This window comes from Eptatretus burgeri, chromosome 14 (assembly GCF_056783735.1).
Source record: "Eptatretus burgeri isolate ZD-2024b chromosome 14, Ebu_testis_v1, whole genome shotgun sequence".
In the NCBI taxonomy this organism is placed as follows: domain Eukaryota; kingdom Metazoa; phylum Chordata; class Myxini; order Myxiniformes; family Myxinidae; genus Eptatretus; species Eptatretus burgeri.
The window spans coordinates 43,222,995-43,367,173 of record NC_140974.1 but is presented as its reverse complement, the minus strand read 5'-3'; the positions used below and the strand labels follow the sequence as shown (position 1 = coordinate 43,367,173).

Genomic DNA, 144,179 nt, shown 5'->3' with positions numbered 1-144,179 from the left:
CTCAAATGAGATTTGTTTCCTGCATAGTCCGTGAGCATCAGCTGTGGCTGTATGGACATGTGGCTCGTTTTCCTGACGCTGATCCTGCTCACCAGATTATCTCAGTGAGGGAGCCTCGTGAGTGGTGGAGGCCAATGCTACGCTCCTCAAATCTCTTTGCATAACATCCCTCAGCCTTTATCTATGTCTTCCTCTGCATCTTTTCCCTCTACTTGGCTCATTCCATGCTTTCTTGATTAGTTCTTCATCCTTTTTCCTCATCACGTGTCCAAACCACCACAACCAATTTCTCTAATCTTTTCCATGATACAACTCCAGATCTCTTGTGTATCTCCTCAATCCACAACCACTCTCTCAGTGATGCTCAAAGAATCCACCGAAGCATTCTCATCTCTGTCCTCTCCAGTAACTCCTCTTCCCTTTTTCTCAAAGCCCATGCTTCTGCACCATACATTATAACCATTCTAATCACTGTCTTGTAGATTTAAGCCTTCAATTGCAGACGACTCCACTGGCCTTCCATTTTATCCATGCTGCCTTCACTGTATCCTGGATTTCTGATTCACAACCTCCACCTTCCTTTTGCACTGAGCCAAGGTATTTGAATTTGTCCACTTGTCAGCTGTCCACCCCTTATCTACAATCTTGACCCTCTCTATATTAGTCTTACCACACACTCGTACTTCTGTCTTTCTTGCATTAACTTTCAACCCCTGCCTCTCCAAGCTCCCTTGCCATTCCAGCACTCTTCTCTGCAGCTGTTCCTTTGACTCTGCTGTTTTGACAAAGTCATCTGCAAACAGGAACTCCCATAGTTGTCTATCGCTGATGTTGTCATTTAGCACATCAATCAGTTACAAAAAGGAAGAGATTTAGTGCAGAACCATGGTGTCGACCAACCTCCACTCTAAAATATTGTGAGTCCCCATTCATTGTGCTGATCATAGGGTTGGCTCCCACAGACATTTCCATCACGATCTTAACAATCTGCTCTGGCACACCCTTTTTCCTTAAGGACTAATACTCTTGGAGTTATTGTTGTGGGCCCGGGGTCAGTGGCGCGGAACGGCCGCCAGGTGGAGCAGTAGAGCCGTCTCCCACCGAACACCCGGAATTGCAGGTCGTCACTCCGGAGTCCGAAGTCATTGGGTCATTTAAGGACCGTGCTCGCCAATTCTCTGACGGCGTGGGGTTGGGTTAATAGCCAAATTTCAATATACCTAAGTATCCACGTCGTCAAATTACTGGGGAAGTCACACCCTCAACAGACTCTGTCGAACCGGGTCGCTCTGGCGACCTTGATCCCGTGTAACCGAGCGGAATTACCAAAGTCCGTCGGTCCAAATGAACAACTTACAGCCCAATCAGCTTACTGGTTCTCAAGCACGAACCGTGCTGGGTCAATGGCAGAAACGACAAGCAACAAACTGGAAAATTTAACAAGAGGGTTTATTTATAAGGGAGGGGGACACAGAGAGCAGAGTTATCCGAATAAAAGAAATGCAGGCAATGTACAGTGATCGAAGGCACTTAAGTTTCTACATACAGGACGGCACCACACACACACACACACACACACACACACACACACACACACACACACACACACACACACACGAAATGTGGACCCCGTCGGGTCTTTTTTTTTTTTTTTTTTTTTTTTTTTTTTTTTTGTATACCTTGGTCGAGGCTCGTATGAGAGCTAACACACAACTCACAGCAAGGAGGCATGAGACAAGAGGGGCGGGAGTGGAAGGGACAAAACATTGGGGAACAGACACAGGTGAACTGTGGAAGGGAGAGGGATGGGGATGGGACGGGGAACATGGCGAGGGGAAGATGGACATTAAAGGGACTTTCAGGAAGGAAAGCAGGAGAATTGAAGGAAGTGGGCTTGGGTGGATTATCGGGGGTAGAAAAGATCGAGGATTTGGATGGGGGAAGATAAGAGGTGGTGGTGAACAGCTGTTTTGAAAGCCTGAAGGGAAGAATTGGAAAGAATAGAGTGAGGAAGTTTATTCCAAAGGCGGGAAAAAAGAGGAATGAAAGAGTGAAGATGAGCAGTGATTCGTGATTTTGGTAGTTTTACCAGAAGGGGGTTGTTGGCGGACCTTGAGCGCCCTGTGGAAATGTGGTTGGGACAAATCGCAGAGAGAGCAGGGGGGCAAGGCTGGAGAGGAGTCGGTAGAAGACAGAAAGACCACCGACCAACCTGCGGTGATTGAGTGAGAGGCCCAAAGACTCAGCTTCATTGCGGGAGATGCCAATGATCTTAAAAGCCCTGGTTTCGACAGCGTGAAGTCGAGAAAGGTGGGAGGCAGGAGCACCAGCCCAGAGGGGAGAGCAGTACTCCATCAGGCTACGGACAAAAGCTTTGTAAGTGGTCAGGAGCTCAAGAGGGCCGAGGAAGGACTTAGCACGACGGAGGATTCCCAGTCGGCGACTGGCTTTTGAGGCAAGGTTGGAAATGTGACTTTCCCAGGAAAGGTCATGGCAGATAGTGAGACCCAGAAGCTTGAAAGAAAAGACTTCTTCCAGAGGATTGTTGAGAAAGTGGATGGGGGGTTTTGTAAACGGTCCTTTCGAAGAGACATAGTGAGAGTGTGAGATTTGTCTGGATTGAAAGACATGTTCCACGTGTTGGACCAGTTTGTGATTTTATCCAGATCTGCAGTGAGTGAAGAAGCTGCTGCTTGCCGGGCTGAGGGATGACAGATGGTACGGCAGAGGGTTGAGTCATCGGCAAAGAGAAATAGAGGATTTTCCAGAGAGTCCGAGAGATCATTGATGAAAACCAGAAAAAGAACAGGGCCCAGAACGCTACCTTGAGGAACTCCAGCCTGCACAGGAAGAGGAGATGAAAGAACTCCATTTAGGGCCACACGTTGACTGCGACAGGAGAGGAAGTCTGCGAGCCATGAGTGGAGATGGCCTTGAATACCATGGGCAGAGAGTTTGGTGAGTAGGGCAGGGTGCCAGACTGTGTCAAAAGCACGTGATATGTCCAGGGATACGGCTCGGATTTCCTGTCTGGCATTGAGGACCTCCATCCATTGATGGGAGAGCAGTAGCAGCATATCTAGGGTAGAGTGACCTGGTCTGAAACCAAATTGATGATTGGAAATCAAGCCATTGGAGAAGAGGAAGGATTTCATGTCTGAAGCGATGATGGATTCCATAACCTTGCTGATGATTGGGAGAAGGCTGATTGGTCTATAGTTACAGGGATCTGTTTTTGCACCTTTTTATGCAGGGCAGTGATGTTAGCAGATTTCCAAGCAGATGGCAGATGACCTTGGGAAAATGAGAGGGTGAATAGAACAGAGAGAGGGTGAGCAAGAGCAGAAGAGCAGGCTTTGAGGACACGTGGGCTGATGCCGTCTGGACCGGTTGCAGAATCTGACTTGAGGTTTGAAAGCAAGCTCTCCACCTTGTCAGGAGAAAAGGATACAGAGTCCAGGGACAGTTGGGTGCGACTGGGTAAAGTGGGTAGAGATAGTGATGGGTTTGGGACACAAGATTTAGCTGCAAACACCGAGTTTAGACATTCAGCTTTATCACGTGTGGAATCAGCAGTGCGGCCATTTGAGGTAAGGGAGGGGATGGAGGGGGAACATACACCAGAAACAGATTTGATTAAACGCCACCAGGATTTTGAGGAGGGAGAGAGGTTTGAGAGTTCAGACTTGAGATGAGAAAGATGTTGTTTTCTGGCTCTCCTGAGGGTAGCTACACACTTGTTCCGAGCTTTGTGGAAAGAACTGAGATTGCCCTCAGTTGGGTTTGCTTTCCATGAGGCAAAGGCAAGTTGTTTCAGGACAACTGCCTCGCCACAAGCTTCAGTAAACCAAGGGCGGGAGGAAGGGTAAGACAACTGAACACGAGAGGGGATAAATCTGTGCATGAGGGAGAGCAAGTTTCTTTGAAAGAATTCCCAGGATGAGTTGATGTTTGAGAAAGTAGTGATAGGAGACCAGTCTGTAAGTTTGATGGCTGCTCGGAGACCCTGCCAGTCGGCTTGAGTGAAATGCCAGACTCGACGGCGGTGAGGTGGTTCTCTGATAACAGCCAGAGAGATGTCCACTTTAATAAGGACGTGGTCAGAAGAACCAATTGGAGCGAAGGAAGAGCAGCAGATATTGTCAGGGAAATTTGTCAAAATCAGATCCAGAAGAGATGGAGTACCATTGGTTGAGATCCGGGTCGGGAAGTTGACCGATTGAGTCAGTCCCAATGAGTCACAGAAAGCTTTTGCTGATGTCCCATGGCAGGTGAGAGAGGTACCCACACCTAGCCAACTGGCGTGATGACAATTGAAGTCGCCACATAAGAGGAAGAGAGAGTTTGGATGAGAAGATAGAAGATGGTCCATGTTTTCGGAGAGTGAGGTGTAGATGGAGTCATCACTGTTCGGTGGACGGTACAGTACACATATAAACATGAGGTGGGAGTGGAGGGGAAGCCGAAGCCAGAGGTATTCCTGGGGGTGTGGGGGAGTGAGAGCAGTGCAGGGAGAGTGAGGAATAGAGTCTTTGATGAAGAGAGCAACACCTCCACCAGGACGAGGCTCAGCCCTTCAGCCCTTCAGCTTTGAAGGGCTTTATTCGGCCCTTCAGCTCGGAGGACGAGCTGAGGGTCAAGGTCTGGTTGGTACCTGTCTGCCTCGTGAGGTCTTCACTGACCCGCGCTTGTGGAGCTGTTAGAGTTAGGAAACGCTGTTAGGGTTCCTTCCGTGGAAGGAAACGGGATCCTCAGCTCGCTCACTCGCTCCCACACAACTCACCTCAGTGGGACTCTAACCCACGCCTCCAGAATCCAAGGAGCAACTTGGCCAGCCGCGAACGACGATCGGCGACCCGAGCACCACGAGTATGAACACCAACCAGGATGAGCGCCAACTCCGACCAGCACGACCATTGACCAGGAGCGATGAACTCAACCAGCAGGAACCAACCAACTTCTCCACCGCACGAGCAGCTCGTGACCTTTTTTATCCCTCCCCCCTCGCGGGGGTGGAGTGTCTGCTCTGAGGTAACTCGCCTCTGGATTGGTCGGGGATGAACATCCCATCTGGCTGGGCTCATCACCCATCTCATCATCCTGAGATAACTCGTCTCTGGATTGGTCGGGGGCTTCTGAGGTACTCCTATCCCTCATTGGTTGCGAGGCACACCCATCTCGCTAGGCGGAGTCGACCTCATCCCGCCTGCGCCTGTGGCCCTGAACTCGTGCGGAATGGCGATGATGGAGCGAAGGGAAGATTTAATGTAAAAAACCTGGCTATAAAGAAACCCGCAGCACACACACGTAATTCCCGTTAGACATAGGGGATGGAGCCCAAACTATAAACACGTACTTATCGAAATAACTGAACTGAATTTTTGTGTGCCATGCAGGTGTAGGTTTTTTTCCCAGTACGTTTTACCTACGGATCCCTGAGTGCGACATTTTATACGTGTCCCAAAAATAAATAACATAGTGCGCTGCGTAACTAAACTATCAGACTCACACGGACAACTTAACTAAAGTGCCGGCGCTAAGGCCCAAGTCACATTTGCTCTACGGCTAGGAAACGGCGGCCGTACCCCCCCCCCTGAATTGACAGAAACGTGCGGCGGCCGCAGATTTTCTGAGGTGGCCTCAGGGTGGCCCTACGCTGTCTGGCTATCTTTTACAGGCCGTAGGGGTCGCCGTGGAATTATAGCGCGGAGTTATAACTTTTTTCATTTCTATGTTGGCCGTAGCAATTCGACAAGTCAAGCTGTGACGTAGATGTGTTCCACGTCGACTGTACGTAGGGCGTACCGTGGGCTTGCGTTATTCGTGCGGCTGCCATAGGCTTTTATCAATGGAAAATGAATTTTGCCAACCCGCAAAAAATTATGGCGGCCGCACTGTTTCCACGGTCGCCGTAGGGTAGTCTTAAGGCGTCCCTGTGTTCAACGCACGGTGGCCTTGTGGTCTGTGTGACTACCTGCGGGCAACGCAGGGTCGCTGCACGGTTCCCCTACGCCCGCCGTGCTTCCTACGTACGGCGTCCGTGGCAGTCTGCGTCGACCGTGCGTCCACCGTGCGCTACCGCTAGAGATCGGAGTATAGGTGTTTGCCTATATGGTACTCCGAACTGGTATATTCAGTTATATATATTGTTGCGAATTCGCGCCCGCCGGCGTGCGAGCGGCCACGTAACTCGAATCACGGCACGTCGCCCACCGGACGGACAATTGCGTCATGACCCTCTCGGACTAACGCCGGGAACTAGTCACGGGTGGGCCTTTCGGCCTCACCACGATCATGCCAATCAGCCCCCCGCGTGGGATAGGGTTGTTCGCCAAATTCGACCTTCCTAAGTACCCACAAGGAGGGTAGACCGGGCGATCGCACCTCGCCGCAGGTCGACTTCCGACACGGGCCACTTAAAGCTACCCGTTCCGTACTATCGGGATAACCGAGCGGTGTTATATAGTCGACCTCGATGGTTCCGATTAATTATCGGGCGTATTCAGCCCACTACCAACCCTTTACGTGAAGTAAGATGGAGATTCAATTAAAGAAAAGACGAAGCGAAACGGGAAAAAACAGTTCAACATAAGGCACATTTATTCCGCGGCAAACGGAAAGCACACATATACAATTACAACAATTATGCACCAAAAGCAAATGTAAAAGAAACACAACAATTATGCACCAAAAACAATTGCAACAAAAGAAACACAATGCAAATCTACTACCGACTACACGAGCACACGGCAACACTTACACAGTTTTACTTTACAGACGGCGCCGATAACACATATACTCAAAAGCAAAAGAAAAGGGGCCACCCTCTACGACAAGGGGGCAGACGGGCCTGGGGCTGAGACCGCGTGGAGCCTACCCGTCTTGTGATGAGCCGCAAAATGGCGGCGGTGCCCCGACTCCGCGCTCCTCCGCGGGTTTCGTTGGCACTGCTTGGAATGGGGTGGGAACGGGGCCCCCTTTTCGCACTATCTCAGCGCGGGGTGGGGGGGGAAACAGGATGGGGGGGTTGTTGATGCTCTGGGGAAAGAGGATAGCTGGCTTGCTTGGGTCCCGCGACGAGCGACTCCACTGCGCCCTCGACCGCGTTCCCGGCTTCCCCTCTCTGCAGCTCCCCAACAGACTCCGAACCCCGACAGACCGACTCTCCTCCAGACCCGTCTTGACTGCTGCTGCTGCATTTCGCCGCCGCCACACCTCTCCAACTCGCCCGAGCCCGAAACATAAACTGACTGAATTCGCCCCACGCTCGGCGCTTTATAGTACGGCAGGAGAAACCATATGCAAATTTCCGGATCAGGATGGGCTCGGGGGCGGATCCACGCTCGCCCATTGGATGGAGGAAAAGTGGGCAGGAACCTCCCCTGATCCTTGAATTTGCATATATCGATTCTACTCCGACGCGCCTGGAGGCGGGGCCAAATCGCCCCGCGCTTAATGATTGGAGGGATCGGAAGTGGGCGTGCATCATTCCTGATCCAACCTTTCCTCGGAAAGGCCGCTTTTTGCACCCGCGGCTCAGCGCGCGTCCCGCACGAGGCCAGGACAGCCTGACGCTCGGCGTTCACAAGTGGTGCGGGAATGGCCGCAGAAGGAGAGGCGAAGGTGGTGGAGAGTTTAAAGTGGTGGTCCCTGGCCATGGTGACGTTTGGAATGGCGGTGATGCGATGTTTGCGAGAGTGAGTTGTGAAGGTAAAGGTCGTGGCTGTTGGCGTTGTTATTGTTGTGAAGCGGCGTTGCGGTTGGTGGTTGTTGAGTGATGGCGGTTGAGACGTGGTTGGTTCAAAATAAAGACAGAACAGAAAAACGGCTATCTTAAAGTGTCGCAGCCCGAATGAATCACATTTATTCCCTCTAAACAACGGGTTTGGGGCTAACTACACATGTACTTACAGAGATATCTCACCTACAGGACCTGAATGGTGGTTTGCGAATTTCCTCAACCACAACAATATTATAGTTATAGTATATTCAGTTATATATTCTGGTATATTCCGAACTGTTATATTTTTATTTCAGTAGAAAAAGAACTGGTATATATACCCACTCGTTACTGTCCATCTGGCCGTACATTCGCCTTATGGCCCCCCTGCGGTCGCCTTGCGGGCACCTTGAGGCTACCTTGTGTCAGCCTTGAAAATTATATGGCCGCCGCAGGGACGCCCTAAGGTCACCGTGCGACATCAAATCAAAGACCGTACGGCACCCCACGTTTTCGGTCTCCACAATTTCTAAATACGCCATGCGGCTCCCCGAAAAATAAAAACATATGTGATTGCTACATTGTGTGACCATGGAAATACTGTGGCCGCCCTATAATTGCTAGTGGCCATAGATTTTGTTGACCTTACGGCCGCCGTGCCAAATGTGACTTCGGCCTAAGACAAACACTTGGTGGGTTTTTTAATTATTTACAATTCTTACTTATCTATTGACACTAAACATGGCCCAGGACTTGTTATCTGTGGAAGGAAGGCACAACAAAGTCAATAGTTTTGTGTGGGTGAGTGCACAGCAGCTTGTTGGTCAGACGTCTTCAGAGCCTGTTCAAAGGGTCCCTCTTTTGTCACTGAACCTTCTTTTTCATTTTCAGTCTTCAGCTGCTGGAGGCAACTCACCCTAACACGACAGGCCATGCGCCTTCCCACAGGCCATTTGAACTGGCCTTTATGCAAGAAGGAGGTAGCCAGGCTGCGCAATTCAGTCCCTGGCTCATTTGAATGGAGACACAACGATGCACGGGCTGCGCAATGCAGTCCTGTGGTGAGACTGCCTGCAGGGCAGTCCTTGCAAACACACTGACGAGATGGATGGTCCTGGCGCACATGGTTGAGATGGTGACACAGGGGCAATACAACAAGGGCAGCAGGCATGGGGTCAAGACAAAGGCAGGCAAACAAGGCATGGCAAATGCGGACCAGAAGATTCAGCACAACAGACCGGCATATGAAGCTGGCCGGCCTCTGGTCTGGTCCGTGAGGTCCAGGAGGGAGTGCGGTGGTGCCGGCCACTCCGAAAACGGGCTCGGACCTACCCTACTGTCTCCCCCAAACCTATCGCCTTTGCCTGTCTTTGTCCATACCCACTCCCTTAGTTTGCAACAACAAAATTTAGACTTCCCCCTTTTATTTTTAAATGTTTAAAAAAAAATTTTTTCTTTACAATTGCTTGTCCCTAACCTCCTTACTGTCTTTGTCCGGCTCACCTATCCTGTCCATCTACTCCCAACCCCTAAGCTCCTTCCTGAGGGGAATAAGGGAGAGACGAGTGTCCTGCCTCGAGGCCCAACGAAGCCTCAGAACAACCTCCTCATAATTCAGCAATCTTTCCCAAGGTGGGTCCAGCGGCCTACGGAGAACGAAGGGATGGATGGTGCGAAGGGGTACATTTCCTATCTATCCTAGCATTTATTAAACTTTAAACTATCCCCAGGGCTTTTCAAAATGCCTGTCACTTTAAACTATTGGATCTAACAACCATGATTCCCATTGCCTGTGTTGGTGTTCCTTATAAATTTGGGCCTGGCCCTCTAATTTTCTTCTGTGCCTTTGCACAATTTTGTGGCTGGGCAGCGTGGCTCACTTGGCAGGGATTACCATCTGCCGGACTCTAACTACGGCACCCCCGGGCCCCGAGGCTGCCTCCGAGTCTACCTGCTCCCTATGAACGCCTGGGGGGGGGTATGGGGGGAGGGGGTGCCCTTCCTGGCATTGCCCCCCTTCCATGCCTACGTGGCATTTTGGTGCTTCGGGACCCTTTCCGAGGGTCGCCCGTGCCCATTACACTATCCCGGTTCCTTGGACTCTTGGCCTACTCTGGCCGACAAGTCCGGTGCCCGGGGTGCCCTCTACTCAAAACTCACCTTTCCACAGCCACGCTCCCAGCCGGTCAATTGATTCCTGCACCCTTAAAAAAGGTTTCGAGCCTTCTTCCCACACCAACAACAAAACGACCTCCTTTTGGTAAATTTAACTAACCCACTAACTAACATTACACTGACCCTGGGGTCCCTTGGATGGGATTCACTCCTCCCCGCAATCATTCATTCGCACCATGCATTCCACATTCACTCCACTCACACTCGGGCCCGCTGTCCCGCATTCACTCATCATACATTTTTCTCTTCTTTTTTTTTTTCAATTCACTCCACACTCTAACAACTATGTTCCCCTAACTAGCTCGTGCCCCTCATCATCCCTTACTCTATGCACGTTCCTTTTAACTCTACGTAGCTAATCTACATCCCCACTACACATTCCATGTCCGTCCGTGTCTGCCAAAATCCATTCCTAATTCTAAACTAAATTCCCTCTAACTGTTCCACGGGCCCCATGAGGAACTGTTCCTGCCCCATGAGGCCGGTCTAACTAACACTAAACCCTTCCCACTAACTAATGCTCCTTTGCCCGGGCACCGGGATGCTTACTACATCCGGTGGGGCCGTGTACTTGGAGCGAGGCCTTTTTTTTATTTGTTTGATTTTTTTGCACCGCCAGGGCGGTGATCTGCGACTCGCTCGTTCATTCCTTCCGTCGGACGATACCTGGGGCCTTGCGCATCGCAACAAGCGCTCGCCTTCGAGGGATTCCCCACGCGGGACAACGTGCGCTCTTTACCCAGCTTTCGTGCCGCAAGATCCCCGGTGACGTCACCTGCGCACCAAACCTGCGCGGTTTCCCGTGCAGGCCCGCCCGAGCGTATCGTCCTGGGAACCCTCTCTGCGTGTTCCGCGGACAGAACACGCGGCATGTAGCCATGGGCGTCGATCCCGGGGGAGGGCGGGTTGGACATGTCCCTCCCACTTTTTTACCAGGGGTGACAGAGTATATTCTGTCCCCCCCACCCCCGACATTTTGAGTCCCATGCCTATTTGAAAAATGCAAAAAATCAAGCAATAGCTGTTGGTATGCAGCGATAAGCCTTCGTTGCTATTCTTGTCATTATACCAAGCAGCCCCACGCTGTAGATATACCTCATGTACTGTGCATGTACTGTACGGTGCATATAGGGGACGACGGTAGTGTACATGATGTACACTACCGTCGCCTCCTATATGCACCATCTCTTCCACACACATCCACTGACGGCAGCTCTGTCGCTCACACTCATACAGTGTACACTGCTGAAAACGAAACTACGAATTTCCAGTGGGTACCTACATTGAGCATATGCATTCGGCTCAGCGATGTGTCACAACCTGCGTCACTACAGAACAGGGCAGAGGTCATTAGACGCCTAACATGGAGAAGCAAAATACCAAGATCCTGGACTTTTTCCTTCCTTCAAAAGAGGTGAAGGCGAAATAACCTACTGATGAGGGTTGGACGGATCCCCCCTTGCCTCCCGCCATTGAGGCGTCTGATTCAGCAATTAGTGCAGCTGTTTCCGTGAGTGATGATGATGAGTGTCCTGAACTCCTCAAGCCACATCAACCAGATCCGGATTCGATCCCAACTCAGACTCTGGCTAACCGAACGCTGATATTTCAAGCGAAATGGTTCAAAGACTTCCCATGGCTTCATTTCGATGAGCAACTCGGTAAGGTTTTGTGCTATGCATGCATGAGTCCATTTTGGTCCATCCAGAACTTCGGGTCCATTTTGGATGCACTCGAGAAGGCCTCCGCAGAGTTCTGCTTGAACACTGGCTGTCGCACAAGTGGCATTCGAGGAAACCTTGCGACTGGGAAGGTTTTGCTCGGTCTGCATGCATCGCTACCACTCTTACAGTGCATGGAAGGGTTTAACAGAGCCCTGCAAGCACCAGTGCAGACTGTAGTGGGTCTGCTACAGTTGGGCCAGAGTGTGAAACAGCAGATACAGCACCTTCGCAGCAATGAGGCCTTCCATGACACATTTGTCCACATGGAGAAACAGATGGAAGAACACGGCATTGACCCTTTCGCTCCTCCGAGGAAGAGGAGAGCTCCTCGTAGACTGGATACTGAGGTTCCACCACACGAGTTTTTGACAGCTGAAGATGCATATAGAGTTGAATACTTTGCGGCGCTCGATTCAGCTACGTCAAACATGACTACGTACTTCACCTCTACAGACTTGCAATGGTACGGCGGCCTCGCAAAGATGTTACTCTCTGGAGAGTATGACCCTGACACCGTTACCATTTATCCAGAATTGTCAGAGAGGCTGAAAGAAGAATTGCTGTTCTTCAAGAAGCAATACACTAGTTCCTGTATTCAGGATTACCAAGCCATCTTCCAAAAGATGGTACCAGAGGTGCGCCAATTGTTCCTGCAGGTTGAACGGTTGCTTCAATTGCTCATGATCTCCCCAGCAAACTCCTGCTCGGTTGAGCGCTCCTTCAGCGCACTCAGGCGTCTGAAAACCTGGCTGAGAAGTACGATGAGTTCACAAAGACTGAACCATCTCATCGTTTGCCACGTCCTCAGTAATCGGTTGGCAGCACTGAATCCCCACGAGTTGGCAAATACGTTCGTTTCCAATGTTCCGAACCGTTACACTCTATTTGGCTAAATACAATACAGTATATGTGCCTGCATGTGTACATGTATTAATATACCGTTTCTGGAACTGAAAAAAACGTTGCAGTCCATTGATCATGTCGCCTTATCGATTCGTGGAGAGCAGTTGTCGTGGTAATCTATTGCCTGGGCACATCTTGGGAGAAGGGTCCAGTTACCTGTCCCCCCCCACATTTTGGCTTGTATCGACGCCCTTGCGTTTAGGCAGCGGAAAGTCATCATTCAGAAACATTTTCCTGACTTGTCTGCCTTTCTGCAAACGGCAAGATTTATAATTAAAAATCACGAAGATTTTGAAATGACATAACCACAAATTCATAGACGAAGGAAACTTATTACCAAAGTGAGAACGGAATGTTCACAACAGCAGCCAAATTTCCTCGATATAGGATGAAAAGAAAAGAAGTGTTGTGTGGCACCTTAAACATTAATGGAGGTAGTGCCAACCATTTACGTAGGGTCCAAGTTAAGAACCTAGTGTTTCAGAAACTTATTGATATCTATTTATTGCAAGAAACACATATAACGGAGACTGCACAGCCTGAATGGCTTCGTCTTAATAAAGGACAGTGTTTCTTTGGCAGCTCGGATTTGAAAACATGATCTACTTGATCCAGGTCGTGTCTGCGTGGTCAGTGACATTCGACCGAATCCGACCCTACATGCTACAGAGTTCGGCACTCGGGACAACGAATCACCTAAAATTGTCATAATCGTAATAGTTCTAATAACAGCATCCTTTCACAAAATCTGGATCATGGACTTTAAATTTGCGAAATTCCCGAGCAGATTTAGTGGAATTTTAGTTCATTTCACTCACATGCCATGTTCAAACAAGTGGCTGTGGCGAAGGTATGCGCTCTACGAGTGCCCGTTCTAGTTCCTTTTGTATTAATTTAACATCTTAAGTTATTCCTGTTCCTGATTCACGTTTTGATTGAATCTGCACAATGTTGCATCACTTGTTTCTTTTTTTACATTTTGTAATAAAAGGACATAAAAGTCAAAAAAAAGTCTCCTCTCTCCTCTCTCCTCTCTCCTCTCTCCTCTCTCCTCTCTCCTCTCTCCTCTCTCCTCTCTCCTCTCTCCTCTCTCCTCTCTCCTCTCTCCTCTCTCCTCTCTCCTCTCTCCTCTCTCCTCTCTCTCTCTCTCTCTCTCTCTCCTCTCTTCTCTCTCGTTCTCTCTCTCGTTCTCTCTCTCTCTCGTTCTCTCAACCTCTCTCTCTCTCGTTCTCTCTCATTCTCTCTCTCGTCCCTCTGTCGTCTCTGTCGTCTCTCTCTCTCTCTCTCTCTCTCTCTCTCTCTCTCTCTCTCTCTCTCTCTCTCTCTCTCTCTCTCTCTCTCTCTCTCTCTCTCTCTCTCTCTCTCTCTCTCTCTCTCTCTCTCTCTCTCTCTCTCTCTCTCTCTCTCTCTCTCTCTCTCTCTCTCTCTCGTTCTCTCTCTCTCTCTCTCTCTCTCTCTCTCTCTCTCTCTCTCTCTCTCTCTCTCTCTCTCTCTCTCTCTCTCTCTCGTTCTCTCTCTCTCTCTCTCTCTCTCTCTCTCTCTCTCTCTCTCTCTCTCTCTCTCTCTCTCGTTCTCTCTTTCTCGTTCTCTCTCTCTCGTTCTCTCTCTCTCTCTCCCCTGCTGGTCGTTGGTGAGTCGTGCATGGGTGTGGCGTCATGGCGGCTTCGTGTGTGCAGCTGTGAGTACTGTATTGTGTTGTTGTCGTTCCTATCCCCATTTCGCTTCCCTCTGTATCACAGTACGTGTTTGTGGAGGTTTACCCCCCTCTGTTTCCCTTCCTGCTGAGACGAGAGAGAGGGAGAGCGCGCACGGTAGGTGGTTTGTGGGTTTTCCTTGAAACCTTCGGTTTCCGGGCCTACTTTCTCATCTGCCTTGTTTTCATAGGCCTGCCGTTTATCGGTGATTTAGCTTCTTCCTTCTACTCTTTTTTTCTCTCCTTATACCTTCATTCTTTATTTTATTTTACCTTCGCCTGCGAATTCTGCTCATGACAGGTCTTTGCTTCCTTTGTTTTCAGCTATGGTGAACAGTCGTTTGCAGAATAGCATTTACGAGTCACTCACTCGCAGGAATGCGGTGATAGTTAGTCCACCCGACGGGGTTCGGGTCGAGGACGTCGTGACGGGCTTGGGAGAACTCGTTGGTTTCGAAAATGTGCTAGCAGCTACAAAGATGAACCAACGAGTTGTTGGTTTTCTTTCCGAGGAGCGTTATGTCGCTCAGGCGATAGAAACCGGTTTGTCTTTACCGCCAGATATTTTCGTTAGCGTTAGTATGTTGGACTCACCGGCGGTGAAAATCACTTTATCAAATTTGCCACCTTTCGTTAAAAGCGAGCAGATCTTGTCCGTTTTAAAACAGTTTGGCACGGTCAGGTCAGGTATGGGAGCATGTGCCAGAACAGCGCGTCGCTGCGTCCACTTTCCGCCGGTACTCCAGGGGCCTCCGTCTGGCCATCCCCCAGGCAGATGCCAGGCCCATCCCCATCTCCTTGAGATGATGGTCAACCTGCTGCAACCACGAGGCACGTGGTCGGCCCACTGGCCTCCTCCACTCACGAGACTCCCCCGCTGAGAGAATCTGGTGAGCAGGATCAGCATCAAGAAAACGAGCCACATGTCCATACAGCCGCAACTGACGCTCATGGACTATGCAGGTAACACATCTCATCTGAGTCTCTCTCAGCAACTGCTCGTTGGACACAAAATCCGACCAGCGATAGCCAAAGGAATTAAGTCTCCGTCTCAGATCCTTGGTCAGAGTCCAAGTCTCACATCCATAGAGCAAGACTGGAAGTACCAAGGACCTGAAGACTCGGACTTTCGTCCTCCCGCACAGGTACCGGCAGCGCCACACCCCATGATCCAGTGAATCCATGACTCCACAGGCCCGACCCAGACGTCTATTGACCTCTGACTCACAGCCAGCAGAGACATGAATATCACTGCCAAGGTAAGTGAATCTCTCCACGACCTCAACATCCTCACCACAAACAGACACAGACAGGACAGCAGCATCCAAGATGTCACTGAAAGCCTGGATCTTAGTTTTGACCCAAGAAACCCGTAATCCCAGCGGCTCCGACTCCTCATTCAGCACCCCGAGCGCCCCCAAAAGGATATCTAAAGTCTCCGCAAAGATGACTGCATCATCTGCAAAATCAAGGTCCGAGATCTTGACATTCCCAAACGATGCACCGCAGCTTGATCTCTCCGACATCCTCCCTAAAATCCAGTCCATACAAGTGCTGAAAAGTGTGGAGGCCAGTACACATCCCTGACTAACTCCAGTAACAACTGGAAATAAGTCAGAGATGGTACCACCACACTTCACAGCATTGTCAGTACCAGAGTAGAGTTCAGACATCAGATCGATCAGTTTTGGTGGCACCCCACGAAGACCAAGAATCCTCCAGAGGACATCCCGATTCACTGAATCGAACGCTTTATAGAGATCAACATAGGCTGCAAGCAGCCCCTGCTGAAAGTCTCGTCTGTGTTCGGTGAGGACGTGAAGAACAAGGATACGGTCAATCGTTGACCTCTTTGGTGTAAAGCCTGACTGCTCTGGACGCTGGTATTCAAGCAGATGGTGGCGAACCCTATCAAGAATTATCTGAGCAAAGACCTTGCCCGGCACCGAGAGCAGCGTCACCCCTCGGCAGTTGTTGCAGTCTTGGCGATTACCCTTCCCTTTCCAGAAAGGAACAACAAGGCCCCTCTTCCAATCAGTTGGGATGATGCCTGTGTTCCAGGCAGAGCACAAAACTGCATGCAACGACACGAGTGCAGCATTTCCACCAGCCTTGAGAAGTTCAGCATGGATGCCACAGATCCCTGGAGCTTTGCCCCATTTCAACCGGTTCACCGCAGCCCGTGTTTCCACTAGCGAAGGTGGACCACAGTTGATTCGAGGGTTAGCAACAGGGATTGTAACACCCTTGACGTCCAACTCGACAGCTGGGGGATCAGCCCGGTACAACCGCTCAAAGTAACCGGCCCAGCGGGCCTTCACTTCAGACTCCTCTGTCAAGAGCCTACCACTCTCTGCTCGAACTGCAGTGCTCCGAGGGATGGGCTTGGATGAACGCAATGCGCGAATTCCCCTGAAAGCGGCACGAGAATCACCTGTCCACAGGTGATGCTCTACCCCCTCACAGATTCCTCGCACATAGGCCTCCTTGTCCACCCTCAGTGCATGTACAGTTTTACGCCTCAGCTCCCTGAACAGCTCAGCTCTGCCATTCAGCCTGGCCCTGCGACTCTGGTCAATGGTATCCAGTGTCCCTTGAGAGACAAAATTCTTCTTTGCCCTGCGGTGAGTTCCAAGACATCCACCGGCAACATCAAGGACGGTGGTCTTGAAGGCGCTCCACAACTCCACAGGACACCCCAAAGCACCCAGACCCCCCAAGTGTCCACTCAGCCTGTTCGCAAACTCCTCAGCTCCTCTCTCATCCCTGAGCTTGCCAACACCCAGCCTCGGCTGGGATGGTACCATTCTCCAGGATTTAAGGTGCAGCTTTAGAGTTGCTCCAACAAGCCTGTGGTCAGTATTGAGGAACTGAGCACTCCGGTAGACCCTGCAGTTCTGGATCATCCTCCAGCGACCGTCAATGAGAACATGGTCAATCGCCTTTGCCGCACCACCAGCATTGGAATACCAAGTCCAGCGATGAGCTTGTGGGCGCTGAAACCATGAACCAGCCACCCTAAGTCCATGACTTCTTGCAAAGTCAAGGAACTTAGTGCTATTCTGGTTCATAGTTCCTGACCCATGGGGACAAACACACATCTCATAACCATCCCTATCAGTTCCAGTCGATGCATTGAAATCCCCCAAGACTAGAAGTGTATCTCGTCTGGGGCACTGATCAACCACAGACTCGAGTGTGGTGTAGAATGCATCCTTCACGGTGAGATCACTCGCCTCAGTCGGAGCATAAACAGAGACCAGGGAAATGACACCCAAGGAGTGACGAATCCTTCATCTCATAATACGCTCGTTGACCGGTGTTACCTCAATTATCATTGGGGTCAGCTTATCGGACACAGCTACAGCAACTCCTTGGGCATGGTAACCATCAGAGCGACCAGACCAATAGTAGGTGTAACCACCCACCATTATCTCGCCGCAATCCGGTCTCCAAACCTCAGAGAGAGCTGCAATCCCAATGTCCAAATGCTTGAGCTCAGATGATAACAGAGACAGGTGATCATCCTCTCTTAGGGATAGGACATTCCAGGCACCCACCCGAAGGGACCGCCTCAGTTTAACCCATGGAGACCGCCGTCTGGTGGACGACACCTCAGCACCACTCCAACACACTCTCCCGCAATCTGACCCAGGGATGTCACCCCGTGGTTTCCCTCCTATCACGGTGTTTGTTTATTATCGCAGGGTTTGGCACGGTGGTGTCAAAAATCTCCATGATTCCTTTTCGTTTGCGTTCGGATTCCACAGTCCGCCATATCATGTCCTTCCGGCGGCACTGTTACATGGTGTTCAAAAACAATGCTCAATCGCTCAATGCCTCAGCCACATTGGTAGTTGAAAATCGAAATTACAGAATATACATTTGCAACAGAGACAATGACGTGTTTCACGTGTGGTGCCTTCGGACATTTAAAAGGTGCTTGCCCGAAGTATATATCCGGTGGCACATCTAGACAGTTAGGAACAAACGCCGATCCTCGTGGCACATCTGGAGTCGATATTAGTAAATAATGACGCGTCTGCAACGGGGGATCGACCTTCACATTCGAGCGCGGAAACCGATAATTCTCCTGCTGATGACGCGGGTTTTATCACTGTGTCCTCCAAGAGGAGTTTTAAAAGAGGAAGCGGAAGTGAGGACACAGGCGAGCTGTTCAAAAAAGAAGCGCCGTCGAATGAACGCAATGTTTCTATCCAAGAAACAGAAGCTCCTGCAGCTGGTCCTCTGCTGCAGAATAGGTTCAGTGTGTTCGCTGAAAAGGGAGGAGACGTTTCCATTCATTCCTCTCACGAACAAGGACCGAGCACAACGCCCCAAGATGTTGAGGTCACCACCCCGGGCACTGACGTTAAAATCAAGAACCACAAACCTGCTCTCGTTGCGCGCCCTGCTGAGGACGAAGTGTCTGAGGTAATGGAGGAGGAAGAAGTAACAGCCCCAGAAGGAGTGTGCGAAGCCTCCGATACAAAAACGGTAATCCCTGTTACGGTCTTTAAAACTCCCGCTGTGGAAACAGCTACACCTTTAGCAGAAGACGATATTCCCGTTGTGAGAGCATAGACTTCAGTGTGTGAGGAGAAAAATAAAAACCATTCGGATTACGACTCAGATGGGGCCTCGTTTGCCTCTAGTGCTGGTAGCGAGGTCTGGAATGACCCAGCAATAGCCAAGGAACTGGAGGGTGATGATGATTTATCACCCATGGAAATTCTCCAGTTTCTTCAGGACACTTTTCGAAAGAAAAACGTTAAGATTATCACCTTCTTCCCGAACCTGTCTGGCTCTATAACCTCTTCAAGACGTCTCCTCCTCAAGGCTGAACAACTTGGTGTGACTGAGTCACAAGTATTTCGCCTTAGGAAGTGTGTATTGAAAGCTCGGAAGGAGCTACAAGCACGACCCAACTTCCCTTTACCTGATAACCCCTCCCTACCTACACCATGACCTTTTCTATTGCAACTTTAAATATAAATGGGGGGACGTTCACCCCTGCGCAAAGCTCACGTAAAGTTGCTTGTCGAGCAAAAACATTTTGATGTTGTTCTTTTGCAAGAGACAAGATGTAGCTCTTCGTGCTCGAGCGAATGGACTCGCATCATGAAAGGACAATGGTTCTTTAGTAGCTTGACCTGTCCTCGTGCTGGAGTGGCTATTTATTTAAATCCCTCTTTCTGTCCTGAAAAAGTCACTTTTAAGGAGATTATTAAAGGGCATTTAGTTTCAGTTAATTTCCTTTATAATGGTTATAAACACACTTTAATAAATGTATATTCACCAAGTACAAGCACAGAAAGACTAGTTTTCTTCACACAGTTGGAATTGTTTCTCACACACCTTGATTTTGATGGTCTTGTTTGTCTGTGTGGGGACTTTAATTTCCCATTGTATCCCACCCTTGATCGTAATGGAGAAGAGCCCCACCCACCAAGTACGGCACCCTTAAAGAGGGCATTGTCCAAATTCTCCCTTACGGATGTATGGAGACTCCAGAACCCATTTGCACGACAATACACATGGTGCCGATGTGCAAATGGCTGGCTATCTCTTGCAAGGATCGACAGATTTTACATTAATAATGACTCTTTAAATGTCATAGACCATGTTAGCATCACCCCAAGTGGCTTTTCGGACCATCACATCGTTGTTCTTCATATACTTTCCCCGGTTCGAAATCGTGGCACTGCCCATTGGACCTTCAATGCGAGTCTTCTGCAAGATGACGCTTTTCCTGTCGCCTTCCGGGCCTTTTGGGAAGCTTTACTACTACGGAAGCCCTCCTACTCCTGCCTCGCACAATGGTGGGACAATGCGAAAACCCATATCAGGACCCTTTGCCAACAATATAGCTCCTTTTGTACAAGGAATGAATCTGTGCTGCAATCTCTAATTGCTAAAGAAATATTGTCTCTCCAGTCAAGCCTTCAAACTCCCAGTGCTGAAAGGACTAGTTCTCTACTAACAACGAAGAAAGCCCTCCTCACTCAACTCTGTATAAAACAAGCCAGAGGGGCTCTAATAAGGCTGCGAATGGAGAACTACAGCTTTATTGATACTCCTTCCAAGTTTTTTTTTTTGCGTTAGAAGCGCAAAAAAAGAGAAACCAGCAAATAACTTCGCTGCAGGCACCAGGAGGCCGAGCAATACACGATCCAAAAGACATTAGAAGCTTGACCAAACAATACTTTTCTGACTTATATTGTACCAGAAATACTAAAGAAGACATGATTCATTCCTTAATTACTACTTTGCCCACCTTGTCTGAATCTGCATGTCAAAAACTTGACAAGGAAGTGACTCTCGACGAACTTTTTATTGCTCTGCAAACTTTGCCTACAGGTAAAGCTTCTGGACTTGATGGAATCCCTGCAGAGTTTTACAAAGCCTTCTGGCATTTGTTGGGACCTGAATTGCTTGACCTCCTAGTTGATAGCCTACGATCAGGCTTGTTACCACTTAGCTGTCGCAGGGCCATACTCGCTCTCGTACCTAAGAAAGGAGACCTCCAGCAACTTAAAAATTGGCGTCCCATTTTGCTCCTCTGCACGGACTACAAGATTTTCTCGAAAGTTCTTGCCAACTGCCTCAAACCTTTGATTGAGGAGATTGTACACCCCGAACAGTCTTACTGCATTCCTAAAAGGGCAATACACGATAGCATCTTTATTGTCCGTGACATGATCGATATTTGTATTGCTGAACACAGAAATGTAGGTCTGGTGTTTTTAGACCAAGAAAAAGCTTTCGACACAATTGATCATTCTTATCTCTTTGCTGTTTTACGGGGGTTTGGTTTTCAGGAAAATTTTACTTGCTATATCAAACTATTGTATAATAATATTGTTACGGTTGTGGAAATTCGCATTACACCATAAAGAGTCCTCAGGTGAGATATATCGGTAAGTTCATGTGTAGTTAGCCCAAACCCGTTGTATCGAGGGAATATGTGTGATTCATCCGGGCTGCGACGCTTTGAGTTAGCCATTTTTCTTTCTCTATTGTTATTTTCGACCATTAAGCCACCAACAACGCAAACAGCCACTACCTTTACCTTCACAACTCCATCCCGCAAACCGCTTCACCGCCATTCCCAAACGATGCCCGCCAACCACCAAACCACCACAGAAAACCCCCCACCACCTTCGCCTATCTCCTTCTCCAACCATCGACCACACTACCAGTCAACACCAAATGCCGTGCTGTCCAGGGCCCGTTCGGCGATTGATGCCGAACGCATCGAGCCGCGAGCGCGAATGGCGGCCTTTCCGAGGGAGAAATTCGGATCAGGAAGGCTTCACGCCCCCTTTTTCTCTGTCCAATGGCCGAGCGTCGAGCGGTATGGCCCCGCCTCCAAGCGCGATGAACGTTGATTCTTTACGAGAGGAATTCGGATCAAAAGAGGTTCACGCCCCCTTTTTGCCGCACCAATGGCTGAACAGAGGGTGGCGTGGCTCCACCTCCAATCGCGTTTTGATCCTGAAATTTGCATATAAGCTCCTCCTGCGGCCTATAAAGACGCGAACATAAGGCGACTCGAGGAGTTCGCGCGGTTGAGTTGCAGGCGGCTGGTCGGGGCAAGTGAAGAGTTCAAGTTCGAGTCAAGTGAAGATGGCGGTCGGCAACGAGGTTGCGGTGTGGGGGTCGCTCGTCTCGTCACGGGGTCCAAGCCAGCCAGCCAGTCCCCTCTCCCTGAGCATCAGCAATTCCCCCCCCATCCGTGCTGACATAGTGCCGGGGGGCCCCGTTCTTCCCCCACCCTAAACGTGGTGCCAACAAAACTGCTTGTGCGGAGCACGCCGGAGAGGGCTCGCCGACCACGCCAGGGGCACGGAGTCGGGGCGCAGCTGCGCGAACATTGTGGCCTGCCCGCCATCATGTCACAAGGACGTGGGTAAGACCTTCTCAGTCTCGTGGACCTGGCCACTCCTCCAGGATCCACGCACATTTGGTCCACGGACCTGTCTGCCTCCTTGCCTGTGAGGGTGGCTTTCTTTCCTTTGCTTTTTGTATGAGTGATGTGGCGCCGAGTCCCGACAAGTAGAACTGTATAAGTGTTGTGAATAATTGCCCTTTTATTCAGTCGTATTGCATTTGCTTTTGTTGCATCTTGTCTTGACTGTAACAAACGTGCCTTCCGTGTTTCCGTACTAAATGTGCATTGCTTGTTGAACTGTTTCCCGCTTTGCTTCGTCTCCTTCCTTTTATTGAATCTCCATCTTGCATCACGTAAGGGGTTCGTAGTGGGTTTCAACATCCCGGTAACTAATCGGAACCGTCAAGGCCGACGATAACCCCGCTCGGTTATCTCTGTAATACGGAACGAACCGCTTAAGCGGTTCGTGTCCGGAGTCGGCCTGTGGCGTGGTACAACTCTTCGGTACGCTACTCGCGCGAGTACTTAGGTAAATCGACCATTCGACGATCGGACCCTATGTCGCGTGGGTAGAATGCGGACTGAGTTGTGGTGAGGTTAAACCCCCACCCGTGACTGGCTCCGGGCGGTAGTTCCCGGAGGGTCACGACTGAATTGTCCGTTCCGGTGGGCGAGGCGGTCGCTTTTGGCTACACGCGGTCATTCACACGCCGGCGGGCGCGAATTCGCAACAATATTTTTAGTGTGCTCAAAGTGAATAACATCTTAAGTCAGCCTTTCCCTGTTACCAGGGGTATCCGTCAAGGGTGCCCCCTGTCTGGCCTTCTATACTCCCTATCAATTGAACCTTTACTACATCATTTACGCACGCGGCTACAAGGGTTTTACCCTCTGCCGTTGGAAGATCCCGTAAAAACTATTGCTTATGCGGATGATCTCTGCGTAATTGTGCACTCAGATGACGATGTTCGTGCTTTGGTTGAGTCTGTCAAGGAATTTAGCCTGGCAAGCTCGACTAAAGTTAATATGGAAAAGAGCAAAGCTTTTTATTGAGGTCCACAGAATGAGACTCCCCCTCCAACCCTGCCAGGGCAGCTTGAATGGACCTATGAAGGAATACACTACCTCGATGTCTTTCTTGGAATTCAAGGTTTTATTTCAAAAAACTGGGAATCGCTGATTACCAAAACTGAGCAGCGGTTAACAAAATGGAGGGGACTATTGAAGCAGCTTTCCTACCGGGGTCGTACTCTGGTCATTAATAATCTTGCGGCATCAATCCTATGGCATGTTTTTAAAGCACTGCAGGCCCCAGCTTTTATCCTAAGAAAACTTCAGTCTTTTTGTGGATTTTTTCTGGGGGGGGAAGCACTGGCTCCGGCCAGGAATACTAAGCCTACCGACTGCAGAAGGTGGACAGGGGCTAATAGATGTGACGAGCAAAGTGATGGCTTTTCGCCTCCTCTCAGCACGAAGGCTCCTATACACTGACGTCCCATGGAAAGCCTTTGCCCATTGCTTGCTTAAGCAAGCTGGGAAACTTGGCTGTGGTGACGAGCTTTTTCTTCTCAACACGAAGCACGTGGATATGACATTGGTCCCTCTGTTTTACCGAAGCATGCTGGAAGCATGGCAGGCTTTTTCTTTTCGCCGTGATATCAGTGCTAACTCCCTTCAGATGTTTTTAAAGGAACCAATATATATTTTAAATCCTTTTTTTTAATGGGGTCTGTAGTGACAGATGTTTGATGCAAAAGTTTATTGATGTCGGCGTTACCAGAGTTAAACACCTCAGGAACCCCCTTGTACATACAGTAGATGGATGCCAGCTGCTGACATTGCCGTGGCCACCAGTGTGAGGTCCATCAGAGTTATTGTCAGAATTTTCTCGGTGATTTTACGGACCTTTAAGCAAACCGGGTTAAAATGGGACCCAGACATTGAAGATGCCCTCCATCTTTCCCAATGTCCTTTCCCAAATATGCTAATTTTATCTCAAAGTTTTATGCACTTTAACCGGATGGAGAAATCCTCAGTGTACAATATATGTGTTCTCACCCTCTTTCCTGACAAACCTGCAGAGCCACAAGCTCATTGGCGAGCGCTGCTTCAAGCTAACCGTTCCACAACAATAAAATGGCAAGTGATGTACAAAGAACCTATTGTCAAGCGCTCAGGCGATCTACAATGGCGGCTAGCGCACAACATCCTGCCTTGCAACATCCTGTCTCACCATATATGTCCTGAAAGCTCGGAATTGTGCCCCTTTTGCGACACCCCGGAGACCATTTTTCACATTTTCATTGAATGTTCAAGGTTGGCCTCGCTTTTTGGAATCGTGTCACTTGTGATCCGGGGGCTCGGTTTGCTTTTTGTGTTTTTATATTTGGTTTTAATGTCTTGTATCAATGTAAAAATGAATGTCTTTTAGCAAATTTTTTTGTGTTCTGAAGCAAAACTTGCCATTTATTTATCGAGGAAGCGAAAATTGCAGAACACTGATGCTTTAGCTGATGACGTCTTAACTATTTTTAAAGCATTGGTTACGTCGCGTGTTCTTTTTGAGTTTGAAACTCAAGATCCTGCTTTATTTAAAAACCAGTGGTCTGTGAAGCAATCCTTATGTAGCATGGTTGGTGGTACTCCAAAAATCAATTTATAAATTTAACATTACCTCTTTGTTACCCCTTCCTTTCCTGGTTATCTATTTTGATGCCTGTATTCACATACTTCACTATGTGAAACTTGAATTTTCCTGTAACAAAGGGGAAAAGTCTCTCTCTCTCTCTCTCTGCTATCTCCCCTACCCCCACCCCCTCTCTCTCTCTCTCTCTCTCTCTCTCTCTCTCTCTCTCTCTCTCTCTCTCTCTCTCTCTGTCTCTCTGTCTCTCTGTCTCTCTCTCTGTCTCTCTCTCTGTCTCTCTCTCTCTCTCTCTCTCTCTCTCTCTGTCTCTCTCTCTCTCTCTCTCTCTCTCTCTCTCTCTCTCTCCCTCTCTCTATCTCTCCCCCCCCCCCATAGCTGTTGTTTGCTTGGCACGCACGTACAAACGCAAGGGGCTGTTGCTCAGTCTCTGGCGGTACGTGTGGAGCCTGTGTTGCTTCTCCTTTTCTCTCTTCCTATCATCTTCTTATATTATCCTTTCTCTAATATATTTTTCTTTGAAGTATCCATTTGTATAAACTCTTGTTGTCAATGCTTTATCGATCACTCTAAAATGTATTGTTTACTTCCCTTTTTCCACTCTTGTACATTATCATTTGCTTTGTTGTGGTGGTTTATTGAAAAACTTGTATTAATTTTTTATCCTTTGTATTTTTTGTAATAAAAGGACCTAAAAGTCAAAGTCTCTCTCTTTTATTGTTGTTATATTGTTTATAAATCTTTTATTGTTCAACATGAAGCCTATTTACTTTCGTTTGCCTGGGACATATAGTTACTTAGATATTCACATTTCAAATGATGTCATTTTTTTCGGGACACCCTGTATATGTATATATATTTTTTACAGCGCGTGCGCTGTTTACAATTGCACCGAGTTTGAAATGTCCCCGGTGTCTACCACGTCTCCGGTGTCCCCTATCCCCCCCCCCCACGTGCCTCAAGACAGCCAATGACAGCCGTCCGGTAGATGCAGTGCGTAACGTAGACGGAAATAGCGAGAATTGATGGAAATACCTGAGTATTTCAATGGAAATTTGTGAAACAAATGTGTTATATATGTGAAAACCATTTAATTCAATGCTTGACGGGAAAAAAACCAAGAAACGCGCCCCTCTCATGTACGAACGAACGAAAGACGTCATTTCCGCCCACCATCGCATTTCGTGCCGAAAGACGTCATTTCCGCCCACCATCGCATTTCGCGCTGAAAGACGTCATTTCCGCCCACCATCGCATTTTGCGCCGATCGCCGAATGCTGAAAGCTAAATTCTTCTTATGCTTTCATTCTTTTGCGGCCCGGCCCCCTGCCACGCTGTATCGAACAATTTCATTCCTTCTGTTATATATAAAGGTGCTTATCACAATAATAACAAGATTTTTACATTTCAAATATGAAGTACGCTTTTTAATTGTTTTTCAACTGAAAAAACACAAATTGCATATTTTAACAATAGTGTACTCATTTGCTTCACCACACGTGCTGTATTGAAGGATTTCACTTGTTTATATTGTTTTGTAATAAAAAGGTTCAAAAGTCAAAAGTCTCTCTCCTCTTTTCTCTCCACTTTTCTGTTTTTCTCTCTTTTCTCTTAGTTTTTTTTTTTTTTTTTTTTTTTTTTTTTTTTGTCTCTTTTTCTCTCTCTCTCTCTCTCTCTCTCTCTCTCTCTCTCTCTCTCTCTCTCTCTCTCTCTCTCTCTCTCTCTCTCTCTCTCTCTGACTTTTCTCTCTTTTCTCTTTTCTCTCTCCTCTTTTTTTCTCTCTTTTTTTCTCTCTCTCTTTTTTTTCTCTTTTCTCTTTTCTCTTTTTCTCTCTTTTCTTCTGTCTTTTCTCTCTTTGTCTGACTTTTCTCTTCTCTTTTTTTCTCTCTTTTCTCTTTTTTTTCTCTCTTTTCTCTTTTTTTTCTCTCTTTTCTCTTTCTCTCTTTTTTTTCTCTCTTCTCTCTCTCTCTGACTTTTCTCTTTTCTCTAACTTCTTTCTCTCTTTTTTCTCTTTTCTCTCTTCGACTCATCTCAGCTCAAAATCTGTGATTGGTCCAAACGAAATCCTGCGATAACGAAATCGGAACACAATAGATTGTCCGCAATTTGTCGAAATCTGCGATATTTGAGGGTTCACTTTTGCTCTCCCCCCTCCCCCACAATTCGTTTGCTTCCCTGCCCCACCCCCTCCCCCTTAATTTTTTTCCCTCCCATGATCCTCTCCCCTCAAAATGGGGTCCAGACCCCCAAGATTCCCCCCCCCCTAAATCCGCCGATGTGGCTGTGTTGGTATAATGTGGTAGTGCGGTTATTAACTCTAACCAAGGCTTCTCAACAAGTCTATCCTGTATGTAAAAGACTTGCTCAATACGAACAGGTGTATCAATTTGAGATCCACCATCGGGGGGCGCTCGAAACCTGAAATCTCTGGCACAATGAGACCAAATGAGCGCCACACAGAGAGCGCGGTGAGATCGCACGGAAGTGAAAATCCCACGGAAGGCCATGTCGTACATGTCACCATCATTCACGAAGAGACCCGTCGGAAAATCGGTTTATGGGCGGTGTATAGTCGAACTTCCGTCGAGATTGGCTTTTCCGTGTTAAAACGAAGATCAAAAAAGAATTTTTAGCGTCATATCTTTCATATTATAAGGATGATGATACTCGATGGATTGTGTGTTGAAAGCAATGTTGCCCAAGGCCTAGCTGTGTTTTGTGTCCTCTCTCAACTAGCTTCGGATGGGCATGGAGACGGACGGCTTCGGACCGCAGGTCAAGCTGCTCAAGATGAACGACCAGGTGCGCGAATTACAGACCATCCTCCGTGACAGGTGATCCTTTCTCCCTTTCCTTCCTCTTGGCCGTTAATCTCAACGTCTCGCCCATCAATCTTGATGGTAAATATGAATTATTTACTTCGCTTCAGGTGTTTTAAATCGGCCGCGAGTGTCCACAATCAAGTGATTTCTCAACTCACCACTGGTTCTCTTTCCTTTCACATATTTTGACAAGTATACGTGTTTCTTATTTGCTTTGAACAATAAACGTTATAAATTAAAACGTGACGTGTTCGATCTAAATGTGGCAGGAAACCGAAGGTGTGTTCATTTACTAAGCAGCGAGCTAGCGCTTGCCAAGCCAGCCGTTGCTTCGCAGCGCTTTCACATGGAGTGCTTGCTTGAGTGCTTAAGCCACTTGGCGAGCGCTCCACAAGAAACTTGGTAACTGCGCGCGCACACACACACACACACACACACACACACACACACACACACACACACACACACACACACACACACACACACACACACACACACACACACACATACACACACACACACACACACACCTGTTGCAACTTTCGCAGATATAACTAGAATCTTATACAGACACGTGTGTACCTTTCAAAACGTTCGTTCCCGGTTATCGATGGCTATCAACAGATGGACTTAAAGTACAATTGGTGGAACGTCCTTTCGAAAATATAAAAAGGATAACCAGATTTTGCTTTCCTGACCGAAAAATGAAAATTGTTCTGTCAATTTCATTGGTCCCCTCCCCCTCCCCTCCCCCTCCCCTCCCCCTCCCCTCCCCTTCCCCTCCCCTGCCCTCCCCTGCCCTCCCCTCCCCTCCCCCTCCCCTCCCCCTCCCTCCTTCCCTCCTCCCCAAAGTCGAGACCGTTTTGTTTGTTCTCATTCCCAGGCTACATTTCCTTTCAAAGTGAAATGGAGCACACCGATATATATTATCTGCACAGAGACCATTTTCGATGACTGCAAGCTTTACAAGCTGCAGAAACACGTCGCACTTTCTGTGACATGACTAAATGGTAAAAATCATGTCATGGATCGAGGCCATCAGCTGCCTCATTCTATCATCGCTATAAAATGAGTTTTGTGGTACCCAGCTGAGAACTGGATGATTTTCTCAACTTTTGTCAATTAAGGGGTATAGATTTGGAAAATTGATGTCTGTTTAAGAATTTGGTTCAAAGCGGTGAAAATTGATGTTAAATCTAGAGTGGCTGTGTAGAATTGAGGAACATGATAAGCCAGCTGCATCATGATTAAAGACAAAAAAATAGAGAAGAAAAAAAAAATCCAGAGATGAAGGATATATATATATATATATATATATATATATATATATATATATATATATATATATATATATATATATATATATATATATATATATATATATATATATATATATATATATATATATATAGTTTTTATATACATATTTTTATGCCTGGTGGTGGCTTAATGGTTAGGGTGGTGGGCTTGGGATCTGAGGATCCTGAGTTCAAATCCCCCTCAGCTGTTGAATTTATACCAGGTGGGGTTAACTCAGCCTGTCATCCTTCTGAAGTCGGCAAAATGAGTGCCAGCTTGCTGGTATCCCGTGTTGGAGTGGTGACCCGTCCAGGATTGTGCCCAATAGCCAAGGAGACTGCTTAGGCAGAACCAACATTCTGCACAGAGTTCCACACTGTTTTATGTTTCCCTTTCCTGCCCCTCTTGTCTCCTTGCTTCCCTTGTTATATGTTCTGTCTTGGCTCTTATACGAGCCTTGACATTATATATATATATATATATATATACACACACACACACACACACACACACACACACACACACACACACACACACACACACACACACACACACACACACACACACACACACACACACACACACACACACACACACACACACACACACACAGTCACCTGACTTTATCCTTGCTGGCATCTGGCAGTGTTTCAATGAATGCTATGATTTGGAGGCGTTCTTGTGTTTCTTATATTATGTTGTGGGCATGAAGACTTTGGTAAAAGCACAGGTCCTCAAGGACAGCATTCACTGACCCATGAGCAACGAGACCTGATTCAACAAGAATGTCTAAATGGCCTGCATCTCTGAATCTTTTCCTTATGATCCCAAGGAAGCTCCTACAGGTGTAGAATTCACGAAGACGTATCAGTCGCCCTAATATTGTGATGTAGGCCCAACAGATCCCCTGAGCCTTAGCATAGTTGGCTAAATCAGACGACAACGATGTTGTCCAATTTCAGTTTGTCTAGTCAATACTCATCTTCAAAACTATGTACATTATGTCCATCTCAGTCAGTGATGCTTCTATCACAGGTCGATCTGCGATAGAAGCCTTTACCAGTTCATCGTCCTTTGAGAGAAGGGTATTAAAACCTGTCCAATTAGGTCGCTGATGTGATGCTTCTTCAAAAGCTTTCATGAAGGTATAAACACAATCCAATTGTTTACTTTTATGAAGGGAGGCTTCAAACACATCAATGGCTATGTCTCTGATGTTGGCTGATGTGATGGTAGGTCCTTGCCGCTTGTGACTATGATATTGGGGAGAACTGACGGAAAAGAAATCTGCAGTGACCACTTTTTTTTTCTCCATTGCTTGATGTACTTCTGGATTCTCTCTTGTGCCTTCAGTTGTGTGAGGCCGTTGGATCACAATACCATTGGCATAATGAGTAGTACCATAGTCGGATAGGGTTTCCTCGCTGAAGTCGATGTTGGCCCACATAAGGATGGTATTGAGATTCTCAATGAATCCTGGAGGAACTTTGGTAGTTCAATGACTAATTTTGCAGATGAGCATGGGTTGTCTTAAGTGGAAGAAGAGTTGAATATGAAACACAGTGTCCAAGCTTATTCAACAGCGCAAGAACCTTCGAAGATCCTGTAAGATGTTTCATCGTGAGACCCAAACACATTGACTTAGGGGTGCAATTTATTCCTTTATAATATAACAAAATTGACATCCTGTAGGATTGACAGTAGCTTAAGATGAGTGGCCCTTGGGACATTGACAAAAGCTTTCAGAGTAGACACATCTGATGCATCAAAAGCCAATGCTAGAGTGTTGTCCCATTCTAGAATGGTTCCTCCTGATGACTCCATCTTTGCTCTTATTTATTCAGGTTCCTTCTGATGACTCCAATTTAGTATTTGGTCTTCCGTTTGAGTATTAATCATGAAATTGATACAATGGCTTCAGGAGCCTCCACATTGAGGCCCCTGAGAAAATGAAGGTTCCTTTTGAAGCATTAATGCAGACTTATAAAGGACATGCAAGCTGGACTGCACTCTCGACTTCACTGGACTTGGTGCAGTGTCAGTTTCTGTGAGGTTCAATTCACTTTCAGTTTCAGAGCTAGAAACATACATCCATTCTATAAGAGGTCCAGGTGAAATGTTCTCCATGAAAACGAGCTCATTCCTGGTTCTTTGGGATGGGCAATGGAAACAGTTGTGGATATTTTGCCTTCAATCGATCCTTCAGTTTATGGGAACTGAGAACCGATCAAAGAGACAATTTATCAGTATAGTAAGTGCATCAAATCATATGAGGGTACATGCAAATATCAAGTACAACACAAAGACAAGGGATGAATGTACTCACGTGTTCCTGGAAGCATCTTTTCCTACACATGCTGGCTTGCTTGATAAACACCTGGAGGAGATAAACAAATATAATTTGAATTATTATACCCAATGCCAATTGTACATTTTTTTTTTTTTGTATACATTGTCGAGGCTCGTGGGAGAGCTAACGCACAACACACAGCAAGGGCACATGAGACAAGAGGGGCGGGAGTGGGAAGGGCAAAACAGTGGGGAACAGAGACATTTAATTGGGAGATCTGTGGAAGGGAGAGGGATGGGGCAGGGAACATGGGGAATACAAGATGGCCATTACAGGGACTTTCAGGAAGGAAACTCAGGGAATTTGAAGGAGGTGGGTTTGGGTGGATTATCGGGGGTAGAAAACCTCGAGGATTTGGATGAGGGATGATAAGAAGTGGTGTTGAACAGCTGTTTTGAAGGCCTGGAGGGAAGAGTGGGATTGAATAGAGTGAGGGAGTTTATTCCAAAGGTGGGGAAAGAGTGAAGGTGAGCAGTGATTTGTGATTTTGTTGGTTTTACCAGAAGGGGGTTGTTGGCGGACCTTGAGCGCCCTGCGGAAATGTGGTGGGGACAAATCACAGAGAGGGAGCAGGGGGGGCTAGGCTGCAGAGGAGATGGGAGAAGACAGAAAGACCACCGACCAGCCTGCGGTGAGAGAGTGAGAGGCCCAAAGACTCAGCCTCATTGCGGGAGATGCCAATGATCCGAAATGCCTTGGTTTCCACAGCGTGAAGCCGAGAAAGGTGGGAGGCAGGAGCACCAGCCCAGAGGGGAGAGCAGTACTTCATTAGGCTGCGAATGAAAGCTTTGTAAGTGGTCAGGAGCTCAGGTGGGCCGAGGAAGGACTTTGCATGACGTAGGATTCCCAGTCGGCTACTGACTTTGGAGGCGAGGTTTGAAATGTGGCTTTCCCAGGAAAGGTCATGGCAGATAGTGAGACCCAGAAGCTTGAAAGAAAGGACTTCTTCCAGAGGATTGTTGAGAAAGTGGATGGGGTGGTTTTGTAAACGGTCCTTTCGGAGAGACATCGTGAGAGTGTGAGATTTGTCCGGATTGAAAGACATGTTCCACGTGTTGGACCAGTTTTTGATTTTACCCAGATCTTCAGTGTGCGAAGAAACTGCTGCTTGCCGGTCTGAGGGATGACCGATGGTACGGCAGAGGGTGGAGTCATCAGTAAAGAGATATAGAGGATTTTCCAGAGAGTCGGAGAGATCATTGATGAAAACCAGAAAAAAGAACAGGGCCCAGAACGCTACCTTGAGGAACTCCTGCCTGGACAGGAAGAGGGGATGATAGAACTCCATTTAGGGCCACACGTTGACTTCGACAGGAGAGGATGTCTGTGAGCCATGAGTGGAGATGGCCTTGGATACCATAGGAAGAGTAATACCTTGGATCAGTATGTTAGACTGATCGCCTTGGATACTATAGGAATTTGCATTTACTATATTCAATAGGATTAGGAATCTGGGATTGAAGATATTCTCAAACCTGTCTTCAAGTTTTTTTACACACACACACACACACACACACACACACACACACACACACACACACACACACACACACACACACACACACACACACACACACACACACACACACACACACACACACACACACACACACACACACAACATTTCTCACCTTGGAACTCTTTTTAAAAGGTTATACAGCAATTTGGTGGAGTTGGTGTTGCAATTCCGATGGTAATGTACTGTCCTTCATTTGCGATATCTTGTTGACTCCAATGTGGAGAAGAAGGTTTTCATATGCCTTTTTCTCTGCCCCTTGTCGAAGTAGATCTGAAAATTCAAGGAATCGGATATTTTGACAGAAACATATTAAATATCACTCAATCACCGCAGGTTGGTCGGTGGTCTTTCTGTCTTCTACCGTCTCCTCTCCAGCCTCGCCCCCCTGCTCTCTCTGCGATTTGTCCCCACCACATTTCTGCAGGGCACTCAAGGTCCGCCAACAACCCCCTTCTGGTAAAACTCCCAAAATCACGAATCACTGCTCACCTTCACTCTTTCATTCCTCTTTTTTTCCCGCCTTTGGAATGAACTCCCTCACTCTATTCATTCCCATTCTTCCCTCCAGGCCTTCAAAACAGCTGTTCACCACCACCTCTTATCATCCCCCATCCAAATCCTCGATCTTTTCTACCCCCGATAATCCACCCAAGCCCACCTCCTTCAAATTCCCTGCTTTCCTTCCTGAAAGTCCCTGTAATGTCCATCTTCTATTCCCCATGTTCCCCGTCCCATCCCTCTCCCTTCCACAGATCTCCAAATGTCTATGTTCCCCACTATTTTGTCCTTCCCACTCCCTCCCCTCCTGTCTCATGCCCCCCTTGATGTGCGTTGTGTGTTAGCTCTCATACGAGCCTCGACAAGGTATACTAAAAAAAAAAAATAATAATAATTTGCTGCAGAAAGGTAAACTTCAAACAGCTATTTCATCACATTCCAAGATTTTTGATTTAAGCTGTCGAACATCTGATCTGATGTTTCAGCCAGAGTCAGTTTATCTCATTTTTTCTGCCTACAAATGATCCATATTGTTGGTAGGATATGGCTCGAACGAGGTGCTGTGCTGTTGTCATTGGAACCAGTTCATCAGAAGAACACAAAGCTCTCCTTTTATTTCCTGACACTTCAAAAGAACAGTCATCGTCAATTGACACCACTCGTAGATGCAACGGGCAAACTTTCTGCACGGTGGCAACATACTGATGCCCTCTCCAAATTGTTTTGTCATTGAATCTTGCATTGTGTCGATACCACTGTCTCTGGTACCTCTATTCTGAATCTCATTTAACAAATGGCACTGATCAGAAAGAATCATTGTCCTTCAACCAGGTTTCTGTTCTCTCCACATAATAACTGCCACTTCTGCATGCATTCCTTGACTCTAGCCCAGCTGGTTTCAGTAAATTGTGTGATATTCTTCGAAGAGTTAACCTCACCAATATGTTGCAGACATTCCATTTTTAGCAATGAGATGTTTCATTGATCAGAAGGGAAAAGCATGAGGATAGCCGGTGCAGCACTTTTGAAAGGCTGAACAGAAGTGGAGCACAACACAGCAACAGTACACAGTTGGTTCCACAAATCCGTCCTGATCAACCAGTCAGGTTTGTGCAATGGTCGAGATGCCTACTGGTGTGACTCTGGAAGGTCACTCAAATATGATCGCAACTCGGCCCACGCGTGAAAATGTTTGCTGCTTTTAGATGCTTTCATGCAACATAAGAAGAAATGAGTAAAAATAATAAGATTTACTTTGTTGCAACATCAAAATCCATTGAGTTGTTGCTGCAGCTTCTCTGGTATTAGAAGATTACAAAATTCCATCCTCTGATTTTCCGCTCGAAGAAGGTCCAAGCTGATTATGGTTGCTGCTATAAATTATTTCTTTTTCACTTAGATCTAACTTGGTGCTTTTTATGGTCAGAATTTCAGCAAAAGTTAAGTCCAGTGAATAAATATTTGTTGTTGTGCCCATGAAAACAATGACGGTCATCACAGAATATGATAGCGACAAGATTGACCATACTGTGGTCACAACCTGTGACTATATATATATATATATATATATATATATATATATATATATATATATCACCTCCGAAGTCCATTCAACTGTGTCATCCTTGCTTATGTCCCAGGTGTCTTTGTGGTGAAAGCTGGGTCTGAGAATAATTTAAAAATCATCACCCATGTGTCAGCTTACATTCTCCAATCTGTCTCAATGACTTTGTATGTGTCGGTCCCATGTTTCCATGTGAATGAATAAGATGAGATTATAGATAACATTCATCGTGATTCCGTCCAGGGGATTTACCTTTATATCTGGTGTGTGTGTGTGTCGGTCGTTGGTTGTTATCTTCATTTGTGGGTTTCAGGAGGTGGAACGGAATCCTCCCAGATCTCAAAGTATCCACCTCCGTTTAAGTAAGGGATCATGATTCATGGACCAATTTGTGAAGTTTTCTTGTTCTCAAAGTTTTGTTCCAAGGGCTCTGTTGAGGATCATCACCAAGCCCTGGACAGCTTCCAACTGCAATTTGTTTCTAGTAATATTCCCAGGGATGTTTTTTAAGATCTCCATGAGGTTCTTTTTTATCATCCCCATTGCTCCAATAATCTCTGCTACAATTTTGACACTCATCAGCTTCCAGGATCTTTTCACTTCATTTTTGAGATCTTGGTATTTGTTCATTTTCTTGATTTCTGTGTTGTTTAGACCAAAATCGCGAGGTACTGATACCTCAATTAGCAATGCCTTATTTTTATTTTTGTACCTCCGTACGATATCTGGGAGCCATGCTTTGTTTTTCTATGTTTTCGCTCGATGGGATCGTAAGGTCATACGTGAGCATTACTTCCTTGTTCTCAGTGATTGCTTTTGGATCATGTTTCTATGAGTTTTCTGGAACTGGGATATTGAGACTTTTTCAGATGTGCCAGTAGATTTCTCTACAAACTTTGTTGTGCCTTTGGGTGTACAGCTGCTCTGGCATGAGTTTATTTATTTATTTATTTATCCCAATAGGAAGTGGCTCGAATACTTTGTTTCTACCATGCAGAACCTACACCTCCTCTTATTTATTTTATTTTTATATATCTTCCTGCTCTTTTATCGTTTTCCCAGTTGTCATTGTATATCTGTTGATATTTCCTTTTATTTTTCTTTTGTCTTTTTGGCAATTGTTGGCGCTGTATTCATTGTTCTTTCAGTTTCTTGTGTGATATCTTCCATTTTCACCTGTCCTTGGAAATATTTTGTTAGGTGGGTTAGGGATACCTTCTCTGCTGTGTCGTTTTCATGTTTGCTTACAAATTCTGGACCTTGCTGTATTCGGCAATTAATATGGGCTGTGTTGCTTTTATCCTTTATTGTTATAGTGTTGCTTCCTAGACAAAGTGTCCAACGTATTGATATATCCAAGCTTCGGAGAATGCTTGACCCCGATCATGTGGCCATGAAAGCCCATGAAGCACAATATCTTAACCGATCGTGAACGTGGGTGTTTTTATTTTTAAACTATTGCAGTGCAAAGCTCCGTCTCGGATGGTTTGAGGTGCTGGAGCGGCATTCTGATGCGCATTGTGTCGTCAAAAGCACTACACCCCTCTTTATGAGTGACGATGCATGACATCGTGTGACGATGCATGACATCGTGGAATGATGTGTTTGAGGTGGGCTGTAGTGGTGTGGTCCATTTTTCTGGAGGTGTATGCATGTCCCAGCCTGGTGTTGGCTTAGTGGTTAGGGTGGCGGCTTGGGATCCCAGGGTCCTGAGTTCAAGCCCCGTTGGCTGCTGAATTAACACCAGGGGGTTGACTCAGCGTGTCATCCATCTGAGGTCGGCGAAGTGAGTACCAGTGTACTGGTCCCGGTGTATGCCCCGGTTAGAATAGGTATACCATATCCCTGTGTGTCGTAAGAGGCGACCAGGGTTGGCGTCATGAAGGGCATCCAGCCATAAAACATTGCCTCAAGAAAAAGCCTAACCCCTGCACAGCAGGGAAAAATGACTGTAAAAACGGTCATTTTTTATGCATGTCCCGTTGCTGTTGCCCACTTGCCTTTCTTCCTTTCCATCTTGCACCATCCCATCCTTGATGATTTTATTAATGGGTTGTATTATGTTGGGATGTCAATTGTTGTATTTGTTAGATCAGGCTTCTAATCGCTGATGTTTATTGGGTGTGATATCCAGTAGATGAATGAAGTTCTGAAACACAATTTAGGTTTCAAAATATTTTGGTACATTTGAAGCACGAAAGTTACATTTCACCCAAACAACTTTAAAAGAAAAACTGTGAAAGATAATTACCCCGAACAGTAAGTACTTTACTGAAGTATTTTCTGTGATACTGTAATTGTCAATTTGTGACGTGGATGTTTCTATCTGTTTGTTTAACTGAATTAATATTGTACATTCTACGTTGACACAACAATACAGAAAATACAAGTAATCCATGACTCAAATGCTCCGACAAAACCACGTCCGTCGGAGAGTGGTTTCCATTGTACGTACTTATTTTTTTAAGACCTTAAGGCCCAGTCACACCTTGACGTTTTAGCCAGCAATGGCAACGTATTAAATTGTATGTAAAACGCTGGATTACATTGAACTTTTATTGTTTTTTTTAAAGATTCGGACGTATTCATAACGACTTGGTCTTATGCACAACATATTAGTAACGGACACAGAACGTTTCGTTGTGTTATAGATAACTTATACCAACGGATGCTGAACCTGTTGTCGGCCTTCACAACCTATGTCCAACGATAGTCTAACTTAGGCATAGCGCGCTGCACGCATCGCCGACGATGACGTGGCGTAGGTTATGGAAAGGCTGCCGCACAACGATTCAAATCATAACCGCCGCAGAAATGGAAGTGTCAACATCGCAGTCACACCTTGGCGATCTTGCCAGCATATGCTGACCTCTGAAAAATGCTTCTAAAACGTTGGCGCACGTCGAATACGGTATGGGTAAGTTTGGTATGCGTGAATAGAACGCTAAAGTACGCTATCATATGTCGTATTAAATGGAGTACGTCTTGTAATTTTAAACATGTTGAAAATTTTATGACGTACTTGCGTATGACACACGCTCTGCATGCGATGGGAATAAGTTGTACGCACGATATGCGATTGTTGACACACATCGACACACGTTACTTGAAAGGTACTCATAAGTCGAAACACGTCAAGGTAATTGTTAGCGTCGGTGTTCCAGACTCCTGGTTTTTTGTTTTTCTTCGGTATGACGGTGTTCAGTGTACAGTGCGGTTATGATTTAAATCGTTGAGCGGCAGCCTATTAATTATATTATATTATAACCGCACTCGAAATCGAAGTGTCAAAATTACCATCATACCGAAGGAAGGAAGAAAAAAAAAATAAAACCAGGGAGTCTGGAACACTGACGCTAACCATTACCTTGATGTGTTTCGACTTATGAGCACCTTACAAGTAACGTGTCGATGTGTGTCACCGATCGCGTAACGTGAGTACAACACGTAACTCATAGGTTAGAAATAAGTTTCGGATACGCTAAACATTACCATGACGTGTTTCGACTTATGAGTAACTTACAAGTAACGTGTGTCGACGTGTGTCAATGATCGCGTGACGTGCTTACAACTTATGGCCACAGCTATGCGGAACGTGTGAGTCATACGCTGTCATAAGTCTTAAAATTTCAAGCATGGAGAATTTGAGGACAACCGAAAAGTACAACGTTTAAAGCCAGCGTACAACGACGTATGGCAGTGTTTTTCAGCGTGCTCTCAATGTTATCAAAACTTACCCATAACGTATTCGACGTGTACCAGCGTTTTAGACAAATTTTCAAAAAATCGGCATAAGCTGGCTAAAACGTCAAGGTGTGACTGGGCCTTTAGCAATGAGCATCAACAAATAACAGCTGATTGTCAAGGATTCTTTTTGTCTCCATCGACCCAAGACCTATTTTAAAAAAAATTAAAAATCTCAACAACCTCATTTTCCATTTCGGAAAAAGGAAACCTCGCAATGTGGACAGTTGTCAGGGAAGGGAATCGGCACACAGTCAAAGGAAATGAAGAATGATCACTCACACGATTACAAAAAGTATTGGGACAGGAAGGAAATATTTGGGGGTTATTGATTCGCAACTCTGTGTTGGATTACTAATGGGGTTGTCCCAAACATTTCATTTCAGAAGTTGAAAGATGTCAGACATAATTAATTGCACCATTCCTCTTTCTCTGCAAGTACTCTGGTGCCTTGTGCTTTTGGTTTGGTCCTCAAGTGGTGTTACAAAACATCTCACCAATGTTAATGGTTTCATTGTGCTATGTCGTGGCTTTTGGCTTGTTGCGACAGATATTCAGGTTGTCATGAAGCAATTTGCAACAGGCACAGCGATGTGGCAAGGAACGTCTTCACGCTGGCAGACATAAGGATTTTGACTCTCGTACAATATTGCATCAAAGCCGCCAGTGCATCATTTTCTGATGTCGCGGTTGGGACACCTTTTATAAAGCATGTTGCATTGCATTTTTGGGGGTGGGGGGGGGGGAATAAGCATACTAGTGCAGGTTGTGAGGTTACTTTTCAATTTTGAGTTTGTTGTCCCAATACTTTTGCTCCTCTTGCATATTTTCCAACATTGGGAAAACAATTTTGCCAAGTCCGTGGCAGTTGTGGAATGTGTTGCATCATTTTGTGTAAATGACACAATTACTTGCAGTAAGTAATTTTTTTATTTTTATTTTTTGGCCAAACTGTCATGGTTCTTGTGTCTGACGTCCATCCTAACTTGTAGCCAATTATGAGTAGTTATCAGAAATAGGAGGCTGTAGGTTGTTATCTTTTGAGGTCTCTTGTTATATACATCTTACAACGTAAATTCTCTTCATTTTGAAAAAAGTTGCAATGCTTACGAAAGACCAACTTTGGTACAAGTACTGATTGTGGTGCTGTGGTTTCTAACTTCTCTTCTTTGTGGAGTTGCCAATTGCAAAAAAAATAGATTTAGTTGAAGGTACATATAATAGGTGGGTAATCTGAATTTTGTGGATGGTTGGGAAGGCGAGAATAATTAATTGTAAAGCCGAGAAGAGGTATGGGTTGGGGGGTTGGGGGGCAAGGGGAAGTGAGAGATTAGGTGATGGAGAAATTGTATCAATCAAACTTGATAAATTTGTTTTCTTGAAGGTTCATGAGAGATGTGAGATAAATCTTGAAGCCTGTGTTTTTCCTCTTTTGTATGCAGCACATGGGTGGTGCTGATTCAGTGACCTCTGTTGGTGAGAGCAGGAATTTTGTAATTTGTTCAGGGTGCCAGCGATTGCTCGCCCAATGTTCGTGACGGACACTTTGGGATCTTTAACATCCACCAATTGATGCTAACAGATGGGACGCCAAGTTTTAAAACCCATCCGAGGGACGGCACATACATTGATGAATAATCCTACCTGTAAAACACCGGGATGACAGTTTATAGCTGAGTCCGGGATTGCTTGGAGGCGAATGTGCGTACTTCTAAGCTATCCTCTCAGCCCATCTTCTCTGTTGATTTGATGAGTTTTTTTTTGATCCCCTCATTTTCTTTGATTTTTTTTTTTCAGGTGCACAAGCTGGGGTGATTTTGTATTTTCAGCAGATCGCCTGGTAAGTCTAAAAATGATCCTTTGCCTGTCTTTGACCATATTGTTGTAGGAATGCCTTCTAGGGGGTAACGTTACATAGCACAACAATAGTTATATTTCCCATATTGCATGTATCAGCATGAGCTTGAGTTTTTCAAAAATATTTTATTGTGATATTGGATATGCGTCGTTTTATGTATTGAAAGTGGGTGTCTTCATTCCCTCCCTTGTGTGTGTCTAAAACCACCATCCCTTGATGCCCTTTTTAATGCTCTCCCATTTGGAATCTGTCTTTCATGTCCCTTGAAATGATCTGGTAGGCCATCAGACGGGAAAGTCATCATCATGGTAAAGCGTACTTTAAAAAGTAGGTGTAAAGGTCGGGGAAGTTTTTGCCCCACCCACGGACTGAGTATGGGCAAATGAGGGCTGAGCGGGGAGGGGTTTAGTGCATCACCGACAAAGGTTGGGGCTGTACCTATTATGTGGGGGGGGGGTGAGATGTGCACCGAGCTTATGGCAGAACCTGTATGCGAGCTGCAACAGGGTTTCTCCACAGACCAAGCCTTTGTCTTTGATTAGCTTTAAGCTACCCCTGAAAGTAGTAGTCAGGAGGAGACTGATCTGGGGACTAGCAAGGCCCAGGATTGTCCATCGGTCAAAAAAATTTTTTTGAACCTCTCCCTCTTATTTATTTCAGTCTGGTACTGTAGTAACTATATCTTGTACAGATACAGTTTCAGATCGTCGTGTATGATTCTGCTTATGGTGATTCATGCGAGAAGTTCCCACCAGCTGTGTGAGTCTGTCTGTAGATTTTTCTCTGATTGCTTCGGATGTTCTCACTGAAGGTTTTCAACCACTGTGTGCTTTAATTCGGTCTTTCACACTTCCAGTTTCTCTAAACCTTTCAACAATACGTTTGATGGTTTTTGTATTGTGGAATTTTTGCATTCGGATAAACCCAACAAAACTGCCTTTTGGTAGAAACGTATGACATGTCACAGAAAAAGCCTCCAACTTGAGCATCCTTTGGGGCACATAGAAATGATTTGACATGGTTGGAACTTCCATAGAAAAACATTAAATTCGAAAGAGCAATCAGAGATTGTAGATCCTTGCCATTACTTGTTTTGTGTGGTGTGTGTGGCGTTTGTGTACTGGTTTGTTATATAAATAATAAGAGACATAATTAGAACTGTCACTTTATAAATGCTGGCAGTGATGACCGGGTTCCAAGACGTCCCGCTTTGATGCAACCCCGCTTTGATTGGACAGCTGACCCTGACCCATGCCATTTATTATTAATATTCAATTGAATTTAGAATGAGATTTAATTAAATTCAAATCAAATGGAAGACCAAATAGGTACAGTCCTGCATTGGAGTAATCACAAGGAACCCAAACAAGCAAAAAGCAAAGACGAAGGCATCAGGAGGAACCTGGATAGGATTCACATTTCAGCTGTTACTCCTCTGTCCTCAAACCCATCCATCCAGACAAAGCTAAGTGAACCTTATTCAAAAAGTACCCAGATCAAAGAATTTAATAATTCTGGCTTCCAGACCATGCATTCGATCAAGTTGAAATTTAAAACATTTATTCCCCATCACTACTAGATCATAAATGTGAAGTTTCATGTCGATTGATTAAGTGATTCCAAAGAAAACATTTAATATTTTTCTTCAATCCAATATGGCTGCCAAACCATGTGACCTATCAATTATACCTGAACAAACTTGTACACCCAAGGCTTGGGGAACATTTATGCGAAGTTTCCCCTTGACCTATCCAGCCATTCTGGAGAAGATTTTTTTTATAGGTTTTAGGGTAAATCCAATATGGCAGCCAAAACCATGTGACCTATGACATCATATGTGTGAACCTTTTGTTCCTCATGGATCGGCGGCCATACGTGTAACGTTTCACCTCGATCTGTTCAACCACTTCAGAGGAGATTTTAAAAACTTTTTTTTTAACAATATGGCTGCCAAATCATGTGACATGACATCAACAAATCTTTTTATGTGGACCATTTTATACCAAGATGACCCTCAAAGATTTTCATACTGTTCAGATGTAGCGTTCTCCATATGCAATTATGATGTCATAATGAAGGCACCTATGACGTCTTAAGAAAATCAAAAATCGCACTTATTCCCCATGAGGAGTACTTGCTATGTGCCAAGTTTCAATTTTTTTCTTCGTGCGGTTTGAGATAGAGGTCCAATTTTTTCCCCGTTTTTCCAATATGGCTGTCACACCATATAACCTATGACATCATGATTATGATTAAAGCATTCTACATGAGTAGTCGCATCAATGGTGAAAATTTAGTCTCAATCTGACAAGCGGTTGCGGAGAAAAACATTTAAGTTCTGTAGACAGACAGACAGACAAACAAACGGACCCAAACACAATACCCTCTCCTTCGACGAGGGTTATTAGGCGACCTGAAAAGAAAAAGAAAAAAGAACAGTTGAATTCGTAAAACTAGAACAGCACTTGGTAGAGCGCATAACTCCACAGGCCAAACAGTTTATGGTTTGTATCCCACCAATCGGCTGGATTTACATCCATAACCTGCCCACCAAGTTTATTTTGAATCCATGAACAACTTCTTGAGATATCCTGCTCACTGACAAACAAACAAACAGACAGGGCCCGTGAAAACACCTCCATACACCTTCGGTGGTAGTTGTTTGAAAAGTTGCACATTATTTTGAACCTCTCCGTATATATGTGAAGTGGAAAGGGGAGGGGACCATAGCTAGTCTGTGGTAAGTGTAACATGGGCCATGTGTTTTGATTAGGTTAGATTGTCATGTATCAGGTATGTAATTTATTGACTTTATAGACCATATAGTTTGGGTAAGATTGTATGCGTGAACACCTCTCGTTTGTGGGTGGGGCCAGGTGAGGACTTCTGGCCAGGGAGAGGCGCAGCGGGAGCACTTCATCCTTCCAGACATCAATATGAACTGTTTGGCTAATGTGTGCAAGCCATGGTGCCGAGATGTGCTGTGAAGCCCTGGAAGAGGGAATAGACCTTTTTTGCATTGGAGATGGCCCGGAAGGTGGCACCTTCACAAGGACTGCTGGGAAGAAGCGGTGGAAAAGTGCAGAGTTCATGGAGGGTGGGCCAGAGGATCCGTTGTGCAGGAGTTTGGGGAAGTAGCTGTGTGGCAAAGTACACAGATTCCACGAGGGCTGGGTCTGGACACTCGCGTACAGAGTAGTAGTGGGACCTTGAACAAAGAACATTGCTCTTTGTTTCGCTCTTGTTGACAAGTACAATCAGATCCTAATCTACCATGGTATCCCATCAGGAAAGAGGTTAACTTGCGACAATTTGTTTTCCAGCATGACAACAACCCAAACATACTGCAAATGTCATTGAAACACACTGTATTGTAACGGTGAACTGCCGGGTGGTTACATGGTTAAATTACCATCAGAACAACCCCCATTTAGTGACAGACTGCTGAAAGAAACCATCTACCATCCACTAGGAAAACCAAATAGTTCTTTACTTACTGTAACATCCAGGCCTCAGGCCTGAAGCCTGCCAATCTGTACTACTTCATGCAATGGCAGCACATTATTTAATTGGAGTGCAGTTAAGCCAGCTGTCCAGCCAATGGGTGTAAAGCAGTGGGGAGGAGTCAGGGCAACTGAACACTGACCCATATATAGTATGATATTTTCAAAGTTTATAAACGGCGTAACTCTGTGAAAAATTGACGAAACGCCCTGAAACACATTTTTCCCTCCAGGTCTTCAAAGCAGCTGTTCACCACCATCTCTTATCTTCCCCCATCCAAAACCACAATCTTTTATACCCATGTTAATCCACCCCAAACCCACCTCCTTCAAATTCCCTGCTTTCCTTCCTGAAAGTCCCTGTACAGAGACATGACAAAAGTAAATAGACACCTTAAATTTATTCATTTCATCTATATAATGCAGTTTTACTCAGTGATTTGTACGAATATTTGACTATTTCTTTGCAGAAACGAGTTACTGGGTCTTGTATGACAATTAACTATGCCTCAAACCCAGGGAGCAAACAAACTTTCCAATTTTTAAAGAGGACGAATTTTGGCCATTTGTAAGGTGGAGTCAGCCAGCGTCAGCTCAGAACCTTGGCATTCCACTTTCTACGGTCAATTGGGTGATTGTGCAATTCACCAGCAAAGGCAAGGAATCCACAGCTTCCCGTTATGGTCGATCTGGGCCCTCAGAAAGGTGTCTTCGAGCTGTCAAGCAGTCCATTGAGAAAACTCCCCGTTGCAAGGCAGCAGATGTTGCAGAGAAGGTCCAAGTTAGCTCAAGAATTGCCGTGTGGTACCTTCATCAACTGGGCTATGATGGGAGAGCAGCTTGGAGAAAACCTCTTCTTAAACCAGCCAACATTCAAAGGGAAGTGGGCTGACGAGATGACCATCAGACCCTTGGAGTTTTGGAAAACTGTAATTTTTTTCAGATGAGTCCCAATTTACTCAATTTTCTGACAGTGGTGCATATGGGTCTGGAGACTTCCCAGTCAAGAGTTCTCTTTGAACTGATTGCATCCAACTGTCAAACACGGTTGTTTTTCAGTGATGGTGTGGGGAGAAATCTGGAGTGCTGGTCGGTCAGAGCTTTTGGAGTGTGTTGGCAACATCAACACTACGACACACATTTCTGTCCTTGAGGATGGACGTCTCCCTGTCTTCTCCACTGGTCAGATGGTCAACAACAACACTGTTCATGGAAGATGGAGCTCCATGTCACACTGCAAAAATGACCAAAGAATGACAGGACAGAAATGTGATCAAGCGACTTCCATGGCCAAGTCAGTGTCCTGACATGAATCCCATTGAACACCTCTGGGCCATATTGAATCGAGCTCTGTGGAAAAATTCCAGGAAACCGACATCATTGGCAGAATTCCTCAACCTTTTGCGTGAAACGTGGGCAGAAATCTCACGAGAGAAAATTTCAGAACTCGTTCTATGTCTGAAAGAGAAAAAGCATTGAAATCTGCAAATGGCAAGTCTACAAAATACTAGTGTTTGTATTACCAGAGTTGGTGTCAAAGCCACCCAATGCTCGCCTGTTTATACATTTATCGTTTTTAAAAGACTCGTTTAATAATTAATATTTTTTATAAAGCATTGCAGTGAAGTCTGATCCAAATAATTTTAAAGCAATATATGTATTTGTATATTGTAATCAGTAACAAGAGCGCGAGTGAGCACAATATATGCCCGAACAAGAATGTATATACAGAATTGTGCTACTACATGGAAAACGGCATCCTGGTTGCCATGGCAACCACTTTAGATGACGAACGTATGTCACGACACACCGTCTCCACAGTCTGTACCTATGTACCAAATATGAAACGTGAAAGTTGAAAACCTTGGGAGTTAGAGTGCGGATAGGAATGGATGGAAAACAGCATCCTGGTTGCCATGGCAACCACTTTGGATGATGAACGTATGTCGCGACACACCGTCTCCACAGTCTGTACCTATGTACCAAATATGAAACGTGAAAGTTGAAAACCTTGGGAGTTAGAGTGCAGATAGGAACGGATGGAAAACAGCATCCTGGTTGCCATGGCAACCACTTTAGATGATGAACGTATGTCGCGACACACCGTCTCCACAGTCTGTACCTATGTACCAAATATGAAATGTGAAAGTTGAAAACCTTGGGAGTTAGAGTGCAGATAGGAACGGATGGAAAACAGCATCCTGGTTGCCATGGCAACCACTTTAGATGACGAACGTATGTCGCGACACACCGTCTCCACAGTCTGTACCTATGTACCAAATATGAAACCTGAAAGTTGAAAACCTTGGGAGTTAGAGTGCGGACAGGAACGGATGGAAAACAGCATCCTGGTTGCCATGGCAACCACTTTAGATGACGAACGTATGTCGCGACACACCGTCTCCACAGTCTGTACCTATGTACCAAATATGAAATGTGAAAGTTTAAAACTTTGGGAGTTAGAGTGCGGACAGGAACGGACGGACGGACAGAGAGACAGACAGACAGACAGGCGGACGGACGGACGACACAAAATACGCCCAAACATATATATATATATATATATATATATATATATATATATATATATATATATATATATATATATATATATATATGGCGTATAAAAAATAGTGTGGTAGATAAAAACATTAGAAAGGAAAAAAATAACTTGCACCAAAAATTTTAACATGCTGACGCTCACGCCGGGGGTATCGCTATAGCTCTGTTCTTCGAATAGGCGAGCTAAAAATGGGTGAAATATGTTTCAAATGTTCAATAAATAAATTATTTATTGAATCGACGGTGTGTATTTACTTCTGTCATGTCTCTGTAGTGTCCATCTTGTTTACCCCATGTTCCCTGCCCCATCCCTCTCCCTTCCACAGATCTCCTCATGTCTCTGTTCCACACTGTTTTGTCCTTCCCTCTCCTGTCCCTCTTGTTTCTTGCTCCCCTTGTTGTACGTTCTGTGTGCTCACTCTCATACGAACCTCAACATTGTATTAAAAAAGAACAAGAAAGAAAAAGTCGAACTTCAGTACTGTTTAAAGTTTCGATGGTGGAACAACAATAATAAGTTAAAAGGTTTAGTGTTATCACCATGCATGAGCTCTGAAATGAGTTATTTACATTCTTTTTCTTCAAAATAAATTAATTCCAAAACAAAAAGAAAGTCGGCCTCAACGTTTTGAGCAGCTTGCTCTGCCCATCAACAGGAGGAAGTAACTGGAATGAATGAATACAGCTTTTGTAACAACTCCGCATCCCCCCATTGGCTGGTTATTGTGGAGTGCTGATTGGCTAGTAATTGTGAGGTGCTGATTGGCTGTTGAATGCATGTTACTGATTGGTCGGTTTAGTTTGCTCATCATAGTCCAATGCCCTCAGTGTATTGCAAGCTGTAGTTATAGGTGTCGGTTTGTTGATGAGTGAGAGCCAGATATCGCTCATGGGTATCCTGTTTTCTTGAGAGACCTTGTGATGTAAATATATCTCCATAGCTTCTTTCATGCTCCTTGTGTGCCAGTGACTGATGGATGTGATAAGTCTGCTGTCTGACCATAGTATGCAATGATTATTGATCTGTGCATGATTGACAATCGCTGATTTTTTTCCCCCTTCCCCTCTTCTATTATGTGCCTGATGTTCTTTCAATCTAGTGGTGAATGTCCTACCTGTTTCACCAATGTAAACACCTGGATGGTGGTTCGGAAGCCTTCTGTCCTGATGGATGTGAAGAATAGGTTCAAGCTTATGTGTCGAGCGATGGCGTACTGTGAAATTAGCAGTCTTGAGAATCCGTTGTATCTGGTGTGATGTACTTCCACTGAAGGGAAGAGTAACATGTGCTCTAGGTTCTGGTGTTGGATCACGAGCTCTTGGTTTAGTGATGATCTTGTGAGCGGGATAACTGTTGAAGTAATAGACATTCGTGATGTGGCGTAGTTCGCGATGCAGGTTTATACTTGTCGCTGATGGTGTAGGCATAACGAACAAGAGTGCTGCTTACAGACTGTTGAGTTGAGAGATGATGAAAAGAGCGGTAGTTGAGGTAGCGATCCGTATGAGTTGGTTTCCTGTATACTTTGTGAGAGGGTTTGTCATTAGGAGCCTTGATAATGAGGATCCCTTATCAACAAATCGACACCTATAACTACAGCTTGCAATACATTGAGGGCATTGGACTATGATGAGCAAACTAAACCGACCAATCAGCGTCTCACTATAATCAGCTAATGGGGGTGAGGAGTTGTTATGAAAGCTGTATTCATTCGTTCCAGTTACTTCCGCCTGTCGATGGGCAGAGCATGCTGCCAGAAACGTTGAGGCCTAATTTCTTTTTGCTTTGGAGTTAATTTATTTTTAAAGTATAAAGAATGTAAATAGCTCATTTAAGAGTTCATACTGGTGAAAACCTGAAACCTTTTAACTTGTTGAAGTCAAACTTGTTCTGTAACTTATCATCATAAAGTAGTGTACCAAGTTTCAGTTGAATATGTTAAAGGGTATGGGGGGAAAAAGTCTGAAAAACCACAGGTGGGACGGATGGACGGACGGACGGAGAGCAAATCTATAGTCACCTCCAGTGAAACTGGTAGGGGACTAATAATAGGGAAGGGCTGGAAGAACAAGAAGAAAGAAGCAGCACATATTGGTTTACATAGTCACTAAATCCCACGTGCCTACGATACTACATTCCGCTTAACTGTGACCTTGTCCCATTTGTACCACAGATAGCTAAGACAGGGGGCAAGATAGGACACAAGAAACCTCCCCACACCAGAACTTGCTTGGGGTCTGTCATGGCTTTCGGTTCGGTCTTGGCCAAATTGCCCCTTCTGCAGTCGTCGGCACACCCGTGCTCGTTGGCACAGACCGTGAACTCCAACTTCAACACTGACAATGATGCAGTGCACCTGCAACTCTCGCCTTTTGTTCCCAGCACCACGCCCACTCATCCCACAACCACCCGTTCATTGGTCCTGCACACAGAAGGAACCATGCCACGACACAACCACGACTGCTGGTGTAACCATGGCAGCCATTTCACATGGTGTGTGGCCACGAGGTGTCAGGAAAGTCGTGCCATGATGCAGGGGACGCTTGCTGGTGGGTCTGAGCCATTATTTCAGTCATGGAAGACGTATAGAGCAGATTACAGAGGGGTGATTGGGGGGTCAAGAAAGGAAGGGTGAGGGGGAAGAGTGGAGCTGAGAAACGGAGGGGGGGGGGTGGAATCATGATTATCACTCCTGATGCATCCTTCCACATGTTCCCTGTTGTTTCCACAGATACCCTTCTCCTTATGCTAAACAGGTGATGTTGACATAACTGATCTATATTACTCCCGAGATCTCCTCCCACATTCCTGCAACAATATTTACAAAGCAAATTATGGGAAACATTTCAGAATGCAGGAATTTCTGAAAAAAGCTTCAGGAAAACATTCTCAAAGACTCATTCTCAAACACCCATTCCCAAACATTCACTCCCCAACTCCATTCTCAAACCACATTCTCAAAGCACTTCTCAAAACGATCCATTGCAGCGATGCTTAGACTGTTTAATCGGCATTTCCAGCACTTCAATCATCATCGTGGCATTTGCAGTGCTTCCAGTGTTGTTTTTGCTGAGCAGTTGAGCCACCAGTATTTCAACATCCCCGCCCATCGCATCCCTGGATCCAATCACGAGGACTGGATCGCAGCATGCCAACCAATCAGCGTGGTGGGATGTTGAAAGGCAGACGTCGGTGGAGAGAAGAAAATAGGCAATAAAAGTTCAGTTCCGAAGAACAGCGGAGAGCTCTGTGCTTGAAAGCACAGTTTAGGGTGTAGTGTGCAGAGTTGCGGAGTTCACGTCCTGAGCCCTAGGGAGAGGGACCTGCCATGATTGACCGAGTCCCCAAAGCACCCAACGGAACGAGCACTGCACCAAGTGGAATGAGCGCTAACCAAGAACTCCTCCGAACTGACTTCTCTCTTACACCCACACACCTTGTACTCTCTCATCACCCAGCACATACAACTCATTGATTTGCACTGTTGTGGAGTATCAACCTGAGTCCACAACATTTCTTTTCAGAGCCAGCACTACATGCCACCAAACCACATCGCACATCCCACCTGCACCTCTCACTCATCTGCACCTTACACCTTGTTTGTTAAACATGAGCCATGCAGCTGACTTATGAGTGAGGCTGGGGTCGACAACATACCCCACCGACTTCTCTTCCCTCGATCTGTCAACCTTGCTTGTCTAATTTCCCAGATGTCTGAGGTGCCTAATGTCCATGTTTAGTGTTGAGGTCAAATAGACAGTAGCCAACGTTTCTGCTGACGGTAAATTGCTCGGCCATCCTAGAACAATAAATAGTGGAAACATTGGGACACAGGCCTTATCTGGGGTAAGTAATTCACTGGGGGGCAGAGGGGGTAACATGGGATTTTGACATTGGGACTCTACCAGAATTAGTTGTTTCTGATGGTGCAACTCATCAGCTTCAGGGTCAAAGGTCAGGAAGCGGGTCCAAGTGAGGCCACTCATGACCTGGCCGGCGAACGCGTAACAATATTGTAAAATAAAATAAATTTTAAATATTATAATAATTAAATATAATTAATAAAATTAAAATAAAACTCGATCATTAAAACATTTTATTTATAAAAATGTTTATTTTCCAGTGACCTAAGTGTGTATGTGTGTTTGTGTAATGAACAGTACAACCTCTTTTATCTGGAATGGTCAGTATTAAATAAATAATTAAATAAATATTAACAATAAATAACCTTAATTTTCTGAGTAGATTCGAGTCACCCTATGCAGCCACTGAGAATGATGTGTTAGTGAGAATGATGTGTGAGAACGGATTTGAAAACCCAAACTGGATCGGGATTGAATCCGGAATTTTTCACCCGGCCGGGCTCAGTTCTGATCGACTTTGTTCAATGATAAAGCCTTTAAACAAACTGCTCTAAAAACCCAATAAATCGTACAATTTTCTATTTTTTGCATACAAGTCTCGAGGGAGAGAAGTGACTGTTGAACATGCCACCAGCAGCCTCCAAGAGTATAACATTCGTGCAAAGTTACCTCTGAGGAAAATGCTGCCCTTTTTTTGGCCACCTTTTTTAACATTAGTACTCTTTCTTCACCGTCTAATCCGAAAACTATTTTTTTGGTAATTACTTAAAATGTGGAAATATAGCAAAACTTGAACTTGAAAGCAAATTGACATTATTCTGATAACGAATCAATCATAACCCAGTTATATTCTAACATCAGCTTTCTATCTCATTTTGACTTTGTCTTTAATCGGCTGCAGTATAAGATTCCAAATACTGATCAATTTTAAAAATGAGCTGATTTGGAATTGAGAGATTTTCTTCCAACACCTACCCCCCCCCCACCAGACACCACCCACATGCAAATTTCCCACCATTAGCCCCCTGGTGTTTCTTTTCCCCATCCCTGCTCCCACCCCACACTTCATTTCCTGGATCTGTGCCTTGCTGGTGAGCGTTCCCATTCAAATGATTGTCTATCTCTAGCAAGGCGTATCGAAGAAATTGTAATTCCTTCCACATAATTATCGAAACAAAGAATTGCATTTTCTTTCCTGCTGCCAGAGGTTAATTTATTTCAAATGAGATTCTCTGATGGGAAGGAATTGTTCTGCAGACAAGGATGAATGTTTTTTGCAAAGTATGTACAGAATGAGAGCCATTTTCGGTAATTTTCAAATGTGCGAATCTGTTTTCTTATCGGTGGTTTAAGAATGATTATTTGGAGACCGTTTTTGTTTTGTTTTGTTGCTTCATGGAAGAAAAGTTTGGCAGAGGAAATGTCTGTTTTAGCAGAGATTAACCTCTGGCTTTTTGTTATAATTGCTTTGCTGCACTGTTAATTGTTGTTTTGTTCTCTGCCCCTAGTTATGCAATGTAATGTTCATGCTGTATATAGCACGACTCATAAGAGAAAATAGAGTTTCACATGTAATAGGGTTTACATTCTCTGGCTCCTCTCTCGATATTGTTAACCATATTTGTTTTTCAATCTGCTATCTCTATGTAGATCCGTCTTGTTGTGGAAGAAGGCCTAAACCAACTCCCCTACAGTGACTGTAACGTCACAACCCCTACAGGTGTGTGTGTATTTTGGAAAGAGCTTATGAAAATGGTGGTTTTTGTATGTATTGTTAAAAATTACTCGTGATGATAACTTTATTATGAATGCAAGTATGACATGATGGGCTACACGGGGTAAGTGTTTAAGATACACACAAGGAAATTAGATGCAGGTGGAGGCCATTCAGCCCATCATTCTTGCATCACATGAACACAAGATCAAAATAAGAAAAATACAAAATGTTTTTAAAGTGTTTTTTTTTTTTGTATTTTTTTTCTTTTCTTTTCTTTTCTTCTTACCAGGGGAGGAGGCATGGGCGTAGACCAGGGGTAACCAACCTTTTTGAAACTGAGAGCTACTTCAAGGGTACTGAGTAATACGAAGGGCTACTTGTTTGATACAAACTTCCTGAATAACATAGTTGCACGGTTCACCTTTAATGATATCATCATTAATAATTATCATAATAAATATTCATATATGTGAAGAGACTGTCTGATCACATGTTAATGTTAATTATTCCACACAATAATTATTAACAATGATTTACCATGATAGGAAACAGATATATTTAAACATGCAACATTATTTATTTATGTTCTCAAATCTATTTCAACATTTGAAAGTCAGAATTATCACATCTCTGATATTTTTTGTAAATATCTTTATTGACAGTTTGTATGAATGAGCACATTTGTAGCATTTTGTTCAAAATCACAGCTGTTATATTTTTGTATGTATCACTTCTGTAACATTTTTTAGGAAATCATTAACTGTCACATCTTCAAATCATATCCCATTTGTACTAACCACTAACTTTGTAACATTTTTGAACAAATCATGAACTCTTTCCCATGTCTGTACAAAGTATAATAATATATTATATATAATATTATAATATATATTATTATGTAAAATTTAAAAAAGAACATCAACTCTCATTTTCGAATGAATCAGATCACATTTGTATTAATCACTAAATCTGTAGCATTTTTAACAAAACATCACATCTGTTGCACTTTTTGAACAAATTATTTTTCACATTTTTGTACAATAATTGAGTTTTCCGTTGCCATGGTGTTTCACTGAAAATATCTGTTCTCTTTCTTTGCCTGTAAATGTCTGTTAGTGGGAAGTCTGACATTGCATGCTGTCCACTCGTGTGCTGTAATCTGGGGTATAATTTGACACTGTAACTCTCAGTGAGTCTTGTAGATGTGCATCAGTAAGGTGTGTTCTGTGTTTGTTCTTGATGAAGTTCATGTCAGAAAAGGCTGATTCACAGAGATAGGTTGAACCAAAAAGGCAGGCAACTTTCATAGCTACTGTGCATACACCTTTGTACTTTTCTGTGTCCACAAGGCACCAAAAGTTTGGTGCATCCTGATGGGCTTTGAGGTGGAGGTCATTTTGCAATGTTAGGATTTCAATCTCCACCTGTCCAGCATCCACGTTGAAGGTTGCACTTAGTTGCTCAGCAATGCATGTGATGTCCACTTGCTTGAAAGGATTTGAAATGAATGACACACATGGCTCAAGTTGATCAAAGTCACAACACCTGTTCTCAAACTCTTGCCCAAGTCTGTTTATGACTTGAGAGTACTTTTCTGCAGCTTTGTCGAAAGCCCCAGATGCAGAAGCATTGTCCTGCAGCACTGACTGCACAGAGGGAAAGTGCAACACTTTCTTTCTCTGTAAATGCACAGAGAAAATGCTCATCATAGCTTTAAATGCATTTACAGCACTTATCATGTCAGCAACAGTCTTGCCTTTGCCTTGCAGTTGACAGTTCAAATAGTTCAGTTTCCCAGTGATGTCTGTTAAAAATGCAAGGTCAAGTATCCACTCAGTGTCCTCGAGCAGCGAGGCGTCTTCCCCTTTGGATTGCAAGAACACTTTGATTTCACCCAAAAGTGACAACAAACGCTGCAAAACTCTTCCCTTGCTGAGCCATCGGATTTCTGTGTGTAATAACAGGTCACCATATTCTGTTGACAGCTCCTCCAACAGGACTTTGAATGTCCTGTGTTGTTTGGCTTTGGAGCGGATGCCATTTATGATCTTCACGACAGGGGTCATCACATGATCAAAGCCGGTCACTTTTGCACATAATGCCTGCTGGTGAATGATGCAGTGGTAATGTAGAAATTTTGGCAAGTCTGTGTCACCTTTGCATTGCGCAATGAACCTTGCATGTCGGCCCGTCATGGCGGGAGCCCCGTCTGTAGTCACCGACACCAGCTTTTCTAATGGTACCTTTTTCTCCACCAAGAAACTCTTCACCGCGATGTAAATGTCAACTCCCCTCATTGTTGTCTTCAGGGACAGTAGTGTCAGGAGTTCTTCTTTTGTGGAGAAATCATCATCAGCTGCGGTGTACTGCTTCTGTCCACGGACTCGGTGCACTGGATGCTAAACCACCGGTACTTAGCTAGATCCCGGTCCAGCTGCTCTGTCAAGTTCCCGGACATATCCGACACTCTTCTAACCATCGTACTTGCACCCAGTTGGACATCGGAGAGAGTGGAGATGACATTGGAACCATTCTTCTCGTCTTTGAACACAGTATTTGCAATAACCATTATTGCACCTTTCAAGACCTCTCCGTCTGAAAAGGCTTTCTTGTTCTTTATTTAAAAATTTGTAGCTCTAAATGAAGCTTCCGTTGTTTTTTGTGACTTTTTCACCAGCCTCGTGAAAAAAGACTGCTGCTTGCCCAAAGTTGCCTTTAACTCACAGGTTTTTCGGCCCGTAGTGCGCTGCCAGGTGGGTAGTTAGTATGGTAGCTTTTGAGACACGTACGGAAGTGTCTCTCCACATTGTGCTGCTTTGCCGTCGCCACAGTCGCCCCACAAATGAGACATGCACACTTTTCTTTCACTGTTGTAAAAAAAGAATTCTTCCTCCCAATCATTGTGAAAATAGTAAGTTTTCTTTCGCTTTTCTGCCATGTTTAGGGTAAAAACCGCATCTTGCGCCCCATAGTAGGTGCTCCCGAGCTTGTCTTAGCGAAAAGAGAAATGGAGATTGGACTTGCGTGGGAAAATGAACTCTGAACCCAGACTGGGTCAGATTTCATATATACATAAAACATTTTTGTTTTTTAAAATTTTATATTCAATATTGTCATTTTAAAATAAACAAGTCTGAAGACGACGATGGTTCACGAGCGGTATTTGATGATGTAGACTGTTTCAGAAGTCAAGGATGAGACAATGTGATAATGCTTGACCAAGTTATAAAAATGATCAACATGATGTGGTATGAGTGACAGGTTATTAGCTGCAAAATGTCGAAAACCCGGTTTCGTTCAACAACTTAAAAAATTTGACCTTTGCATAACCTTTAAAGGTCATAAGACAATGTTGTGGGCATTAAAATAAGGAAACAGGATACGTGCTATAGCTTAATGGAGTTAGTTCGTCAAAGAAGGTCGAAAACCCGGTTCGATTCCCACAACTTTGAAAATTTGACCTTTGTGAACTTTAAAGGTCAAAGGTCAAGGATTATGACTATTGGTGCAAAACTTCCTCTGGAACATTCCAGGAAGAATATAACGTCATATAGACTATATGGCATTTCGCACTCCTCCGATTATCCATACTTTGATGAAATCAGCGTAAAAACAAAATTGAAGGGGGCGCCACGGGCAAGGTGTTCGAGATAGAGAAAAATGGTTTCAAGACTTTAGGTGGGGAATGACCTCAAGATTATGCATTAAAAAATATTGTCATCCTATCTCTCAAAGTTTGGGCAGTCGTATGATTTTTGTCAAATTCGAAATTTTCTAAGTTCGTGACCTTGGGACGAAAATGAAAAATCGAGCTCCGTGGGGCTATGCAGGTGCCATTGGGCTAACCAAATACCGAAACCCCTGCCAGATTCGACACCCCCTCGGAGAAGATGGATTTTTATGTCAAAATCGCAATTTTCTAAGTTCGTGACCTTGTGACCTTGACCTTGGGACAAAAATGAAAAATCGAGCTCCGTGGGGCTATGCAGGTGCCATTGGGCTAACCAAATACCGAAACCCCTGTCAGATTCGACAAACCCTCTCAGAGAAGATGCAAATTGAAATCGGCTACCCCCTAAAAACACGTTTTTTGGGCGTGGCTCTGCCCATAATGGGCGCACCATGCCCATTTTCAGGAAAACACAACTAGATCATGATATAAACCTCCCACCAAAATTTTATCAGGATCGGATCAAAACCCACGGAGCTATGCTCGGGACAGACAGACATACAGACAGACAGAGACAGACAGAGAGACAGACACACAACAATAACGAATATAGTGGTGACTTATTTTTTTCGTCAAAATATTTTTTCGTGAACCAAAAATAATGCAAGTGTTATTGATTCAAAAAGAACAGCAACACAATTAAATACAAATTTTAGATGGAGCTCCATGGTGACTCGTGCTATTTTTAGAGCATGCCCTGCGGGCGACTCACGTGGTCCCTGCGAGCGACCAAGTGCCCACGGGCACCTTGTTGGCTACCCCAGGCATAGACGGTCTTGGTTAAAAAAAAACATACATCAACTACACAACATCCCTTGATGACACCCCACCAACAACACTCTGTACACAACCACCCATCAATGTTCAAACTACCGAAAAGTCCTGCTGACATCCCTATACCCCTCTATCTCCATAACTTCCAGGAAACTTTCTAATTGGTTCACGAAAAAAATATTTTCACGAAAAAAATAAGTGACCACTATATTCGTTATTGTTGTGGGTCTGTCTGTCTGTCTGTCTGTCTGTCCCGAGCATAGCTCCGTGGGTTTTGATCCGATCCTGATAAAATTTTGGTGGGAGGTTTATATCATGATCTCGTTGTGTTTTCCTGAAAATGGGCGTGGTGCGCCCATTATGGGTGGAGCCACGCCCAAAAAACGTGTTTTTAAGGGGTAGCCGATTTCAATTTGCATCTTCTCCTTGGGGGTTTGTCGAATCTGACAGGGGTTTCGGTATTTTGTTAGCCTAATGGCACCTGCATAGCCCCACGGAGCTCGATTTTTCATTTTAGTCCTAAGGTCACAAACTTAGAAAATTGCGAATTTTGACATAAAAAATTTTCTTCTCCGAGGGGTTTGTCGAATCTGGCAGGGGTTTCAGTATTTGGTTAGCCCAATGGCACCTGCATAGCCCCACAGAGCTCGATTTTTCATTTTCGTCCCAAGGTCAAGGTCACAAGGTCACAAACTTAGAAAATTGCGAATTTTGACATAAAAATCCATCTTCTCCAAGGGGTTTGTCGAATCTGGCAGAGGTTTCGGTATTTGGTTAGCCCAATGGCACCTGCATAGCCCCACGGAGCTCGATTTTTCATTTTCTTTCCAAGGTCAAGGTCACAAGGTCACAAACTTATAAAATTTCGAATTTTGACATAAAAATACGACCGCCCAAATTTTGAGAGCAAGGATGACAATATTTTTTATGCATAATCTTGAGGTCATTCCCCCCCTAAAGTCTTGAAACCATTTTGCTCTATCTCGAACAGCTTGCCCGTGGCGCCCCCTTCATTTTTGTTTTTACGCTGATTTCATCAAAGTATGGATAATCCGAGGAGTGCGAAATGCCATAAAGCCTATATGACGTTATATTCTTCCTGGAATGTTCCAGAAGAAGTTTTGCACCAAAGGTCATAATCCTTGACCTTTGACCTTTAAAGGTCACAAAGGTCAAATTTTCAAAGTTGTGGGAATCGAACCGGGTTTTCGACCTTATTCGACAAACTAACTCCAATGAGCTATAGCATGTATCCTGTTTCCTTATTTTAATGTTCACAACATTGTTTTGTGACCTTTAAAGGTTATGCAAAGGTCAAATTTTGAAAGTTGTTGAACGAAACCAGTTTTTCGACATTTTGCAGCTAATAACCTGTCACTCGTACCACATCATGTTGATCATTTTTATAACTTGGTCAAACATTATCACATTGTCTCATCCTTGACTTCTGAAACAATCTACATCGTCAAATACCGCTAGTTAACTGTTGTCGTCTTCAGACTTGTTCTAATTTAAATTTATCTGCTGTTTCTGCTGCCACTACCTTTCCAGGGAGACCATTCCATGCATTAACTACACTTTAAATAAAAGACCCCTGCTTTACCCCTGTAAATCCCTGTCTCCTTTAGCCGCTCCTCAAAGCTTAGTCTGGCTATGCCTGGAATCAATCTAGTAGCCCTGCGCTGAACCCTCTTTATGGCATCTATGTCCTTCCTCAGTTGTGACCAAAACTGCACACAATATTCTCGATGTGGCCCTCACTAAATTCCTGTACAATGTTATCACCACCTCTTTTGATTTATAAAATGATCCCCCTCCGAATGCAACCTTAAACCCTATTTGATTTGCCTATATCTGCCTGGCATTGTGCTACCTGCTTTCCTCCCGTATCTATTACCACCCCCAAATTCTTCTCCTGTGTGACACGCTCCAAAATTACCCCCTGCATGATGTAATCTCTATTTTCATTGTTCTTTCCCATCCCCAACACCTCACACTTGCTCAGGTTAAATTACATCTGCCAATCTTTTGCCCAATTTATGCAAGTATCAATACTTTCCTGAATCTGATCACCACCCCCTCTGCTGTCCACCTCACCTCCAAGCTTTGTCTCATCTGCAAATTTGGAAAGCTTACTATTCACACCACTATCCAAATCATTAATATAAATAATGAATAATAATTCTCCTAGTACTGATCCCTGAGGTACCCGATTACTTGCATCCTCCCAGCAAGACATCCTCTCACTCACAGCCACTCTTTGCTTCCTATCACTAAGCCAGTTTGCAATCCAATTCGCTATCTGACCAGCCAATCCACAAGCCCTCACCTTGGCTAACAACCTCCGATCTCGTGCCTTATAGTCTAGATATACGATGTCCACTGCCTTTCCATCATCCACCCAATCAGAAACTGCTTCATAGAATGGGGCTTCTTCCCAGTTGGTCATGCAGCTTGGTTGTAATGGTTGTTGTTGTTATAAAAATGCAATTTTTCCATTGCTGGTTTTTAATACAAAAAACATCGGGAAAACAACAGGGGGCAATTACATACTGGGGGAAATTATCCTTAATCCCTATCTAATTAACACTGCACCACCCCCATGTGGTGACAAGTCACACTTTAGCTCATAGTTTCCCTAATTTGTTTACATTGAAATGTCTCCTGCACGTCCACGGGCCAAGCAACTCTATACGATCCTATCTTTCCAATGAAATTCCTCCCTCTACCCCACAGACATAACAATATGTTTAACGTTCAATATGATGTGGGAGTAACAGGCTCAGATATTATGCAGATTAATTGTGGGAGATTCTATCGATTTTGAGGGCTTTAGTCTCCATGACATCACAAAGTGTACAAGGTGCGAGGCAGGAGCACCACCCCAAAGGGGAGAGCATTACTCTATTGAGCTGTGGATGAAGGCTTTGTCATTTTTTTGTAGTTTGGATTTTCCAAGGAAAGGCTTCCCATTATTTATTTAGACTTTCCTCTACTACCTACAATAACTACCAATAGATAGTCAGGCTCAATATTTGAATATCTACTTCCTATGGCTGTTTCAAAGTAGCCATTGTTTTAACCAACCTATTGATTGGTGGGTTTGTACAAACGGGTATTGAGGATGGAGTGTGGAGAGTTACAATTTAAGGCGACAAACCGGTGACAGTTGAGATATTTTGAGGGAGAGAAGAGCAACTGAGAGAGTTGAGAGAAACTTGAGTTGTGATCGTTGTGGAAGTACAATCAAGGCAGAGTAAGAAAGTTGGGAGAATGCTGGTACAAGATGATGGAGATCTGAGTTGTGGTTGATTTGAAACATAGCAGTTGCAGTATAAGGGGTAGCATCCAGCTTCCGGAGTTGGTTTACCGAACATTGGCAAAGTGCAGTAATGCATTCAGTCCTTTACATGTTTTGAAGAGTGGTGGTGTTTATTTGGCGACATTTCCTCAGCTCACGAGTCTGTAATTTGATTGCTCAATTGGCACACTGTTTATGCTCTCAATGCAAACACACTTGTTCAAATTCTGGCTCATGTCTGCCTTCGGTGCCTGCAAAGCTCTTTTATCTGTATCTATGAGACCATACCACCACTACCATGATTTCTCTGCCTTGACCATTGTGTGCTTCTGTAGTGAAATCTGCTCAAAATTAAACCACTTTGGAGGTTTAGAAAACAGGAATCCTTGCAACTCAAAAGGCCATCTGAGCTCTCATTATTAAGACTGTTGCAACTGCTACCTGAACGTATGTGACAATACACTTTCGATAGAGTCTCAGCGAGATGAGATCAAAAAGCAAACAATGTGAATTGCAAATTATCAGCCAGAGATGTGAGGACTGGTGTGCATGTGTGAGAGTGTCATATTTGCTGAAATAGTCAAGCCAAGACATTTGTTTGTTTTTTTCCTCTGAATGTGTCCAACATGCTCTGTTTTGTCTTACCGGCTTTCCTTTAGGACACAAGTATGAAGGTATTAAGTTTGAGAAAGGAAACTGCGGTGTGAGCATCATGAGGAGTGGTAAGGTTGAGCTCTCTTGCCCTCACTGCTAATCACTATTTATAATCTGGTAAGTTTTATCTATGGAGGGTTATATGGTGAGTGAGAGAAAGGGTAAAGTAAGAGGGGCCGATGGAAGGGATGGCGGGGTGCACAGTTGGAAAGACGGACCTGCACTGTTGTTTTTGTTAACAGTTGGTTTAAAACCCTTTTACTATTCATCGTGATTGAGTTTCAAAGGCTCATGTGCTGCATTCAATATTGAAAAGAATTTGTAGCTTTATTACCCCACGCATGTAAAGTGAAATCGGCGTTAAGCAATTGCTTCATGTCCATCCATCCATCCATCCATCCGTCCATCATTCTTTAAACGTCAGTTTATGATCAAGGAACAACCAACCTATTTAAGTTGAATTTAAATTTAATGACATAATGACTCGTACAACTCGATTTTGAACATGAATCAGAAAACAAATCTGCCGTTTTACAGTACTTTGGTTTTGTATTCGTCCCGATCGCACACGTGCAGAGAGGAGGGAGATCATTTCATACTCTTATTTGCCTGCCTGCCAGTCAAACAAAACTGAAAATGATTTCAAACAGGACACAAACAAGCACGAATAACTAATGTAACACGTTAGATAGGGTGGTGTAATGCACTATGTAAAACTCATAATTGATTTTTTTTATACGACTTTTACAATCTTTATTTTATTTAAATTGAATTACATACTTGAACACTGGAGAACACAATTCGCCTTCTTGTCATTTCAACGAACCTCCAGTTTAGCAGTATCTGGATATGTCAAAAAGGGTTGTGTATAAGGGTGATTTATAAGACTGCTTCAGTCGCGCTAAACTTCTGGAATTTTATTAAACGATCGTTAATATCATTATTTTATTAAAATTGAAGTACCGTATATACAGGACGTGAATGCTACGTGGGGTATTGTGTTCTATGAACTCTAGTTTTTCGAGCAGTTATTCTTTTATGCATTAATAATGTTGGGATTTCTGAGTCAAGATTCATTTCATCTTAAAGGTGCACAAAATCGGACATTCGTGCTTGCTTTAATGAATAAATATGGCTTCACGTAATACTTAATCATCGTTTTTTTTTCTTGAATAAGTATCGTTAAACGAAGAGTTCAATTTTTTTTTTTTGGTATCTTTGTACACTCGATTGGCCCCGCCACCCAAAAAGTGGTGATGTGATTACGTCACATAATCACGTGACCTGCTACATCATCTTCAGGATACTTTTGCTTCAGGACTTGTGGTTACGTGCAGCCTACGTACGCTCTGAAAAAATATTGAGAATGTCAGCTCGATGCATTGCTGCAAGATGTTGTTAGTATGCATGTTTTCCCAAAAGATCCAGCTGTAAGGAAAATTTGGACAGCCGAAGTAAAACTGACGGCCCAACTGCTTCAAGCATCATTTGCAGCACCCGTTTCGAAGATAACTCATGACATTCTCAGTTTGGGATGAGTAACTTGAAGCAACTGAAAGCCGATGCGATTCCCACGAAGATTAGCCAATCTAATGGTAAAGAAGACAAAAACACCCGTGCGGGAGTGACGGTCATCTCTGCGAGAAATAAGCATGAGTTCCTGTTACTAGGGTGTAGTGTTCTCGGGTCAGGAAGGATTTTTGGCCAACTTTGAAGTCACGTGCCGCGAAAACGAAAGGGAATATCGAAAATCCGGCCTGACCAAATCTAGATATTGTCCCATAGATTCATATGCCACAATAAAATTCAAGATAACTTAAGAAATGTAGGAGGAGATAGATTTTGAAAATCGTCATTTTGCAACTACATGAAGCAGTTTTCGCAAAATTCAAAGTCACGTGACGTGTACGTATTCGAAAATATCGGTATTCTTTCGAATGGACTTGAAAGACAAGGTCAGTTGCTATGCAATGACACCATTCACTAACTTTTACCATGCCCAGTAGAGAATATATAGCCTCCTGAAGGTAGGGCAGTTTTTGCAAACTTTGAAGTCACGTGACGCGAAAACGAAAGCGAAATTCGAAAATCCGTACCAACAAAATTTAGATATTGTCCCATACATTCATATGCCACAATCAAATTCAAGATCGCTTGAGAAATGTAGGAGGGGATAGATTTTGAAAATCGCATTTTCGCATTTTTTGCCAACGTTTAAGTCACGTGACACGAAAGCGAATATCGAAAATCCGGCCCGACCAAATTTAGATATTGTCCCATAGATTCATATGCTACAATCAAATTCAAGATCGCTTGAGAAATGGCGGAGGAGATAGAATTTGAAAATCGTCATTTTCGCAACTTCAAAGGTCTCGTGACCTTGACCTTCGGTGACCTTGAAAGTCATACCATCGTGTATGTCTCATCGACCTCTATCAGGATCACTAATGACCAGATCTCCCGCTTCAACTTCATTGTGAACGGACGGATCGAAGGACATCGACACCCATATTATTAGGTCATGCTCGAAGAGATGACCTAAAAAAGGACAGAGCAGCTGTGGAAAAGTGTGAGCAACTGAGGGTATCTTTTTTTTTTCTTCTTTTTTTTTGTGTAGCATTTCTATTTAGCATTGGCCAAGATCGCCTCCCACCAAAAGTCCTCAACCCCCCCCCCCCACCTCCTCTTCCTGCCAAATTTGTCCCATCTTTACTCTCACCTTCCTTCCGCTCATAAAAACAACCAGTCCTTCCCACATCAAAATAGCATACGTTACCTTATCTGCTCCCCGATCATGCTATCACCGACTTCACCGAAACCAGTCAGGGCCTTTCAAGAATTACATCATGCATTTTTTGCACAAATCTGACACCCCCACACCCTGTAATGCTCCATAATGCTTCAACAGACTCCCCCTAAAATATTACGTAACACTCGATGAAGACCCCACCCTCCCTATTTCATACCTTAATCCTGGGATGCTATTTATCCCATTGTTTTTTTTAGCTCGCCTGTTCGAAGAACAGAGAGCTATAGCGATACCCCCGGCGTGAGCGTCAGCGTGAAAATGTTCGTTTTTGGTGCAAGTTATTTTTTCCTTTCTAATGTTTTCAACCACACTATTTTTTTATACGCCAGACATGTATGTGTATGTGTATATATATATATATATATATATATATATATATATATATATATATATATATATATATATGTATGTATGTATGTATGTATGTATATATATATATATATATATACATATATATATATGTATGTATATATGTATATATATATATATATATATATATATATATATATATATATATATATATGTGTATATATTGTTGTGGTTGACGAAATTCACAAACCACCATTCAGGTCCCTTAGGTGAGATATCTCTGTAAGTATATGTGTAGTTAGGCCCAAACCCGTTGTTTCGAGGGAATAAATGTCATTCAGTCGGGCTGCGACTCTTCAGGATAGCCGTTTTTCTTTTACTATCTTTATTTTGGACCAGCCGCCATTACTACCACCACCAACCACGTCTCAACAGCCGTCACACAACAACCACCAACCACAACGCCGCTTCACAACAACCACCAACCACAACGCCGCTTCACAACGCCGCTTCACAACAACCACCAACCACAACGCCGCTTCACAACAACAACCACCAACCCCAACGCCGCTTCACAACAACAGCCACGACCTTTACCGTCACAACTCGCCACCATCGCATCACCACTATTCCCGCGCCACTTGTGGGCACCGATACTGGACTCGTGCAGGGCGCGCACCGAACAGCGTGTTCAGAAACATGACAGACTTTCCGAGGAAAACGGATCAAAAACGACTCACGCCCACTTCTGTTCCGTCCTATCGGCGAGCTGGGGCGATTTGGCCCCGCCTCCAGGGCATTGGAGTGAGGACGCTATATGCAAATTCATGGATCAAAAAGCATTCACGCCCACTTTTCCTCGGTCCAATGGGGAGCCAGTTAGAGGTGAAGGGTCGGAGGCAAAGGGTCAAGGGTGAAAGAGCGAAGCCACGGGGCTTATATGAACGGCTGCGTTCGTCAGTAAAGGAGTTGTGCGGAGTTCAAGAGAGTCGTCGGTGGAGCTGGAAAGAAGTGGGAGAAGTCAAGAGTGAAGAGTTGGGACGAGCCAAGAGAGGAGACGGAGAGGGCGAGTAGACGGAGCTGTGGAGAGGTGGCGGCGGCGAAGGCGGACGAGGGAGTGCTCGCGTCGGTGCCGGGAGCTGCAGAGGGAGAGGCCAGCAACGCGACCGAGGTGGAGGAGGAGACGCTCGCCGCGGGACCCGAGACAGGGTGATATCCTCCTTCCCCCGAGCATCAGCAACCCCCTCCTGTTTCCCCCCGCGCTGAGATAGTGCGACAAAGGGGGCCCCCTTCCCACCCCCTACCAGACACTGTCCGCGAGGCCCGCGGAGTTGAGGCACCACCGCCACTTCGCGTCTCATCATCAGACGGGTAGGCCCGACCCGGTCTCGGCCCCAGGCCCGCCTCATCCTTGAGGGTGGTTCTTTTTCTTTTGCTTTGGGAATATGTGTTGTCGGCGCCGTCTGTGAAGTAAAATTGTATAAGTGTTGCCGTGTGCCCGGTAGTCGGTTAGATCTGCATTGTTGCATTTGCTTTTTGTGTAATATTGCATTGTCTTCTTCTTTTACATGTGCTTTTGGTGGAATTGTATATGTGTGCTTTCCGTTCATCGCGAAATAAATGTGCTTCATGTTGAACTGTTTTCCTGCTTCGCTTCGTCTTTTCTTTCATTGAATCTCCATCTTGCTTCACGTAAAGGGTTGGTCGTGGGCTAAAACGCCCAATAATTAATCGAACCGTCGAGGCCGACGAATAACACCGCTCGGTTATCCCGATAGTACGGAACGGGTCGCTTAAAGTGGCCCGTGTCCGAAGTCGACCTGCGGCGAGGTGCGATCGCCGGTCTACCCTCCGTGTGGGTACTTAGGTAGGTCGAATTTGGCGAGCAACCCTATCCCACGCGGGGGCCGATTGGCACGATCGTGGTGAGACCGAAAGGTCCACCCGTGACTAGTTCCCGGCGTTAGTCCGAGAGGGTCACGACTGGATTGTCCGTCCGGTGGGCGACGTGCCGCGATTCGAGTTACGTGGCCGTCCGCACGCCGGCGGGCGCGAATCCGCAACAATATATACATATATATATATATATATATATATATACATATACATATATATCGGGGCGTATTATGTGATACCGGTTCCGGTTTTGAGTTCCGGTTCCGGTTTTGAGCAGCGAGAGGTCTCCTTTGGGGCTCCCTGCTGACGTTCTCAAAGCTAAGTTTCCGGCTGTTATTTGTCCCGTTTTAACTGTTTAATTTTCTCACCTACATGTTACTGTGTGTTGCTAGTTCGGTTTTGTTTCAAAAATCGTGCTATTTTGTGAGTATTTTTGTCGACGTTCTTACCTGTGCTTGAGGCCTAGGCGTAGGCTTGAGGCCTACCCGTTCCACTCGGTGTTCGATCGTTTTTTTTTTTTGTTGTTGTTTGTTTTTTCTCCCCATTACCTTCATTTTCTATCCTCCCCATTACCTTCAATTTTGATCCTCCCCACTTTCCAAACATCCCCCATTCTCCCAACTAATCTCTTTCTTATCTCAAAAAAAAAAAACCTACAACAACAACACGCTCACCTTCTCCCGATTCTGCTTCTTCTTCTTCCTCTTAACTTCCTCCTCGTCTTCCTCGTTTTTTTTTTTTTTTTTTTTTTTTTTTTTTTTTTACACTTCCATGACCTAATCTGTTGAACTCTCATATATTAATATTAACAACAAAAAATATATATATTTATATATATATATATACACCCAACAACAACAACACGCTCACCTTCTCCCCTTCTACCGATTCTGCTTCTTCTTCTTCCTCTTAACTTCCTCCTCGTCTTCTTCCTCGATTTTTTTTTTTTTAATTTTTTATTTTTTATTTTTTTTTACACTTCCATGACCTAATCTGTTGAACTCTCTCATACATTATTTTTAACAACAAAAACGATCTTATAATGCTTCATCTTCCTCTCTCACACATGTGGTACTCTTTACTGTTTCACAATGCACTACTCTTCTGCTATTTTAACAGACTGCTCTTATTTCGAGCTCTCCTTCATTCCTTGCCTAAAAAATCCAACTATTACAGCGCTTCTTCTCTCCATGCTCTGAATTCGCCTTCATTGCACCCATCAAGAATTGTGTTAAATCGCATCTCTGACCTAAAACTTTGAAAAACCACAGTTTGCCATGGATGCTCGCTTTCCATCAACCATTCTTTTTTTCCAAATTCAGTGCCAACTCACCCCCCTCACCCCTCACTCTCACTCTCAAAGCAACCATCCCACTCTTCTCCCTCCAAGCCTCCCTCTCACCTCTCTCAAAAATCCCCCCTCACCTTTCTCCCACCTTTCATCCCCCTCACCTTTCTCCCACCTTTCATCCCCCTCACTCTTCCTTCTCAAAGTTGCCCCCCTCTCATCCACCAACCTGCCTCCCTCCACTGCCCTCTTACCTCCATCTCTTCACTCCACCTCCTCAAATCCTCAACTGCCTTCTTCCTTGTCTCTTGTCCCCCCTCTCCCCCAGCACCACAGAGCCTTTTCTCCTCATTCGGCCCCCTCCCCTCGCTGTTCTGCAATACCCCACACTCCTTCAGCAACCCTCCTTACCTGCCCCCTCGTCCCTTGTCCTACCCTCCCCTCCCCCTCCACCTCCTGCACCCAAAGCCTCCTCCCCTTCCTCTTCATTAAAAGTGTGGACCTCAAATATCCGGGGCCTTCGCTCAAACCTTTCAGATCTTTCCATACAGGTTGCCACTGACAAACCAGACATTATCTGCCTAACAGAAACTTTCCTCTCCCAAGACGTGTCTGACTCCCAAGTATCTCTCCCTGGCTACTCCCTCTTACGGTATGACAGACCTGAGCCTCGTCCTGGTGGAGGTGTTGCTCTCTTCATCAAAGACTCTATTCCTCACTCTCCATGCACTGCTCTCACTCCCCCACACCCCCAGGAATACCTCTGGCTTCGGCTTCCCCTCCACTCCCACCTCATGTTTATATGTGTACTGTACCGTCCACCGAACAGTGATGACTCCATCTACATCTCACTATCCGAAAACATGGACCATCTTCTATCTTCTCATCCAAACTCTCTCTTCCTCTTATGTGGTGACTTCAATTGTCATCACGCCAGTTGGCTAGGTGTGGGTACCTCTCTCACCTGCCATGGCACCTCAGCAAAAGCTTTCTGCGACTCATTGGGACTGACTCAATCGGTCAACTTCCCGACGCGGATCTCAACCAATGGTACTCCATCTCTTCTGGATCTGATTTTGACAAATTTCCCTGACAATATCTGCTGCTCTTCCTTCGCTCCAATTGGTTCTTCTGACTACGTCCTTGTTAAAGTGGACACCTCTCTGGCTGTTATCAGAGAACCACCTCACCGCCGTCGAGTCTGGCATTTCACTCAAGCCGACTGGCAGGGTCTCCGAGCAGCCATCAAACTTACAGACTGGTCTCCTATCACTACTTTCTCAAACATCAACTCATCCTGGGAATTATTTCAAAGAAACTTGCTCTCCCTCATGCACAGATTTATCCCCTCTCGTGTTCAGTTGTCTTACCCTTCCTCCCGCCCTTGGTTTACTGAAGCTTGTGGCGAGGCAGTTGTCCTGAAACAACTTGCCTTTGCCTCATGGAAAGCAAACCCAACTGAGGGCAATCTCAGTTCTTCCCACAAAGCTCGGAACAAGTGTGTATCTACCCTCAGGAGAGCCAGAAAACAACATCTTTCTCATCTCAAGTCTGAACTCTCTCCCTCCTCAAAATCCTGGTGGCGTTTAATCAAATCTGTTTCTGGTGTATGTTCCCCCTCCATTCCCTCCCTTACCTCAAATGGCCGCACTGCTGATTCCACACGTGATAAAGCTGAATGTCTAAACTCGGTGTTTGCAGCTAAATCTTGTGTCCTAAACCCATCACTATCTCTACCCACTTTACCCAGTCGCACCCAACTGTCCCTGGACTCTGTATCCTTTTCTCCTGACAAGGTGGAGAGCTTGCTTTCAAACCTCGAGTCAGATTCTGCAACCGGTCCAGACGGCATCAGCCCACGTGTCCTCAAAGCCTGCTCTTCTGCTCTTGCTCACCCTCTCTCTGTTCTATTCACCCTCTCATTTGCCCAAGGTCATCTGCCATCTGCTTGGAAATCTGCTAACATCACTGCCCTGCATAAAAAGGTGCAAAAACAGATCCCTATAACTACAGACCAATCAGCCTTCTCCCAATCATCAGCAAGGTGATGGAATCCATCATCGCCTCAGATATGAAATCCTTCCTCTTCTCCAATGGCTTGATTTCCAATTATCAATTTGGTTTCAGACCAGGTCACTCTACCCTGGATATGCTGCTTCTGCTCTCCCATCAATGGATGGAGGTCCTCAATGCCAGACAGGAAATCCGAGCCGTATCCCTGGACATATCACGTGCTTTTGACACAGTCTGGCACCCTGCCCTACTCACCAAACTCTCTTCCCATGGTATTCAAGGCCATCTCCACTCATGGCTCGCAGACTTCCTCTCCTGTCGCAGTCAACGTGTGGCCCTAAATGGAGTTCTTTCATCCCCTCTTCCTGTGCAGGCTGGAGTTCCTCAAGGTAGCGTTCTGGGCCCTGTTCTTTTTCTGGTTTTCATCAATGATCTCTCGGACTCTCTGGAAAATCCTCTATTTCTCTTTGCCGACGACTCCACCCTCTGCCGTACCATCTGTCATCCCTCAGACCGGCAAGCAGCAGCTTCTTCACTCACTGCAGATCTGGATAAAATCACAAACTGGTCCAACACGTGGAACATGTCTTTCAATCCAGACAAATCTCACACTCTCACTATGTCTCTTCGAAAGGACCGTTTACAAAACCCCCCATCCACTTTCTCAACAATCCTCTGGAAGAAGTCTTTTCTTTCAAGCTTCTAGGTCTCACTATCTGCCATGACCTTTCCTGGGAAAGTCACATTTCCAACCTCGCCTCAAAAGCCAGTCGCCGACTGGGAATCCTCCGTCGTGCTAAGTCCTTCCTCGGCCCTCTTGAGCTCCTGACCACTTACAAAGCTTTTGTCCGTAGCCTGATGGAGTACTGCTCTCCCCTCTGGGCTGGTGCTCCTGCCTCCCACCTTTCTCGGCTTCACGCTGTCGAAACCAGGGCATTTAAGATCATCGGCATCTCCCGCAATGAAGCTGAGTCTTTGGGCCTCTCACTCAATCACCGCAGGTTGGTCGGTGGTCTTTCTGTCTTCTACCGACTCCTCTCCAGCCTTGCCCCCTGCTCTCTCTGTGATTTGTCCCCACCACATTCCACAGGGCGCTCAAGGTCCGCCAACAACCCCTTCTGGTAAAACTACCAAAATCACGAATCACTGCTCATCTTCACTCTTTCATTCCTCTTTTTTCCCGCCTTTGGAATAAACTTCCTCACTCTATTCTTTCCCATTCTTCCCTCTAGGCTTTCAAAACAGCTGTTCACCACCACCTCTTATCTTCCCCCATCCAAATCCTCGATCTTTTCTACCCCCGATAATCCACCCAAGCCCACTTCCTTCATTTCTCCTACTTTCCTTCCTGAAAGTCCCTGAAATGTCCATCTTCTCTTTGCCATGTTCCCCATCCCATCCCCATCCCTCTCCCTTCCACAGTTCACCTAGTGTGTCTGTTCCCCACTGTTTTGTCCCTTCCACTCCCGCCCCTCTTGTCTCATGCCTCCTTGCTGTGAGTTGTGTGTTAGCTCTCATACGAGCCTCGACCAAGGTATACAAAAAAAAAAAAATACCGGTCGTCCGTCCGTCTCTCCGTTCCTGTCCGCACTCTAACTCCCAAAGATTTCCACTTTCATGTTTCATATTTGGTACATAGGTACAAACTGTGGAGACGGTGTGTCGTGACATACGTTCGTCATCTAAAGTGGTTGCCATGGCAACCAGGATGCTGTTTTCCCTCTGTTCCTGTCTGCACTCCAACTCCCAAAGTTTTCAACTTTCACATTTCATATTTGGTACATAGGTACAGACTGTGGAGATGGTGTGTCGTGACATACGTTCGTCATCTAAAGTGGTTGCCATGGCAACCAGTATGCTGTTTTCCATGTAGTAGCACAATTCTGTATATACCTTCTTGTTCGGGCGTATATCGTGCTCACTTGCGCTCTTGTTACTGATTGCAATATACAAATACATATATTGCTTTAAAATTATTTGGATCAGACTTCACTGCAATGCTTTATAAAAAATATTAATTATTAGACTAGTCTTTTAAAAACGATAAATGTATAAACAGGCGAGCATTGGGTGGCTTTGACACCAACTCTGGTTAGCTCGCATGTTCAAAGAACAGAGAGCTATAGCGATACCCCCGGCGTGAGTGTGAGCGTGAAAATGTTAAAGTTTTTGGTGCAAGTTATTTAGAAGCTTGCCATTCATTTAATATGTGGACTCGGATGCTGATATTTGGCATGGAGGTTCCTTTGGGGGTATACTATTGGTGTAGTGAAGTTGAAATAAAAAAAATAATTTCAAATGTTTTAAATTTTTGACCTGTTTTGAACTTAACTTTTTTGTAGAACATCAACGTTAAAGTTTTTGGTGCAACTTATTTTTTAGAAGCTTGCCATTCATTTAATGTGTGTACTAGGATGCTGATATTTGGCATGGAGGTTCCTTTGGGGTATACTTTTGGTGTAGTGAAGTTGAAATTAACAAATGATTTAAACATTTAAAAAAATTTCAACCTAAGATGGTGTCAAAGCCACCCAATGCTCGCCTGTTTATACTAGACGCTTGGCATTCATTTAATATGTACTAGTTTACTGATTACAATATACAAATACATATGTTGCTTTAAAATTATTTGGATCAGACTTCACTGCAATGCTTTATAAAAATATTATTAGACTAGTCTTTTAAAAACCATAAATGTTTAAACAGGTGAGCATTGGGTGGCTTTGACACCAACTCTCTGGTTTCATTTCCAAGAACTATATTTGAAAAAGTAGAGACAGTACAGTGTGCTATCAATATGACTACGCAGCGTTTGGAATCCCTGTGATGACGTCATTGAGCTAATCGCTCGGAGTGATGCAATCATTTCCAAATATGTTCAATTGCTTTCATTTGCAAATGAGATTGTGTCTGTGGAAAAATAATTGATGGAATTTAAATAAAGCGATTTGCTTTTATCATTAACGAACAATGTACCCGTGTTATGCACTTAAAGGGCCCTACATCTCAAAAAAAAAGTTTGCACCAATATATTCCACATTCCTGTGCTACCTTCAGTCTAACGTCAGGCATGGTCAGCAGTTCGTTAAGGACTTGGGCAAAAAAACTGACTGCAGCTGACCCCAATAGTAGTAAGGTGGATGTCAATGGTGAAACTGCAAATGCCGAATCCACAAAGTCACAGGTAGAAACCCTCACATAGTTTCCTCATTCTGCTTCAAACTCAATCTCTCTCTGTTTTCATTCCAAACAGCATCATTCTAATCACCAAGCAATACTATACCATTAATATAACAAAATACAACTACTCGTGTGGTAAACGAATATGGACTCTGTTCTCATGTGTCACCCAAAACAAATGAATTTGCCGGCGAGAAAGGGTGGATTCAAAACACTTTGTATGAATCGAAAATTAAAATCATAATTCTAATGAGAAGTTTATGAAACCTCCCACCCACATTAGAATGGATAGAAGTGGGGTCGTTGGGGTGGAAACTCAAAATCACAATTGTATTGAAATATTATCAAACCATCGAATGTTTCTGCCAAACCTGTGATCGTGTTTACTTCCAGATCGGGAGCAGTTTCGTATGGATCAAAAGTCAAAATCATAATTGTGTTGAGGCATTTATGAAACCTCCCACCCACCTTAGGACATCCGCTGGGACCCCAAAACGTTCCATAGGTTTGCCGGGGTTAGCCCCAAAACTGAGGGAGTAGTTCGGGAACGGAAGGACAGACACTCCTGCTTTGTAAGATACACATATTGAATAAGTGTAATTCTTTACCATTGAGAGATGGTGCAAAAACGATATACAGGGTGTTTCAAAAAAAGTAGATTATTTGAACATTTTATTGTCGAAAAATTACAAAAGTGATGCATTGATGGAAAGCATACAACATGCCATTTTCAAATCACTCATTGTCCTGCTTGTAATTGACATTTTCAATGTGCACTCCACCACCTCTGTTCAAGCAGGCTTTGATCCTGACTGAAATTCTCCACAACTTGGCTGCAAATGGCTGGAATGTTAGCCTGATGATAGTCCTCCATGTCTTGCTTCAGGGCAGCCAGGGTCTGATGTTTGTTCGCATAAACTTGACCTTTGGTAGCACCCCAAAATAAGAAATCCAATGGATTCAAATCTGGGCTGTGGGGCACCCACTCATGTGTTGTGCCCAGGCTGATGCCACAATTTCCAAACCGCTGGTAGAGAAAGTTGATTGTTTCACCTGCAGTGCACGGTGAGGCACCGTCCTGCGTGAACCATGCAAGTCTAAGTTGGTTGGGAGATAGTAGTTGAGCGAGATCAGCGTGGAATCGGCGTAAGATGTTGCGGTACCGCTCGCCGTTGACTGTCACCGTCTTACGATCATTGGTGTCCTTGAACCAATACGGTCCCAGCATACCCCATAGGGCATTCAATGTACAGAAGCAAGTGGACTTGAATGTCACCAGAAATCGGCCACGACTTAACGGTACTGGATAACTGGTTATAATAGTACCGATAAGTGTGTGGACCAGCAACTGTTAACCAATACACTGCCAATGTGTAAGTACGTCAAATTTTCTCCAAATTTCTCTCTGGCGAGTATTAAACAATGCTAACGAACATTAGAAATATGGTTATGCATCAAATAAAAGTCACAATTGGGCCATAAGGGTGTCGGTGGCAATATCACACGTGAAACCAAGGCCGGGAGTGGCCCCAAGATATGTTATAAACAATCCATACATAGTCCACATATAATGTGATGGCTAGAAAAATCGGACAGACATTGGGATTCATCATTCATTTGCAAAGACTCTTGTAAGCAGCTTTTTTAACTGAAGATCGTTGCCATTTACCAAGAGGCCAAGCAAGCCGAGACGGCTCTGATCCGTTCATTTGAGGGAGACGCTGAATAAGTTGAGAATGCCTTAAGCACGTCACGTTTCCTCCAAACTTCTTCCAGTTTAATAGTGACTGTTTAAAAATGCAATTGTACGTTGGACAGAATTGACTGAAACGTTTGTGGTAATAATCTATCTATAATTAAAGAAGTGTGTGTGTGTGTGTGTGTGTGTGTGTGTGTGTGTGTGTGTGTGTGTGTGTGTGTGTGTCTGTGACCGCTGTTTCTCAACAACCGCTGGTCCGATATAATTGAAACTTGCCAGGTATATTGCTGGGGCCCTGAGGATGTGCCTTTTCAAGGTTTCATATTAATCGGACAAGTGCTTCCCAAGTTAAGGCCATTTATTTACCAACCAATGACAAGACACGTTGTTGCGTGGGCGTGGCCGATGGGGAAGGGAAGCTCAGCTGCGTTCCCCATTACGGGTTACAACGTACGGACTTCCGGAGAGTGATGACTTCGTGTATTCTAATAATTTCTCGATTTCTTATGTGCATTTATAGATAAACACAATGCCGCAAGTTATGATCGTTTTCATACCACAAGTTATGATTGTTTTCATATGAGACGGTGCATAAATTTCGGTAACATCAGAGTGCTGGTATGCTCCGAACCAGGAAGTAATTTTTTTCTCTCTCTTCTCTTCTCTTTTTGTTTTTCCTTGCGATGACGTTGCGAAAAGGCAAAATATGTTGGCGCGAATTGAATAATTGGCCATTAAAACATAAATTGCGAATCATCGTAACTGTGATATGCGAACTTCCGCGCCACTCACGTACGGGCACGCGAGAGCGAAGAAACAGCCTGTGTGGTTGTTGTTTGTTGCTCGCTGTTGGAATATTTATTTATTTTATGGGCACGTACTAGTAATTTTAACATGCAGAAGGTGTACTCCACGAAAGCCATGATAACCTATTATACGCCTCAATACGGAGTTTGTCCAGGCACAAATACCCCTTGGGGAGGGGGATGTGGGCAAGTTAAATTGCTCCAACCTCCATTGTGTGACCCCTAGTCTTCCTGTCAAGTTTGGTTGAGATTGGATAAGTAGCAGACAAAAAACAGTCAGACAGACAGACAGACACCAAATTGCGTATTTTAACGAGATGGTGTTGAGGCTTTTATGGAGTTGCCAGATCACAAAATGGATCAGGACTTAACAGAACAGTAGAAAGAGAGTTGAGGTGGGGGGGGGGAGGGGTGGAGGAGGTAACACACCAACGGCAGGGTTGAAGGACAAAATAGAGGGAGACTTGTCCTTCATCACCGGTTTGTGACTGCCATTGGGAATGAATGTTTGATCTGTTTTTGAACAGTCTAACACTGCACCACCATTAACCATTGTTAACATCACAGCCGGTTAAGCCCTATTCAACAGCTACTTATTTCGTTTTGTCTCGCATTCACGGAGCTAAATTGCTCAGACCTGTGACTCTCAAAACTGTTCGTAGTACAAATATGGTGGCAATTGCATACAGCATAGAAATGTGATATCACTGTGAATCATTTCATAGTAAGAAAAGTATTTGGACTGAGAGATGGAGATGACGCATGGTGAATGTGGGTGGAAGATGGAGTGTGTGCATGAAGTCGTTGTGTCACCAATGTTCAGTTGGCACTGGTGCAAATGCGTGGCTGGTAATCTGTCATTCTCCCACCAGTGTCTGGCGTGCCATCTGTTTGATGGGGAAACATGCACATTTTTCTGAGGAGTGTGTGGTGTTTTGCTGCACTCGCAGCCATAACCTGCCTGTTGTGTATCTTTCAGAAAAATTGGTGGACTTGCTGGTGTAATTAAGGAACCAAATGTAGCTTGGAGTGCAAATTTCAAGTTTGGAGATTGAGAGAATCTGTACATAAATGGTTCACCAAAGGTGTGTGTGTGTGTGTGTGTGTGTGTGTGTGTGTGTGTGTGTGTGTGTGTGTGTGTGTGTGTGTGTTTCCAAGCCGAAAGGCCAAAATTCCCAGGATGCATTTGACTCGTTTTATCGCGAAAACTGCAGGTTCGTCTCTGAAAAAAAAAAAGAAAAAGTGACATGGTTTGATCAACGATTGAATTCTATCTTTGCCACACCCTCCCCCCTCTTTCCAACACACACACACACACACACACACACACACACACACACACACACACACACACACACACACACACACACACACACACACACACACACACACACACACACACACACACACACACACACTGCCTCCTTTTCCTCTTTTCTCCCTGTAGGACATCATCTGCCTGGTATTGAACCAGCAGGCTATGAATGTGCCTTTGTGGAACCATCGGGAGCATTTCGAAACGGCACAAACCCAACCCGCTTACTTGAAACCATAATAAGTCTCATAGCCATGGAAAGTGTTTTGATAAAAAAGTTTCTCATCACCCCCATTGTGGCAATTTTCGCAGCAATTAAGATGTATATGTATGTATGTAACACACACACGCACACTACCGATGTTTTATTAAAATTTCACGCCCATTTAAAATGACGAGCTACCCAGGCAAGCTGCCCCACGCTGAGAAGACAGAATGACTTTGGCACTTTAATCTTGATTAGCGAGCTTTTTGGAAGCAAGTCCATTCCACTGCAGAGATAACATTAATGAATGTGCATGTGATCATTACATACGCCAGCTAATGTTGCTTTTGTGTGCATGTGGTGTTAATTAAGCCTTACTTTCGACAGATTCTGCCTTTGCAACCTAATGGGCCATCGTCAATAAGTGACCGTGCAAAATGTGTTCATTAGTTTGACATGCTCACTTTTAAATATTTATCAAGTTTTTATGCATGAACTCGGCCAGGCCGTTTAATGAAGCTTGGGTGAATAGGCTTTTCACATTTGGTGAGAGGAAACGGCGATCAAGATGGACATTATTTTGTGATTGTTTGCATTTCTTATTTGAGCCGGGGCATTTCCAATTAGCCCGAGTTTCTTAATCTTCAAGTTCAAGTTTGTCTTTTCGTTTGGAAGCAGCACTAAAACTCTTAAAACTACTCAACTTTGTTTCCAACAGAGCTAAAGTTACTTTTTCTTTGTATACAGTGTTGGGGCTCATGGAGGAGCTAGAACACAGAACGGATCAGGATGTAACAGAACAAAAACTAGAAGGCCACTCAGTAGAGATCATACCTCCACCACACAATGCCTGATTCACAAGAACAGATCGGGCCCATTACATTTTTGAAATATCATGCTATACAGTCCTATATCTCTCAATGGTGAAGAATCACTTTTAAAAAAAATTATCAGATCCGGATTCGGATCTTCACCAAAATCTAATCATTTCGTCCTCGTCACACACCCAACTTGTCCACAAAATTTCATCTGGATCCGTCCACAACTTTTTGAGATATCCTGCACACAAACACACACACAGACAGACAGACAGACAGACAAACAAACAGACAGAAAGGAGTGAAAACAACCTCTTTCTCCTTCGGTGGTAGAGGTAACAAGAGCAGAAAGGGTGGGAGGAGTGGGGGGTTGGTGGAACACACCACAGCAGGGTTGAGGGACAAAATAGAGGGAGACTTGGAGAAATAGGGAATATGTAAAGAATGAGGGCAAAGGGGAGGACTCGGTGGACGAACAAGATGTACACAGCCGCAAACTCTCAATCACGGAAGTGGAAGAAAAGATTTGAAACTCGGAAAGAGCTGGACAATGGATGGGGGTCACAGGTGTTGAAAAGATCATGGTTGTGGATGGGGGATGACTGAGATGGTGGTGAACAGTTGTCTTTGAGCACTGGAGGGAAGAATGAATTTGAAGAGACAGGAATTTTTTTTCCACAGATGTGAAAAAAAGAGGAACAAATGAGGATAGGTGAGTCTGGATTTTGGGAGTCTCACCAGAAGGGGGTTGCTGGTAGACTATGTGTGCCCTGCAAAAACCTTGGGGGTGGGGCGGGGTGGCGAGGGACGGAACATAGAAAGGGTAAACAGTGCAAGACCAGGAAGGAGACAGTAGAAGATAGAGAGACCAGTGATCTATCTGCAATGGGAAAGTGTGAGGCTCAGAGTCTTAGCTTCATCGCAGGAGATTTCATTGATTTTGAAGGTCTTTGTTTCCATGGTGTCAAGCTAACAAGGTGTGAGGCAGGGTCACCAACCCAGAGGAGAGAGCAGTACTCTATCAAGCTGCGGATGAAGACCTTGTAGGTCGATAAAAGTTCAGAATGAAGAACTGGTCTTGCTGATGAAGGCTAGTGTTTGGCAGGCAGGAAGAATAATTGATGGAATCAACAGGACGTTTATCGAAGTATGCTAACTGCCATGGGAAGCAAGGAGAAGCAGACATTTTGGGCGTTAATGTATCTTTTGCTCTGACAAGGGTTCATCACCATAACCTAATTTACTCCTTGCTTCCCACAGTGATTAGCACACCTCAATAACAAAAAAGTGACTTATTTTATTTACCGAATACATGCTTATTTATACTGAACAAAAATATAAATGCACCAAGCGCAAAAATATAAACGCACCAAGCGATTGTTACTATTTTACCTCGAACTCATTAATACTAAATCTTCACAACAATTTGGTTATAGAATCCATGACAATTGAGCATTAAATTTCAAAGAGTTCCTTGAGAATTCTGGCGACAGTCTTTGCGCTACAACAGCCGACACAACCGAGGTGTCACTGTCAGAGTTCACAGTCAGTAGCGGGTGTGTCCACCGTTGGCGTCACACAGAGCGGTGCATCTCCGGCGCATGGACATCACCAGATTATCGATGGTGGCCTGAGGGATGTTTTCCCATTCCTCCTAGAGAGCCACACGGAGCTGGCGGACGTTCTCTGGGACTGCGTAACGTTGTTGTACGCGTCGATCAAGAACGTCCCAAAGGTGCTCGATGGGCGACATGTCGGGAGAATATGGAGGCCAGTCGAGGACATCAATGTCCTCCTCACCGAGGAAGTCCATGCAGATCCTGGCAACATGGGGGCGAGCATTGTCGTGCTGAAACGTCACATGGTGAAGGCGCACAAACGGCACGACGATGGGTCTGAGTATCTCGTCCCTGTACCGCTGCCCGTTCAAGTTGCCTTCAATGAAATGAAGCCGAGTGCACTCTCCATGGCATATGCCTGCCCACACCATAACACTGGCACCACCGTGTGACACCCGACGAAGGACATTGGCGTCAGTGTAGCGCTCCCCAGCCCGACTCCAGACGCGGAGTCTGCCATCAGCCCGATTACAGCTGGAACCGCGACTCATCGGTGAACAGCACTCTCCTCCATCGTGCGAGGGTCCAGCGCAAGTGAACATTGGCCCAGTTCAGTCGGGTCTGACGCCGGACTGCAGTGAGGTCGAGTCCCCGGTGTGGTTGGCGGGCTCGGAGGTTGGCCTCCCTCAAGCGGTTATGCACCGTCTGGGCTGAAATGCGCCTGTTATGCAGCCCGACAGTCTCATCGGCAGTCCTCGTGGCCGGTCGGAGTCGATCCCGGAGATGTTGCAGCCTCATGTGACGATCCTGACCGGCGGTGGTCACACGTGGTCGCCGGGCATGTGGGCGGTTCACGGTGCTTCCAGTCTCTCTGAGGCGCGTTCTTTGGCGGCTAATAGTGGAGTGGTGGACATTGAAGTGTTCTGCAACGGCCCGTACTGACGTCCCAGCATTCAGCATGCCAATGGCGCGCTCCCTCAAGATTTGTGACATCTGTGGCATGTTGACATTTGGCACCAGTCCACATTTTGGGGAGGCCTTTTATAGGGCAAGCTATAGGGAGTGTTTGTGTCCTGGTCACGCTCACTGACCATCACTCTGTCAAGCCCCATGGTGCTCATGGGAAGGATTACTCAACGTGTGAGTCCACACACTCAGAGTGGTCAATTTCAATGGGAACATCTGTCTTGAACAAAACAAAGGAACAATTGCTCAAACATATCATCGGTTTGACCATTTTCCCATAATGGCAATCTTGACTTAGATATTTAGGTTGGTGCGTTTATATTTTTGTTCAGTATATTTTACAAAATAATATTCAAACTTTAATTAGGAAAAACAACATAATGTCTGTGGAAAATGATAAAACAAAATACGCTTGTGACATGTGCATGTTGAAGTTATTATACAAGAAGACCAACATCAAAAGCAGCCTCTGTCATGTAGAATTCAAAATTGCAGAAGGTCCTTTGGAAGCACTCCATAAAGCTTGGAAGTTCTTCCCTTCACCCTACCCCCTCAAAGCTTCACCCTCACCCCATCCCTTCAAAACTTCCTCCTTACCCCACCCCATTAAATCTCCCCCTCACACCACCTCCCCAAGAGTACCTTTGGCTGTGACTTGCTCTCTTCTCCAATGTCTTATTTGTTTATGTGTTGTACCGTCGTCCTAACAGTCATAGCACCATCTACATTTCTCTCTCAAGATGGATCAACTTTTAACTACTCATCCCAACTCTCTTTTCCCCATGTGTGGTGACCCTGCTAATTGGCTGGGTGTTGGTACCTCTCTCACCAGCCATTGTATTTCAGCAAAGGATTCATGTGACTCCATGGGATTGATGCAATCTGTGAAATTTCCAACCTGGATTTCTCCCAGTGGCAAATCCTCCCTTCTGGACTTGGTCATGAAACACTTCCCTGCAAATGTCTCCTGCTCCTCCTCCTCTGCTTCAATTGCTTCATTTGATTATATACTTGTGAGAGTCGATATGACATGACAGAAGCAGCGAGTCTGGCACTTCACTCAGGCAGATTAGCAGGGATTCCAAGCAGCAACCTCTCTTCAGGACCACCCACATATATATATATATATATATATATATATATATATATATATATATATATATATATATATATATATATATATATATATATATATATATATATATATATATATATATATATACTGCCTCTAATAGTTACTTCTTCTTCTTTCGGCTGCTCCCATTAGGGGTCGCCACAGCGGATCATCCGTATGATCTGCATAGTGATTTGGCACAGGTTTTACGCCGGATGCCCTTCCTGACGCAACCCTGGTCACCTCTTACGACACAGGGATATGGTACACCTATTTTAACCGGGGTATACACCGGCCCAGTACACTGGTACTCACTTCGCCGACCTCGGAAGGATGACAGGCTGAGTCAACCTCCTGGTGTGTATTAATTCAAGCGGCCAACAGGGCTTGAACTCAGGACCTTTTGGATCCCAAGCCGCTACCCTAACCACTACACCAACACCAGGCTTGCCTCTAATAGTAACTCACCTTGGGAATTCTTCCACATATGCCTACTCTATCTTGTAATGCACAGATCCATCTTATCTTGTCTTCAGATATCCTACCTTTCTTCCCTCCTATGGTGAAGCAGTTACTTTGAAATAACTTGCTTTCTCTTCCTGGAAAACCACCCTGGTTGATTGAACCTGAAAGTTAGTTCCACTTCTCTTGCTCCCATTCACTAAAACGTTTGTGACTATTATATCTGTTAAATATTTCGTACAGGTGGCTGTTCCTCCATTGCTGCTATTAGCTTTCTGTTAACATACCATATTGGACTGGAATTTGAATTGGACACTCGTTTTATTGAAGACTTTTCTGAAAAACCAAAACAGAAGAAAAATATAATGGGCTGTGGATTCAAAATTATTGACAAACTTTGGTTACCAATTAAAGGATTATTTATAAATTTGACGGGCTCGAATAATAGCCCAGACGTTTGAGCACATGCCTATGAGCTGTTTATCCTGACCCGGCTGGAAAGTGCCATCCTGATGTTTCGCAAGCAGGGCGATTCATCCGTGTGTGCGCCGTTATCCGGATGGATGTTAAACTGTGCGTCCCGTCTGCCGACATTAGGTTGTAGATGTTAAACATTTCACAGAGAGTAGGTGAGGTGTCATCGGCAACCTGAACGAGTTACAAATTCCTACTCGAACCTACAGGGGGCATTGCATCAGTGGTGCAACTGTGCTCAGCAAATTATCCTACCTGCAACTGTGATGGCAAATTAAGAAATAACAAGATCCATTTGATATGATGTCCAAAGGTGAACTATTTCTGCCAATAATTGGATTTGCTAAACTGATAGCGAAAGTATGTCTTGTTTCTTGGGGAGCTTGTCTACAACCTGAAATAACGAGGAAGAAGAACGAACCTCAGCTGTGCTATTATGGCTCCCTTTTTATTGACTTCTAGTGGGTTATGCTTGCACATTGTAAGCAATAACAGGTCATGCTTCCCCCATTGTCTCTGGTCGCTCACGTGCATTTTTCAAATATTTATTTATTTATTCTTCATTTATTTATATTTTCATTTACGGGCGTTTTCCGATGGTTCTGTGATTTTTCCTGGTGTATCGGCTTCGATGTCCGTTGGCATGCGAAGTTTCAGCTTTCTACGTCACCCGGAAGGTACCGAACTTTAATATCAGTCAGTCAGCGAGTCAGTGAATCGGTGGTTAGAATGAGCTTCAAATTGGTTCACGAGCGCCAGCCAGAGTGACCACTATATTCGTTGTGTCTGTCTGTGTGTCTGTCTGTCCAGAGCATAACTCCGTGGACTTTCATCCGATCTTGATGAAACTTGGTTAAGTGTTCGATATCAATGTCGAGTTGTGTTTTCCTGGATGAGGGCGTGGCTATGCCCATTGTGGGCGGAGCCACGCCCAAAAAATAGCCATTTTTAGGGGGTAGTCGGATTAAAAATCTATCTTCTCCGAGGGAATTTACTGAATGGAATGGGTTCTTCGGTATTTGAATAGCAAAATGAATTATCTAAAACTTGTCGTCCGATTTTATATTTTCGTCCCAAGGTCAAAATCTTAGAAAATTGCGAATTTTGACATGAAAATCATACGACCGCCCAAACTTTGAGAGCTAGGATGACGATATTTTTTTATGCATAATCTTGAGGTCATTCCCCACCGAAAGTCTTGAAACCATTTTGCTCTATCTCGAACACCTTGCCCGTGGCACCCCCTTCAAGTTTGTTTTTATGCTGATTTCATCAAAGTATGGATAATCCGAGGAGTGCGAAATGCCATATAGCCTATATGACGTTATATTGTTCCTGGAATGTTCCAGAGGAAGTTTTGCACCAAAGGTCATAATCCTTGACCTTTGACCTTTAAAGGCCACAAAGGTCAAATTTTCAAAGTTGTGGGAATCGAACCGGGTTTTTGACCGTCTTTGACGAACTAACTCCAATAAGCTATATCACGTATCCTGTTTCATTATTTTAATGTCCACAACATTGTTTTGTAACCTTTAAAGGTTATGCAAAGGTCAAATTTTGAAAGTTGTTGAACGAAACCGGGTTTTCGACATTTTGCAGCTAATAACCTGTCACCCGTACCACATCATGTTAATCATTTTTATAACTTGGTCAAAAATTATCACATTGTCTCATCCTTGATATCTGAAACAATCTACATCGTCAAATACCGCTCGTGAACTATTGTCGTCTTCAGACTTGTATTTACTATAAACTGCTGAAAATAATGATGCTTTCTCCTTCCCCCTTCCCTCCTCACTTTAAAATGTTTGGCCACTTTGCATCAAATGTCTGCTGGAGGCTCGCAATGTGTGATGCATCCAGTGCATGGTCCTTTGTGACAGGTGAGGCGATGGAGCAGGGCCTGCGCGACTGTTGCCGCTCGATCCGCATCGGGAAAATCCTCATCCAGAGTGATGAAGAGACAGGCAGGGCCAAAGTTTACTATGCCAAGTTCCCTCCTGACATTGCACGTCGCAAAGTTCTACTTATGTACCCAATACTGAGTAAGCTCACCATGTTTTTTTTTTCTCTCGACAGTGCAATGGTTCCTCTAATCCACATCCATGATATTAACTATGGAATGATTGTGAATGCATGCAGTGCTTTGCATCCCGTTAACCCCATGATGTGTCTCACTTGAGCGGCTGGCACAACCACTTTGTTGATAATGATGACACCTTTAATGATGGTGAGGTCAGATTATTTGTAATGTGGGAAGTGGAGGCGGGGGGGGGGGGGAGTGAGTGTGGACCAGGGCTGGGAAGACAAATGTAGAAATTCCAGAACATCTAATTTGTAATTATCCCATCACAAGTTGCCATGCGATGAGCCAAGCATGTTGTTATGGTGAAGCCTTGTGGAGCAAATGCCACTTTGCTTCCTCTACCCTAAAGGTGTGTTTGTACTCAGAAATAAATGAATGAATTGGTGCAATGATGTCTTGGCAGAATGTGCCACACTTGCATATGAACCACTTGAACTTTTTCACTTGTAAAGTTGCCCTTCCCTTTCCCTCCCTCCACAAATTTTCCTTTGAAAGCCTCTTTCTTTCTCAGACCTGCTGGTGCCTTTGGGCTCCTTTGACACACCCACAATTGTATCTCAATTGTTTTGTCTGGCGGAGGATGATGATGCATGTTTGAGGAAAGAATTTTCTTGTGGCATGGACGAGCTTGTTCTGCTATTGACTCATAACCGAGTTTGAAAAACTGCAGCTAGAATTCCACCGTTGATGAACAGAGCCATTTGTTTAATTGTTTTAAAAATGGAGGGTGGTGGGAGAGTGGTGGGGGAAGGGTCAATGAGATATGGATTTTGTATTCCATCAATGGCATGCTCATGTTAGATAATAAGTGATGTGGAGGGAATGTGTAAATCATGATTGATGTGCAGGGAATGTTCGTTCATCCAAGGTGTTTATAGCACTTGGTTGGAATTAGAAAATGTCATATTGATTATGGTAATTGTGAAAAACACAACACAAAAGACGTTAAAGCACACTGCATTATTTATTTATTTTTGTTTTTTTTGTATAACGATCCAGATACCGGCAATACGGTCATAGAAGCGATCAAGGTACTCATAGAACATGGAGTGTCAACCAATCACATCATCCTCCTCAGCCTTTTCTCCACCCCTCACGGTAAGTTGGTGCTGACACATGCAAGCATAACTGTGTGCTCACCCAGTGATTTTCTTATTACCTATGTTTTCAATTCATGTGCATTATGCTATGAGAAGCGATTAAATCAAGGTAGTCTTGCAGATTTGTTTTCAAGATTGTAAAGTATACATGTGAAAGTAAAGTATACATCGATCCCCATCAAACTTTGCAGAACTGGAGCAATTTTCACGTGAAGAATGAGCAAAGATTTCACCATCTCAATGTGAATAGTTGGCAGAGACATACCCAAAAAGAGACTCTTAGCAGTCATTGCTGCAAAAGGTGTTTTCACCAAGCACTGAACTCAGGGGCTGAATACTTTTACAACCAGTGAATTTTGATTTGTGAATGTTTTTTTTGCAGGTATTCCTGACATGTAACCTCCTTCAACTATAACAATGTTTAGTTTGATCTCTTCAGTTATGAATAAATAAGTTAATTTGAAAAGATTGTTTCCACTTAATTTGTTATTCATCTAAATGTGGCATTACTGGTCGGGGGTGAATACTTTTGCAGACCACTGTATGCTGGCAGGATAGCCTAGAGGTACATGCACTCTCCTTAAAGCTGTCTATAGCCTAGGTTAAAATCTTTGCCCAGCTAAAAACTGCCATCCCTCTGTTTCACAGGTAAGGTGATTTATCAATGTGTGTGCCATCCCTTGGATGGACGTTAAACTAGACGTCCCACCTGCCGGCATACATTGCCTTCAGAAAGTATTCACACACCTTGACTTTTTCACATTTTGTTGTGTTACAGCCTGAATTAAAAATGGATTAAATTGAGGGGTTTTTTTTCTGGCAATTATCTTCACAAAATACTTCATAATGTCAGTGGAATTTATTTATTATTTTTACAAATTTAAAGACACTAGTACGGGCCCGTAGGGGCGGGCCCGAAGGTGCGTGCCCGTAGGTGAGTGCCAGTATGTGCAGCCTCTCTCTCAAACCTCGAAAAGGCACATCCGCGGGTCCCCAGCAATATTCCTGACAAGTTTCAATCGTGCAAAAGAAATAATAAAATAAATAAATAAATAAACATTAATTGTGATGTCATTCGTGATGTCATAGCACCATGTCCTGTCATTGGTCGACAGATAAATGGCCGTAACTTGGGAACCGCTCGTCCGATTAATATCAAACCTTGAAAAGCACATCCGCGGGGCCCCGGCAATATTCCTGGCAAGTTTCAATCAGATCGGACCGTCGATCATGCAAAAAAATTTAAAAAAGAATAAATAAATAAGCATTAATTGTGACGTCATTCGTGATGTCATAGCACCGTGTCTTGTCATTGGTCGACAGATAAATGGCCGTAACTTGGGAACCGCTCGTCCGATCGATATCAAACCTCGAAAAGGCACATCCGCGGGTCCCCGGCAATATTCCTGGCAAGTTTCAATGAGATCGGACCGGCGATCGTCGAGAAACGGCGGTCGCAGACAGACAGACAGACAGACAGACAGACACACAGAGATTGCTGGAATTATAAATAGATAAAATATCCCATGGTGTCATCCTCAAAGAATAGGTGATCACGGCTAAATTCCAAATTCCGACCTTCATGACTGCTGGGAAGGCAATGGCAGAGACCACCCAACGTAACACTTGCCAAGAAACTGCTTTGGCATCACATGGTAATTCAGAGTCGGAGACATATGTACATATGTATATGTATGTATGTATGTATGTATGTATATGTATGTATGTATGTATGTATGTATGTATGTATGTATGTATGTATGTATATATATATATATATATATATATATATATATATATATATATATATATATATATATATATATATATATATATATATATATATATATATATATATATATATAGAGCCTGGTGTTGGCGCAGTGGTTAGGGCAGCGGCTTGGGATCCAAAAGGTCCTGAGTTCAAGCCCCGTTGGGCCACTGAATTAATACACCAGGGGGTTGACTCAGCCTGTCATCCTTCTGAGGTCGGCGAAATGAGTACCAGTGTACTGGCCGGTGTATACCCCGGTTAAAATAGGTGTACCATATCCCTGTGTTGTAAGAGGCGACCAGGGTTGCGTCAGGAAGGGCATCTGGCGTAAAACATGTGCCAAATCACTATGCGGATCATACGGATGATCCGCTGTGGCGACCCCTAACGGGAGCAGCCGAAAGAAGAAGATATATATATATATATATATATATATATATATATATATATATATATATATATATATATATATATATATATATATATTGTTGCGAATTCGCGCCCGCCGGCGTGCGAACGGCCACGTAACTCGAATCGCAGCACGTCGCCCACCGGACGGACAATTCCGTCGTGACCCTCTCGGACTAACGCCGGGAACTAGTCACGGGTGGGCCTTTTGGCCTCACCACGATCGTGCCAATCGGCCCCCCGCGTGGGATAGGGTTGTTCGCCAAATTCGACCTACCTAAGTACCCACACGGAGGGTAGACCGGGCGATCGCACCTCGCCGCAGGTCGACTTCGGACACGGGCCACTTAAAGCTACCCGTTCCGTACTATCGGGATAACCGAGCGGTGTTATCGTCAACCTCGACGGATCAGATTAATTATTGGGCGTATTTAGCCCACGACCAACCCTTTACGTGAAGTAAGATGGAGATTCAATTAAAGAAAAGACGAAGCGAAACGGGAAAAACAGTTCAACATAATTCACATTTATTCCGCGGCAAATGGAAAGCACACATATACAATTACAACAATTATGCACCAAAAGCAAATGTAACAAAAACACAACAATTATGCACCAAAAGCAAATGTAACAAAAGAAACACAATGCAGATCTACTACCGACTACGCGAGCACACGGCAACACTTACACAGTTTTACTTTACAGACGGCGCCGACAACACATATACTTAAAATCAAAAGAAAAAGGGGCCACCTCTACGACAAGGGGGCAGACGTGGTCTGGGGCCGAAACCGCGTGGAGCCTACCCGTCTTGTGATGAGCTGCAAAATGGCGGCGGTGCCCCGACTCCGCGCTCCTCCGCGGGTTTCGTTGGCACTGCTTGGAATGGGGTGGGAACGGGGCCCCCCTTTTCGCACTATCTCAGCGCGGGGGGGAAACAGGGGGGGTTGTTGATGCTCTGGGGAAAGAGGAGAGCTGGCTTGCTTGGGTCCCGCGACGAGCGACTCCACTGCGCCCTCGACCGCGTTCCCGGCTTCTCCTCTCTGCAGCTCCCCGACAGACTCCGAACCCCGACAGACCGCCTCTCCTCCAGACCCGTCTTGACTGCTGCTGCCACACTTCGCCGCCGCCACGACTCGACCGAGCCCGAAACAGAAAAACCTCCACCAACTCGAGCCCGAAACAGAAACTCTTCTCCTCCTCGAGCCCGAAACAGAAACTCTTCTCTCCCACTCGAGCCCGAAACAGAAACTCTTCTCTCCCACTCGAGCCCGAAACAGAAACTCTTCTCCAACTCGAGCCCGAAACAGAAACTCTTCTCTCTCTCGATTCGCCCAGCGCTCGGTGCTTTATAGTCAGCAGGAGAAACCATATGCAGATTTTCGGATCAGGATTGGCTCGGGGGCGGAGCCACGCTCGCCCATTGGACGGAGGAAAAGTGGGCGTGAATCATTCTTGATCCTCGAATTTGCATATATCGATTCTACTCCGACGCGCCTGGAGGCGGGGCCAAATCGCCCCGCGCTCGCTGATAGGACGGAACAGAAGTGGGCGTGAATCATTCCTGATCCGACTTCCCCGGAAAGGCCGCTTTTTGCACCCGCTGCTCGGCGCGCGCCCCGTACGAGTCCAGGATCGGTGCCCACAAGCGGTGCGGGAATGGCGGCAGAAGGAGGAGAGGTGAAGGTGGAGGGTTTGTTGTGGTGGTCCCTGGCCACGGTGACGCTTGGAATGGCGGTGATGCGATGATTGCGAGAGCGAGTTGTGACGGTAAAGGTCGTGGCTGTTGGCGTTGTTGTTATTGTTGTGAAGCGGTGTTGCGGTTGGTGGTTGTTGTGTGATGGCGGTTGAGACGTGGTTGGTTCAAAATAAAGATAGAACAGAAAAACGGCTATCTTGAAGGGTCGCAGCCCGAATGAATCACATTTATTCCCTCAAAACAACGGGTTTGGGCTAACTACACATATACTTACAGAGATATCTCACCTACGGGACCTGAATGGTGGTTTGCGAATTTCCTCAACCACAACAATATATATATATATATATATATATATATATATATATATATATATATATATATATATATATATATATATATATATATATATATATATATATATATATATGTATATATATATATATATGTATATATATATGTACAGTGGGGAGAACAAGTATTTGATACACTACACTGCCGATTTTGCAGGTTTTCCCACTTACAAAGCACGTAGAGGTCTGTAATTTTTATCATAGGTACACTTCAACTGTGAAAAACGGAATCTAAAACAAAAATCCTGAAAATCACATTGTATGATTTTTAAATAATTAATCTGCATTTTATTGCATGAAATACGTATTTGATACATCAGAAAAACAGAACTTAATATTTGGTACAGAAACCTTTGTTTGCAATTACAGAGATCAGACGTTTCCTGTAGTTCTTAGCCAGGTTTGCACAGACTGCAGCAGGAATTTTAGCCCACTCCTCCATACAGATCTTCTCCAGATCCTTCAGGTTTCGGGGCTGTCGCTGGGCAACACAGACTTTCAGCTCCCTCCAAAGGTTTTCTATTGGGTTCAGGTCTGGAGACTGGCTAGGCCACTCCAGGACCTTGAGATGCTTCTTACGGAGCCACTCCTTCGTTGCCCTGGCTGTGTGTTTTGGGTCGTTGTCATGCTGGAAGACCCAGCCACGCCCCATCTTCAATGCTCTTGTTGAGGGAAGAGGTTGTTGGCCAAGATCTCGCGATACATGGCCCCATCCATCCTCCCCTCAATACGGTGCAGTCGTCCTGTCCCCTTTGCAGAAAAGCATCCCCAAAGAATGATGTTTCTACCTCCATGCTTCACGGTTGGGATGGTGTTCTTGGGGTTGTATTCATCCTTCTTCTTCATCCAAACACGGCGAGCGCAGTTTAAACCAAAAAGCTCTATTTTGGTCTCATCAGACCACATGACCTTCTCCCATTCCTCCTCTGGATCATCCAGATGGTCATTGGCAAACTTGAGACGGGCCTGGACATGCGCTGGCTTGAGCAGAGGGACCTTGCGTGCGCTGCAAGATTTTAATCCATGACGGCGTAGTGTGTTACTTCTGCTTTTCTTTGATACTGTGGTCCCAGCTCTCTTCAGGTCATTGACCACATCCTGCCGTGTAGTTCTGGGCTGATCCCTCACCTTTCTCATGATCATTGAGGCTCCACGAGGTGAGATCTTGCATGGAGCCCCAGACCGAGGGAGTGTGCAATGCAGTATTTACAATGATGAAATAAACACTGAAACAATTCTACTTATAGACGGGCCCACACACAAAAAGAAAAGAAACCCAGAGTTCTTTATTGGACCATCCAGCCAATGAGAGAGAGACGAGTTGGGGGTCAGAGTCCGGGTGGGTACCTGGCCGTCGGAGAAAGGGGGTACTCCATGCTGCGGCACCTGCCAATGGTCGTCGGCCTGGTCCCAGTCGCACGTGGGGGGACTCGTGGTTCGTGGCAGAGCTCGGGTGGTGAATGGTTGGGGTTCACAGAACTCCTCTCCCCGTAACAGCCACCTTGATGAACGTGACCACTCCAGAACTCCAGTACTTCTTCTCAGAGCGTGCTCGGGGATCTTTATCCACCTCCCTCGTGAAACACACAAGCTCTCGCACTGCTCTGCTCTCGCACTGCTCTGCCCTCAGACACCACCAGCGTTCCTCCAACGCGACCCTCCCTAAAATACCACCAGAGGGGAAAAAGAATGCCCTCGTACGGGGCGGAGCTCCGCGAAGCACGCGCCACTGTCCGTCCTGATTGGACAGGCACCTACGGCCCACCTTTCCGGGGTGGAGTCTTGGCCCCTGCCGGAGACCCCAGTTACTCCTCCACGTGGCTTCGCTCACGAAGAGTAACAGGGTCAACGCTGAAAAAGCCATACAAGAACTATGAGCCGAGGACTGGAACCGCGAGGTGCCCTCTCGGCAAGTCAAGGTATGAGCAGCCAACGGGTGGTGATGGCGCGTGATGGGCACGTTGGGTCATGCAGATGGGATGGTTGTTGGTTGTTAGATGGCTTGTCGGGGGGTTCGTTGGATGTAAATATTTAATAACCTAACTAAAAGAAGTCGCAACGCACGTTTAATCCTCCCACTAAACAAAAGGACGGGGTCCTGACTACACACGTACTTACCGGCATAACTAACTTTGGGACCTGAATGTTGAATGCAAATGGTTTCCAGATACATTACAATATTACTAAAACTCTCATCTTGGATGTATGTGTGTATATATATATATATATATATATATATGTATATATATATATATATATATATATATATATATATATATATATATATATATATATATATATATATATATATATATATATACCTACATACATACATACATACATACATACATACATACATACATACATACATACATACATATACATATATATATATATATGTATGTATATATATATATATATATATATATATATATATATACATATACATATACATATACATATATATATATACATATATATATATATATATATATATATATATATGTTCCGGAAATACAGCCAAAACAGTACCCGATAGCGCAAAAATTTTAGAGCCACCTTACTCACCATTCACTTGCGGTGTGCAGTATCAAGTTTCATTCAAATCGGGCAACGAAAAAAAAATATTAAAGAATCAATTCCTGATTCAGTCAAGTTTTGGTATGATGATCCCTAAAGTGCAAGGACAAACCATGGAGAATGTGTTGATGTACCTCGAGAAACCGGTTGGCCGAACGATTACTCCTGAGGTAAATGCTCAAATTTTCTTCAAGTTAAAGTTTGACCATTAAATAATATTAAAAAAAATTTTTTTTCATCAACCACTCTCACAACGAGTTCACGGGTCGTCAAGTTCTTTATAAACAGCTGACAATCATCGTGTAACAGGTGGAAAAAATTGGCTCAGTCAAATGGAAAATGTGAACACACAGCAAACGGCTCAGAAATTGGGTGTTATCAAATTTATTTTGCTTTGAAACTCAAAAAGATAAACAACATGTCCTTTTTAAAACATACCTGATTCACATAACATTCTGTTCCCAATTTCTTTGGAAAAAGCCGCTCGTATAAAGGAAAACGTGATTGCTCGTACACTGCTGGGGTTAAAGGTGAAAACTTACTGAACGTCCTTCCTGGCCGAATACGTCTTGACGTCATATGTTCCAGGTATTCTCGAATGCATCAAAGTGTCAATTAAAATACATTTTTCACATTTCAAAGGTGGACCGACAGTATTCTGGGTCCCCAAGCAAAAGGGGCACATTTCACATGCAGTCTTTAACAGCTCAATTATATGACACGTAAACTTGTTGGGACGTTATAAGTGCACCCTGCACTTCCAGTTCCTGAACGGAACTGTCGGAACATTTGTCGGAACGGAGTCCCTTTGTAACGCAGGGACCACCTGTGTTATATTTTGGATAAAACTTGCTTTTCACATGACCAGATGCTTCATTTTAGATCCGTCAATATCTTATCAAATGAGCATGCGGTAGCCCATCATTCGTTTAAAAATGACAGGATGCTATGCCATTTGACACACCAATCGATTAGAGAAGGGATTCAAAATGTATCGATTCACAGCCACTCAACAACATCGACTGTGGGCATGGCACCGATCTGGCATGATATGCACTTCGTTTGTGCACAATGCACGGACAGACATCATTATTTACCATTTTATAATCGGTATTGGCCGATTATTATTTATTTATTTATTCATTTATTACTTTTTAAAATCGGTCATCGTCAAATTCTCTAATTGGCCCAGCACTACTATACATATATGTATATATATATATATATATACATATATGTGTGTGTATGTATATATATATATATATATATATATATATATATATATATATATATATATATATATATTGTTATGTTTGTGGGGTAGATTGAGGAATTTCATAGGAAAGATAGGAGTGTATTGAGTAGCTTGGTCCATGGACATGTGGGAGATATCGCGATGTAAATTAAGAAGGGAAACTGTGAGCTTAAGTGTTATGTGTCACCACACAGGGGGTGGTGCTGTGTTAAATTAGGTAGGGTTTAAGGATAAGTTATCTTGGTTTGTGATTGCACCCTGTGAGCTTTTGCTATGTTTTTGCATTTCAAGACTGGCGATAAAAAGGGATCACATCCTTAAAACAACAATCAAGCTGCACATCCAAGCAGGTAGAAAGCCCTGCCTCCAGGGGTGACGGCTGGTGAAACCTTGCCCTTGGAGTGCATGATTAATGGGTGTGATGTCAGGGAGCCAAGAGGAGGGAGTGAGGATCGCGGTGAAAGAGTCTTGTGTTGGGTAACAAGAAGGCAGTCGAGGCGGAGGTTTGGAGCGGGCAGAAGCGAGAGAGGCAGGATCGGCGGTTGAAAGAGAAGGGCATTATGGCTGGCTTTCTCTCGACGCGGTGAAGAAGACTGCACGATTCTTGTGTTAGTGATGAGGCGAATTGGCTCACGTGGTGGAGCAAGAGGCTGACCATTGACTGTTGGCTGGATCATGTGAGACCTGCCTCGAAGCCATCGGGGAAAAAGATGGCACCATTTTACAGAGCAGCGGTGAGGTCAATCGACGAAAGAAGCTGCACGGCAGTTTCTGACCCTTGGCGTTGAGTGTCGCCGCCCGAGTTGCCTCCTGTACGTTTGCCTGCCCAGACAGCGGTTGGGCACATTTTCCCACACAGTGACGAAGCAGTTTGGTGACCTTCAAGCTACTTAAACTTATGCTTGGGCACACAGAAAAGTGCCAGAATAAAGTAGGGATTTTCTTTGTTTTATCTGTCCTCTTGTCTGTATTTAAGTCTGTGTGGAGGCGCCTCAAAATTAGATTTAGTTTACCTCGCGTTCCGTTTTTATTATTACTCTTTGAATTATTACCATTGTGAATTAATGATTACATAAGGATCTTCAATTTGGTTGCCTTACGCCAATAACCCACTCTTATGTGTCCGCTGGCAATTTACTGGCTCAACGACAAAGTGAATGAACCCAGGAACCAACAGCAATAATCAATAATTTTGTTTTATAAAAGGTGTAAAGGTAAACCAGGGATTGAGTACATAAAACAACAATTGTTACAGAGCAAAACTAGAACAGTTCTTGGTGGAGTGCATATACTTCTGCCAGGTAGCTGAACCATTTATGTTTTGTATCCCATTGATAGGGCGCATCCGGATCTTCACCAAAATCGAATCAATTCGTCTTTGTCACACACCCCACTTGTCCACCAAGTTTTGTCTGATCAGTCCATAATTTTTGGAGATAGTTATGGAAAATTAAAAAAACATCGTAAAAACCTGTTCTGCTGCTCTCGCTTATCCTCTATCTGCTCTGTTCACCCAATCATTCTCTCTGGGTCAATTTCCATTGCCGAGAACTTATCCAACATCATTGCAATACAAAAACGTGGCGTATGAACTGATTTCATTAACTACAGACCTTTCAGCTTGCTTACAATTATGAGTGAGGTCTGTCATTGCAGTCGTCATCAAATCCTTCCTTTTCTCCACAGCCTTATCTCAGGTCATCAGTTTAGTTTCAGACCCAGTCATTCTACACTGGACATACTGTGTCTACTCTCACAACAATGGATGGAAGGCCTCAATCTCAGACATGATCAGGGCCATATCTCAATGGTTTGTTGTTGAGTCTATAAATTGCCAGTGAACACCTGCTTATCTCTTTGCTGATGATTCCACCTTCTACTGTATCATCTCTCATTCTTCAGACAGCCTGGCAGCACCTCTTCCTTTTCTGCAGACCTTGACAATCAGGAGTTGGTCCAACACTTAGAATATCTCTTTCAACTCTGAGAAATCCCACACACTCACCTTGTCTCTTTGAAAGGACTGTCTGGCAAACCCTCCAATGTACTTCCTGAAGAAAGCACATCAAGAAGTTAAGTCATTCGAACTTTTGGGCCTCAACATCATCCATGATCTCTCTAGGGTAGACCATGTTTCCAGGATGGCCTCCAAAACCAGTTGCCGATAAAGCATAGTCTGTCGTGCAAGGTCTTTGCTTGGCCATTCTAAACTTCTGACAACTTACAAGCCTTAATTCCCAGCTTAATGGAGTATTGCTCTCCGTTTTGGCTGGTGCCCCTGCCTGGCACCTTCTTGATGCCGTGGAAAGCAAGGCCATCAAAATCATGGGGATCACCTGTGACTAAGCTGAGTGGCTCGGCCTCTTCTTTTCGCATCACAGATAGATTGGTGATGTCTGTTTTTCACCGCCTCCATTTCAGTCTTGCACTCTCTTGGCTTTGTCCTGCCAAGTTTTCTGCAGGGTGCACGTGTTCTGCCAGTATCCCTTTCTGATTAAACTCCCAAAATCTAGAATCACTGCTCTCCTCCATTCATTCGTTCCTCTTTTCCCTCACCTGCAGAACCAACTTCAACATTCTCTTCAACCTCATCTTCCCTCCATGGCTTCAAGACAGCTGTTCACCACCATCTAAGATCATCCCCCATCCAAAACCATTACCCCCCCCCGTTTATTGTGTGCATTTGAATACTTGCAGGAATGAAAGCTAATAAAATATGTCTGTGGCTATGTGAAAAGCTGTATTTTTTTTTTTCTTGAGTATTGCCATATGTTTTATAGCTGTGTGTCATACTAAAATAAGAGAATTGTATGTATGTATGTATGTACAGTACATACATACGGATGATCATTATAGAATCTAAAACGGGTTGGCCAATCTCCTCCACATTTTGCATACGTGCTCCAGGTACACAGAGGGCTATTACTAGTTCTGGTGAATTGATGCGCTGCACAATAAATTATGTTCGTTTCAGTAAATAATGAGGAGCAATTACGTCATTATCTCATCTGTCATGGAATCATTTAATACCGATGCAAATCCAAGCCTACATAGTAATGTTAATAACTGTTATGATCATGGATAGCAAAATGAAAATGACAAATGAATGTCTCCGAAATGATGAATGACGAATGAATCCAAGCATTGAATGCAATGTCTACTGTTGATACTTGGCATGCACTGATGGCATTATGATGATGATGATCGTGATACCAAACTCACGGTTTTGGTGAATATAATAATGATAAATTTTACTTTCAACAGCGACGTGACAATGCTGAATATTGAACATGAGACCTACTATTATTTCAGTCTGTAAATCTGCCACACTCCCAAGTATTCTCAAATGGGAGTTGTGTGTGTATATATATATATGTATATATATATGTATATATATATATATATATATATATATATATATATATATATATATATATATATATATATATATATATATATATATATTCTGAAACATGTGTATTGTGACAAGCACTCCCCTGATCCCCATTGCACATTTTCCTACACTAAATCATCAGACATAATCCGACATCCGTGGTGAAGTGAGACATAATCCTCGGCAATGCTCACCATAACTCTCCAGGAGGTGCGTCTGATGTATAAACGATGAATGTGGTCATCATTGGTTAGATATTTATCGGTATGCCATCCTAGTGAGGGCAAATAGGCCCAAAATCCTGATAGGCAGCTCCGTTTGATGTTTAACTGATGTTGACCATGTAATCTTTGCCTGTTTAGCAGTCACCGGGCTGAGGCCCTGTATCGGAGGTGATGCTTTGGTGTAGGAGTATGTCCAATATATGGGCGGAGTGCTCATCACACTCCACATGTTTCGATTTACCTGCCGATCACATCACGTGCCTTCTGATTGAATGGTTTGCATTAGCAGGAACAATCGTCTGGGTGGCAGACAGGTGTTTGCTCTTTGTGGATTATGCGGTTTTACCGTGTGAGACATAATCTGCGGCGATGCTCACCACAAGTCAGGAGTGTGTGTGTGTGTGTGTGTGTGTGTGTGTGTGTGTGTGTGTGTGTGTGTGTGTGTGTGTGTGTGTGTGTGTGTGTGTGTGTGTGTGTGTGTGTGTGTGTGTGACAGATATACAGGGTGTCCTCAATTCCTTGTGAAACTTTGAACTTTTCATGTACACATGATATAAACAAACTATAAATGGTGCATGAAAAAATAATTCATAAAGTTTTTACTCAATACAGGTCAAAATTGAAGGTTCAACATAATTGCCATTTTTCGTAATACTACACATCATTCAATCCGATTTTCCAACTTGTTGAAAACATTCTTCAGTTGCTGCTGAGTAATTTCATGAATTGCATTTATGTGGTATTAATGAGTAAACAGCAGTTTTACAAAGCCCATAAAATGTATGAGTCAAATGGGGCCAGGTCATGTGAACGAGGTGGACAATAAATTGGTCTATATCTATCAATCCATGACTCTGAAAAGACATCATTCAAGAACCTTCACACTTTCAAAGCATCGTGGCTGAGAGCTTCATCTTGCTTTTGCCCCCCCTCCCAGTCCATTTAATGTTCTCGGCACATCTGTCGCATTCTCCCTCACCTTCAGTGATGGAGGAGAATATAATTATGTAGTTGTCACTCAGATTGAGAGACCAGATTGGAGAGCTGCAAATATAATATCAAGTTTCATTACTTATAAATTTGAAAAATGATTGACTGCAAGTTTCATTTTTAATTCTCGGTGGAGTCAAAAGCTCTGGGCTTCATTATTAATCAACATGCTGCTGGAGGTAGCATCACCTCGAATGGAAGCCTGTAATGCAAGCAGGGGCCGATGAGGTGGCAATATTGCAAATGAGCAAGTTCTCAAGCAATAAAGTAAAATATTCAGCTAATCGTCTTTTCGATTTGTCAGAACTTTTAGTTGTTGCGTTGCACATAATTTTGAGGGAAAGTCATGGAACTGTGACAGAGATTAAGAGACAATGGAAAATTGTAATTGCTCTTTATGGTATTGTGGGGTGTACAGTGTGGGCTGAAAGCCACTTTACCCCTGCTAAATTTCTTGCATCTCTCTCTTTCCCTTCTCTTCCGCCCTCCCCTGCCATGGTATTTGGTAACACACAATTTTGATGAAACTTGGCCACAAGCTTCATATCTGATGTCTAACAAAGGTTTATTCACCGCATCAAAATCTGCACTCATTCAGGGTGTTTATGTGGGGGTGGGGGGGGGGGTTGACCCCCTCCCCCCCAACAAAATAGGGATTTGCTCTCTTCTCCGAAACTACGCACACAATTTCAATGAAACTTGACCACAACCTTCATTATCCATGATTTACTAAAGTTTATTCACGACATTAAAATAAAAAATCATGGTCTAAGGGGGTCTGTGGGGGTTTTGAGTGACTGTTGCTACTGATCCAGGTGAAATTCAGGGTGTGTGATCCTATTTTTTTTGAAATCCTCCCCAACCCCCCCCCCCTCTCCCTCTTATTTGATGCAGTGGTTCTCTCTACCTTTGTACTCCTCAGCACAATTTGAATTTGAATGTAGTTACTCTTTTATGCTAGCCAGACGGGATTCCCACGATACGATGCGATGCGATGCGTTGTATTCGTAATGTACCAAAGCCTGATTGGTTCTTGGCCTGTTTATCATTACCATCAGAATCCATAATAGATGATACTGGGGAATCCCATGTTCAAATATCATATACAGTACTATGTTGACTTATCCATTGTGTAATAATGTCCTTGGTTTGCATGTGTGATACATGTACAAGATCCACCGTAAACTTTCGATTGCTGTTTTTAAAAATAAATGAAAAGCCTTGGAGCTTGATCCTTGAAAACAACTTTTTTTTCTTTTCTCCTCACTCGGGGACCCATGGGCCATTGTGTGGCACAAATAGTATTTCGGGAAGCTATTTCCAGAAATGGTTGTGATTTGTTTCAGAGCTGCAGCATTAATCAAAAGTTTTTTAGTTCGCTGCGCAATGCAATCGAGCTCTGATCTGATCAGATTGAAGGGGTTGAAGTGGTCTTGCTGTAACTTTGGTTTTATTTTAGTTGAATCGTTAAACCACTGCTCTTCATGTCGTTCTTTCCTGAAAAAGGTCAACATCGTTGCACACCTGGAGGCTGCCCTCTGCAAAAAAAATTTCACCAAGCGTCCAATCACTGCAGGTCTTGGAATCGTTTTGGGGGGGGGGAGGAGAGGGCGAAACTTCCCCGTCGCTCTATTTAATCACGAGCTGTTTGCCATTTTCTAATGTGATTCATGAGTTGCCAGAAGCACAAATTCTGCATTTGCTTTCCTCTGGATGACATTGCAGCTAAGCATAACGGTGTGAGAATGGGTGATTAAAAACAAACATCATACAAACAGGAAGATGGTATTTACTCAATCAGCTCCCAGGATCTTGCGTTCATTCCGCAACATCATCAGAATTATGCGAGGTGAACAAACGATTGAACATCCGAATTTAGAAAGAAAAGGTGCATATTAACTTGTCGTAGGAAGGGAAGGCAGAGAAAGGTAAAATCAGCATAATTGTTGTTAATAGTACCCATTGTGTTGAAGGACACTCAAAAAGTTAGACAAGGACAAGGTTTTACGTGTCGAGGTGGGTTCAGTCGGGGCACGGTTTTATGGTCATGATAATGCAGAGATTATGGTCAAGTCACCTGAGCCAAGTCTCAAGTCAAGTGTCACGTCATAATGTCATTTATATCATGGATAGACCTTGGTTATGTGTATGCCTTTAATACTCAAAATGTTTATACGAGTCATGAGCTGGTTGTTTATATGAGCTTGATGATTTTTTGGGCTTGTGTACTCTGTAGAATAAATGACATGTAAAAAAATTAAAATGACAAATTTAATTGCTTTAATTCAAACTCATTGACCAAACTCATTGGTGTAATGGTTACAATTGGTAATGAAACTATGTCACCAGACTCGGACTTTTGCGTGTCATTAATCTTGGTGATTCTGCTCCGAATATGGAAGGTTGGTGATTCAAATGTTTATAAGCAAATAACATCACCCTCAGAATCTCTGCCATGATACTGATAATGAAGTGACAGGGTTGCCAGATGTCCAATAATTCAACCTCTTGTACGATATACGATCGATAATTGCAAATGTACGATAACTCTTGAGACTTCCAAAAAAATTAAGGACCACACCTGTCAACTCTCACGTTTTTGCCGTGAGACTCACGACTTTCTGTTGAAAGTCACGTTATCACATTCTCGTGATAAATTCTCACACTTTAAAAAAAAATTCTCAGCACCAAATTTTTTTTCCAACATTATTGCATTGCGACTGTTATAACTGATGTTATAACCTTGAATAGTGACTTCAGTCCGATTGCTTCGGGGAGTTCTGCACTTCCGAGATGAGACGGAGTAGGATTGGTCAATTTATTGATGACCATCCTGATCCAATGAAATGTCTTCTTACTGGGGGTTCATTTTTCATGTGAAATCACCGCAAAATACTGGGAAATACTATCAATATGCTGAAATAATACATCTTTATTACAAGGATGATGAGTGTTGTAATTCCTGTATTGCATTTGATCGTTTGATGAAAATAAAATAAATGTCTTGTTTGTTCATTTCTTTTAGTCCATGCAGTGGACTAAACAGTAACAAGACAAAAAAAAAACCTATCTTCTAACTGAAAAAATATGGATGAATTTGGCATGAGAATGCAGAAATTTCAACAATAACACACCAGGCAGCAAACATTTTCTGAGGGGGGGGGGGGAATGCCCCCAGACCTCCCTAGATTTTTCGGCCGCTTTGCACCCTCAATTCTTGGTCACTTCGCGACCTTGCTGGACGCATTTTACATTCTCACACTTTTTCATAATTTGGGGTTGACAGGACTGAGCTTGAGTAAGCTCGGTGTGATCCATTTACCGAGTTTGTGCTCCCTTCGGCGCGTGACTCCAGCGGTCTTTGTTTATAAATATAATCACATCCTATCAGACATCGAATGAAAAGTAGTCACAAACACATCACTAAGATATATTTATTTTGATATACCATCGTGTTCGTTCATTCATCGTCATTGTCAACAAGTCTACAAGCTCAAGTCCTTGAGGCCAAGTCTCAAGTCAAATCTGCGTGCGACTCGAGTCGCCATCTCTGTGATGACGTACCTAACAGCTGGAGCAACATCTTTTGTTTACAAAAAATATGTGTACCTCTGTAACCGAAACCACATAGAAGGGCAGTTTGGTGAAAATTTGTTCAACAGCAGTTATTGTTTATAACAATACAAGCTTTTCCCAGCTGGTTAAAACATCTGTGAACTAGAGAATTCATAGAACACCTTACCCGTGCAAGCTTGAGAAAAGGGAAATGGGAACAGTCTTACTCTTGCTTTGTGTTTCCGAGCACAATCTATATTTCCTACGAGTCGCCATTTTGACTGAATCTCAACCTTCCCAAACGTTGAGAGCGCAAGTGGAAAATTTGATTGGTTAAGATGGCATAAAATGGTGCAATATTTCGTCTAAGGCCTTAGTTATTTTATAACTTGGTTTACAGATCCGCCGACGGTATATTTGCCAAAATGAAATATAAATATAAAACACATTTTTAGCCCTTTGTATGTATAAATTTTCCGCCGAAGGTGCAAAAGTTTCAAAACCCGAAATGTAAACGTTGGCATTTATTTTCAAAATGTAATTTTGCACGCACACACCAAAATGCCAAGTCCCCTTTAACCAAACTGCGCAGTAGTCTTCGGTCATGGTGTCTGAACAGTGGCCAGTGTGGTTCAAATTGACTGTGGTTTCTGGGGCGAAAGTGATTGTTAAGTATGTCAGCAGTATAAATTTGAGTAACTGTATTGGTGATTTAATCACGCAACATCTTGACGATGAATATTCTGGCCAAACTATTGCATCAATACAGTGCAGCAGCAGGGATGATTCGCAGGCTACTCTCGATCGTTCTGATTTTGTTTCCGTTGAAAGTTGTGCACCGCTGTTCGTATTGAAAGATTTCGGTGCCAAGTACGTCAAAGTTTCCCTGCGAGATGCTGATTAATCGGCCTTCAACGGACCAGAAATCAGCCTTTGATGTGCTCATGGGGATGGGGAGACGGCACGATCAGATGCCCGCTGAAAAGTAAGAGCTGGTTATGGCTCTGATTGACTGTTTTAAGCGTGTTGATTCTGAGTAGACACCTTTTAAAAAATCATATCCAGCACTATGCACTGGTGTGCACGCACCCATGCACGTTTAGGGTTGATTAAAGTCGTCTTTACCTGCAATCTTGATGAATTATATTTATATTCCATATTGTAAAAAGACTTGTATTTGTTTTAAAAGCATTATTCAATACTGGATGATGAATGAATCTTCATATGATGATGGATTTTTAAACAATATCGTTTCGGGTTTCTGCCATGGTTGTGCCAATTTGAGGGTCACCTGAGCAGTGTCTGATTTTTGATTGGCTGCATACGTTTGTTTACCAACAGTCACACGTATGATGTTATTGATTCTGACACTTCCTGGATTTTGAATGGTCTTCCATCTTCAATGTCTTCTTAGATCCTCCTGGTCCGGGATTTATATTTATTTTCCCCCACCTACCCTTGTCTTTTCCATGGAACATCCGAAAACAAATCATAAATATATCTTATTTCTAAAAATTGAAATTATATTTATATTTATATTTCGACCAACCGACCCTACATTTTAGCTGAAGAACTGTGTAAACCAAGTTATAAAATAATTAAGGCCTAAGTACTGCTGGAGGTTTTTGGACAAGAAGGCAATTTGTGTTCTCCAGTGTTCAAGTATATAATTCAATTTAATTAAAATACTGGTTTTGAAGGATATGGAAAATACTTTTTTGGAAGTTTATCACCATCCATGCACCCACCATCTTTTACACGACCTTATTTAACACGTTGCATTTGTTATTTGTGCCTATTGTTTGTTGTCTTTTATGACATCCCTAAAAACAGTGTTTCCTGTTTGGAATTATTTTCTATTTTGTTTGACTGTCGGACAGGCGGAAAGAGTAAAAAAAAATACCTTACTCTGTGTGCATGCATGCAATTCATCAAATTCAGAGCCAAATAAAGTGCAGGTTTGTGTTCTGATTCATGTTCCGATTCACATTTTACAGTGTTCAAAATATAAAATTAATTTGAAATAACGTAGTTCCTTGATCAATGGACTGTCATCTATAGAGAGACCGACAAACAGACATTCAAATTGAAGTGATCGCTTAACCCTACCTTTTGATTCACGTGCGGAGTAATAATGCATGACTTGCCTATCCAATGCAAGTCCAATCAGTAATGGTGACCTGTTGGAAGCATCATCAGTAACGGTGACCTGGCGGAAGCATCATCAGTAATGGTGACCTGTTGGAAGTATCAGTATTGGTGACCTTTAACTTCATTGCCCTTTTCAGTATGTATTTGTTTTTTGCGTCATTGTGCGATATAATCGTTAATTTGTGCAAATGTTTGCTCGTCATGACTTCACTTCTGGAAATGGCTTCAATGCTGCCACAATTTCACTTTTTATGCACTAGTATAATATATGAAGACTTTATATTTTTAGGCTGGCTGACTCGTACAAGAATAATTTTTTTTTATACGCCCGATATACGAGTATATATATCGGGGCGTATTATGTGATTCCGTCCGTCCATCTGTCCGTCCATCCGTTCCTGTCCGCACTCGAACTCCCAAAGTTTTCAACTTTCACGTTTCATATTTGGAACATAGGTACAGACTGTGGAGACGGTGTGTCGCGACATACGTTTGTCATCTAAAGTGGTTGGCATGGCAACCAGGAGGATGTTTTCCATGTCGTAGCACAATTCTGTATATACCTTCTTGTTAATAATGTGGCAGTGAGGTGTTTTTAATCATGTGGGAGTGAGGTGTTTTTAATACCATGGCAGTGAGGTGTTTTTAATATCATGGCAGTGAGGTGTTTTTAATACCATGGCAGTGAGGTGTTAATACCATGGCAGTGAGGTGTTTTTAATCATGTATCAGTGAGATGTTTTTATATGCCCAATATATATATTTTAATAATGTGGCTGTGAGGCGTTTTTAATAATGTTGCTGGGAGGTGTTTTTAATAATGTGGCAGTGAGGTGTTTTTAATGCCATGGCAGTGAGGTATTTCTTAATAATGTTGCTGGGAGGTGTTTTTAATACCATGGTGGTGAGGTGTTTCTTAATGTTGCTGGGAGGTGTTTTTAATACCATGGTGGTGAGGTGTTTCTTAATAATGTTGCTGGGAGGTATTTTTAATACCATGGTGGTGAGGTGTTTTTAATACCATGGCAGTGAGGTGTTTTTAATACCATGGCAGTGAGGTGTTTCTTAATAATGTTGCTGGGAGGTGTTTTTAATACCATGGTGGTGAGGTGTTTCTTTGTGATGTTGCTGGGAGGTGGTTTTAATACCATGGCGGTGAGGTGTTTTAAAGAATGTTGCTGGGAGGTGTTTTTAATAATGTGGCAGTGAGGTGTTTTTAATACCATGATGGTGAGGTGTTTCTTAATAATGTTGCTGGGAGGTGTTTTTAATACCATGGCGGTGAGGTGTTTCTTAATAATGTTGCTGGGAGGTGTTTTTAATACCATGGTGGTGAGGTGTTTTTATACCATGGCAGTGAGGTGTTTTTAATACCATGGCGGTGAGGTGTTTCTTAATAATGTTGCTGGGAGGTGTTTTTAATACCATGGTGGTGAGGTGTTTTTGTGATGTTGCTGGGAGGTGGTTTTAATACCATGGCGGTGAGGTGTTTTTAAGAATGTTGCTGGGAGGTGTTTTTAATAATGTGGCAGTGAGGTGTTTTTAATACCATGATGGTGAGGTGTTTCTTAATAATGTTGCTGGGAGGTGTTTTTAATACCATGGTGGTGAGGTGTTTCTTAATAATGTTGCTGGGAGGTGTTTTTAATACCATGGTGGTGAGGTGTTTTCATACCATGGCAGTGAGGTGTTTTTAATACCATGGCGGTGAGGTGTTTCTTAATAATGTTGCTGGGAGGTGTTTTTAATACCATGGTGGTGAGGTGTTTCTTTGTGATGTTGCTGGGAGGTGTTTTTAATACCATGGCGGTGAAGTGTTTTTCAGAATGTTGCTGGGAGGTGTTTTTAATAATGTGGCAGTGAGGTGTTTTCAATACCATGGCAGTGAGGTGTTTCTTAATAATGTTGCTGGGAGGTGTTTTTAATACCTTGGCAGTGAGGTGTTTTTAATACCATGGCGGTGAGGTGTTTCTTAATAATATTGCTGGGAGGTGTTTTTAATACCATGGTGGTGAGGTGTTTCTTAATGATGTTGCTGGGAGGTGTTTTTAATACCATGGCGGTGAGGTGTTTTTAATAATGTTGCTGGGAGGTGTTTTTAATACCATGGCGGTGAGGTGTTTTTAATAATGTTGCTGGGAGGTGTTTTTAATAATGTGGCAGTGAGGTATTTTTAATACCATGGTGGTGAGGTGTTTCTTAATAATGTTACTGGGAGGTGTTTTTAATACCATGGTGGTGAGATGTTTTTAATACCATGGCAGTGAGGTGTTTTTAGCTCGCCTCTTCGAAGAACAGAGAGCGACAGCGATACCCCCGGCGTAAGCGTCAGCGTTTGCGTTCGCATGAGCGTGAGCGTGAAAATGTTAAATTTTTTGTATTACGGAAAAACTCCTCGACGGATTTCGACGAAACTTGGTGGGGGGTTAGGTATGGTCCAAGGATTATGCCATTAGATTTTAGACTTGCCCCCCCCCCAAAAAAAATTGTTAGAGAATTTTTTTAATATTTTTGCATTTCTACATCTTTTAAATGATTTCCAACCCCCCCCCCCAAAAAAAAAGTTTAGGGAAAAAATTTTTTTTTGCAACTTCTTTTTCGACAATTTCGATTTCTTTTTTGTTAGGGTTAGGGTTAGTTCTACATGTTTTAATTTCTACATGTTTTAAGTGATTAGGATTTCGACGAAACTTGGTGGGGGGGGGTGAGGTATGGTCCAAGGATCATGCCATTAGATTTTGGATTTGGTCTCCCCCCCCAAAAAAAAATTGTTGGGGAAAATTTTTTTTTTTTTTGCATATCTACATGTTTTAAGTGATTTCCAACCCCCCCCAAAAAAATGTTTGAGAATTATAAAAAATATGAATTATTGGACTCGTCTTAAAAACGATAAATGTATAAACAGGCGAGCATTGGGTGGCTTGGACACCAACTCTGGTTCATACCATGGCGGTGAGGTGTTTCTTAATAATGTTGCTGGGAGGTGTTATTAATACTATAGTGGTGAGGTATTTCTTTATAATGTTGCTGGGAGTTGTTTTTAATACCATGGCGGTGAGATGTTTCTTTATAATGTTGCTGGGAGGTGTTTTTAATACCATGGTGGTGAGGTGTTTCTTAATAAAGTTGTTGGGAGGTGTTTTTAATAACATGGCAGTGAGGTGCTTTTAATACCATGGTGGTGAGGTGTTTCTTAATAATGTTGCTGGGAGGTGTTTTTAATACTATGGTGGTGAGGTATTTCTTAATAATGTTGCTGGGAGTTGTTTTTAATACCATGGCGGTGAGGTGTTTCTTAATAATGTTGCTGGGAGGTGTTTTTAATACCATGGCGGTGAGGTGTTTCTGAATAATGTTGCTGGGAGGTGTTTTTAATACCATGGTGGTGAGGTGTTTCTGAATGATGTTGCTGGGAGGTGTTTTTAATAATGTTGCTGGGAGGTGTTTTTAATACCATGGTGGTGAGGTGTTTTGAATAATGTTGCTGGGAGGTGTTTTTAATAATGTGGCAGTGAGGTGTTTTTAATACCATGGCGGTGAGGTGTTTCTTAATAATGTTGCTGGGAGGTGTTTTTAATACCATGGCGGTGAGGTGTTTCTGAATAATGTTGTTGGGAGGTGTTTTTAATACCATGGCGGTGAGGTGTTTCTTAATAATGTTGCTGGGAGGTGTTTTTAATACCATGGTGGTGAGGTGTTTCTGAATGATGTTGCTGGGAGGTGTTTTTAATACCATGGCGGTGAGGTGTTTTTAATAATGTTGCTGGGAGGTGTTTTTAATACCATGGTGGTGAGGTGTTTTGAATAATGTTGCTGGGAGGTGTTTTTAATAATGTGGCAGTGAGGTGTTTTTAATACCATGGCGGTGAGGTGTTTCTTAATAATGTTGCTGGGAGGTGTTTTTAGCTCGCCTGTTCGAAGAACAGAGAGCGATAGCGATACCCCTGGCGTCAGCGTCAGCGTGAGCATGAAAATGTTAAATTTTTTGTATTACTGAAAAACTCCTCGACAGATTTCGACGAAACTTGGTGGGGGGGTTAGCTATGGTCCAAGGATCATGCCATTAGATTTTTAACGTGGTCCCCCCCGCCCTCAAAAAAAAATTGTTCGAGGAAATTTTTTTTTTTTTGCATTTCTACATGTTTTCAGTGATTTCCCACCCCCCCCAAAAAAAAATTGTTAGAGAAAATTTTTTTTGTTTTGCATTTCTAAGTTTTAAGTGATTTCCAACCCCCCCAAAAAAATTTAGAGAAAATTTTTTTCCCATTTCCACATGCTTTTAGTGATTTTCAACCCCCATCCCCCAAAAAAAATTAAGAGAAAAAAAATTTTTTTTTGCAACTTTTTTTTCAACAAAATTTCGATTTGTTTTTTTTTTGCATTTCTACATGTTTGAAGTGCTTTCCAACCCCCCCCCCCCCAAAAAAAAATGTTGGAGAAAAGAACTATAACTCTGTCAGCACTGTTGACATCATAATTAATGAATAAGATACAAGGTTCACTTGAGTGACCCAGTAGTATTGGCGGCGGAGGTTTTGCATTCTCCCGAGTGCTCCCCCTCCAGTTTCCTTTCTAATGTTTTTATCTACCACACTATTTTTTATTCGCCCGATATATATATATATATATATATATATATATATATATATATATATATATATATATATATATATATATATATATATATATATATATATATGTATTATGTGATTCCGTCCGTCCGTCCGTCTATCCGTTCCTGTCTGCACTCGAACTCCCAAAGTTTTCCACTTTCACGTTTCATATCTGGTACATAGGTACAGACTGTGGAGACGGTGTGTCGCGACATACGTTCGTCATCTAAAGTGGTTGCCATGGCAACCAGGATGCTGTTTTCCATGCAGTAGCACAATTCTGTATATACCTTCTTGTTAGGGCGAATATTGTGCTCACTTGCGCTCTTGTTACTGATTACAATATACAAATACATATATTGCTTTATAATTATACTTTACTGCAATGCTTTATAAAAAAATTAATAATTAGACTCGTCTTTTAAAAACGATAAATGTATAAACAGGCGAGCATTGGGTGGCTTTGACACCAACTCTGGTTAATACCATGGTGGTGAGGTGTTTCTAAATAATGTTGCTGGGAGGTGTTTTTAATACCATGGCGGTGAGGTGTTTTTAATACCATGGCGGTGAGTTGTTTTAAATACCATGGCGGTGAGGTGTTTTTAACACCATGGCGGTGAGGTGTTTTTAACACCATGGCGGTGAGGTGTTTTTAACACCATGGCGGTGAGGTTTTTAACACCATGGCGGTGAGGTGTTTTTAACACCATGGCGGTGAGGTTTTTAACACCATGGCGGTGAGGTGTTTTTAACACCATGGCGGTGAGGTGTTTTTAATACCATGGCGGTGAGGTGTTTTTAATACCATGGCAGCGAGGTGTTTTTTTTAAATAATGTCGCAGTGAGGTGTTTTTAATACCATGGCAGTGAGGTGTTTTTAATCATGTATCAGTGAGGTGTTTTTAATCATGTATCATTGAGGTGTTTTTAATCATGTATCAGTGAGGTGTTTTTAATCATGTATCAGTGAGGTGTTTTTAATCATGTATCAGTGAGGTGTTTTTAATCATGTATCAGTGAGGTGTTTTTAATCATGTATCAGTGAGGTGTTTTTAATCATGTATCATTGAGGTGTTTTTAATCATGTATCAGTGAGGTGTTTTTAATCATGTATCAGTGAGGTGTTTTTAATCATGTATCAGTGAGGTGTTTTTAATCATGTATCAGTGAGGTGTTTTTAATCATGTATCAGTGAGGTGTTTTTAATCATTTGGCAGTGAGATGTTTTTAATAATGTGGCAGTGAAGTGTTTGCAACACCATGGTGGTGAGGTGTTTTAATCATGTGGCAGTGAGGTGTTTTTAATCATGTATCAGTGAGGTGTTTTTAATCATGTATCAGTGAGGTGTTTTTAATCATGTATCAGTGAGGTGTTTTTAATCATGTGGCAGTGAGATGTTTTTAATAATGTGGCAGTGAAGTGTTTGTAACACCATGGTGGTGAGGTGTTTTAATCATGTGGCAGTGAGGTGTTTTTAATCATGTATCAGTGAGGTGTTTTTAATCATGCATCAGTGAGGTGTTTTTAATCATGTATCAGTGAGGTGTTTTTAATCATGCATCATTGAGGTGTTTTTAATCATGCATCAGTGAGGTGTTTTTAATCATGTATCAGTGAGGTGTTTTTAATCATGTATCAGTGAGGTGTTTTTAATCATGCATCAGTGAGGTGTTTTTAATCATGCATCAGTGAGATGTTTTTAATCATGTATCAGTGAGGTGTTTTTAATCATGCATCATTGAGGTGTTTTTAATCATGCATCAGTGAGATGTTTTTAATCATGTATCAGTGAGGTGTTTTTAATCATGTCGCAGTGAGATGTTTTTAATAATGTGGCAGTGAAGTGTTTGTAACACCATGGTGGTGAGGTGTTTTAATCATGTGGCAGTGAGGTGTTTTTATTCATGTATCAGTGAGGTGTTTTTAATCATGCATCAGTGAGGTGTTTTTAATCATGTATCAGTGAGGTGTTTTTAATCATGCATCATTGAGGTGTTTTTAATCATGCATCAGTGAGATGTTTTTAATCATGTATCAGTGAGATGTTTTTAATCATGTATCAGTGAGGTGTTTTTAATAATGTATCAGTGAGGTGTTTTTAATCATGTATCAGTGATGTGTTTTTAATCATGTGGCAGTGAGATGTTTTTAATAATGTGGCAGTGAAGTGTTTGTAACACCATGGTGGTGAGGTGTTTTAATCATGTGGCAGTGAGGTGTTTTTAATCATGTATCAGTGAGGTGTTTTAATCATGTGGCAGTGAGGTGTTTTTAATCATGTATCAGTGAGGTGTTTTTAATCATGTATCAGTGAGGTGTTTTTAATCATGTATCAGTGAGGTGTTTTTAATCATGCATCAGTGAGATGTTTTTAATCATGTATCAGTGAGATGTTTTTAATCATGTATCAGTGAGATGTTTTTAATTATGTCGCAGTGAGGTGTTTTTAATAATGTTGCTGGGAGGTGTTTTTAATCATGCATCATTGAGGTGTTTTTAATCATGTATCAGTGAGGTGTTTTTAATCATGCATCATTGAGGTGTTTTTAATCATGTATCAGTGAGATGTTTTTAATTATGTCGCAGTGAGGTGTTTTTAATAATGTTGCTGGGAGGTGCTTTTTTTACACCATGGTGGTGAGGTGTTTTTAATCATGTATCAGTGAGGTGTTTTTAATCATGCATCATTGAGGTGTTTTTAATCATGTATCAGTGAGATGTTTTTAATTATGTCGCAGTGAGGTGTTTTTAATAATGTTGCTGGGAGGTGTTTTTTTACACCATGGTGGTGGTGTTTTTAATCATGTATCAGTGAGGTGTTTTTAATAATGTGGCAGTGAGGTGTTTTTAATAATGTTGCTGGGAGGTGTTTTTAACACCATGGTGGTGAGGTGTTTTAATAATGTGGTAGTGAGATGTTTTTAATCATGTGGTCGTGAGGTGTTTTTAATCATGTGTCAGTGAGGTGTTTTTCGTTATGTGGGAGTGAGGTGTTTTTTATCATGTATCAATGAGTTGTTTTTTAATAATGTGGAAGTGAGGTGTTTTTAATCATGTATCAGTGAGATGTTTTTAATAATAATGGATTTCGACGAAACTTGGTGGGGGGTTAGGTGTGGTCCAAGGATCATGCCATTAGATTTTGGGCTTGTCCCCCCCCCAATTTTTTTTTTGCATTTCTCCATGTTTTAAGTGATTTCCAACACCCCCCCCCAAAAAAAAATTGTTAGAGAATTCTCAAAAAAATTATGAATTATTAGACTCGTCTTTTAAAAACGATAAATGGATAAACAGGCGAGCATTGGGTGGATTTGACACTAACTCTGGTTAATAATGTTTCTGGGAGGTGTTTTTCACACTATGGTGGTGAAGTGTTTTTAATCATGTGGCAGTGAGGTGTTTTTATCCCCCGCCACGTGGCGGAAGGGGGATATTGTTGTCACCCAGGTCGTCCGGCTGCCGTCCGTCCGGGCGTCAACATTTCTAGCTGCGAGTGTGATAACTCATAAACTCTTCACCACATCGATTTGAAATTTGGGTCACACGTGTACCACCTGAAAAGGAAGAACCCGATTGATTTTGGGCGTGGCCGGATCCAAGACGGCCAACTGGGGCGCCATCTTTAAAAAAATGTTTTTTGTTATAAATGGAAAACCGCTTATCTGATTTCAATTATTTTTGGTTACTACGTTCATCACCCCTGGAGAATTTTTTTGAGATGATGACCAAATGGTGTCTTATTTCCAATTCCCTCCCTCATTATCTGGAATATTATGACCTTTTTCATTCAATGGCAGGGGATTCCCCATCTCTGATGGTATATTTAAAAATACCCCCGAGCGGGAGTGCCGGTCATCTCTGCCAGAGGTCGAAAGTAAGTAACTCTGTGCCAGACTGGAATACGGGCAGTTCATAAAGTACGTACGCTCTACTTCCGGGTTTCAAAACCACCCACCCTCTCTGTATGCAGGCTCGTGACCACCCACCCACCCCCCTCTGTATGCAGGCAAGTGACCACCCACCCACCCCCCTCTGTCTGCAGGCTTGTGACCACCCACCCACCCCCTCTGTATACAGGCCAGTGACCACCCACCCACCCTCCTCTGTATGCAGGCGAGTGACCACTCACCCACCCCCCTCTGTATGCAGGCGAGTGACCACCCACCCACCTCTGTATGCAGGCTAGTGGCCACCCACCCACCCCCTCTGTATGCAAGCCCGTGACAACTCACCCACCCCCCTCTGTATGCAGGCGAGTGACCACCCACCCACCCCCTCTGTATGCAGGCCAGTGACCACCCACCCACCCTCCTCTGTATGCAGGCGAGTGACCACTCACCCACTCCCCTCTGTATGCAGGCGAGTGACCACCCACCCACCTCTGTATGCAGGCTTGTGACCACCCACCCACCCCCCCTCTGTATGCAAGCTCGTGACCACTCACCCACCCCTCTCTGTATGCAGGCGAGTGACCACCCACCCACCCCCTCTGTATGCAGGCTAGTGACCACCCACCCCCTCTGTATGCAGGCGAGTGACCACTCACCCACCCCCTCTGTATGCAGGCGAGTGACCACCCACCCACCCCCTCTGTATGCAGGCGAGTGACCACCCACCCACCCCCTCTGTATGCAGGCTATTGACCACCCACCCACCCCCCTCTGTATGCAGGCGAGTGACAACCCACCCACCCCCTCTGTATGCAGGCTCTTGACCACCCACCCACCCCCTCTGTATGCAGGCTAGTGACCACCCACCCCCCTCATACATTGCTAATCGCTTGCAAAGCCAGCAGTTCCTTATGAACCGATGTTTGTAAGCCATGACAATGCAGTCCCTCACGGTGTAATTTAACTTTTTCTTTTAATATCACAGCACGTCATTTATGAAAATAAAAGTACAAATTGACATTCAAGACAATGTTAATGTCATAAATGAAAGTAAGTGTGCCTATTCACTGTTTTTTCACTTGTGTTCCATTGTTTTAGTTAAATCTGACAAAAGCTTCAAATGTAATATTTGTCTCTGAGAGTTCCGGTTCTTAAGTTAATACTTTTATTTTTGTGTGTACTTTATGAACGGCCCATACGGGGAATCAGAGCGAAGTTTGAAGGGCTATAAAATCGGAACGAGAACACATTTCAAAAAAATGGCTCGTGTTGTTCTTGATAATAGTCCATAGTATCTGAATCATTAATAACATTTGATCTCTCTTGATAAATGAGGGAGGAGAGACGATTTGAAATCGATGATTTTCGCAACTTTGACAGCCTCGTGACGTTGACCTCGACCTTGGACGACCTTGTAAGTTATATCGTTGTGAATGTCTCATCGACCTCCATCCATTCCACTATTGGTTATTTGTCTCCACTCGGTTTGATTGTGGACGGACGAACAGACTTTGAGACTTATGATTCGGTCATCTCAACTGAGATGATATAGATGACCTAATAATGTGCAGTGAGGTGTTTTTAATAACGTTGCTGGGAGGTGTTTTTAATAACGTTGCTGGGAGGTGTTTTTAACACCATGGTGGTGAGGTGTTTTTAATCAGGTGGAAGTGAGGTGTTTTTAATAATGTGGCAGTGAGGTGTTTTTAATAATGTGGCAGTGAGGTGTTTTTAATAATGTGGCAGTGAAGTGTTTTTAATAATGCCGCAGTGAGGTGTTTTTAATAATGTGGCAGTGAGGTGTTTTTATCACCATGGCGGTGAGGTGTTTTTAATAATGTGGCAGTGAGGTGTTTTTATCACCATGGCGGTGAGGTGTTTTTAATACCATGGCGGTGAGGTTTTGTTTAGTCATGTGGCAGTGAGGTGTTTTGAATCATGTTTCAGGAGGTGTTTTTCTCATAATGTGGCAGTGAGGTGTTTTTAAGAACGTTGCTGGGAGGTGTTTTTAACACCATGGTGGTGAGGTGTTTTTAATCAGGTGGAAGTGAGGTGTTTTTAATAATGTATCAGTGAGGTGTTTTTAATAATGTATCAGTGAGGTGTTTTTAATAATGTGGCAGTGAGATGTTTTTAATAATGTGGCAGTGAGATGTTTTTAATAATGTGGCAGTGAGGTGTTTTTAATTTTGTGGCAGTGAGGTGTTTTTAATACCATGGTGGTGAGGTGTTTTTAATCATGTGGCAGTGAGGTGTTTTTAATACCACAGCAGTGAAGTGTTTTTAATCATGTGGCAGTGAGGTGTTTTTAATACCATGGCGTTGAGGAGTTTTTAATCATGTGGCAGTGAGGTGTTTTTAATACCATGGCGGTGAGGTGTTTTTAATATATATCTATCTATCTATCTATATATATATATATATATATATATATATATATATATATATATATATATATATATATATATATATATATATATATATATATATATTTCTTCTTCTTCTTCTTCTTTCGGCTGCTCCCGTTAGGGGTCGCCACAGCGGATCATCCGTATGATCCGCATAGTGATTTGGCACATGTTTTACGCCGGATGCCCTTCCTGACGCAACCCTGGTCGCCTCTTACGACACAGGGATATATATATATCTATCTATCTATCTATATATATATATATATTTATATATATATATATATATATATATATATTTATATATATAGATATATATGTGATATGTGATACCGGTCGTGATATATATGTGGTATGTGATACCGGTCGTCCATCCGTCTGTCTATATATATATATATATATATATATATATATATATATATATATATATATATATATATATATATATATATATATATATATATATATATATATATATATATATATATATATATCTATCTCTATCTTCTTCTTCTTTCGGCTGCTCCCGTTAGGGGTCGCCACAGCGGATCATCCGCATAGTGATTTGGCACATGTTTTACGCCGGATGCCCTTCCTGATGCAACCCTGGTCGCCTCTTACGACACAGGGATATGGTACACCAATTTTTTTTTTTTTTACCGGGGTATACACCGGCCCAGTACACTGGTACTCATTCCGCCGACCTCGGAAGGATGACAGGCTGAGTCAACCCCCTGGTGTATTAATTCAGTGGCTCAACGGGGCTTGAACTCAGGACCTCTTGGATCCCAAGCCACTGCCCTAACCACTGCGCCAACACCAGGCTCCTATATCTATCTCTATCTCTATATACATATATATATATATATATATATATATATATATATATATATATATATATATATATATATATATATATATATATATATGTATATACATATATATTTATTTATATATATATATATATATATATATATATATATATATATATATATATATCAGGGCGTATTATGTGATACCGGTCGTCCATCCGTCTGTCTATCTGTCCGTCCGTTTACCCTTCAAATTTAGTTTTTATCTGAACTTTAGTATGGTCTGATAGGATAGCATATCTTAATTGTATGCACATTCACCTCTGAGTTGTCTTGCCTGGATTCCAATCCCAACAGAGCTATAAACTGTTGTCCTGGTGTTTCACAGACGGTATTCATCAGTGTGCTTGCCTTCCCCCGGATGGACGTCAAACTTGGCATCCTGCCTGCCGGCATTGGTTATTGGATATTAAAGATCCTACGGTCCTTTATAAAGGGTGCCGGCACCATGGTCAAATTCTAAATTCCTGCTTACTCGCTCGACTATCCTGCTTTCAGGGTGACGAACCGTTCATGGTTGTAACCAGAGCCAAGTTACTGCTTTGGCAGAACGTCAGATCTGAATATGTAATGATACCTTACCCCTCGGACTCACCATTTGAGAAACTACAGGCCGCCGCCTCGGGGAGCCATGCACACGTGATTGCCCGGTAACCAGTTGTTTGTCTCTTTCCTCAGGAATGAAGTCCATTGTTGAAGAATTTCCAGACTTTACCGTGCTGACTACAGAAGTGCATCCGGTTGCTCCAACACACTTTGGAAAGAAATATTTCGGAACAGACTGAAGTTTGAGGATTTTATTTTTCATTTTAATGCACTCACTGTGCATTGTGCTACAAACGGACACCTGTATTTCCAGGAGGAAGGAGTGAAGAGTGAATTTGAGTTGACCCAAAAAGGTTGGTTTGGTAACATTTTACTGTTCACATGACCTGTAAATTGTGTCATTTTGTGTAGTGTTGATCAAAAAATGATTACTTATTTTCCTGTTTGTGTGTATATGTATATATGTGTGTGTGTATATATATATATATATATATATATATATATATATATATATATATATATATATATATATATATATATATATATATATATATATATATATATATATATATATATATATATGTGTTTTTATATCTCCATAAATACCGGCATTCCTCACTTAACGACCGAGTTCTGTTCCTACGACTTGGTCGATAAGCGAGGATATCTTTTTAAATGTTTTTACAGTAGTGTACTGTATACTGTAATAAACAGAATAGAAGAAATCAGCTCTAATATACATTACTTAGGTTTGCATACTGTAAATACAGGTAATCGTTTTTATTTATTCTGAATAAAGAAAAGGTCTAAAGGAAAATCCAACTTTATAACTTTGTTTTAATTTGCATAACTCGTACATATTACAGAACATAAAAATACAATCAGCAAAAATTATAAAAAATGATGTACCAAAAAACATTAAAGTTATAAAAAAAGACATTCAGATTAACATTTTTGTCATTGAATCCTTCAAAGTGTGGTAGTGGTTCGGGGTCATCATCAGAGATAATGGCAATTACAGCGAGGAAATGGAAGGACTTGTAGGGGTCCTGTGTGGTGAATACCGACCGACTGCGGGAACGAGACTGAGACTGAGAAAGGGTGATGCAAGATGAGATGCTTGAGGCTGAGACGCCGCGCTGCCATTTCCACAACCAAAGTTCTCATACAGCGCACAATACCGACTGGTCGGAGAGCTGGTCGTAAGTCTGCGCGGTCGTTAAATAGGTAGGTCGTTAAGTGAGGAGTGCCTGGTCCGCCCACGCCATGCATGTCTGGCCTTTGGCAGGTGGTGGTGGTACAGTTACAGCGTTTGTCCAGCCGAACGTCGGGATTTTGACTCAGAAAGTGAGAGTCCCGGTCGACGGTGGTATGCTGTGGCCAGCGAAACGAGGGTAGCAAGTGAGATGAAGGCACCGTGGATCATAAAAGGAGGGAATAAAAGAAAAGGAGAAAATGATTTATTAATCCTAACCAATAGCCCATCACAACGCACTCCCTGCTGTCCCACTAGACAAAAGGTAGGGATCTAACTGCACGTATATTAATGGCATAACTATCTCAGGACACCTATCTATTGTATGCATGCTCTTCCGAGAACCGCATCACTACCCCCCTCCCTTTTGCTAGACTCGACCCGAGTCGTCAACATTCGTGTGGCATGCAGGTGTAGGTTCCCCTAGTACATTTTACCTACCGATCCCTGAGTGCGACATTTCGGATACATGTCCCAAAAATAAATAACCTAGTGCGTTGCGTAACGAAACTAACAGACTCATTCGGATAACTTAACTACATTGCTGAAACTAAACAAACATACAGGTGGGTCAGGACTATACACATTTCTAATATTTACATTACCCATGGCCCAGGACCTGTCACTTGAGGAAAGAACACAATAAAGGCAACGTTCGGGGATGAGTGCAGCAGCAGGAAATCAATGATCAGGCGTCTTCAGGGCCGTCAATGGTTCCCCGTTTGTTGGTTTCTATTACTCTTCCCATTCCCGGCTGCTGGAGGCAACCCACCCCAACACGCAGGCCACACGCCATCCCACAGTCCACCTAAACTGGCCTTTGCACAACAAGAAGAAGATAGATGTCCAGGCTGTGCAAATGCAGTCCCCGGCAAAGCGGCCGCCCGCAGGGCAGTCCCTGCAAACACCCTCACAAAGACAGTCCCGGCGCACATGACAAAGTTGAGCGACATGGCAATGCAAACAAAGGCATGGGCAGGCACGGCAAATGGAGTCAAGGCAAAGGCAGAAAAGGCATGGCAAATGCAGACCAGGTAAGGTGCAGTACAACAGGTCGGCACATGAAGCCGGCCGGCCCTGGTGCGGTCTCTTGAGGCCGTGGAGGGAGCGTGGTGGCGCTGGCCGGTCTGAAAATGGGCTCGGTCCCACCCTACAGTCTCCCCCCAACCTATTGCCTATGCCTGTCCTTGTCCATACCCACCCCCATTAGCTTGCAACAAAACCACAGAGTTGGTGTCAAAGCCACCCAATGCTCGCCTGTTTATACATTTATCGTTTTTAAAAGACTAGTCTAATATTTTTTATAAAGCATTGCAGTGAAGTCTGATCCAAATAATTTTAAAGCAATATATGTATATTGTAATCAATACCGGGCGTAGTGGCGTATGCCTGTAACCCAGCTACTCGGAGGATCGCTTGAGGACGGGAGCTCTGCGCTGTGCCGTGCTATTAGAGGGTGTAGAGCAGCCCGGAATCATGGCGAAACCCAATCCTTATCCCTGTATCGTAAGAGGCGACCAGGGTTGCGTCAGGAAGGGCATCCGGCGTAAAACCTGTGCCAAATCAGTGTGCGGATCATCACGAATGATCTGCTGTGGCGACCCCTAACGGGAGCAGCTGAAAGAAGAACAACGACATATGTATATTGTAATCAGTAAATTAGTACACATATTAAATGAATGGCAAGCGTCTAGTATAAACAGGCGAGCATTGGGTGGCTTTGACACCATCTTAGGTTGAAATTAAAAAAAAAAAATTAAAATAATTTGTTAATTTCAACTTCACTACACCAATAGTATATCCCAAAGGAACCCCCATGCCAAATATCAGCATCCTAGTACACATATTAAATGAATGGCAAGCTTCTAAATAACTTGCACAAAAAACTTTAACATTATCACGCTCACGCTGACGCTGACGCTCATGCCGGGGGTATCGCTATAGCTCTCTGTTCTTCGAACAGGCGAGCGAAAAAACAACAATTTCGACTTTTAAAAATTATTATTTAATTTTTTTATAATTACGTGTGTCCCTAACCCCCTTATTGTCTTTGTTCGACTAACCTGTCCTGACTGTCTATTTTCAATCCCGAAGATCCCTTTTGAGAGGATTAAGGAAGAGACAAGTGAATCTGTCTCGAGGCCCAATGCAGCATCCGAATAGCTCCCACAGGTTTCAGAAATTGCCAAGGCGAGTCCGGTGGCCCATGAACAGCGAAGGGATGGATTGTGCAAAGGGGTACGCATTTTCTATTTATCCTACCATTTATTAAAAGTTAATCTATCCCCAGGGCTTTTCAACACACCTGTCTCTTTAAACTATCGGTTCTGGCAACCACGATTCCCGTCGCCTGTGTTGGTGTTCGTTATTAATTTGGGCATGGCACGCAAATTTTCTCCCGTGCTCTTGCACAATTTTGTGGCTGGGCAGCGTGGCTCCACTGGTAGGACTACCCACTTGCCGAACTCGATTGTCGGCACCTCCAGGTCGCTGAGGCTGTGTCCGAACCTACCTACTCCTTATGAACATGGGGAATGCCCTTCCTGGCATTTTCCCCATCAATGCCCACGTAGCATTTTGGCGCTCCGGGTCCCTTTCCAGTGGGTACCCGTGCCCATTACACCAACTCGGTCGCTTGGACCCATGGCCTACTCTGGCAGACTACTTCGGTGCCCGGGGTGCCCTCTACTCAGTACGCATATTTCACCAGCCACGCTCCCAGCCGGTCAATAGTCTCCTGCACCCTACAAAAGGTTTCGTGCCTTCATTCAACACCAACAACCAAACGACATCCTTTAGGTTAATTTAAATAACCCACTAACTATTATTACACTAACCCCTGGTTCCCTTGGGAGGGATTCACTTCTCCCACCAATCATTCGTTCGCACCATGCATTCCACATTCACTCCATTCACACTCGGGCCCGCTGACCCACGTTCACTCATTATTTTTTTTTGTTGTTTTTTTTTTCACACCAACACTGACACTCGACCAACTACATTCCCCTAACTAGCTCGTGCTCCCAGTAATCCCTTACTCAAATGCACGTTCCATTTTACTCTACGTAGCTAATCTACGTCCCCACTACACGTTCCATGTCTGTCCATGTCTCCAATCCATTCTAAATTCTATCCTAAATTCCCCTAACTCGTGTTACCGGGCCCCATGGAGGACGGCTCATGCCCCCATGAGGCCGGTCTTTCTAACGCAAAACCCTTCCCCGAAATAATTCTCCTTTGCCCCCGACGAGGATGTACGCTACATCCTGGCCGGGCATCTTGTACTCGTGGCAAGGCTCGACGAGCCTGGCATCTCCAGGGTGGCGGTTTACAGTACATTCGTCCCTTTCGTTTGGCCGATACATGAGGTCATAACATCGCCCCGTTAATCGCATTACATGCTCGCTTTCGGGCCATTCACCACGTGAACCACCGTGCGTGTTACCCACCTGGCCTTCGTGCTGCGAGATCTTTACTGACGCCACTCACACACGGACCACACAGTGAGGCCTGCCACGCACATTGGCCAGGCGGTGTCGTCCCCAGGACTCGTTCCGCATGTCCTGCGAACACCACTCGCGGCGTGCAGCACGTCGGGCCCCGTACACGTGCTCACATCGGGCCATACTCTTGCCAAATTTACTCGATCCCTCAATTCGCCTCCATTTTAGCAGTCCGTGCTCTGGTCTTGTACCCGGCGCGGATTGTTTCAATGCCGGCTTCCCATCATGCAATCGTCCGCGCTTGGGCAGTTTGCAAAACACGGAACGGACCTCGCACACAGCGTCCCCCAGTGCCGGCGCGGTTTCCGAAATAATTCCGTCCGTTACACGACCCACGACTCCCGTCTGGGTCGGTCCGTGTCCCATTTCCTCACGTGCACTCACACATGCCATGTCATTTGCACCACTCTCACGTTCTGACACACACTCCGGCACAATCACGCTGGGGGCTTTTCTTAGCCCACGAGATCCCGGGGCTTCTATCCCCCCAAAGATCGGCATGCGCTCTTTCGCAACATGCAACCGCTCTACCTCGTACAGCCTTCCCGGACTCACCTCGTCACGGTCTGCCTCTAGGGAGCATATCATCTCCCCTTGTTCCTGTGGGAGGTTAACCTGACCCTCACACTGGGTCTCAAAACATTCCACATGCTCAATCTCAATATCCCTTACCATTTCTATTTGTGTCTGCTCCTCTTTTATTTTGTGCAATTTGTTCACCTCTTTTAATTCCTGCATCTCTTTTATGATGCCCAATTCCTGACTCTTTGTCTCTATCTGTCCGATTTTACAGGTTTCTCTCCTGTTTCACTCGTCACCTCGACCTTGCCCGTCGTCAATCGCGGTCCGAACAGCTTCCACACTCCCCCTCGACTCGGTCATTTCCCCAGGTACAGTCCTGATCCCATCCGTAAAATTCCGGACCATTTTTTTCATATCCCCTATCAGTTGGTTTTGCCAGAGTTCCAACATTTTCTTAATCTAGTTCATGTCCAACAGCTTTGGCGAGGCCGATCTGCTATGATCGGGTGTGGATCCGATAGGGATCGCTAGGTCCTCAGTGGGGGAAATTTGATGCAGGGGATCCTCAAGCATTGTCGCTGTTGCCCCCAATGTTACTTCTGGGTATGGCTGCAGGGAAAGATCTCCCTCAAAACTGTTGCCCTGAGCCAAGGATTCCTCTATCATTGTTTCAGAACCCACCTGAACCAGCTCGTCTTGGTCCGCCATGGTCCGTACTGATATTTGCCTAAAATTTGAGTCCTGCTCTTAATTGTGGGGGGGGGGGGGTTGCTTAGCACACCCCTGGCTCGAATCCTGTTCCAGACACCAAACTGTTGTGGGCCGGCAGGGTCATGTGAGAAGACCACAAGCTGGGGAAAGCTACGTCTATTCCCACCAGACTCCCCGGAATTGTCGGCCGTCGCTCACGGATAATTCCGTGACGCGGCGGGTCGCTTAAACGACCGTGGTCGCCAATAACTCAAATGCGTGACCTAGGGTCCTCCCGCCTCTGGAATCGGGTTACCTAATTAACCACACGGTTTAACCACCGGGGAACCACGCCCTCGGTACGCCTTGTCCGAACCGGATCACTCTACCGGATCGGATGCAGCCGAGCGGCACTGCCAAAGACGTACCGGCTAGAAGGAACGGATTGTTGGGAATAAAGACCCGGCTAAACCTGGATTCGAACCATGCTGGACCAATGAGGGAAAAGACAAAGGCGAGCTGGGAACATTTCTACAACAATTATCTATTTACAACAAGCGAGGAAAAGCATGTGACACAACAAAGGTTTATTGGGGGTGTAATGCAGGGAAAGATGAAAGAGAGGTGTGGGGTGTGGCAATTTTACAAGCAACTTACAAAGCAGAGAGTGCAGACGACGCGAGATTAATAAAGCAACAATCACAACAATAAAATATCTTATACAGGCTTACTTAACGGTGAGGCGCCAACACTCTCAGACACACACTCAGACAAAGTAAACCCAATTGTGAAAGGGACTTTTGCAGCCAGGGAGGGAGGGAGTTGAGGTTACAGTTTCTGGGTACCTGAGCTTTTCGGGGGAGGGATGCTCCGTGGTGCGGCACCTGACAATGGTAGAGTTGTTCAGCTACAACCGTACGTGTGGAGATAGTGTCTGCAGGAGGGGCTCGAGTGGAGCCCAAGGGGGGGGGGGCGTGAGATGAGCAGCAGGCACGACCAGGCAAGAGGCCGTTCGTTGAGGTCGGAGATAAGGAACAGAAAGCGGGGCCAGACAGGAGGCTTGGTCGAGAAGCAATGGGCGGTTCGACGTCCTATCGGTGGAGACAAGTAGCAGGAACACTCACTCACAACTACTCCAAACCCCTTTTAATTCCTTCACTCTTTAATTCTCCTCCAATTCTCATCTGCAATTCTCCTTCCAACCAACCCAACTACTTCAACCAACCAACTTTGACCACTCTCTGAGGATTGCTCCATACTTTATAGAGGCCGGAGTTCAGGGAGGAGCCATTTCGAAACCGACGTCATCGTCCGATCCGAGCATCCCGATTGGACCAGCCCTTCATGTGGTCTGTCTTTCTGGGCTGGGTTTCAGCCAGACTCCGGAATGGTCCGCCCATGCCGCGCATGTCTGGCCTTTGGCAGGTGGGTGGTGGTACAGCGACAGCGTTTGTCCAGCCGAACATCGGGATTTTGACTCAGAAAGCGAGAGTCCGGGTAGATGGTGGTACGCTGTGGCCAGCGAAACAAGCGTAGCAAGCGAGATGAAGGCACCGTGGATCTTAAAAGGAGGAAATAAAATAAAAGGGGAAAAATGATTTATTAATCCGAACTAATAGCCCATCACAATGCACTCCCTGCTGTCCCACTAGACAAAAGGTAGGGATCTAACTGCACGTATATTAATGGCATAACTATCTCAGGACACCTCTCTGTTGTGTGCATGCGGTTCCGAGAACCGCAACAATATAACAATGATGAAACATTCTTTCTGAAGGAAAGTGAAATGTGCTCTCACATTTGTAGAATTATTCATTCACCATCAGAAAGCAGGTTTGGCAGCTTTATAGTGCCTTGCATCTTGTATAATCCCATATATTTTGCCTTTAATACGACGTTGTGGGGGAGCGGGGGCAGGGGGTGAGCCGTGATAAGTAGAAATATCCTTCAATGCATATCTCAATCCTTTTCTTCCATGAGTCAAAATTGAAATGTCACCCCCAATCGTTTCTAGCATGCAATGTACCGTTCAGGGAGGTACATTGCCATCCCCAATCTCCCTTGCCATCCCCAATTCTAACTCATGATATTTATCCCATTGCTGGCTGAACGGTTAAGGTGGCTGGCTGAAGATCTTGCGGCCTCACAAGGAAATCACACAGGTGGGGAGGCCATTCAGCCCATCATGCCTGCGCAACATCAACACCATACCAATTTATCAACACAAGATCCAAAGAAGAAAATGCAAAATCTATGATTATTTAAAAAAAATTTTGGGGGGGATTCTTTATTTATTCTTCTCCTCAGGGGCAGTGGCATGGGCTTGGTTTAAATATACCATCAGAGATGGGGAATCCCCCGCCATTGAATGAAAAAGGTCATACATATTCCAGATAATAAGGGAGTTGAATTGGAAACAAGACACCATTTGGTCATCATCTCAAAAAAGTTCCCCAGGGGTGAGGAACGTAGAAACCAAAAATAATTGAAATAAGATAAGCGGTTTTCCATTTATTACAAATTTTTTTTTTCAAGATGGCCGCCCCAGTCGGCCATCTTGGATCCGGCCACGCCAAAAATCAATAGGGTTCTTCCTTTTCAGGTGGTACATGTGACCCAAATTTCAAATCGATATGGCGAACCGTTTATGAGTTATCGCACTCACAGTTATAAATGTTGAAGCCCGGACGGACGGACAGCCGGACGACAACAATATCCCCCTTCCGCCATGCGGCGAGGTTAAAAACACTTCACCACCACATTTTAAAAAAACACCTCACCTCCACAGTATTAAAAACACCTCATTTCCACAGGATTAAAAACACCTCATTTCCACAGGATTAAAAACACCTCATTTCCACAGGATTAAAAACACCTCATTTCCACAGAATTAAACACACCTCATTTCCACAGTATTAAAAACATCTCATTTTCACAGTATGAAAAACATCTCATTAACCTCCGCCATCTTCGAAGATGGATGGAGGTTACTGTTTTCACCCCTTTCTGTTTGTTTGTTTTTTTGTTTGTGTGTTTGTTTGTGAACAGTATTACGGAAAAACTCTTCGACGGATTTTGACGAAACTTGGTGGGGGGGGGGGGTTTGGTATGGTCCAAGGATCATTCCATTAAATTTTGGACTTTGTCCCCCCCCCAAAAAAAAAATTGTAAGAGAATTTTTTTTTTTTGGCATTTCTACATGTTTTTAGTGATTTCCAACCCTCCTCCCCCCCAAAAAAAATTGTTACCCCCCAAAAAAAATTTAGAGAATTTTTTTTTGCATTTCTACATGTTTTAAGTGATTTCCAACCCCCCCCCAAAAAATTTTGAGAGAAATAAAATTTTTGCAACTTTTTTTTTCAACAAAATTTCGATTTCTTTTTTTTGCATTTCTACATGTTTAAAAGTGATTTCCAACCCCCCCCCCCAAAAAAAAAAATGTTGGAGAAAAGAACTATAACTGTCAGCACTGTTGACATCACATTTAAATAATAAGATATAAGGTTCACTTGATTGACCCAGCAGTATTGGCGGCGGAGGTTTTGCACTCTCCCGAGTGCTCCCCCTCCAGTTTCCACAGTATCAAACAAACCTCATTTCCACAGTATCAAAAACACCTCATTTCCACAGTATTAAACACACCTCATTTCCACAGTATTAAACACACCTCATTTCCACGGTATTAAAAACACCTCATTTCCACAGAATTAAAAACACCTCATTTCCACAGTATTCAACACATCTCATTTCCACAGTATTAAAACACCTCATTTCCTCAATATAAAACACACCTCATTTCCACAGTATTAAAAACACCTCATTTCCACAGTATTAAAAACACCGCATTTCCACGGTATTAAAAACCTCATTCCAACGGTATTAAACACACCTCATTTCCACGGTATTAAAAACCTCATTTTCACGGAATGAAAAACATCTCATTTCCACATTAATTATTAACACCTCATTTCCACGGTCTTAAAAACACCTCATTTCCACAGTATTAAAAACACCTCATTTCCACATTATTAAAAACACCTCATTTCCACATTAAAAACACCTCATTTCCACAGTATTAAAAACACCTCATTTCCACAGTCTTAAAAACACCTCATTTCCACAGTATTAAACACACCTCATTTCCACAGCATTAAACAAACCTCATTTCCACAATATTAAACACACCTCATTTCCACAGTATTAAAAACACCTCATTTCCACATTATTAAAAACACCTCATTTCCACATTATTAAAAACACCTCATTTCCACAGTCTTAAAAACACCTCATTTCCACAGTATTAAACACACCTCATTTCCACAGTATTAAACACACCTCATTTCCACAATATTAAACACACCTCATTTCCACAGTATTAAAAACACCTCATTTCCACAGTATTAAAAACACCGCATTTCCACGGTATTAAACACACCTCATTTCCACGGTATTAAAAACACCTCATTTTCACGGAATGAAAAACATCTCATTTCCACATTAATTATTAACACCTCATTTCCACGGTCTTAAAAACACCTCATTTCCACAGTATTAAAAACACCTCATTTCCACATTATTAAAAACACCTCATTTCCACATTATTAAAAACACCTCATTTCCACGGTATTAAAAACACCTCATTTCCACGGTATTAAAAACACCTCATTTCCACGGTATTAAAAACACCTCATTTCCACGGTATTAAAAACACCTCATTTCCACGGTATTAAAAACACCTCATTTCCACGGTATTAAAAACACCTCATTTCCACGGTATTAAAAACACCTCATTTCCACGGTATTAAAAACACCTCATTTCCACGGTATTAAAAACACCGCATTTCCACGATATTAAAAACACCTCATTTCCACGGTATTAAAAACACCTCATTTCCACGGTATTAAAAACACCTCATTTCCACGGTATTAAAAACACCTCATTTCCACGGTATTAAAAACACCTCATTTCCACGGTATTAAAAACACCTCATTTCCACGGTATTAAAAACACCGCATTTCCACGATATTAAAAACACCGCATTTCCACGGTATTAAAAACACCTCATTTCCACGGTATTAAAAACACCTCATTTCCACGGTATTAAAAACACCTCATTTCCACGGTATTAAAAACACCTCATTTCCACGGTATTAAAAACAACTCATTTCCACGGTATGAAAAACATCTCATTTCCACGGTATGAAAAACACCTCATTTCCACGGTATGAAAAACACCTCATTTCCACGGTATGAAAAACACCTCATTTCCACGGTATGAAAAACACCTCATTTCCACGGTATGAAAAACACCTCATTTCCACGGGATTAAACACACCTCATTTCCACAGTATTCAACACACCTCATTTCCACAGTATTAAAAACACCTCATTTCCACAGTATTAAACACACCTCATTCCCACAGTGTTGAAAACACCTCATTTCCACATTGTTAAAAACACCTCATTTCCACATTATTAAAAACTCCTCATTTCCACATTATTAAAAACACCTCACTGTCACATTATTAAATATACCATCAGAGATGGGGAATCCCCTGCCATTCAATGAAAAAGGTCATACATATTCCAGATAATGAGGGAGGTGAATTGGAAACAAGACACCATTTGGTCATCAACTCAATAAAGTTGCCCAGGGGTGAGGAACGTAGTTACCAAAAATAATTGAAATCAGATAAACAGTTTTCCATTTATTACAAAAAAACATTTTTTTCAAGATGGCCGCCCCAGTCGACCATCTTGGATCCGGCCATGCCCAAAATCAATAGGGTTCTTCCTTTTCAGGTGGTACAAGTGTGACCCAAATTTCAAATCGATGTGGCAAACAGTTTATGAGTTATCGTACTCACAGCTATAAATGTTGACGCCCGGACGGACAGCCGGACGACCTGGGTGACAACAATATCCCCCTTCCGCCACGCGGCGGAGGATAAAAAAACTCAACATCAATCGCACAACACCCCTTGATGAGACCCCCACCAACAGCACTCCGTACACATGCACACAATCACCCATCAATGCTTAACTAATCTCCTTAACTTCCAGATCTCCTATCTCCTTCACTTCCAGATACTTATGTAATTCTAATTTAAACCCCTACCTTGAGTTTGAGCCCCTGTCGTGCCGTTGAACATTCAGCCTGTTATTCTTCCGAGGTCGGCAAAATGAGTACCAGCTTACTGGTAACAGGTGCACTGCATCAGCGGCACAGTCGCGCTTCCAGAAATGATGCAACCAGCAGCTATAGGCTGCATATCAACTAACTCGTGATATTTATTACCCCCAATCACCTTTCCGAACCCAAATATTTACTTGTTAGTTTCAGTGTTTCCTTCTAGCCCAGGTATTTGAAACATCTTGCTAAGGTCATCAGACAAACAAATTGCAATGTTACTTTTTTGTTCCCATCTGAGCACTCGGCTCATCATGCTGAAATCCCAGGTTCACACCCCACGTGTACCATATTCATTTCTTCATTGTTTATCGATGTCCTTGTAATTCAGGGTAAACAAGAACTGCACTCGGTAGATCACATACCTCTGCCAGGAGGAACAGTTTATGTTTTGTATCTCATAGGCCGGATCTGTATCCGAACCTTAACCAAAATCTAATCGGCTATCCAAATCATCTTCCAAGTTTTGTCATAACTGATCCACAACTTTTTGAAATACTAGTTTTCATTTTTGGCCCATATCTCAACGGTGAAGAATCACTTCAAAAAATTAAAAATTTCTCAGATCTGGAACTTCACCAAAATCGAATCAATTAGTCCTCATCACACACCCAACCTGTTCAAGTTTTGTCTGAATCCGTCCATAACTTTTTGAGATATCCTGTTCACAAACAGACAGGGGTGAAAACAACTTGCGTCCAGCAACTATCAGGGTTACCACTTTGCGGTGGTTGTACCCCTCAACACAAGTCGAGGGCTAAATCTTCCCAATTCTTCCCTGCTTCCTGGATTTGTTTGGGTCACACAGTCATACTGCTGATCGCTCCCCATGGACCAGCCCTTTCCTTCTCTCTCTATCTAACCCTAACTCTGTCGTGGCCCTGACTTTGTGAAGGTGGGTTGGGGAAGGTGCACCATCCTGGATGTGGGAGATCTTTGGGTTGTTCCTGCGAGATCAATCAGCTGTCTCCATATTGCGGGCTTGTTTGAGAGAACTGCCCAGAGCTAAACAATAACAAGAACCTGCATCCACCTTCGGTGGTGGAAATAATTATTGTGGTGTCTTATAATGTGCATTTTCAACAGGTGATGGATGCTATTTACAAAATCCTCCATGAGCATCGACACAAAAATCACAAAACAAATAGCTAATTTTGAGGCAAGATTAATTCTGCCAGGGCATCATGCTGAATGAGGGCTCGCAGAATAGTACAGAAGGATGCATACTCACCTCTGAGCTGTCGAGCCTGGGTTATAATCTCCACCCAGCTGTAAACTGTCATCCTGGTGTTTTGTAGGCAGAATAATTCAATGTGTGTGCGCCGTCCCTTGGACGGACGTTAAACTGGACGACCATAAAGATCACATGGTGTCCTTTGTGAAAATTAGGTGAGCTATTGCTGGCACCCCAAACAAATTCAAACTTTCTGCACATTTCGTCACGTGTCTTCTGTTGGAATGGCGGCTCATCCAGAATTATAACCCCATAGACAATGAAACAGCCTCAGCAGCCTTATGCACCTAATGGCACAAGGGGGATAGATAAGCGTATGAAAAATCATTCATAGAGCGACACTTGGCGAAACAGAACAAAGTAGAATGGCACTCGGTGGAGCGCATACCTCTGCCAGGCTGAATAGTTCATGTTTTGTATCTCACTGATGGGCTGGATCTGAACCAAAATCTAATCCACTTGTTCTTATGACCTCACCAACTCATCCACCTAATTTTGTCATAACCCATCCACAACTTTTTGAGATATCATAAATAGAGATATAGTTTTTCGCCACATCTCTCAATTTTGGAAATTCGGCCTATGTTGACCTTTTGACCGAAAAAATAATTGGTGGTTGAATTCATTGACCTGATATGCAAATTCTCTTCGAGTTTCAAGTCTATTCGATGAAATTTGACAATTTTAGAAATTCCGGCCTATATTGAACTCAAAAATAGTTGGTTAAATTTAGTGACCTGATAGGCAAATGCTCTTCAAATTTCAAGTGAATTGGACTAAAATTGAGGTTTTTAGAAATTTGAAGTGTTGACCTTTGGCCAACATTGACCTGAAAAATAATAGGTGGTTGAATTGAGTGACCTGAAATGAAAATGCTCTTCAAATTTCAAGTGAAATCGGATGAAAATTGAGGATTTTAGAAATTTGAAAAGGTTGTTGACCTTTGGCCTATGATGACCTTTTTACCTTTTGACCTCATAAATAAATAGGATTTTGTCAGGCCACCAACTCCACCATTTGGTGAAGTTTCGTCAGGATCGATATAAAATGAACCTGTCAGCGATTAAAGGTGAGCGGACAGCCAAACGGAAGCGATCCAACACACTTATCAAAACATTTTGTTGTTTTTGCTGAGTAACAAATATCATGCTGAATGACGCTTGATCAAAATGTATAGTACCAACCAAAATCATGGAAACAAAAATAATAGGTGGTTGAATTCAGTGACCTGAAATGAAAATGCCTTTCAAATATATATGTGTGTGTGTATATATATATATACATATATATATATATATATTTATATATATATATATATATATATATATATATATATATATATATATATATATGTATCTATATATTGTTGCGGATTCGCGCCCGCCGGCGTGCTGACGGCCACGTAACTCGAATCGCGGCACGTCGCCCACCGGATGGACAATCCAGTCGTGACCCTCTCGGACTAACGCCGGGAACCAGTCACGGGTGGACCTTTCGGTCTCACTGCGATAGAGCCAATCAGCCCCCGCGTGGGATAGGGTTGCTCGCCAAATTCGACCTACCTAAGTACCCACGCGGAGGGTAGACCGGGCGATCGCACCTCGCCGCAGGTCGACTTCGGACACGGGCCACTTAAGCGACCCGTTCCGTACTATCGGGATAACCGAGCGGTGTTATCGTCGACCTCGACGGTTCGATTAATTATCGGGCGTATTCAGCCCACTACCAACCCTTTACGTGAAGCAAGATGAGGATTCAATGAAGGAAATGACGAAGCGAAGCGGGAAACAGTTCAACACAAAGCACATTTATTCGCGATGAACGGAAAGCACACATATTCAATTCCACCAAAAGCACACAGAAGAGAAAAACACAATTCAATTTACACAAAAAGCAAATGCGACAATGCAGATCTAATACCGATTACACGAGCACACGGCAACACTTATACAATTTTACTTCACAGACGGCGCCGACAACACATACCCAAAACCAAGGAAAGAATACCCTCAAAGGATGAGGCGGGCCTGAGGCTGAGACCGGGTCGGGCCTACCCGTCTGGTGATGAGACGCGGAGCGGCGATGGTGCCTCAACTCCGCGGGCCTCGCGGACAGTGTCTGGTAGGGGGTGGGAAAGGGGCCCCCTTGGTCGCACTATCTCAGCGCGGGGGGAAACAGGAGGGGGTTGCTGATGCTCGGGGTATAGAGGATTTTTATTGTCCCGCGACGAGCGTCTCCACCTCGGCCAGGTCGCGCTGTCGGCCTCCCTGGGGTGCAGCTCCCTGCACGACGCGAGCACCCCCTCGTCTGCCCTCGCCGCCTCTCCACAGCTCCGTCCCCTCCGTTCCGACTCCAACGCACACGACGACCAGCTCCTTCTTGCCAACTCCACCGCCCGCGAAGTCTTGACTCTCTGTTCCCTCTCGACTCTCCGACTCTCCTACTCTCCTACTCTCTGGACTGACGAACACGGTCGCTTTTATCAGCCCCGTAGCTTCGCCCTCTCATCTTTGACCCCCTCCCCTCGACCTTTCACCTCGCTCCCCATTGGCCCGAGAAAAAGTGGGCGTGAATGCTTTTTGATCCATAAATTTGCATATATCGATCGCCCTCCAACGCCCTGGAGGCGGGGCCAAATCGCCCCTCGCTCACCGATTGGACGGCAAAAAGTGGGCGTGTGTCGTTTTTGATCCGTTTTTGAAGCACAAAATCCGTGATTTTGTACACGCTGTTCGGCGCGCGCCCTGCACGAGTCCAACACCGGTACCCACAGGCGGCGCAAGAACGGTGGCGATGCGACGGTTGCGAGGTGTGACGTGAAGGTCGTGGTGGTTGTGGTGAAGCGGCGTTGTGGTTGGTGGTTGATGTTGTGGTTGTGGTGGTAATCATGGCGGTTGGTCCAAAATAAAGATAGCAAAAGAAAAACGGCTATCCTGAAGAGTCGCAGCACGCATGAATGACATGTATTCCCACTAGACAACGGGTTTGGGCCTAACTACACATGTACTTACCGAGATACCTCACCTAAGGGACCTGAATGGTGGTTTGCGAATTTGGTAACCACAACAATATATACATATTGTTGCGGATTCGCGTCCGCCGGCGTGCGAGCGGCCACGTAACTCGAATCGCGGCACGTCGCCCACCGGACGGACAATCCCGTCGTGACCCTCTCGGCCTTTCGGCCTCACCACGATCGTGCCAATCGGCCCCCGCGTGGGATAGGGTTGCTCGCCAAATTCGACCTACCTAAGTACCCACACGGAGGGTAGACCGGGCGATCGCACCTCGCCGCAGGTCGACTTCGGACACGGGCCACTTTAAGCGACCCGTTCCGTACTATCGGGATAACCGAGCGGTGTTATCGTCAACCCCGACGGTTCGATTAATTATCGGGCGTTTTAGCCCACGACCACCCCTTTACGTGAAGTAAGATGGAGATTCAATAAAGGAAAAGACGAAGCGAAACGGGAAAACAGTTCAACATAAAGCACATTTATTCCGCGGCAAACGGAAAGCACACATATACAATTATACACCAAAAGCAAATGTAAAAGTGACACGGCAATTCTGCACAAAAAGCAAATGTAAAAGTGACACGACAATTCTGCACAAAAAGCAAATGTAAAAGAGAAACACAATGCAGATCTACTACCGACTACCGAGCACACGGCAACACTTATACAGTTTTACTTCACAGACGGCGCCGACAACACATATACTCAAAGCAAAAGAAAAAGGCACCACCCTCAACGATGAGGGGGGCAGACGGGCCTGGGGCCGAGACCGCGTCGAGCCTACCCGTCTGGTGATGAGCCGCAAAATGGCGGTGGCGCCCCGACTCCGCGGGCCTCGCTGGCACTGCCTGGAAATGGGGTGGGAACGGGGCCCCCTTCTCACACTATCTCAGCGCGGGGGGGAAACAGGAGGGGGTTCTTGATGCTCGGGGGAATGAGGATATCTCGCTGGCTTGGGTCCCGCGACGAGCGTCTCCACCGCGACCTCGGTCGCGTTACCGGCCTCCCCTCTCCGCAGCTCCCCGACTCTGACACGAGCGCCCTCTCGACTGCCTTCGCCGCCGCCATCTCTCCACTCTTCTCAGCTCCGTCCAACTGCTTTCTCTGACTCTTCTCTTCTCAACTCTCCTTGACTGACTCAACTACTGCCTTTTCGGCGAGCGAACGCGGCCCTTTATAGCCCCCGGGGCTTCGCTCCTTCACCTTCGACCCTTCACCTCTGGCTGGCTCCCCATTGGACAGAGGAAAAGTGGGCGTGAATGATTTTTGATCCGCGAATCTGCATTTTGCGATTATACTCCGACGCACCTGGAGGCGGGGCCAAATCGCCCCACGCTCGCTGATAGGACGGAACAGAAGTGGGCGTGAATCGTTTTTGATCCGATTCCTTCGGAAAGGCTGGTGTTTTTGCACCCGCTGCTCGGTGCGCGCCCTGCACGAGTCCAGGATCGGCGCCCACATGCGGCACGGGAATGGCGGTGATGCGATGGTTGCGAGAGCGAGATGTGACGGCAAGGGTCGTGGCTGTTGTTGTGAAGCGGCGTTGCGGTTGGTGGTTGTTGTGTGATGGCTGTTGAGACGTGGTTGGTGGTGGTTGTGGTGGTAGTAATGGCGGCTGGTCCAAAATAAAGATAGTAAAAGAAAAACGGCTATCCTGAAGGGTCGCAGCCCGAATGAATGACATTTATTCCCTCTAAACAACGGGTTTGGGCCTAACTACACATATACTTACAGAGATATCTCACCTAAGGGACCTGAATGGTGGTTTGCGAATTTTGTCAACCACAACACTACCCCCTCCCCTTTTTACAGACTCGTCCCGAGTCGTCAAATTTTCGTGTGCCATCATGTGTAGTTTTCCCCTAGTACATTTTACCTACGGATCCCTGAGTGCGACATTCATGGTATTCGTGTCCCAAAAATAAATAACCTGAGGGCTGAGTAACTACCTAAACAAACTCACTCACACGGACGACTGAAAAAAAATTGCCGGCGCTAAGACAGACATGCCGGGGGCGCACTCATATGTACAGTACATCTTAACCTTAACTTACAAATTTTACACTAAACCATGGCCCAGGATCAATGAACTCTGCAAAAAGAAAGCAGTTAGCAGGGAGCCAGGCTGCTCACATGCAGTCTCTGGCTCAAACAATGCAGGTGACAGGGAACGTGGCCGGCTGCTCACTCGCAGTCCAAGGCCTTCCCTTTTTAACTGAACGCATTGAACCACAACGGTGCATGGGCTGCACAAACGCAGTCTCCGTGCCAGCTCCAGTGGCACACGCAATGAACACAACGGATGGATGGATGGACACAAACATGGTGCACGGGCCGCCACTGCAGGCCCGTGTTGTAGCTGCCAACAGGGCAGTTCTCGCAGCTTGCAAACTGTTGCCTTGATCCTGGCGCACATGGCAATGAACAGGGGGGGGGGGGGAAAGCAAAATTTGAACGGGGCTGGTGAACAGGGGCAGTGGGCATGGCATGGCAAAGGTGATCAGGCAAACACAGCCTGCAGAACAAGGCCGCTGCAGGCAAACACAGCCGGCAGACGATCTGGCCGGCACAGGCCTTGCAGCACAGCAGCTGCAGACGATCCAGCCGGCACAGGCCTTGCAGCAAAACAACAGCTGCCGATGAAGTGGGCCGGCCTTTGCCTTGCAGCAACGCAGCCAGCAGATGAAGCTGGCCAGCCTTTGCCGTTCAGTGGAGGTTGGTGGAGGGAGTGCGGTGGTGCTGGCCACTCGGAAGGCGGGCTCGGACCTACTCTATGGTCTCCCTCCCAACCTATCGCCTTTGCCTGTCACTGTCTATACCCACTCCCTTAATTTGTCAAATCCCAATTTAGCCCCAACTTATTTTTTTTATTTTTACTTCCCCACTATAAATCGTCCCCTAACCCCCTGTACTGTCCTTGTTCGGCTAACCTATCCTGTCACCTAGCCTACACCCAACCCCTACGTTCCCTTCCCGGAGGGGAACAAGGGAGAGCTAGCGTCCTGTGTCGAGGCCCAACGAAGCCTCAGGATGGCCTCCCCAGAGTTCAGCGATCTATAACCAAAGTGGGTCCAGCGACCCACAACGACAGCGAGGGGATGGATGGTGCGGAGGGGTACATCTCCTAATCTACCCTAACCATTAAACTGTTAAACTACCCCGGGGCTTTCAACAAGCGCCTCTCGCTTAAACTATTGGTTCTAACAACCCAGATTCCCGTCGCCTGTGTTGGTGACCTCACAATTTCGGGCCTCGCCCCCCAATTTTCTCTCCGTGCCCTCACACGGTCTCATGGCTGGGACACGTGGCTCCCTTTGGCAGGCACGACCCTCTGCCGAATCTCCCGCTATGGCACCCCCGGGCACTACACTGCCTCCGAGCCTACCAGCTCCCTAAACACCGGGGAGTGCCCCCCATGGCACCTCGCCTGAAACGCACACGTGGCAGGCTGGCTTCCCAGGCCCCTTTCCGAGGGTCACCCGTGCCCACAACACTGCCCATGCGGCTAATGGCGCCCCGGGCCCCCGCACCAAGCAGGCGCACCCGTGCCCACTACGCTATCCTGGCCCCCCATGGGCCCTTGGCCTACTACGGCCGACTAGCCTGGTGCCCGGGGTGCCCACTCATCGATACTCACCTTTCGCAGCCACGCTCCCAGCCCGTCAACAGGGCTCCTGCACCCCTCCAAATGGGTTTCGAGCCTACATTCACACCAACAACAAAACGACCTCCATTTTTCAATTTAACTAACCCCCTAACTCACTCTACACTGACCCTGGAGTCCCTTGGGCGGGAGTCACTCCTCCCCCCAATCACTCATCGCACCATGCATTCCCCATTCGCTCCACTCACACAGACCCGCTGGCCTCACTCACTCACCAAGCACATGCTTCCACTTCACTCACCAACTCTTCAACACACTCACCGCTGGACTCTGCCATCCTTCTATCTACCTCCCCTAACTAACTCGTGCTCCCACGTCGTCCCTTATACTATAGCACGTTCCATTTAACACTACGTAGCTAAACTACGTCAACTCTACACATCCAAAGGCTGTCACTGTCTCCAAATCTCTAAAATAACTTTTATTTCCCCACCTAAAGCTCATCTAAATCCCTCTAACTAATCCATTCCACGGACTCCATGAGGACTTACCCCTGCCCCATGAAGTCGGTCTAACTAAGCTAACCCCCCTAACTAGTTTCCATCCTGTGCCCAGGTCAAGGGGGTCTTCCACCCCATGCCCAGGAATCCTGTGCACCCGAAAGTGAGGCTTGCTGTTCTTTTTTTTTTTTTTTTTCTAATTGCGCAGCACCAGCGCGGTAACTCACAGCTCGCGCACTTTGCACCTGCCCGTGACGTCATGCAGCTGCACGTGTACCTCGTCCCTCCTTGGACGGTACCATCCGGCAGGGATACCCCTCCTGCCGGATTCCAACCCCACGTGCAGCCATGACGTCACCGTGCGCATAAAAAAAAACAAGCCCCACGTCTCGAGGGGTTCCCCACGCGAACACCTGTGCTTTGCCCGTTGGAGCTCAACACACACGCCCGCGTGGAGAACCCATCCGGTCCAAATCCGTAATCCTGCCTAAACTTTGTCCGTCCGCGGGATCGGCAAATCCACCGCTGGCGTTTCCGGACCGGGACTTCACTCTCGCAAGCGAGCACGTGGGGGCCTCGTGCGTTGCACAGCACAGACCTCGTGCTCACTGCTGGGTGAACCCAGCACGGTCCCCGAAACAACTACAGCCGCTACTCGGCTTTCTTTCCTCTGTCGCAGTCTCCGTCTCCATTCCACACACGCACTCCCGCGTGTCACGACGCTAACACACCTCACCATTAAACTCACACCGGGAGACGCGGCTGCATGTTCACACATGCCGACCGACATCTCTCTTACACACAACGACCTTGCACACGCTGTCTCTCTCACACTCGGCCGCTCACTCACACATGCCATTTCCCTCACACTACCCATACCACTCACACGTGGTGCTCCATTCATACTGGCCGTTTCACTTACGCATGCCGCCTCCCTCGCACACGTGGCTCCACTCACTCGCGGCCTTTCACTCACTCGTGCCATTTCCCTCACACAAACCATACCACTCACACACGCGGGGGAACTCATCCGCGGTGCCTCACTCACACACAGTGCCTCACTCACACACGCGGGGGGCACTCATCCGCGGTGCCTCACTCACACACAGTGCCTCACTCACACACGCGGGGGGAACTCATCCGCGGTGCCTCACTCATACACCGTGCCTCACTCACACACGGCGTGCTGGGAAGCACGATCTTCTGCACACTTACCACCACACCACTCACACACGGGGTCGCTTCCACACACGGGGTCTTTGTCACCCACCCGGACGTTCTCACACACGCCCTTGCACCCGCGCTATGCGTGCGTTGTAGCACGCATTTCGCCACACTCGTGAACACACACCTCGACACCACCACACTGGGGATTCGTGTCCCCACAAGGGTCTCCGGGGCCTCTATACCCCCCAAGCTCTCCGTGCACCTGTCCACAGCACTCCTCCCCTCGAACTCGCAAAGCACGACCGAACTCACCTGGTCGTGACTCGCCTCAAGGGGGCATACTCCCTCCCCTCGTTCCTGGAGGAGGCCATCCAGCTGCTCGCACTGGGTCCCTACACGCTCCGCGAGCTCACCCTCACTATCCTCCACTACCTCTGTGTGTGTGTGTGTGCGTCACTAACCTTGTCCAATTCATGCAGTCTCTCCTCTATTTTTTGTCTCCCGTGTCTCTATACATTTATAAGTTTCTGTTGTCCGCTCCTGTCTATTAGTCTCCGCTTCTTTCTGGCGTTTTTCCCTTATCTTTATGTAGGTCAACCTTGCTTTCTCCTTAAGTCGCTCCCGTCCTTCCCTGTTTTTCACTCCTTGCTCTTTCACGATCTCCGCGTACCTCATCCTTGCTTTCCGTATTAATTGTTCTTTTCTCTCCCTCCCAATTACTTTCACCTCGTCTCTTATCTCCCTCGTGCACGTCTCCGTCACGCTTCTCGGCCAATACGTCCCCCGAATTATTTTCTCCTTACCCGCCTCCACCGCGGGCCCGACAGCCGTTGCACTCCCTCCCAGCTCGTTCGCTCCCACACGTGGAGTCGCCATTTTGAGCTCCGCTGCCATTGCCTTCATGCCCGCCTGCAGGCTTCGGCCCATGTTCTGCGTCTCACCCCGCAGCTGCTTCATTTCTTCCTTCATTTGCTTGTTCATGCCTTTCATTTCGTTTTTCATTTCATTTGTGTTTGTATCCATCTTTTCGTTCATTTGTTGTGTATTCGCATCCATCCTCGCTGCCATTGCCGCCAGCATGGCGCATAGCTGGGCCATGTCGGGTGTGCTTGGGTGAGCCGTTTCGGCAAGGATCGGGGGGTTTTGGTGGAGAGGGGGAGGGGAGGTGTCATACACCGCGGCCGCCGCCGCAACTATTTCGGGCTCTGGGTTCAGTTGGGCGAGTCCGTGTTCCTGCACAACCAACATTTCCTGCACGGGGTTTTCATTCTGGACCATGGATTCTACACATTCTACATCCATTTCTAATACCCCCGGCTCCCGCTCGCCTTGAGACGCCATCTTATTTCTCGTAAAGGGTTAATTTGAATCGCTCGTAATTTGGAGGGAATCGGGGGTCGCTCCTCTCACCCCTGGACCGATTCCCGTGAATTTAGCTGGAGACAGGAGAGCCCGTTTTCCCGTTCTCCGATACCAGTGCCGCGAGGAGGGCGATGAGTTTATATCGCACGACCTGACACCAGTGTTGCGGATTCGCGCCCGCCGGCGTGCGAGCGGCCACGTAACTCGAATCGCGGCACGTCGCCCACCGGACGGACAATCCCGTCGTGACCCTCTCGGACTAACGCCGGGAACTAGTCACGGGTGGGCCTTTCGGCCTCACCACGATCGTGCCAATCGCCCCCCCCGCGTGGGATAGGGTTGCTCGCCAAATTCGACCTACCTAAGTACCCACACGGAGGGTAGACCGGGCGATCGCACCTCGCCGCAGGTCGACTTCGGACACGGGCCACTTTAAGCGACCCGTTCCGTACTATCGGGATAACTGAGCGGTGTTATCGTCAACCCCGACGGTTCGATTAATTATCGGGCATTTTGGCCCACGACCAACCCTTTACGTGAAGTAAGATGGAGATTCAATAAAGGAAAAGACGAAGCGAAACGGGAAACAGTTCAACATAAAGCACATTTATTCCGCGGCAAACGGAAAGCACACATATACAATTATACACCAAAAGCAAATGTAAAAGAAGAAGAAACACACAATAATCTACAAAAAGCAAATGTAAAAGCAAAACACAATGCAGATCTACCACCGACTACCGAGCACACGGCAACACTTATACAGTTTTACTTCACAGACGGCGCCGACAACACATATACTCAAAGCAAAAGAAAAAGGGACCACCCTCCACGATGAGGGGGGGCAGACGGGCCTGGGGCCGAGACCGCGTCGAGCCTACCCGTCTGATGATGAGCGGCAAAATGGCGGTGGCGCCCCGACTCCGCGGGCCTCGCGGACAGTGTCTGGAATGGGGTGGGAACGGGGCCCCCTTCTCGCACTATCTCAGCGCGGGGGGGAAACAGGAGGGGGTTGTTGATGCTCGGGGGAAGGAGGATATCTCCCTGGTTCGGGTCCCGCGACGAGCGTCTCCACCGCGACCTCAGTCGCGTTATCGGCCTCCCCTCTCCGCAGCTCCCCGACAGACTCCGAACCCCGACAGACGGACTCTCCTCCAGACCAGTCTTGACTGCTGCTGCCACACTTCGCCGCCGCCAGAACTCGCCCGAGCCCGAAACAGAAACTCTCTACTTCGCCCCGCGCTCGGCGCTTTATAGTGCAGCAGGAGAAACCATATGCAGATTTTCGGATCAGGATGGGCTCGGCGGCGGAGCCACCCTCGCCCATTGGATGGAGGAAAAGTGGGCGTAAATCATTCCTGATCCGCGAATCTGCATATATCGATTCTACTCTGGAATCTGGATATATATATATATATATACACACACACACACGAGCCTGGTGTTGGCACAGTGGTTAGGGCAGCGGCTTGGGATCCTGGGATCCAAGAGGTCCTGAGTTCAAGCCCCGTTGAGCCACTGAATTAATACACCAGGGGGTTGACTCAGCCTGTCATTATTCCGAGGTCGGCGAAATGAGTACCAGTATACTGGGCCGGTGTATACCCCGGTTAAAAAATAGGTGTACCATATCCCTGTGTCGTAAGAGGCGACCAGGGTTGCGTCAGGAAGGGCATCCGGCGTAAAACATGTGCCAAATCACTATGCGGATCATACGGATGATCCGCTGTGGCGACCCTGAACGGGAGCAGCCGAAAGAAGAAGAAGAAATATATATATATAGTGACGTCCACGGGACTTGAACAGTCCCGCCAACGTAGAATGAGCCGAAACGATGGAGGCGATTTATTTTTATATAACCCAAAGACGGCGGTTTTAATCGCCCCACTGCAAACGGGACGAGGAAGGTGGCACGAGTCACTTTTCACTGAGTTGATGATGTTTATTCTTTTTACTATTGACCAGAAATAACAAGACTCGGCAAGAAGAGGGATCCGGGGCGATTCGACGGGATGGTGTGGGATCAGGCGTGGGGAAAAACACAGACAATTCCAATGAATAAAGAGATCTCAAACCTTCTAAGGCGCCAAGCAGACACACACACACACACACACACACACACACACACACACACACACACACACACACACACACACACACACACACACACACACACACACACACACACACACACACACACACACAACGTAGCTATCTCTGGTGGTCAGGCTGGACCGTGGTGTGGACGCAACTGTCCCTGGATCGGCGCAGGACGAGCCGGCCTTGCTCTCCTCAGGGGGGGGGGGCAGGAGAAACCGCGGTGCTGTCGACCTCCTCCTGGTCCAAGTTCGCCCACAGCCGCCAGGGAACCAGCTCCCGCGCCAAGCCGCGAGCAGGAGAGGGAGGCAGGTCCACCCGCCGCCCGACCCCGTACTCCGAGTCAGCAGAACCCTAGAGCCAACCAAAGCGAGGCACGAGGCTCGGCAAGGCTCCCAGGCACGATCAACTCAGCACAGCAACCAGGACGCTCTCTGCCAGCACAGGTTCCACACCAAAAAAACACGAGTGTTCTGGTTGTAATCTTCTTCTTCTTCCTTTCCGACCCCGAACAGAACGTTTTTATCCTTCTGCCCTCGTCACCTCCAATCGAGCCATCCATTGGCCCACAGCCGTCGCCTTCTGCCAATCGTGATCACGGGTTGGAGCCATCCGCTGCACTGTACTGTGACGTCACGGCCAGTCTCCAGAGAATACCAAAAGGGGTTTACGCAGACACACTTACCCTATCCCGTGTCCCTATCTAATTATGTGACATTTATCATTTCCCCCTTGAAATGAACATTTACTAGACAACTTATCACCACTGAATTACTACTTATTACATCGAGATCCTGGTAAACTCGAACAGCATGGCATACCTAATTAAACATCCTAATTACCCTTTGAATGCATACCCCCCCCTCAAACGTAACAATATATATATATATATATATATATATATATATATATATATATATATATATATATATATATATATATATATATATATATATATATATATATATATATATATATATATATATATATATATATATATATATATATATATATATATATATATATATATATATATATATATATATATATATATATATATATATATATATATATATATATATATATATATATATATATATATATATATATATATATATATAATATATATATATATATATATATATATATATACATAAATATATATATATATATATATATATATATATACATAAATATATATATATATATATACATAAATATATATATATATATATATAAATATATATATATATATATATAAATATATATATAAATATATATATATATATATATATATATAAATATATATATATATATATATATATACATATATATATATATATATATATATATACATAAATATATATATATATATATATATATATATATATATATATATATAAATATATATATATATATATACATAAATATATATATATATATATATATATATATATATATATATATATATATATATATATATATATATATATATATATATATATACATAAATATATATATATATATATATATATACATAAATATATATATATACATAAATATATATATATATATATATATACATAAATATATATATATATATATATAAATATATATATATACATAAATATATATATATATATATATATATATATATATATATATATATATATATATATATATATATATATGTAGGGTAAGAATACTGATTCTGGCTCACTTTTCCCCATGTAAATGAATGGGGGATTTTCAGCGATTCCCTTTTTTTTTTCCCTAAAAATAAACCCCCTTTTTATCCCAAGGTATATTTATTTGTCTCCCCTTTTAACTTGGAGGTTGAACCTCATTGAATTGAACACTTGGGGGTTGAACAGCTCACTCATTGAACCTATAAAGATTTGTTCATTCTCAAATTCCTTCAATAGTTTAATTTTCTTTGCACAATAATCCCCATCTAAAATATTGACAAACAAAACATTTGAATCTTTATATTTTTGAAGATACCCCTTTTGTGCCATTACGAAATGATAAACTTCTCTTAATGCTCTCATCTGGCCACCTCCTGAGCCACATATCATTTTGAGATTATAGTAAATTGTTTTTTCATTGTTCAATTGATAACCATCAAAGTTTTTCAGTCCATTCAAGGATATTCATTTTTTTCTTTACATCCTCTAACTTACTAGTTTTTAAATTGATTCACTTATTTGTTTTATTTACCTTTGTTTTAGTTATTTTTTCAATAAGACTTATTTGATATTTTTCACATTCATTATGTTTTCCATTTATATACCAAGACTGAGATTTTCTCCACTCTTTATTTTGATTAATACTTGGTTTAACCATTTATATATTGCGAAAAAACGCGGCGGTAGCCCTTAAAAAAACCCTAACCCATCTTCCCATTGTTAAAACACAATCTATTCTATTCACTCTATCATACAATATCCATATGGAACACAATCTATTCCATTATCTCAAATAAATCTCTTATCATCAAAGGCTCCTAATGCCTTTTTATTTACTTCTTCACTATATATGTTATGTTTATAACTTCTTATTGTATTCATTTTCCTATATTCTTCTTTCTTATTCATCAAACAATTATAATAATTTCTAAAAGTTATTGATTTCTTTATTACATATTTCTTTATTCCCTTTAACCTCTTATCAATCTGTTCACCATACTTATAAGCATATGCCTTTGCTCTCAATCCAATAAACTCACTCATTACTTTTCCACCCAACTCATCCTTAAACTTACCAATAACCTTTTCATTCTTTTTGGAAAATAACTCACTCTTCTTGCTGGAATTACTTGTATCATATACTCCAATATTTTTCTTCATATCTTCATAAACATCATCAGTTTTTATATCTAGGATAAAACTATCAGTGTCCATATACAACAATGAAACATTTTCACCATACTCTTTCTTTAAGTCATCATACAAATAATCATACATCAATATCTTTGATAAATCAAGAACTGCTGTTCCAATATAAATTGGTTTATCCATTACAATACTTTCCTTTTTCATATGAATTGCAGAAAAGTTCTCTGAAAAAACCTCTTCTCTCTCAAAACTTGGTTTATTTATCAATCTCGAAGCTTCTTTCCAAGATGTTGCGAATCTAATGTTTTGCCTGTTTCTAACATTTTCCATAGTCTTTCCAAATACAGCATTATTCATTAATTTATAAAAGTCCCCTTCAAATTTTACTTTTGTATTTGCTCTCATATCTGTATTGAATTGAATATACTTTTTCACCCAAGGACTTTGTTTAAATTTTAAAACTCTATGAATTTTAGCTACTCTCAATCCTTCTCTCAAAAACTGTTTTAAGCTTCTCTGATGTAAAACATATCCCTCTTTATCATAGAATGTTGTTAATAACTTTTCTGTTGATTTGCCTTTAATATTAAAACTTTTATGATAATCACTGAACCATTCTTTCTTTGGGGTTTCTTTCTCACATGCAAAAGGAAGGTCAGTAGGGTAAGAATACTGATTCTGGCTCACTTTTCCCCATGTAAATGAATGGGGGATTTTCAGCGATTTATATTTTTTTTCCCTAAAAATAAACCCCCCTTTTTATCCCAAGGTATATTTATTTGTCTCCCCTTTTAACTTGGAGGTTGAACCTCATTGAATTGAACACCTGGGGGTTGAACAGCTCACTCATTGAACCTATAAAGATTTGTTCATTCT

General features: G+C 44.2%; 1 protein-coding gene across 2 annotated transcripts; it reads left to right on the top strand.

The window, feature by feature from the left end:
* Positions 1 to 27,284: 27,284 nt before the first annotated feature.
* Positions 27,285 to 116,141, top strand: UPRT (uracil phosphoribosyltransferase homolog). 2 transcript variants are annotated; one of them, XM_085854517.1, is made up of 8 exons: positions 27,285 to 27,303; positions 27,487 to 27,584; positions 40,344 to 40,386; positions 51,984 to 52,053; positions 60,515 to 60,577; positions 83,306 to 83,467; positions 84,508 to 84,606; positions 115,457 to 116,141. In XM_085854517.1, the coding sequence occupies exons 2-8, from the start codon at positions 27,493 to 27,495 to the stop codon at positions 115,561 to 115,563; spliced, it is 636 nt and encodes a 211-aa protein (XP_085710643.1). In that variant the 5' UTR covers positions 27,285 to 27,303; positions 27,487 to 27,492; the 3' UTR covers positions 115,564 to 116,141. The 2 variants fall into 2 exon arrangements, with proteins under 2 accessions (XP_085710643.1, XP_085710644.1); XM_085854518.1 differs by lacking the exons at positions 27,285 to 27,303; positions 115,457 to 116,141 and adding an exon at positions 84,800 to 85,417.
* The last annotated feature ends 28,038 nt before the right edge of the window (positions 116,142 to 144,179 follow it).

Excerpts from the sequence above, each read along its gene's own strand:
- UPRT (XM_085854517.1), top strand. The coding sequence starts at position 27,493 with ATGGGCATGGAGACGGACGGCTTCGGACCGCAGGTCAAGCTGCTCAAG. Across the intron at positions 52,054-60,514 it reads TAACGTCACAACCCCTACAG|GACACAAGTATGAAGGTATT; the intron begins GTGTGTGTGTAT and ends GCTTTCCTTTAG. Across the intron at positions 60,578-83,305 it reads TGTGAGCATCATGAGGAGTG|GTGAGGCGATGGAGCAGGGC; the intron begins GTAAGGTTGAGC and ends CCTTTGTGACAG.